This window comes from Rhododendron vialii, chromosome 3a (assembly GCF_030253575.1).
Source record: "Rhododendron vialii isolate Sample 1 chromosome 3a, ASM3025357v1".
Classification (NCBI taxonomy): domain Eukaryota; kingdom Viridiplantae; phylum Streptophyta; class Magnoliopsida; order Ericales; family Ericaceae; genus Rhododendron; species Rhododendron vialii.
The window spans coordinates 3,665,180-3,786,817 of record NC_080559.1 but is presented as its reverse complement, the minus strand read 5'-3'; the positions used below and the strand labels follow the sequence as shown (position 1 = coordinate 3,786,817).

The 121,638-nt window shown below is 38.2% G+C and overlaps 12 protein-coding genes and 1 long non-coding RNA gene across 34 annotated transcripts; 8 read left to right on the top strand and 5 right to left on the bottom strand.

Moving 5' to 3' along the window:
- Positions 1 to 1,127: 1,127 nt before the first annotated feature.
- Positions 1,128 to 18,462, bottom strand: LOC131319409 (GTP-binding protein BRASSINAZOLE INSENSITIVE PALE GREEN 2, chloroplastic). The gene is made up of 8 exons (XM_058349637.1): positions 18,450 to 18,462; positions 17,563 to 17,633; positions 16,137 to 16,271; positions 15,470 to 15,637; positions 11,779 to 12,141; positions 9,700 to 11,515; positions 8,687 to 8,850; positions 1,128 to 5,534 (listed from the first exon to the last, which is right to left on the bottom strand). The coding sequence occupies exons 1-8, from the start codon at positions 18,460 to 18,462 to the stop codon at positions 5,202 to 5,204; spliced, it is 3,063 nt and encodes a 1,020-aa protein (XP_058205620.1). The 3' UTR covers positions 1,128 to 5,201.
- Positions 18,463 to 19,820: 1,358 nt separating this feature from the next.
- Positions 19,821 to 22,730, bottom strand: LOC131318602 (uncharacterized). The gene is made up of 4 exons (XR_009197747.1): positions 22,453 to 22,730; positions 21,392 to 21,680; positions 20,245 to 20,764; positions 19,821 to 19,900 (listed from the first exon to the last, which is right to left on the bottom strand). It is a non-coding gene; the product is annotated as an uncharacterized LOC131318602 (long non-coding RNA).
- A 1,201-nt stretch (positions 22,731 to 23,931) lies between these two features.
- On the top strand, positions 23,932 to 27,655 carry LOC131318599 (alpha carbonic anhydrase 4-like). Of its 2 annotated transcripts, none has more exons than XM_058348500.1 (7): positions 23,932 to 24,156; positions 25,266 to 25,489; positions 26,061 to 26,167; positions 26,294 to 26,396; positions 26,659 to 26,817; positions 26,920 to 26,973; positions 27,347 to 27,655. In XM_058348500.1, the coding sequence occupies exons 1-7, from the start codon at positions 24,045 to 24,047 to the stop codon at positions 27,434 to 27,436; spliced, it is 849 nt and encodes a 282-aa protein (XP_058204483.1). In that variant the 5' UTR covers positions 23,932 to 24,044; the 3' UTR covers positions 27,437 to 27,655. The 2 variants fall into 2 exon arrangements, with proteins under 2 accessions (XP_058204483.1, XP_058204484.1); XM_058348501.1 differs by having other exon boundaries at positions 23,942 to 24,156; positions 25,272 to 25,489.
- Positions 27,656 to 29,942: 2,287 nt separating this feature from the next.
- Positions 29,943 to 38,137, top strand: LOC131318597 (DNA-(apurinic or apyrimidinic site) endonuclease, chloroplastic). 7 transcript variants are annotated; one of them, XR_009197740.1, is made up of 13 exons: positions 29,943 to 30,113; positions 30,952 to 31,099; positions 31,210 to 31,310; positions 32,209 to 32,288; positions 32,484 to 32,747; positions 32,842 to 33,164; positions 34,367 to 34,477; positions 34,828 to 34,965; positions 35,139 to 35,186; positions 35,663 to 35,743; positions 36,049 to 36,208; positions 37,192 to 37,747; positions 37,807 to 38,137. XR_009197740.1 is itself a non-coding variant. In XM_058348498.1 (12 exons), exons 1-12 carry the CDS (start codon positions 30,079 to 30,081, stop codon positions 37,311 to 37,313), a joined length of 1,611 nt encoding a protein of 536 aa, XP_058204481.1. In that variant the 5' UTR covers positions 29,943 to 30,078; the 3' UTR covers positions 37,314 to 38,137. The 7 variants fall into 7 exon arrangements, 1 of the variants encoding a protein (XP_058204481.1); XR_009197743.1 differs by having other exon boundaries at positions 29,952 to 30,113; positions 30,960 to 31,099; XR_009197741.1 differs by having other exon boundaries at positions 29,953 to 30,113; positions 30,952 to 31,087.
- A 780-nt stretch (positions 38,138 to 38,917) lies between these two features.
- LOC131318593 (uncharacterized) lies at positions 38,918 to 48,326 on the top strand. The gene is made up of 11 exons (XM_058348493.1): positions 38,918 to 39,411; positions 41,247 to 41,334; positions 43,014 to 43,105; positions 43,216 to 43,334; positions 43,730 to 43,845; positions 43,920 to 44,047; positions 44,156 to 44,242; positions 45,661 to 45,721; positions 45,832 to 45,872; positions 45,964 to 46,084; positions 47,994 to 48,326. Exons 1-11 carry the CDS (start codon positions 39,077 to 39,079, stop codon positions 48,051 to 48,053), a joined length of 1,248 nt encoding a protein of 415 aa, XP_058204476.1. The 5' UTR covers positions 38,918 to 39,076; the 3' UTR covers positions 48,054 to 48,326.
- A 1,685-nt stretch (positions 48,327 to 50,011) lies between these two features.
- On the bottom strand, positions 50,012 to 53,143 carry LOC131318594 (uncharacterized). Its single transcript, XM_058348494.1, has 2 exons — positions 52,591 to 53,143; positions 50,012 to 51,352 (listed from the first exon to the last, which is right to left on the bottom strand). Exons 1-2 carry the CDS (start codon positions 52,676 to 52,678, stop codon positions 50,412 to 50,414), a joined length of 1,029 nt encoding a protein of 342 aa, XP_058204477.1. The 5' UTR covers positions 52,679 to 53,143; the 3' UTR covers positions 50,012 to 50,411.
- Positions 53,144 to 57,725: 4,582 nt separating this feature from the next.
- Positions 57,726 to 64,525, top strand: LOC131318592 (probable inactive purple acid phosphatase 16). 2 transcript variants are annotated; one of them, XM_058348491.1, is made up of 5 exons: positions 57,726 to 58,178; positions 61,026 to 61,256; positions 62,063 to 62,339; positions 63,101 to 63,269; positions 64,083 to 64,525. In XM_058348491.1, exons 1-5 carry the CDS (start codon positions 57,908 to 57,910, stop codon positions 64,299 to 64,301), a joined length of 1,167 nt encoding a protein of 388 aa, XP_058204474.1. In that variant the 5' UTR covers positions 57,726 to 57,907; the 3' UTR covers positions 64,302 to 64,525. The 2 variants fall into 2 exon arrangements, with proteins under 2 accessions (XP_058204474.1, XP_058204475.1); XM_058348492.1 differs by having other exon boundaries at positions 57,748 to 58,178; positions 62,069 to 62,339.
- Positions 64,526 to 65,502: 977 nt separating this feature from the next.
- On the top strand, positions 65,503 to 72,851 carry LOC131318591 (probable inactive purple acid phosphatase 16). Of its 2 annotated transcripts, XM_058348489.1 has the most exons (5): positions 65,507 to 65,858; positions 69,105 to 69,329; positions 70,133 to 70,409; positions 71,240 to 71,408; positions 72,383 to 72,851. In XM_058348489.1, exons 1-5 carry the CDS (start codon positions 65,591 to 65,593, stop codon positions 72,647 to 72,649), a joined length of 1,206 nt encoding a protein of 401 aa, XP_058204472.1. In that variant the 5' UTR covers positions 65,507 to 65,590; the 3' UTR covers positions 72,650 to 72,851. The 2 variants fall into 2 exon arrangements, with proteins under 2 accessions (XP_058204473.1, XP_058204472.1); XM_058348490.1 differs by lacking the exon at positions 69,105 to 69,329 and having other exon boundaries at positions 65,503 to 65,858.
- A 3,661-nt stretch (positions 72,852 to 76,512) lies between these two features.
- On the top strand, positions 76,513 to 81,468 carry LOC131318589 (protein IQ-DOMAIN 12). 6 transcript variants are annotated; one of them, XM_058348481.1, is made up of 6 exons: positions 76,513 to 76,778; positions 77,025 to 77,196; positions 77,316 to 77,606; positions 78,085 to 78,312; positions 78,709 to 78,846; positions 80,840 to 81,468. In XM_058348481.1, exons 2-6 carry the CDS (start codon positions 77,062 to 77,064, stop codon positions 81,353 to 81,355), a joined length of 1,308 nt encoding a protein of 435 aa, XP_058204464.1. In that variant the 5' UTR covers positions 76,513 to 76,778; positions 77,025 to 77,061; the 3' UTR covers positions 81,356 to 81,468. The 6 variants fall into 6 exon arrangements, with proteins under 6 accessions (XP_058204464.1, XP_058204469.1, XP_058204465.1 ...); XM_058348486.1 differs by lacking the exon at positions 76,513 to 76,778 and adding an exon at positions 76,800 to 76,902 and having other exon boundaries at positions 78,712 to 78,846; XM_058348482.1 differs by lacking the exon at positions 76,513 to 76,778 and adding an exon at positions 76,800 to 76,902.
- A 1,053-nt stretch (positions 81,469 to 82,521) lies between these two features.
- Positions 82,522 to 88,122, bottom strand: LOC131318587 (pentatricopeptide repeat-containing protein At4g17616). Of its 4 annotated transcripts, XM_058348476.1 has the most exons (4): positions 85,471 to 88,121; positions 83,947 to 84,039; positions 83,646 to 83,725; positions 82,522 to 83,345 (listed from the first exon to the last, which is right to left on the bottom strand). In XM_058348476.1, exon 1 carries the CDS (start codon positions 87,676 to 87,678, stop codon positions 85,564 to 85,566), a length of 2,115 nt encoding a protein of 704 aa, XP_058204459.1. In that variant the 5' UTR covers positions 87,679 to 88,121; the 3' UTR covers positions 82,522 to 83,345; positions 83,646 to 83,725; positions 83,947 to 84,039; positions 85,471 to 85,563. The 4 variants fall into 4 exon arrangements, with proteins under 4 accessions (XP_058204459.1, XP_058204460.1, XP_058204461.1 ...); XM_058348477.1 differs by lacking the exon at positions 83,646 to 83,725; XM_058348478.1 differs by lacking the exons at positions 83,646 to 83,725; positions 83,947 to 84,039 and having other exon boundaries at positions 85,471 to 88,122.
- Positions 82,522 to 99,290, bottom strand: LOC131318590 (DNA repair protein recA homolog 2, mitochondrial). 4 transcript variants are annotated; one of them, XR_009197739.1, is made up of 9 exons: positions 98,973 to 99,255; positions 98,775 to 98,835; positions 97,724 to 97,941; positions 96,506 to 96,593; positions 95,259 to 95,431; positions 93,081 to 93,230; positions 92,858 to 92,992; positions 90,810 to 91,204; positions 82,522 to 82,908 (listed from the first exon to the last, which is right to left on the bottom strand). XR_009197739.1 is itself a non-coding variant. In XM_058348487.1 (8 exons), exons 1-8 carry the CDS (start codon positions 99,060 to 99,062, stop codon positions 90,917 to 90,919), a joined length of 1,203 nt encoding a protein of 400 aa, XP_058204470.1. In that variant the 5' UTR covers positions 99,063 to 99,255; the 3' UTR covers positions 90,426 to 90,916. The 4 variants fall into 4 exon arrangements, 2 of the variants coding, with proteins under 2 accessions (XP_058204470.1, XP_058204471.1); XR_009197738.1 differs by lacking the exon at positions 82,522 to 82,908 and adding an exon at positions 90,426 to 90,549 and having other exon boundaries at positions 90,603 to 91,204; XM_058348487.1 differs by lacking the exon at positions 82,522 to 82,908 and having other exon boundaries at positions 90,426 to 91,204.
- Positions 99,291 to 101,563: 2,273 nt separating this feature from the next.
- LOC131318586 (protein FATTY ACID EXPORT 1, chloroplastic) lies at positions 101,564 to 109,615 on the top strand. Of its 2 annotated transcripts, none has more exons than XM_058348473.1 (7): positions 101,564 to 101,870; positions 102,941 to 103,181; positions 104,229 to 104,396; positions 106,343 to 106,389; positions 106,476 to 106,516; positions 106,619 to 106,724; positions 109,178 to 109,615. In XM_058348473.1, the coding sequence occupies exons 1-6, from the start codon at positions 101,769 to 101,771 to the stop codon at positions 106,707 to 106,709; spliced, it is 690 nt and encodes a 229-aa protein (XP_058204456.1). In that variant the 5' UTR covers positions 101,564 to 101,768; the 3' UTR covers positions 106,710 to 106,724; positions 109,178 to 109,615. The 2 variants fall into 2 exon arrangements, with proteins under 2 accessions (XP_058204456.1, XP_058204457.1); XM_058348474.1 differs by having other exon boundaries at positions 107,259 to 109,223.
- Positions 109,616 to 110,463: 848 nt separating this feature from the next.
- LOC131318585 (putative pentatricopeptide repeat-containing protein At1g10330) lies at positions 110,464 to 112,249 on the top strand. Its single transcript, XM_058348472.1, has one exon. It carries the CDS (start codon positions 110,504 to 110,506, stop codon positions 111,929 to 111,931), a length of 1,428 nt encoding a protein of 475 aa, XP_058204455.1. The 5' UTR covers positions 110,464 to 110,503; the 3' UTR covers positions 111,932 to 112,249.
- The last annotated feature ends 9,389 nt before the right edge of the window (positions 112,250 to 121,638 follow it).

Here is a 121,638-nt window from a genome sequence, read left to right as displayed (position 1 = left end):
CCAAGTTTTTTCCTTGTCTAAAATTTTTTCCGAATGCTTTTTTTTTTGGGCGCTGCTATTCGCAGCCCTCTATTTTCTTTCATAGCCCGTTAAAAATTTTCAATTATACTAGACAGTTAGTTACCGAAATTGAGATATATTTCAGCATCCAATTACCGAAATATAATATTTTTTTCAACAGTTATTTACCGAAAATGTATGTTCGGCAGTTGTTTACCGAAAGTTGAACATATTTTCGACATGTAATTATCGAAATATAATCTTGTTTTCAACAGCAATTTACCGAAATGTTATTTATGATTTTCAACAATCATTTATCGAAATGTAGTGGGTTATGGAAGAAAATAAAAGGCTGCGAATAGCAGCGCCCTTTTTTTTAATACTTTTTGTTACTTTAGTGTTACACTACATTCGTCTTTTATTTTGAATTGATAGCACTATAAATTTCTATGCAAATATTACAACTCCGTATACAATTACAGTAGTAAGAATTTTATGAAGAAAAATGCTAAAAACAAATTTTAAAAGTGTATTGAAATATGTGAAAAGTATCAAAGTATGTGAAAGTGTATTAAAAAGTGTAAAAAGTGAATTAAAAAGTGTTTTTCTATCATTTTCTTGGGCTTAAGTGAGCTGTCAATAGAATTGATCCTTTTTATGGAAGAGATTATGAATTATTATACAAAAATTACATGAAATCAAAACGATTCAAGAAGGTCCATGCTATACGCCCACCAAATGAGGGTATGTGTTGTAGCCTTGCCCCGGAGTAAATTTTCTTGAGGTTCGGATTCCTTACAACGAACTTAACTAACATCAAAATTTTACACCATACTCCATTGAGATTTGAATTTCCGTAACACTTCACTCATTCCGTTAATCAACCATTTCTAAGTTAAACTAGGTTTTTGGCAACGTGCATTGCACGCTCGATCATGCTCATTGGTCTAATAATGAAATTTATTTAGCATTTATTGTTCAATTTAAAGAAGGGTTAATTGGGGGGGGTGGGGTGGTGGGTGTTTGTTTGTCAAGGCTTGTTTGTTTAGTAGATGATCGTTTTGTATTTTAGTAATGGCTAGTTGGTTAGCTATGGTTTCGGCCTAAACTGTTGTTGCTACAGGCAAGGTGACATGACGTCTAAGTGAGTACCCCTTGTTTTTTAAGGATGGTATGGTTATTGGCAAATGGATATGCAATAAATGTTAGAAGCTACAGTTAAGTTGCAAAAATTGATTTTCTGAAGACAGAAGTTTGTAATCCAATGCGTACACCCTGTTGTTGGGTGTTTCAGTGTATACGTCAAGCAGAATTCTTCCAGTTATTCAAGGTCATGTTCACACTTGGCATGAAAGATGGGTCTTTTTCACTTTTTTCTTAACAGAAATCTTTTCAGTAACACACATTGTTCATTTGTACACCATTTGCATTGCCTTAATAAGCCCGTTGTTTTATAAGGTCTGAAGGAGTTTATCTTTCGGGTATCATTTGGTCAAGCAATGCTTCAGGCCCACTGCTGTCTTGGAGAGCTTCATGCTGAGGTAACCATGGGAATGTGGCATCACCATTTTTAAGACCTGCAAGAAAGGGAATAACTTAGAGCAAACTAAACTGAACTAAAGTATCGGACAGGACTTGATGAAAATAATTTTAGACTTTGACAAAACGATTATTAGGGGGCTAGTGAAAATTGAAAATAGATACTTAAACGCGGATCAAAAAAAAAAAAAAAAGATACTTAAACATGCGCAAAATGTTACTACTTTGTACCAGGTTAAGACGGGAGATGAGGTCAAAACAAGTACAAACAACATTTTTATTTTGAAAGGTGAAAAAATTTCGTTAATCTCTGAAAATACTATAAAGATTAATAGGAATAAGAAATGAAGACATCAAATTCCTAGCCCGAGATCCAAAGATTCTACATCGCTAAGAGTTATCATATGTCCATCCAAGACCCAATCCCCAAGTTTGGTAAGAAACCAAACACGGAAAACCCATAGGGACAAAGCCCACATCTGTTGGTCTAAAACCCCAGGTAGGAAAAATTAAGACCAAGCATCAAAGAGGCCTAGAAGCCCATAAAATTTGAAGACACGCATCATGTGAGATTGGAATACGTACAAAGAGAAGATAAAAATTACCCCCGACAATAAAAGATCAATGCCTTGCATATAGATGAATGGAATATACACCATGCAACTGTATATAGAGATTTAGATAGGTCCTAATTAAAACAGGCATTATAGGGTGTTTCCATGGAAAGGAAACCTGACAAATAAGTATATAGGAAAACCTTATAACAAACGACTGTACAAGCATCATCGAGAAACATTGTGTATCGGATAAGACAATCTGGTTTCAACCAATTATCAGGGTGTTTCACTCGGATTTTATCAGAAAGAATTTAGAGAGAAAACCCTGCTAGATTCAAGGGTTTTCACTTGGATTGGTCACTCAAAATGATCATATGCGCTGTCGTTACTTTTTCCTTTTTTCCCTAGAGTTAATTAGAATAGATATTTATTTTGAAATGTACAAGATGGATTGTGTGCCAAAATAGATTACTATGCCAGGGCACCTAGCGGATAGAGTATTCAAGGATTTATCCCAAAAAACAGGCTCACTACAAGCACGCACACGAACATCTTTTACTGGTTTAGTTTCAAATACAAGACTAATAGGCTAAAGCACCAAAGAAATCATAGCTTGAAATCTTTACAGAAGCATATCTGGAGACCCCCTCAACTATGGAAGACAGCGAAGATGTAGCATGCAAGGCATTTTGAATATCAGAAATAAGACCTCCAATAGGATACCTCTCAATGTTTGAAGGCACATATCCTGCTTCACTCAGTACTTTCTATGGTGTGATAAATTGCACGATACAGTTATTAGTCCAATAAATAAACTTTTAAGCACAGAAATCGCAACATAATGTGAATGAGTTGCCCAATGTCAAAGTACTTGAACTGCACAATATCATCAACATAAAAAAGAGGTTGCACCATCAGAAATAAGTTTCCATGGAAGCAGGCTTGAAATATTTGATCCGGGTATAGTTAATGACACGGCATGAATGTGTCCTTAAGACTAACGACGACCCATTACTTCCATCACGATGCATGCGGATCATGGTAGCAGTATCTCAAACTAAGGGCATCATGCTTGGAATCCGTAAAGATTGGAATATCTGATACTATAGCCAAAGCTTTAAGCTAACTTCATGGTGATCAAATCTCCCTACATTGAGTTGAAACCCAAGGCTTGGCTTAGAGCCTTAGACAACCAAGAGAACTTGACTAATTCAGGAACTATGCCTCTGACATTGCCCATATAAATTGGGAAACACAAAATCAACTAAAGACAAACCGCACAAGCTTCATCATCTACACCCAAAGAAGTAGGAACTACTCATCAGCAAAGAAATTTAAATGTCCAGAAATAACATCATTTGAAAAAGTGGGAATTAAATTGGCATAAATTAAAAGATCATTTACTATCTTGAGCCAAGTATAAGAACGAAGAGTAAATAATCCTATCAAGCCATGCACGAAGTCCATTTTCAGAAGTCCATCTCAAAACAGTTCTCACATCTATTATTCCAGTTTGCTTAGCAATAAACCTAGGACATGCTTCATCGAGGTCACGACTGACCATGCTCCAAGATTGAGCAACAGTTTCTAATCGATCACCAGAGGTCTCTACGAAAAGCATTCCAGCTCTTAGGTCGAAATGCAAACGAACAAAAGGTGTCAACAATACTGTTGCCATTGTATAAATCTACAAACTTACACCAACAAAGAAAGAGTTGGCTCATAAGATGAGCTTGTATACATACATGATACACCAGGAGCACATTTGCAAAAAACAAGGAAAATTGTGCAAATTAGTGAAAGCATACCCAACATCTTCTTTTATCTAAACCAAGGGATTCCACAAACTGGATCCACACACAAACATATACACAAAGGGCTATTGATGAACCTAAAATAATTTTCTTTATTAATCTTGTCACAATTTTGCAAAGAAGCCAACTACCCTTACAAAAGTTCATTCTCTCTCTGCTTATGAAACATATTTTTTGGATTTTAAAACACCAGATAGAACACAAACTTGAGCTTACATAAGTGGTAAAACAACACATAAAGCGAGGAAAACAGCGATTCCCAAAAACCCCTCTATATTCAGGAGCTTAAAAAACCAGGTACAACACAAAATCGAACCCACATAAGTGCTAAAACAACACATGCAGCACAAAATCAACAGGGAATAAACCAAAATGAGGACCAAAAGAACCCAACGGAAACATCTAAACACCATAACAAATGCGGAAATCAAGACACACGCCAGACAATTATACAGGAGGAAAAACAAGAGTTCAAGAGATACACAAAGACGTAGCTATTCATCCGTGTGGATTCGACCGAGATCCAATAAAGAGAGGGAGAGAGCCTCCCAAAAAACACAGATTTGACCTAAATCAAACTAAAAAGATGAAAACCCAAACCCTACCTGCCTATCGAAATGATCCGAACGGGAGATGAGGCCAGGCCGTATCGATTGACGGGAAAACCAAGAGAGAGAACGGGAAAATAGCTTAGACGAAAGCAAAGAAAACACGTCTGAAAGTAAAAACAAACCTGATTCAACGAAGCTCAATGGAAGCTCTGAGATTTTTAACGACGGAATAAGAATCAAGTGGAATACTCTGTGTCTCCATCTTCTCTCTCTCTCTCTCTCTCTCTCTCTCTCTCTCTCTCTCTCTCTCGCAAGAAGAGAGAGAGAGAGAGAGAGAGCGAACCACACACTTACACAGTACGTTTGCAGAATACGCGTGAACTGTCAGAGGTGGGAAGATAAAAAGACAGAAATGCCCTGAACAAATCCTGGAATACCGGACGGATAAAGACAAAATAGCGTACCTTTTTTAGGGACACAAACGGAATAGTGGGAAAGTCCGAAAACCCATATTAGTGATTTGGAAATTGGCAGAACAGTACCAGAGGCCCACCACAATAGAGGCGAAAAGACGCAAATACCCCCGAACTTTACACTACAACCTCTGCCACTGAGGGATCCAATTAGAAAAATCAGCCAAATATGGGGCCGGCATGAATTGGAGATTCATGGCTCATTTACTCAGGTCTTTGATATCCTGATGCCATACGATCATCGCCACCTTCATTTGTCCACGCAGATCATAAGGACATTGTCTCTTGAAGCTCGTTCTTTTTTTGAGCTTCCATCTTAGATTGATTGCCGAGGGCGTCTGATATAGCCTTCGGTAGCCAAAAACCGGGTCTCTCAATAATTCGGGCCCGATCAAGTACTAAAGGGTCTCGTAGAGATACCTCTATCCCGTCGTATATCCACAATGTCAAAGTCGCTTCACCTTTTAGACCCAAAGAAAACCAACCTAAGCCGGCTGCTGATATATCGATGCTGTTCACATCCCAACTTGTTCCGGACACCTTTATTTCCCTCCCTTCCCATTTGCCCAGTTCAGAAACTCGCTCTACGTCAATTGGAGGCTGAAATAATAACAAACGAAACATGTCATTTGCATCAAGATGCTTATAGGACATTTGAAAGTTGAACAACATAGAAGCTGCTAAATAATCTATACGAACAGAAGCTTAAGCTTTCAGGCAATAGGTATAATGAAGATCTTCCGATACCCATACCAACTAATGCTAGTCAAAATCATTGTCATTTTGAAGACATGTGCAACCTGAAAGTGTTGAAAGAATAATAGACAAATAAAAAGGGAACATTTTGGCTGAGCGCCTGAGCCAAAGAATCTGCCTCTCAAGCTTTGTTCACAGTTAAAGAGAAGCCCTAAAAGTCTTTCTGAGCTTGACTCCACTACTACTCAACAAGCTGGCAAGATCATCTCATGTACACACAGTTCCTCATTGGATTGAGATTGTAACTAACCAATTGTGCAGATATTTTTTATTTGTCATTAATAAGTAACAAGAATTAAAGCACAAAAAGTTACGTTGAACTAACAAGACTGCTAGACATGAGACTCTTGTGTCAACATGCAAAAGCCCAAACATTGTAATTAGATGCAGGCTATGTGAATCCACCATTTTTGGCACCGGTACTCGTGTCCACATGACACGACACATGTGGACACAACACAGGTACAGGTACAAGCACAGGTACAGGCCCATATGGATCGGGTACGACAGTTTCTTATCAGAAGCGGCATGTTACCATATGCGTAAAAAAAATTGATAGAGAGATGCCAACTCATAGAAAACTTACTGATAGGAGAGGAAGCCAACTTACATGAAACTACCACTTTTCATTCCCCAGGGACACATTGGGTTTCATCAGATGTATGAAGATGTTATCAATTTAATGTCTAAACAAACAACATCAATAGATGGCTTCATTCTACGAAGCAAAAGATGTTGAGCCTTAGCATCTCAAGCACAGTTTAGTTCATTAACAGGCCTCTAAAGACACTATCAATTTAGTGTCTAAACAAACTACATCAATAGATGACTTCATTCTATGAAGCAAAAGATATTGAGCCTTAGCATCTCAAGCACAGCTTAGTTCTTTAACAGGCCTCGAATACCAGCAAAAAAATAATACTATAACCTTATGTATTCTTGAATGGCCATGAAACTACCACTTCTCATCCCACAGAAACACATTATATTTTAATTTAAATAGATGAAGACATAATCATTTTTGTGCCAAAACAAACAAAAATTTGATGCTATATCTTCAGGATAAGCGACAATGGCTTAACTAGTAATCATAATAGAAAGTTGACAGAAAACTATCATGTGGGACAGGAGAGTAGACGTGGCTAGGGGTCAGAGCTCAAACACCTTGCTAGCAGCAGAGGAACTACAACATAAACATAATTAAACGATACAGTCTACAACAGGAACATAATTACAAGAAACAGTTCACCAATATAACCTCATTACAGATAAAAGCCTTGAAGATTGGCAAGTGATACAAAGCTTTTGGTGTTATTTTGTTAGCTCAGATGCCCCAGAATCAAAAGATGGCTAAGCAAACGATACTCAACAAAGATACTGAGAGAATCCAAAAGAGACATGTTTTTTCTTTTCTTGACAAGCTTCTAAAAAGGTAGAACAATAAATTCCAGAAGATTTGAGTGGTAAGAATATAGAAAGGGGAAGTATCGACTCAACAGCATTCTTAGGATAGTGCAGTGACACAAAGAAATAATGAATAGGATTCTTTCACCACAAGATCAAGGCGGAAAGGTTGACGCTTGTTAAGCCAATCCTTCCCCGGATCAGAAAGTATCATCATAGAGAGGCGAACAAAACAAATCAAAGGAGCATATGAATCCACAATGGCATGGTCATTGTCTTACCCTATCCATGTGCCAACTGTTCCTGACCTTTTATGTAGACTCTGATGTAAAATTCTTTCTTACTTTTCAAACTCCCGTTATAAGTAGGTTTACCTCTCTAATAATCAGATATCATCCAGATTGGAATTCTCATATTTGTTGAGCACTAATATGGGATATGTTTCTTGTATGCTTGGTTGGACACGTTTTATCAAGGATGCCGAAAATACAGAGTTTACTACATACCAAAGAAATAGATTAAATCATAGAAGTAAAGTAATTTATAAACACCATTTTGAGCTAAAAAAGATAAGATGCTTTTTGCCAAATAGGGCATTTAGCAATACCCAATTTACTCATGATAAGCAGATGAATCAAACGCTTAAGACACCTGAAACCACCAGAGGATGTAACATTGGTCCTAACTGCAAAAGGTAAGGAACCAACAGGTCAACTAAAACACGGAGTGATTGGTAGCAGGGTATTTTGTCAGAGATGGAAAAGTGCGTAGATCAAGGATACAAGGTTCTCAAGGTAAGAGCTCTGGATTTAAATTTTTATAGTTATTGTCCTTGAGTTGTTTTCATTTTTTCATTTTTGCACATATTAACTCTTCTTGTTTGCCAATGGTGTCCAAGGCTTCCGCCCCCACTAATTGCATGGGTCTACCAGGTAACTATTGGTACAATGCCCTCGGGGAGCAACTTCAAGGGACAGTGAGATATAACATATTTGAAATTGGTTTCAAATCGTTTCCTTATAAGTATGTATAAATTTTAAGTGGCACCAAGGGATGCAAACTGGTACACAAAATGTCTGTTCTCAAGTTGTTATTACTGGACACTAGATATAACACCACCCCTGGATGTAGCAGATTTATGCCAATCACATCTATACACAAGTTTCACATCTTCGCTCTGATTAACATTTATTGGTTCTTTCCTTTTACTTAGTGAAAGATAATTGACAGGCCCAATAAGATCAGAACCTCGAACTTAGAAACCTACTTCCATTTTGTGGGTACCTGAACAACCGCCAGCCCGTGGCAAGCCTCGTAGGTTCCAAAACATACTCTACTAAGGTAAGAGAAACTATAAGTGTCAAGCCCTTTTGGTGTCACGATAGAAGAAACTGTTCGAGTTATGAGGCTGCCTAGGGGAAGGCACATTTACCACCGAGTTTGGTCATCTAGCTAAGACATGTCCCCTGGACAAGCTGAGCGAACAGTTAAGAGAGTAGCAAAAGTGCAGAACCCATAGTACTTCATGAGCAAATTAGAAACACATTGAGAAGTATGATACTTTTGTATGAAACTATTACACGGATATATACCTGCAATCTGACACCAGCATGCTTGCTCAAGATCTCATCAGCATTCTCTATCTTTCCCATATGTAGAGAGACATTTGGTGAGGCCCAAACCGTCACATAGATTGTATCCACGGATGCGTGATTAAGGTCTAATCTCATTAAGGCACCAACATGTACAGCTTGTCCTTGCTGCGAAAACCAATTTGTTAACTTAGGTCCAGTGTGAGTTCTAATTAAACAACTCGAAGGCTGACAAAAGTATCAAGAATCAAAGCCGTGCCACTTACATTTAGCAGCATTCTTAATAGTGTAATAATAAAGGACAGAAAATGGAAAGCAGGTATACAACCACAGAAGACATACTATGAAACCTCCTCAACTGTCCATATATGATTAAAGCAAAAAGTACCACATGAAAACCAGTTGAAACATTTGAGATAGTAACAAGAACAAATAGTCTCCAGGTCTTTTAGACTGTCTAATGACAAAACAGCAAAGAGGAAAGCTTTCCAAATCATAAAAAATGACAACCATAGTAATTCATGAAGTCTATAGCTAAGCTCGGGCACACAACACCTTCCAAATATGTTGAAACTTGGGTTGTTAGATATTGTCCAACATCAGTTAATTATCACCTCCAAGACAAGTATTAGTATGGGTGGCCTCTCCACTTATTGCCAAGTGGTTTTAAGTAGTGTCCTAACTCCTAAGTGCACCATGCTTCATTGTTATACCTATGTTCTGGATCCGTTGCTAAAATTCCCGCATGCAATTACGGGCTTGCACTTGAGAGGGAGTAAAAAAACATGCTAACAGTGTCCAACTCAAAACCAATTGGCAATGATTGGACAGATCAGTCAGGCTCATATGCCATTCCCTGACATCTACAACAAGACAACAAAGAACTTTCTTTAAACATTGATCAGAAGCTTTAATCAGCTACCTTCAATTGAAAATGGAGAAAGGGGGAAAAACGGAGAAAAATTGCAGGAGATTCATGAATGTCCCAACATTTAACTGGAAAACAAAACAACTTGCCTTGATTCTGTAAGTTCGAGGTTTTAGCTCCTTTCGTAGTTCAACCATTTTCTGCTCGTCCCTATTTAATCTCATGGACATCAAATACGGATGAAGAAGCCCAGGGGTGTCATACATCTTTGCCTTGGCCGGCAGTATTCCCCCAATTCTCAATATCCCAAGCGTTGTCCCAGGGACTGGAGCTTCCGTAAGTTTTGTGACCTTCACCCCTTGTTTCTTAGCAAATGCATTAATCAATGTAGACTTACCAGCATTCTGAGCCCCAATGACCCAAACATTGCCACGTGGGCCCGTCAACTCCTTTATGAATGCCAACACATTCCTCACACCCGTATCCTTTCGAGCGCTAACCAAATACACTCCATTCAACTTACGTGCTCCTCCAGCCTTTGCACGGTGCCTAACCCATCTGTCTAACCTAGCAGGGGAAATTTGAGACGGCAGAAGGTCAACCTTTGTTGCCACAAGAACAAGCTTTGGCATCTTCTTACTAATTTTCGGACCATCTCTACTTCCTTCCAATGCCTTGAACAAAGACTTTGCAGCTCGTTTAGGAAATGACCCATCGAAATCAACACAATCAACAACCATAACCACCACAGTTTCATCGGCATTGCCTCCAGGTTTCATCAACCGGGTAGTGATCAACCGATCGAAATCAAAATCAGGTATCAAGTTCTCAGCTGTCTGATTCTTCACTTGCCCATAATTCCTCAGTGAATGGCACCGAGCACAAACCGTGACTTCTTCTTTCTCCCTCTGAGCTTCCCTAGCCAGCTTCTTCCTCTCTGCTTTTGACACCCTCTTTTTCTTTCCCTTGCTAATAGACTCTTCAGTTACATTCCCATAACCCACACCAGCCGGCAAAAAACCATCTAAGTCATCACTATCATCATCTTCGTCTTCAAACGCTGATTCCCAGTCTTCCATATCCCAATAAATACCCTTCTTATTTTTCAAATTCCCCTCTACCTCAACCCTTTTGTCGTAATTACCATTGACTTCATCCAAAATGCCCTCTTTTTCTTCCTCTTCATCAAAATCTTCAAAACCAACCTCCTCATCGTCTTCCTCTTCATCAAACTCTTCAAAACCAACCTCCTCCTCATATTCTTCCTCTTCATCAAACTCCTCCTCATCTTCTTCCTCCTTATCAAACTCTTCAAAACCAACCTCCTCATCTTCTAATAACTGTTTCACTTCAGCCTTTCTTTCCTGAAAGTACCCAGGAAGATTTGGGTCCTTATCTTGCATAAAAACTCCACAACCAGGGCAAATTGTCCCATACTTCTCATCCTCGTCTCTCCCTTCACTCAAAATTAGTTTTTCATCACTTTTTCTTTGGGATTTTCTGGAATTCTTATGTGTGGTTTGGATTGTTGATTCACTACCCTTTACTGCTAAGCAAACAAATGAACCTTTCTTGTGGTAATTCCCTTTGTTTTTCTCACCAAGGCCTGTGGGACAGTCCATAAATGCATATGAAGGAAAACCCAAATGAAAATTTAACTGACCCGTAAATAGAGGAAGTGCGTATGATTTCTTTCCTCGAAAGATGCCATTGACTGATAATTTCAGGGTGGGATTAGAGGTTGCCGAAGGAAGAATTGCTGAGGATAACGTTGCTGCCATGTCTCTGTCCTTTCGGAAGCGACTGCTTCTATTGTTCGACTCCGCAGATAATGATCTCAACGGTGGTCGGTGGGCTATTTGCCCAGCACAACGAATGCGTAATTCGCAGCGTAAGGGCTTCTTCCAAGCCGGCCCAGTTTTGTATCCTTTTACCTGTCTAAGTCCCCCCCGCGTCAAATCCTTTCCACATAAATCCCATTTTAAATAAAATACCCAAAATACCCCAATTTATCCAAACACCGATAATAACAAGAGAGTGTCAGGGACAAAGAAAATGGGCAAAGAATTGACCCTTAAAGTGTACATGAACGGCTCATGTACACTTTAAAGGTCAATTCTTTGCTCATGTACACTTTAAGTGTCAATTCTTTGTCCATTTTCTTTGCACTTAGCATTTCTCTAATAGCAAAGAAGCAACTCACCGCCACTAACACAACGCTAACCAGTCGGCAAGCACTAGCTCTAAACCCTCTACCGGTCGGCTGCACCGTGACCGACGACAACGGAGGAGCCGTGTAAGGCGGCGGCAGCGGTGGCTGGTTGAGGCTCGAGTGGAGGTCGAGGCTATGGTTAACGAATCTCGAAGGCCATTCCTTGTTGGCACTAGAATCCTTTGTCGGAGAAGAAGTAGTTGTGCCCGTCGCAGCTCCTCCTCCCGGTACGACACCGATCTCGACAGGTTCTCTGGCGGTCGGCAGAGAAGGGGTGGAGCAAGCAGTTGGCGACAACGTGTTGTGTTGTATAAGATCGGTGAATTTTGAGACTCTGGCCGATATTTTCTTGGCCTTGATCCCTCTGTTTCTGTTCTAGCGTTTGTGGTAAGTAAAGTAGTGAATGAATTGAATAGTAGACTAAAAAATCCAGTCAACGTGTGACCCTATGACCTAAAAATATTCTCTTTAGTGCTCTGGAAAAAAATTAATTCATACCTCCAAGCATTTTGCAAAAGAGTAAAATAATAATTTAGGATGTGAATTCTGTAAAAATGTATGAATTTTGGAATGTGAAATTTGTATTTTAGGGGTGTAAATTCACACCAAAAATTAACGCCCCCAAGAATTCGCATCAAAAAATTCAGAAGTCTTTGGTGTGAATAAGTTGGGTATAAATTCTTAGGGGTGTGAATTCCGTGAGGTGTAAATTATTGGAGTGTGAATTATGTGAGGTTGGGTGTGAATTCTTGAATGTGCGAATTCTTGAGGTGTGAATTTTTTTGGATGTAAATTCTTAGGAGTATGAATTATGCGAAGTGTGAATTTTGTAAGGTCTGAATTATTGAGGTGTGAATTCTGTGGATGTGAGGAGTGTGAATTCTATGAGTGTTGAAAAATGATAAGGGTAAAATAGTAAAAGCATATTTAAAAATGAACCGGTTGGAATAACTCTACAAAAAAGAGTTTGTATGGAACTCTAAGTAAAAAATGGGACGGGCCAGAAATTTCCCAAACAAATACGGAGTCACTAGATTGAAATATGGTGTGATTGGTTATACGTCGATTTTAAAGAAAATATCCAACCCTAAATTAATCGAGGTATTCGCAATCTAACCAGACATCCAATTATAAAAAAAAATACTGCCATTCTAGTGTTACAAAAATCCGTGTATATATGCATAGGGAATCGGTTAGTCCTTATAAAAAGAGAGGTAAACATAATAGACGAAGATGAATAAGTAATTACGCATTTAGCCTCTGTATCGCCTTTTGTTTCCCTGATTTATGTTTATTCTTCCATTTTCGATTCATGGGCTTTTATGGCTGTATCCCCTTCTAAATTTTCAGGTCACTTGACTCTGGCTGTACACAACCATCCCGCGGTACGAATTGTTTATTAACGTTACCATTATTATAGACTTAATAGTACTACTTGTTTTGAAAGATGAGTTCATAGAGATTTCTCGTCTCTTGTTTGTTATTTTTTCAGGTATTATTGTGACACTTAGGCTCCGTTTTAGAATACCTTCTTAAAAAATAAATACTTATTTCACATTTTCAAATTCAAAAATAATGTAAATAAAAAATAAACTTTTTATTTTTTTTGCACCGTATAAAAGATCTCGATAAGATCTATCCAACAAGATTCATATTATTAGAAAAATTATTTACGTAAACACATTATTTTTGAGCTTAAAATTACCTTTTTAAAATATAAATACTTATTTTTAATTCCGAAACGGGACCTTAACTGACACATGACTCGGTAAGCTGTTTTCCTCTATCATTAAGGGCCTGTTTGGATGCAGGTAAAAAATTTGGGGTAAAAAATATGAAGGGGAGGTAAGATAGTAGGGGGTATTAATTTTGATGGTTTATGAAGAGGGGATAAAATTTGACTTTGTTTGGATGGTTTATAGAGTTGAGGAATAAGAAGTGGTGGATGATGGAAAAAGCTGTCAAATGACTATTTTGTCCATATGCAATGTTAAATTTATTATGTATTAAAATAAATATATAATAATTTCAAAAATTAATATTACCCACCGGCCACCACTGCCTACATTTACTACGTACTATTACCCAACCTTTCTTTTTTATTTTATTATGCTTCTCTTCTTCTCCATGAAACCGAAGGGTTTCAGAGACTCCGGCAACTGCAATAACAGGTACCTCTTCTCTCCTCTCCTCTCCTTCTCTCTCTCTCTCCCTCCCCCTCCCTCTCTGTCTAGTCATCTCTCTCTCTCTCTCTCTCTCTCTCTCTCTCTCTCTCTCTCTGTTTTTCAAAAAAATTGAAAAAATAGGGTTAGTTGCAGAGATGGAGGGGAGGGGGATAAGGAAGGGCATAATCGTCCATATACCACCATCCACAGCTGGATAATTTTTGGGCAGGCTGGGGGGTGCCCAAAAGTTATCCCCCTCAACCCCTCCACAGCCGGATAAGTTTTGAGGGGGGAAAAATAATCCGGGAGTAATTTTGAGCTTCCAAACGGTGGATATGGGACTTATCCCCCTTTATCAGGGGTGAAAAGAAATTCGGGAGGCTATATCCCCCGTCCAAGCAGGCCCTAAGTTATTGTCTGCTTCTTTGTTATACTTATTGGTTACATGTTAGAAGAATGTTCCATATCCTGATCCCAACCCCGTCTGTAGCAAAGGGTTTCAATCTCCTGTCTATAAGAGTTGAACCTCACTCCCACTTCCACCCTCTCCCTCTCTCTCTCCCCACTTCTCCAAGATTTTCTCTCTTCCATTTTTCTTTTTTAAAAACTCAAAATTCTAGGAATTTAGGATTGAGGGTTAAGAGAGTTTTGGCTTCTTCAACTACATTTCTATAGTATATAGAATAGAAATAAAATAGAATAGATAGATAGATATACCTTTACCAATTAGTTTAGAATTAATTTCATAATATATATATATATATATATATATATATATTTCTTGCCATTGTAATTTAGAGGGGGAATGTGACTGAAAAATTTAGGAAATTAAAGTTTGTCTTTGACAGGAAATAATAGGAATTTGCATACATAACTAAAATCGTAATGGCTAATAATAAAACATAAAAATCCTAATATCAGTAGTAGTGTCAAGTATGAACATTATTATGGAAATTGGATTAATGTTACAATTGACATTATTACGGAATTTGGATTAATGTAACAATTGACATTAGTATTCCTTTTCTTATTTGTATAAAAATAATCTATTCTAGTACCAAGCTTAGTTTGTTAGAGACAACGAAAATCCATCTCCTACGAAAATTTTAGCATTTATTGCCTCAAAACGCGACTTTTGATCCAATCTTATTTACAAAACTACTTATAGAAATCCAATATTAGTCATATATCTCTAAAAATATTCAATTTTTTCAAAAATAATGTAAGAACATGTGTATTAATGTTCTTTTTATCATTTGCTAGTATTTTAAAAAAAATCACGATTGCGGTCTCCGTTTCCCATTACATATTAACTAATACTCCCGATATCCATTACCCGCGACCCTGAACGTCTGTGATTTAAAACCATGCTATAGGCCGAACTAGCCTAAGGGGATCCACTTTCTGCTGGCCTAAACTCGCATTCTTTGATCCGAGATTCGCTTACTTTGTCCCTCAATTTCCAGATAATATAGTGGATACGCTTCCTCCTTACACTGAGGTAGTGTCATCCAGATTCAATAGAGCCAGTCTCCTACACGTCCAGAGTTAAGTTCATTGCGCATCTCACCGAACGAACAGCGCCAACCTCTGAATTTTTCAGACCCAATATCAAAGGAACCAAGAGAAAGACGAGTGTTTGGCAATGCTGATCCAAAGAGAACAATTTTGTGTTCCTTGGTGGTGGAAGAATACCCAAATCCCCACTATTTTATCAGAAAATCCTCATCAAAATAAGGAGCCACAGGCACTTTTATTTGCTCTCTGGTTATTGGATTACATATGTTAAAACAGTCCTCATTTTCACTGAAAAACTGCCATTAAGCCACTAGATGTCTTCAGATCATCCGTCAAAAGTAGTTCAGAAGAAATTCTCGTCACTTCAATACCATCCGATATTCTTTCAATAAAACATAAGCCACGATACGAATCGTTGAACCTATATATAAACAAGGCCAGGATTTTCAGCTGCGCGGTTAAACTGCATTTCAACGAATTTAGGGTCACTTGTCATGGTGTACCAGAGTACGCGTAAGCATAGCATGTGACAAGAATGTGAGAGCGGATGTAGGGATTAGTCAGAGGTAGGATTATCAATGGGTTGGATCCGAGCGGATGTAGGGATTAGTCAGAGGTAGGATTATCAATGGGTTGGATCCGATCCGGATCCAACAGATCCGAATCCGATCCGGATATGATAATTACCCAAATCCCTACGGACGCTCTAAGATGCGCACAAGTTGGCCCGTGACACTCTGCATAAGGCTGCATTACCCAATAGAAGGCTGCAAGAGCCATGAAATTGTCTACCAAATTCTCAATTCTTGCTAAGTTTACCAACTAAACATCATTTTAGAAACAGAATCAATAGACCAATTAAACATCATTTCTTGCCAATTTTACCACCAAAAAAAAAAATATCATTTTATTTTTTTCCTCAACCTCCCGTGTACAACATGCGAGGTTTAACATTAACGAAATGTCAACGTTGCATTGTTGGTCTTTCAAACCTGGCTTGATAAAAAAGGGTAAAGATTGCGGTACAGCATCGTGTACAGATGAGTTTTGTGTCCGTTTCGGGTCCCGCAAAGATGATTGGAGCCGCTTATGTTGTTCAAAACATATCGTTTACGGTACCCGTAAAAAGGGTAGCGCTAATGCCACGATTCTTTTTTTTAATGCCACGACAATTCTAGCTGAGAGACTATTATGTCCTCCCTTCATCACTGTTTGACTCAGCTCTTTGTTCTAACAGTTCTGGCCCCTCTCTCTCTCTCTCAGCTCTGCTCCTCCTTTCATCTCATCTCATTTTGGGCATCTACCATTTCAGATCTATTTATTTTGAGGAATCAGATGGCGGAGAAAACCAATTGAGGGTCAAACATCCAAGGTCACCAATCTGAATATGATTTTGCAACCCTCATATGATACAGACCCAACCACTTCTTTCCGCACAAAAGCAGCGAGATTTTTGGCGATTGGCTCCTTTCGCTCATGACGACAGTGTTTCTTCGAATCGAGCAATACCTGAGTACCATTCACTCAATTTCCATCTGCTATCTAAAGTGTTCTTACCACATGAAAAAGTAAGAAGCTTCAGCATCAATGAAGTGTGGGCAGAGGAGAAAAAAATCACAGTTTTTCTGTCGGCCCCTTCATCGTTTTGTCTTGTGGACTGAAGAAATTTATCTCTCTCTATAAAAACAAACAATTAGTGCTCCAATTTTCCAATGTCTGAATGTATAAATAGTTGCAGTTTCTGAGTGAGTATCTTGATGAGTTACGTTGGAGGGATGCAATCGAACAGGGCGGTGGCTTTTTTGAGGTTGGAAGAGTAATAAGGACCCCAAAAAAGGGAGAGAACAGATGGAAGTGGGTTTTGTGGAGTCTGGGAAAAATTGGGGGCGGCAGTAGCTAATTTGTCGTCGGAGTCATATGCATTGTGCTGTGATAGTGATGATTGGTGAAGCCAAGGGAAGAAGGAATAGAGAAGAAAATTGAGTTGCTCTGTTTTGTGCTAAAAAGGAGGAGAGAGAGAGAGAGAGAGAGAGAGAGAGAGAGAGAGAGAGAGAGAGAGAGAGAGAGAGAGAGAGGGGGGGGGGGGGGGAGCATATTGACTGCTTTGACTAACAGGGCTATATTTGTCAAAAAAAGTAAGTTGTCGTGGCCTTAACAAAAGGCCTCGTGGCATTATGGCTGCCCCTGTAAAAATCATTCCAATCCGATATCGGTAAAGGCATTTACGAATCATCTAACTTTGCTTCATAAGGGTTGTGAAGAAAAGTTAGATGATTCGTAAACGCCTTTTCCGATATCGGATTGAGATGATTTTTTGCAGGGACCGTAAATAATATGTTTTAAACAAAATGAGCAGCTCCGATTATATTTGCAGGACACGAGACGGGCGCAAAATCCATCTGTACATGCTGCTGTACAATTTTTTGCTGTACCATTAGCAGCTCTCGATAAAAATCATTGACGACAAGACAAGACAAGACTTCAGCGTCAACGATTGGGTCTTCCTAATGAAAAATTACTCAGGCCACGATCCAGAACGATAAATAAATATTTATTTTTTAAAAAGGTAATTTCAAGTTCAAAAATCATGTGCTTACGCAAATAATTTTTCTATCATTATGAATCTTATTTGATAAATCTCATTGAGATCTTTAATATGGTGCAAAAAAATTGAAAAATTATTTTTCATTTATATTATTTTTGAGTTTGAAAATGTGAAATAAGTACTACTCCAATTTTTTAAGAATGTGTTCTGGAACGGGGTCTCAATGACCTCGACGCACTGCCATGTGATGTCCAGAGTCCTTTACCTAGAGTTGGGTAACGAACACGAAACACGATCACACGATACAAATCGGACACGAAGTTAGCGGGTTAGGGTTGAACATTTCTGACACAAAACACGAAAATGACACGACTCGAGAACACGTATTCTAAATGGGTCGGAGTCGGGTTGAACACGCGAGACACGAAATTGACACGATCAACACGGTTACTAACCTGTGTCACCCATTAACATGAACATATATATAATATATGGTATATCTGTAATTCTATAGAGAGTTAGGCAACGGACACGATAACACGACACGAACTGGACACGAAGTTAACGGGTTAGGATTGAGCATTTCTGACACGAAACACGAAAATGACACGACTCCAGAAACACGAATTCTAAATGGGTCGGGTTTGGATTGGATGGTTTGTGACATGAACTCAACACTGACCCGACACGTTACCTAGGTTTGCCTTTACCACCACACATTTGCATGGGATTTACAACTAAAATTAGGGGTGATACCGGTCCGGTTTCGATCGGTTTGGGTGTATTTTTTGGTCGAAACTGGATATCCGGTTTGAGATTTTTAAAAACCGGAACCGGTTGAGATAAAATCGGTCCGATTTTGACCGGCTCAACCGATTTCGGTCCGGTTTATCCGATTTTTATTCATGGGCCATATTTTTTGCTCAACACATCAAAAAATTCACAATTCAACCCATAAAAATATCAACCAAAAATCTATAATTCAACCCTTTTTTTTGGGCCCAACAAAAAAGGATCAATTTTGAGCCCAATACATAAATAAATAAATAAAACCCATAAAAACATAATTAAGCCCATAAAAATAGTTTTTATATAATAAATATATTTATTAGACCAATATACACCACAAAATATCAACCAAAAACCCATAATTCAACCCCTCCCCAATGTTTTTATATATATATATATATATATATATACTAGTGAATGCCCCTGCCTGAAGGCACGGCTCAAACGATCAGCACATGGAAATAAATTATGGACTCGTGTGCAATATATCAACTCCTTCCAACGAATCCAGCTATGCAAAAAATAATAACCTAATCATATTCATTGACCTGTTTCACTTGAATCAACAAATAAAGAACAAACAATTTGTATAATCCCTTCTGCTAAAACTTTAGTACTTTTGTTTAAGAACAAAAGAAAAATAAAAATTGGTCAACCATATAAATCATCCATCCATTAGAGTAACACAACATGAAGAACTAACAAACTTACCTATAACATCAACATGGAGAACTAACCAATTGTACTCCACAGTATAGTTGAATCCATAAGTTGTAGATTCCCAACCGCATAATAACAGTTACATTTTTTTTTAACAAACACTCACATTTACTATGAAGCTTTGTTTAACAAACACCCACATATGAAGCTTTGTCTATCTTCAAAGATCCAACAAAGCTGCTTTCAACGGCAAAATAACTCCAACCTTCCATGCATGAAATTTTCGTCTTATCAAAGTCAACACAAAACTTTGTAAGAAAGCTAGAGACATGAACATCTCATTAGAGCAGATAGTACACCCAATTTTAAAAAAATAGAAGTGGAAGCGTACCCTTGAAAAGTATTCAAGGCCAGACCTCTACTGCTCTACGGCATCAATGCTCCCACATAATCACGCCTGTAAGTAATTCAAATAAAATTATGAGAGAACTCGAATTAACATGAATTCCTAGAACTTGAAATCAAATCTCACCATCAAAAGAGAATTTGGTTCACACCTAAAAGAAATAGACACAAAGGCACACTGATTTAACCAAGAATATGTAAACCTCAGAAGATGAATTTTATCCTTTTATATTTTCAGGCCACAAAACTCTAAAGCCAAAATTTCCTCAAACTGTGCCCAAAAGAGAGTAGAGAATAAAATCATTTATCGAGGTGTACTCAAAGCTAAAAACCAGATGCGCTCAAAGCTAAAACAATAAAGTAATGATCGATTGCATATAAAAGTCAATATGGTACTCGATTTCAATGGCGTCCATAGCTTTCCCATCCATAGCTTTGGGAATTACATTCAATGGTGTCCAAAGATTTTTTCATTCTTCATCAGTTGATTTCATGATAATTTCTATACTTTTGGGTAATAAGGACAAATTCTATTTTATTTTTATATTTTTAGACAAATAGATATATTTAAGAGGAAAACCAATGGTAATATCATAAGGGTAAAAGAAACCAAAGCAAACTACCAAAAATTAGAAGTAAAATTCACATCTAAAACCTCTCAAACAAATGAACTGAATGACTTACATATTCAGTGATGTCCACACCATTTTTTTCTCCATTTCCTACCACCTGTATATAGATTATAGACTCAATAAATGCCCCATCTTCTCAACTTTTTTTCTTTTTCCATAGGGTTATGCATATAAGAGACGATATAATGAGATTTTAAGAGAGTTACCTGCAATCGAACAATGAGAAATTTGGACATTGGAAACAACTTTTTCCCTAATTAATGCTCCACCAATTCCTCAAGGATCTGAAAAGAAAAAACAAAATAAAGTTTAAGAATAGATAGGGAAATTCATGGACAACCTAAAATTACCCGATTTTAAGGAGCCATGTATATATCTTGTTGTTTGTGTGTGTTTCGAGGATCTTATACGTACATGAGAGAAATGGTGCGCACTCATCTTTAATCGTGCGAAATGGTGACGAAAAGAAATATTTCAATTTCCGACAAATACACATCAGTTTGGATGCAAACTGACTCTTTTCATCAAAAGCCACATGTGTTATCACCAACATACACTTCTTTAGGGCTTTTACTACCGAAAATAGAGGAAAAACCCTCTCCCTCCCATTTATTAGGTGAGCTAGAGTTCGGAATAGGAATTAGGAAGAGACTTTAATCAAAAGCCACATGTATTATCTAATCTCCTGAACAAAGGGGATGTGACTACACGAATATAAGCTCCAACTCCCACAATGAATGGGAAAGCCCTAGCAATAACACAACAATTGAGACTTCTGATGCTAAGAGGATTGTGATTAGGTAATTTATACCTATATACAAAGAGCAAAAAGTTGTGTCATATGTTCCCGTTTATACACGTTCATAACAGACATGCTCAATCGTGTACATGAAGAGAGAAAAAATGTATACATTCGGTTATAGCAAGAACCCCAAAACTGATGACATAGCTGCAATGCAATAGAATAAAAAATAGAGGGATGCTTCTAAAATAACACATACCAGCAATCAAATTTTGAATTGATAGGCTTAGAAATGGACAGTGATGAGATACTCTTCACAAATATGCAAGAGTGAAGAACCATTTTCCAAACCAATCCTCATGAAACTAACCCAATGAAATTAAGCACAAAGACTCACCTTAGGTAGTGGACAATAGGAGAAAAATGTATGGTGGCCTTGAGCTGGACTTGAATTTATCCTGAGCAAAGAAAAAAACTCAATTACCTATTCACTGCCAAAATAATTGCTCGATGATTAAATTAACCGAACCATACATCAGCAGAATGTAGAAGCCAACTCTAAAAAACTCTTAGAACAATACCCATGCATCGATCGATCAACGGAATATAGAAGCCATTTAAATTCATCCAATACCCCTACAACAATTCATACGTACTACGCTTAAAGGAAAGCAGTTTTAAGATCAAAATCCCCTACCAAAAAATACCCGTCACTCAAGGATCAACCTTTAGGGATAATAACCAATTTCCAGCGGCAAACTCCTAGGACAAATCCCATAACATGCCGGTCTTTCTCTAAAATGAGTTCTCTAATTAGAGTTAATGGATAGCTTCAACTCATCACCCTTAGAGAGAGTGGATAAGTCAACAATATCCTATAGAATAGATCCAGGGTGCGACTAAGTTTAGACAAACACTGGCCATCTTAAATCCAAATCCAAATCCAAAACATTCGTCCAACCCAAGCTATCTCCATCCTCGAATCCACCAAAAACACCTTCCATTAAACACCTACCGAACACCCTAGATTTATGATTCATGTTCTTACCATATACCCCAAAATGAACGACAAACTAAATTCTAATTAACGTGCTCACTAAGCACAGTCTCAAATCCAAATCGAAAGGCAAAATCCATTAAGCAATTGATTCCAAAACTCTCATATAAGTATAAAACACTTTAGACAATAGTAATCAACTAATCATAAAGATGTACGGAAGCAAAAGGCACCTAGGGTTTTTATATCGGGGCTTCACAGCTTAGCGAAGAATGAGGTGTCGGCGTCGGATGGAGATTTCTTAGATCCGATTTCTTCGATGACGTCGTCGGGAGCTTGAGTGGGGTCAGATTTGGTCATGGCTGCGGCTCGAGCCAGGGCTTGAACGCGATTTCAGTGCGCTCCCCTCCACTGACAACTTGAACGCGATTTCTATGACTGCTCTCTCTCTCTGTGGCTAGCCTTCTCGACAGCTGTACGGCTTGGAGAGAGAGAGAGAGAGAGAGAGAGAGAGAGAGAGAGAGAGAGAGAGAGAGAGAGAGAGAGAGGAGTTTGAATATCGATTTCTAGGGTTTGCCCATGCCCCGTGCCTGAGGAGTTTGAATTCAGACGCGAGATTTTCTACCAAGAAAAATTAAGGGCCAAAATTAATTAGACGTGACTATTTTTTGTCCAAAAAAGTGAAGTATTTACGAAAACGCCATTATAGAATGAATGGTGGAGATTTATGTAGGCATGAAGATAAATCTGGAGCGTTGGTTGTCTTTTAAATTCAAACACAGCTCTGTTTTATTATATAGATATGTATATATTATACATATATATAACCGGTCCGGTTTCAACCGGTTTTTAAAACACATAAACAGAATCGAAATTATTTTTCCGTATAAAATTTTATAAACCGGAACCGAATCAAAATTATTCAACCGGTTTAAAAAATCTGGTCCGGTCCGATTTTTCGAGTTTCGATCGATTTTCCGGTTTCGAGTAACAGCCATAGCTAAAATGGTTGTTTGGCTTAATAAATCAAGTGACCTATTTTTTTGGACTTATTTAATTTTTTTTTGCATCTATTAATTATAAAAAAAAGTTATGGAATAAAAAGCTAACCCTAGTTCAAAGTAACTACAGTATTTGTCCTTTTTGGCTGTTGACCACAGTAGTCATAGCTGTGCACGTTTTTCTCCACAGCAATTAAATGCTGAATTGTCGCCTATAGAATGGTGGGGCGGAAGCTCAAAAATAATTATCTTACGAAAATAATTTTTTAAATTTTTTTTAGAATTTAATAGATGTTATCGAAATCTATTAAATAAGATTTATATTACATATTTTTTTATTTCAATAAAATTATTATTTTTAAAATTAAAAATTATAAATAAATATTTATTTTTTGACGAGAAAACTGGAACAACTTATTTAATTTCTCATTAATTATACTTTTCATTTTTACCGAAAGACTAGCTGTATTCCATTTCAAATGATGAAGCACGAGAAATTTTTGGATGCTGGGTGGTATTACATAGCCGCATTTATATGGAGTCCGAATGGTGCATTCGAGCCGTCTAAAAATGTGTAAGACAACTTTTAAATTAAAACTCTCTCTCCCCTCTGACCCCACCACTCTCGCTCCTCTTTCTCTCTCATTATTGTTTTCTTTTCACAAATTCAAATTGTTCAAAACTGAAATAAACAGTCTAAATCCACTGTAGTGCCAGCTCTGCCTCCAAAAACATCTTAATGAAGCACTCCTATTTCGTGAGAAGAAAAACGTACTCCTGCTCCACCAAGCAACTTTTGAATACCGAAAGAAAGGTAGCAAAGAATGGCAGTGTACGGCAACAACCCATCATGTCTCATCTCTCTCTTCCTCACTTTCTTCATTCTTTCATCCCATACCCTCTTCTCCATCTGCAACGCTTCTGAATCTGAAGTTGGTAACATCTCTCTCCCCTCTCTGTTTCCGTTTATCTTCATTCATGTATGTATCTACGTTTTTCTGCGTGAATGTATCTGGGTTTATGTGGATTTCTCATATTGTGACGGCATCTGGCATTTGTAAAGCACCATTCTTTTTCCTTCAAATGTACTCTCAATTTCGATTTCATGTTTGGGTTATAATATGTTTTTATGTGTTGTTTCATATCAGTATATCTCTCTACTTTTTGAATTTTTTTTGATAACTCACATTTTGAGGACTTCCCTTCCTTTGACTGATGGATTGGCCAAATCTCCCATCATAATTGCAGTATGACTGGGAAATTGCCGAATACTCCATGTTTTCTCTTTGTATAATCATCTTTGAAGTTACCAAGATAATGTGATATCAAAAGATATCTTTCCAATAAGAACAAATGAAATATCTCCCGCAAGTACGCAATGGGATTGGGCTCCCAGGATTAGACAAGGTGCGCGTAAATTGACCCGTTTGGAAATGCCCAAGTACATTGCTACCATAGATAATCAAATCTTACCATTCGGTTTGTGCAAAAGTTCGTGGATCGATATGTGTTTACAACATGTTCCCTATGTGCAAATATATGCGAATTGCGATCCTGTTCCAGTTTTACCGGCACTAGTTTCCTTTCATTGTTCGTTCACTATATACACTTGTCAATTAAGTGACTGTTGTGTACATTGATTCGTGTGTTTTTCCCGGTTACATCTGAAATTCTGGCCCTCCTGCAGTATTCAAGGTTGCTTGAGCAAAACTTCATTGATTTGTTGATTGGGAAGAAAAAGTGTTATAAAGGCACTGATGTCCTTCTGCGAGTAGTTATGATATGTCTTGTTCTTCGAACTATGTGGTTGAAGACAGATAACGCAAAACCTTGCTTTATTTATTTATTGGCTTACAATTCATGGATTTAAAGTTCACGCCCATATCCCTGCAGTCGTGTTGCTTTGTGTTGACATGGGTTCCTCAACAAAACTAGAGAATCTGCCTAATATAGGAAATACATTTATATGGTTGTCGTTGACCATGGTTTAATTTCTAGCTGCATCTTTTCTTGCCTACTCTAATGTGTTATTGTGCCATGAAAAGAAACAGAGGATGAAACACCTTTCACCTACCTGGAGGGAACTGGAAAAGGACCTAGAAAATGGGGCCAGATCAATCCGCATTGGCAAGTTTGTGACAAAGGAAAATTGCAATCTCCAATCGATCTTCTCGACCAGAGAGTGCAAGTTATCCGTAATTTGGGGAAATTGAAAAGGGATTACAACCCGGCTCCTGCCACTGTCAAAAATAGGGGACATGATGTCACTGTAAGCTACAATATGGTTTTCATGTATGTTTCCGTTTCATAAACATATGGACATCCGAACCTGATGGTCAATCATTGGCCAATGTACGTGAAGATTATTTGTCAATTAACCTTAAGCAGGTTATTATGCAAATGTCAAGTCATTATATCGTAGATGTAACTGAACTGTGACACATAGACAATGTGAACCATAACAGTTTCTAATGATTAGGATTATTCACGGTTTCTAATCCGAGCAACTAAAAATGAGTTTCATGCTGTTAAAAAAAGACATATCCGGATATGACATAGCACTAAGCTAGCACATGTTTTTCACTCTATGGTTTTCATTTTGCATGTAAAACTTAGTTGCATTTAGACATCACGGTTCAGTCTAGTCTAGTAAATGCATCAAGTTACATACCTTCCCAATTGATGGATAGAAGTAGCTTGAAATTAGTCCATGATTTACAGTAACTTGGAAATTTGGCTTGTGCAAAGCTGGTCAATGCTGTAATTCAATTTAGATGATTTGAGATGCCAGTGTCGTCCTCCTTTGGCCCTCCAGTAATCTGATACATTTATTTTTTCAGGTGAGATGGAAAGAAGATGCAGGAAAAATTATCATAAATGGGACCGACTTCAAACTGTTACAGTGTCATTGGCATTCTCCTTCTGAACACACCTTCAATGGAACAAGGTTTCTTAACTGTTCTTTCTATTAAAATTCCTTTTTTCCCCCATTCACCTATATTTTCCAATTTCTACCATTGAAAATAGTTGTGTATAAAAATAGCTATCGGTCCTTCCACCTAAACTATTGCAGATACAATTTGGAGTTTCACATTATTCATCTGAGCTCAAACGGAACCATAGCTGTTATTGGGATTACTTACAAGTATGGCCGTCCGGATCCTTTTCTTGCAAAGGTAATGAGATTAGTTAGTCACATCCCTTTGTTTCTTCGGGCCACATGCTGGCATTGTAAAGGCAATCTTTCCTTTTTGGGGACGACTGTTTCTTTTTTCTTCCATTAGTTTGTCGTTCCACATTTATATATCTGGAAACAGTGCAACTGCAGTCGTTAATTGCAAAATTCATTTGCTAGGAGCAATCGAACAAGCAGGTTTTGTTGAAAGCTCCGTTAATATCAACATTTTAAGGCTGTTTTCAATTTATTCTTTCTAACAGCTCTTAAGCCACATCGGTTCAATTGGTAAAGAAGAAAAGGACATTGGAATTGTTAATCCTGGCGATATCAAGTTTGGAAGCCGAAAGTACTACAGATATATTGGTTCTCTAACAGTTCCTCCATGTACAGAGGGTGTTATTTGGACAATAGTCAAGAAGGTTCGAGTTTTTTACTTCTACTTCCATTGGCGAAAAAGCAGAAACACAAGGAACGTTTGCACGAACTTCACTGCCCATTAATGAACAATTTGTATTTTGTAGGTGAGAACAGTTTCAAGGGAGCAAGTTCGAGCATTAAGGGATGTTGTCCATGATGTAAGTGCTTACGACTGAAGTTACTTGGCACGACAAGTAGTTTTTTTGGTTGGTTAGTTGGTCTCACTTTCATTCATGAAATGGCTTGGATTCGTTTTAGTCTAGATATGCAAAATTATTCTGTTAGATCCAATCTACTTCTTCGATCATGTAAGTTCACGGTGCAGAATCTCGGATCTGTACTGTTATTTTCTGTATTTCCTTTGTCTACTATTTCGGTAGCATTCAATCTCCCGCAAAAAATAATTCTCAAAATCAGAAGAAAAGGCACAAAGTGATGTACAGTTTTTCATGTCTAACTTCTTCCCCTGGTTATTCTGCAAACATTTCTCCTTATTTCGATTTTGAACAGGATTTTTGTTTCCTTTTTCAGGGATTTGAGGCAAATGCAAGGCCAACGCAACAACTCGAGGGAAGACCAATTTTGCTGTATAATCCCGGCATCAAGGGAGGTTCTAAGTAAAAATACGCAGTAGCTTTTGGATGCAAAAATGCGATCTCCATTTCATAACTAGATTTTCAACATTTACTAATATGCGCGTTAATGATACAATTAAAAGGCTTTGTTATTAATACAAGGTCCTTGTGATGCATACTCGGATACTCCTTGAAGGATCGACGACACTATTCAAATAATATCATAAAATTTGTGAATTGAGATCGACGGTACTATTCGGATCTAGTTTGATTGCTTTCTATAGCTTGGCTTAGATACCTCTATTTGAATTGCCATCCATGTACTTCTGCAACCTTCCTCGTTTTCACCTAATTCTTGAACATATAATTTCCATGTTATTGGAGTCTAGCACATGTACTTGCATGTTTTGTTTATCTCTACACAAGTCTGAGAAGCCTTTCTCCTAGTTGTCAATTAGCTTTGCATTGGATACTTCAACATGATATCAAATGGCTTTGTCACATTTTGGATAACAGTATCCATTTCATTTCTACAGTGATTGATTCCCCATCGCTTGTAACTAAATATGCACCTTGTTAGGTTTTGCTTGAGGCTCTTTTGCTCAATGATCATTGGTTTGTATTTGTGCGAGAAGGTTCAGTGGCTCACCCTGTTGACTGCATATACCGTCTAAGTGAGTATTAGATGAGCTTGAGAAGTCTCTCCACTCTTTCTCATGACTTCGGGTTGGATGCTATAACAAACCTTTCCCTTTATATATTTTTTTTGGCTAGCCGACGATAACTTTACCCTCCTTGGCAATACTGGCCCATTTGTTTCCCATTTAAGCCATTGCAAATCGTTTAACAGTCTAAGTTGAATTGTGTGACCCCTCCTTTTTTTCCAAGGAAAAAACATCAAAGGGAATTCTGGTAAAGGTTTTCCAACCACTAGGAGTAGTTAACCTGTAGTCGAAAGAGTCAGGAGATATCAAATGAAGAAGAAAATTGAGTTCTTTGTAGTTTCTTTGGCGAGTAAAAAGGGTAGCTTATTGTCACGCCGTCTCGAGTAGAACTTAAACCAAAAGTTAGGTTATGAAGTGAGGGTGCCCTTGCACTTCTATACTTCCCATGTTTCTATTACTTTTGTATCCAGGCGATGTGAGAATTAGCTTCACATCCTCCCTCAAGCGCAGCGTGCTCACACAGCAGCCCCTACCGCTCACGCATCCTGCACATCTCTTGTACCTAGCTAATAAAAGTAGCAATAGATACATGGATACAGAGGGGGGAGAGGGAGAGGGAGAGAGAGAGACTAAAAGCTCACTGATCTTTCTGGTATTGGTATTAGTGAACAGATACATTAGCAGATGAACAGTCCTGAGCCCAAAACTCTTATTAACACCCCGACAACGCCTCTGAAGCTCTTTATCGTCGATCAACCCACTCCCGTCCTGATCAGCCATCTGACTACTAACCATGCTCGGGTCCGTGCCGGGCTGGAAAACCGACGGCACCAGCGCCGCGAATGGGCTGCCATAGGGCTGCACCACCTGCGGTGGGTACCCTCTGGCTGCGGAGGACAGCGGCGCGTGGGGTTCGTCCGTTGGGGCTTGGTTTGGATCCCACATCGGAAGAGAGAGTAAAAGAAGAGTGTGAGTGCTTTAATAAGTAAGGGTGGTGTGAGGTTGAAGAGATTATCTAGGGCCGGTTGGCGAGACTTGCCACACCCGTTTGGGTGCCATACGGCTATCAAGATATATAGCTGACATAATTTGTGAAACTTGTATAGAGTTTACTCGCTTTAGCAAAACCGTTCATTTATTTTTAATCAACATTTTATTTGAGCAGAACCCTCCACTTATTTTTCATCAACATTATATTTGAAAGCATCTATATAATGCTTATAGCTGACATAATTTGTGAAACTCATCAACATTATATTTGAAAGCATCTATATTTGAAAGCATCTATATAATGCTTATAGCTGACATAATTTGTGAAACTCATCAACATTATATTTGAAAGCATCTATATAATGCTTATAGCTGACATAATTTGTGAAACTTGTATAGAATTTACTCGCTTTAGCAGAATCCTCCATTTATTTTTAATCAACATAATATTCGAAAGCATCTTTTATAATCCTTAAGTTCTGTTTCAAAATTTCTTCTTCAAAAATAAGTATTTATTTTATATTTTTAATTTAAAAATTATGTAAATAAAAAATATTTTTTAATTTTTTATTATATTAAAAATTTTAATAAGATTTATCAAATAAGATTCATATTAATAAAAAAAATTATTTGCATAAATATATAATTTTTAAACTTGAAATTGTCTTTTTAAAAAATAAGTATTTATTTCTCTTTCGGACCAAAATGGCTTGATGAGGTTTTATATTTGAAATCATTGTATAATAGTCTCATTATCAACACCATCAAATACATTTCTTTCAACATAAGTAACCAAGCAATTAGTCGTCATCTATTGATCTCCCATTCGATTCTTCAGATTGGGGGCTGATTTTTTGGTCTGTGCGGTTAAATATGGGTTGGGTTTCAAGAAGAAATAAACTAAAAATATTACATGCATGTTAAAAAAAATCCCTCCGAAATCAGAGGTGGCATCTAGTCCTGAACTTGCGACGGCGACTGTGGGCCGAGTCCGCGGTTTGTCTCTCTCTCTCTCTCTCTCCATGCACACGGCATGCCTCTAACCTGCGCCTCATCGCTCCGCTTAACGTACGCATCTCTCTCACTCTCTGTGTATCCAAGATTACAACATCGCAATTAGGGTTTCGTAATTTGGCAAATCGTAGGTGTTGGAGTTGAGAAAGGAAGTTTAAAGCCTGAGTTGCAAGAACAACACAACTAGCGTATTTGCCGGCATTTAAAAGTGTTAGATTTTCAGTTTCATTAAGCTGAGCTGTTGAACTCTTGATTTTTCAAACGGAGCACGGAGAGGGCCTAACATTGACATGAATCCGCTTTTTTGCCCCTTGAAATTAACACTTTTCGAGGATAAAATCTATTTGCTTAAATTTAAACCAATAGATGTTAGTGTTAGATTTTAAGTTTCATTGGTGCTGAGTTGTTGAAAATAATTTTGAATTTCTTATCTCAATGCCTTGTAGCGGGAACTAAACGGAGCACAGAGAGGGGCTACATTGAAATGAATCTGCCTTTTTGCCTCTTGAACTGAACAATTTTTTGGAGGATAATATTTTCGTTATACCAACAGATATTAACACGCGTCTTTTGTTTCATCTGGTAAAATGTGTTCTGATGACAATGATTTCTTGTTTTTGGTTGCAACCCTGAATTGGTGGGACTAGTGTCTTTTTAGCGATGGCGGTGAGGCAGTGGGGGCAAGGGTGGTATAAGTGGTGGTGGTGACGGGGTTTTAGTGTTGATTTGGCAATTGTCCCTCACCTTTCAAAAGTGAACATGTTTACTGCCCAAATTAAATGATTTTTCATTGACCATGGAATACATAAAACTTTTTCTAGAAAATGATTTTGGTGAAACCAAACGGAGCATAAATGATTTAAAACTGTTATGTTGACATGAAATTATGTAGGTTTGCAGGTATTCCAAGGCTTCGCGCATTGGATCTTATCACAGCAAGAACGATTTGGTCTAAGCGACTCCTTTGTTATCCATCCTCATCTGCAAAACCTAGTGAATCCATGGATATCAAAACAAAAACTGGGAAGGTTGTTGTAAAGGTGGTTTTTTTAGGCTACACTGTTGGATATGTCTCTTTGATTCATTCATTCTCTGTTGCCTTCTGGTGTTTGGGTTCATGCGAATAACTTGTGGATTTGAGTGTTTATAGGAACGTCTGTCGAAAGGTAGCAAAGTGGAACCTGATATCATTGGGGAAGATTTGGGTACAATTGAAAGAATGACGGTTCAGGAACTCCGATCGAAGTTAAGGTAACAGCACTATGACGCTTTAGATGTATTTGTTAGCACATGTGTCAGAATAAATGAAAATTGTTTCTATTCACTTGAGTGTCAAGTTGATTAACATATACCTGATATTGGTTGAGGAGGAACGGTGGCCATAGAAGTAAGTTTGAGTTATTTATCAACCATACTTACCATATCTTCGGATAAGATTTTCATTAACAAGAGATGGTAATGCTATCCTAACTACCTCAGATAGATGTTCGGCCTCAGTTCATTGGAGATCAATCCCTTTTGCTTTCTTGCAGTAATTGCATTCTCAGTTGACACCTTGTTGCCTTTTCTCCCACTTTCCAACATCTGCGAGGGTTGTTAGGTTCTGTTGGAATATGTGGCGGGTGTGGGAGCTAGATAGAGTGAAGTGAGGAAGACTTACAATTCAACCAAGAATCACATTTTTACAATGACAAACATGTGTGTTGTCTTCTTGTTATTTACTTCTTAACTCTCTATGAGAAACACGATACTGTATTTTTGCCGTACAATAGGTTTCAGTATTTTATACTGTTTTCCCATTTGTTATATCGTAGAACCACGTATTTGATGATTTCTGCATTAGATCTACCTGGTTTGAATAATCTGAGATAGCAAACCACATGGTCTGAGATGCAGCTAAATAACCGAAGACCTCTGCAGCTGATGCAAAGTAGAGGATATCACTGTATCATTTAGGTCTGTAGAAATGAGAATGTTAAATGTGTGAGTCAGCAGCTCTTTTTTTAATTCTTGAAACTTCGATGACTTCCTTTCCTAAGGTCTCGTTTCAGGACATTTATTGTGTTTCGAAGTTTGTGCCTCTCAATATGCATGATCTCACTTATATATGATGGTTTCTTGTAGTCGATTGAGGTTCTTAAATTTGCAGGAGTGTTGGGGTCCCCGCCAAAGGTTGTAAGAGTGATCTCGTGTCTACCTTGAGGGATTTCCTAAACAGTAAAGTAGAAGGTATTCTGTTTACTATTCATATATAACCTATACTCCTCTCAATGTCAGTTAGATTCAGTTTGATTGCAACCCTAACAACTAAGTTCTCTGTGCTTTTATTTATCTTGTTGGCAACTACAGAATTACTAAATTATTATTTAAAAAAAAAAACTAAACTTTATCCATTGCACTGGTTAAGTTTTCCAATATGTGCAGGCAAGGGTTCTCTGGTGCTAGATGGTCAGCAGTTCTCTGGAACAAAATCTAAGCTTAGTAAAACAGATACATTGAAGTGGAAGACAAAGAGTTCAGCTGTTGAAGAGCATGCTCAGGAGTTAAACACAGTTTCGGAGGTTTCTGAAATTCAATCTCCTAAGAGAAGAGTCAAACAGGTCAAAGTAACAAATAATGATAAGGAAGTCAAAACTACCCTTTTGGCAACGCCACATAAGCTATCTATCAAAATTGATGAAGTTTCAGGTGCTTCATTTTTTTTTTGGAAAATGTAGTGAACACGTGAATATGGAGGATATAGTTGGTGTAGGTGGTATTTTACACTGGCTTACGTTTGTAGAAAAAGAACCCTCCCGGTTGAAGAGAAAAGCACACCCAGAAGATGCTATTGGAGTTGGAGCTTCTGGTGAGGTTAATCTCTCGATAGACCAGAAGGAGCCCTGGACAGTTTTTGCCCACAAGAAGCCACAGAAGGGGTGGAAAGTATACAATCCCAGGACTATGAGGCCGCCTCCACTTAGCGCTGATACTAAATCTGTGAAGTTAATGTCTTGGAATGTCAATGGGTTAAGAGCTTTACTGAAGCTAGAGGGTTTCTCGGCTCTACAACTTGCACAAAGAGAAGATTTTGATGTGTTGTGCTTGCAAGAGACCAAACTACAGGCAAGTTTTCCCTTTCCCTTTCCTAAATTCTCCTTGTTTTCCACTTCTTCCATTTACCTTGAGGCTAATGAAATTGGACCAAAAAGAGTCATAAGAAGAGAAACAATAGGGGTTGGATGCAGAAATTGATTTGAAGTCGTTCCATAATGTTGAGAATTGTGCATTTGTGATGCATCTGCAGATAATTAATATCTTCTCTGTGATTTACTCATTACTTTATTCTACAGTTATTATCTGCACTGAAATTGAATTAGAAAAACTTCTTCCAGTAGTGCAGTATTTTGTTACTATATGATTACAATGTTTTCCTTTTCCTTTGTGATTAGTTAAGATTTTACGTATGTGAAATTATCTAAAAGCAGAAGAACTACGTGAATGACTGGGAGGTTGAGGAAGTTGGAGGATTTTCAGAGTAGTTTATAGAATGGAAGGAGTTGGCGAACAAGAGTTACGAGATGACTAGATTAGGTAATTGGTTCAAAATCCATATGTTGTAAGGTAAAGACGTTTAATAAGACACTTATTGGGACCCATCAAAGGTGTGTTTCAGTGTGATGAGTGTAAAGCTCCTTCCAAGGCCAGCTCTTAGTGGGATCTATCTGGTTGAGGGATTATTTCTATGTGATAAAGTGTTTATAACAAAGGCTTGTTCCTTGTTGGTGCTGCACTTATATGAGCTCTGGAATGGCAGCAAAGATTTGGGTGTTTGTGTTGGCTACATTTCTGGGTTTGTTTGTTTTTCCTAAATTGGTGGGGGCCTGCTACACAATTGGTGCAGAGGCATTGCGAGGATGAATAGAAGGAAGGCTTGAAGGTTGCTTCAGTGTGCTTTGTCAGTTTTTTTGTTTTGTATGAATCAACAATCTCAACTCTAAAAGGTTATTCACGGAGTTGATAATACCATTATTCTAGCACCTTTGTGGCACGAGTTGTAGGGAACATTTTCCATCACTTGTCCTACAACAACCCCTTTGGCCTTTTCCCCCCAGTTTGTGTATATTGTTTACACATTAAAAGAAAAACCCCATTGTGAATTCGTAAGAGTTGTAGAAGGACTCAAAGTCATTTCGTGGATGGCATCAGTATGTTATGAAGTTCGGATACTAGTTGTTGCCTATTCCATTTAGTTATGGTTTTTCTTGTGCTGTTATAATGCAATAAAATAGCCTTGGGAGTAATTGCATTTTCAATCTAAAATGCAGGAGAAGGATGTTGAGGCAATCAAACAAAATCTCCTTGAAGGCTATGAGAATAGCTTTTGGACTTGCAGTGCCTCCAAACTTGGCTATTCTGGTACTGCAATTATCTCACGGGTATGGTTACTATTTCTATTGGTGATGCAGATATCTGTTGTGTTGCATGGACTCTTCTGAATATATAATTACTTGTATTTGAAACTCGACACTTGGGGTATGGGATACTGGTCTGACATTTGTGGTTCGGCATATACCTGATGGGCATATTTAGTAGTTTGAGCCTACCATAACGGTCCATTATTCATAAACTGCAATATTATGCATGCCATTGCATGGAATAATAGAACACATTGTTTTACCTTTTATAGGTTTTGCGACGTTGTGAAGTTATTACTGCTCGGTTGCATCACACCAGGTGTTCACCACGAGCTTGAATATTTGCTTTCATGTTTCTTGCTATTTGACAGATAAAGCCACTTTCCGTCACATATGGCCTAGGTGTATCAGATCACGATGGTGAAGGAAGGCTTGTTACTATGGAGTTTGATACATATTATCTGTTAAATGCATATGTACCTAACTCCGGAGATGGATTAAAACGACTGGTAACTGACGTTGTACATTTTTCTTTATCTTTCCTCGCTCTTTGTTCTCCAGAGAAAAGGCATACCTGCTCTTTTCCAGTTTTAGGTTTTTTGAGGAAATCTTTTTGCATTGTTTTTGAATGTAAGTTTATGAGAAAAAATTGTTCGAGTAACGTGTGTGCGTGTAATGCTAGTCATACAGGGTTACAGAGTGGGATTCATCTCTCAGCAGTTACATGAAAGTGAGCTTTCTTTTCTTTGTCTTGACTCAATTGATTGCACTTTGAGATGATGCATGAATTTCTTTCTGTGTCGCCTGCTATTGTTTATGTCCACTACTTAGAATTTCGTGTTCAACTTCTTTTTCTGTTATACGAGCAGAACTTTTTTCTATTCGAAGAGCTGGCATTTTTACCTAATCTTTCTCCAAAAAAAATGATAACCATAACTAAGTGGTGTTGTATTTGCGTCAAAATAGGAGTTTTAGATCTTGTAAATGGATTCATCTTAACTTTTATTCTCTAACCACACATGAAAATAGTGATTTTCTCGTTCTTCTCTCTTTTTACGTTGTTCTTCTAGTGCTGCTATCGATGCATTTTCTTTGATGTTTCTCCTATATCGCGATATACAAATTCACTGCAGACTGTGAAAGCAGATATTGCACATTTTCTATGGCACTATTCTATGCTTATGCTGGTTACCATGCATGATGCAGGAGCTAGAAAAGTCAAAGCCTGTCATTTTGACTGGTGATCTGAACTGTGCTCATGAGGAGATTGATATTTATAACCCTGCTGTAAGTAATACAGATTGGAAATGTGAACTTGTGCTCTTTATGTTGTCTACCTCATAAAAAATGAAGTGAGAATTAGGAATCTTCTGCGCATACAGTACGACAGTGGGTAAAATTCGTGTAGATCCAAATTGGTGATACTTGTGGACAGTGAAAGGTAGATATCTCTTTAGATGAGTTAATCAACAATCGAGCTGTTGTACTATTTCGAAACCTGGCACTTTTCCAATTTTGCGTGTACGAATTTGTTAGTGATATCTTTTGTTTATATCTCAATGTTGTTTTCCTAATTGTGGTGCATTATGCAGGGAAATAGAAGAAGTGCTGGTTTTACTGATGAAGAAAGGCAATCATTTGAGACAAATTTCTTAGCTAAAGGTTTTGTTGATACCTTCAGGGAGCACCATCCTGGTATTGTTGGGTACACATACTGGGGTTACAGGCATGGTGGACGCAAAACCAATAGAGGTACTTTCGATAAACAATCCTTGAAACTTGTATTTCCATTTTTATCAACGCACAAGTCAATGATTTGTTTCCGAAACCCTGTTTGGATGGGTCTGTCATGATATTGACCATTATCACGGCTCTCTATTATGTTATATCTAAGAGCTGCTAGTTCAACTACAAAAAAATAAAAAAGAAGAGGTTTTATGTGAGAAGATATCATTATGCAGTAAAGATCTGAGTATGTGTAATTCGTGCACATTACTCTGAACATGAAGCTGTTGTTTATGATTCATAAAAAAGAAATGAAGCTGTTGTTTTGATACTGCGAATAACATATCATGAAGTCAAAGTGATGTTTCTGAGTGAGTAAAAAGTATCAAATATTTCTACTCTTTCTTCTTTTAAAACTTTTTAGGACCTGCTTTCATATGATTGCAGAGAATGATATTCAAAGAAACATTTTGTTCTATTGTCTTCATTGGATCAATTGGGTTGTCTTGGATTTGGCTGGGGTAACGGACTTGAGCTGTGAGGAGTTTAAGGGTTCTCCAACTTTAGGCATCCTACTCCATTAGTGAGGGTACCTAGATAACACTCAATGTTGACAGAAGGCTGATGGTTGTGGTTCCATCTACAACTAATGTAGTACTATTTTTCTCTAAGGTACATTTTATATCATGCATGGATAGTAGATAGTAGTGTTCTAAGCTATGTGACTTGGACTCTTTTACATGTACAAAGTACCTGTGTTGAATACGACACTCGAATAAGGGCATTGGATCTGTGTCTGCGAGATTTAGTTGGCCATTTACCTTGTTCTTGTATGCACGTTTCTTACTTTGAATTTATCATGAAGTATGCATTAAGTCTTATGTTATGCATGAAAATGCCCTGAGACAACTTGCAAACACCACTTATCCCTGGATATAGAAGAAATATATCAAGAGGTACCAATATCCTTTCACGTGTTCTCTTATATTTGTATCTTGGCCCTGAAACAGGATGGCGTCTTGACTACTTCCTTGCCTCCAAATCCTTATTTAGCCAGGTTCATGACTCTTACATTCTACCAGATGTTACCGGCAGTGATCATTGTCCTATTGGCCTCGTCCTCAAGATCTAGCTTTTCGCAACGTCGTTTGGAAGCTGGAACCTTTTCTCCTCGAGGCGACTGTGATTGTTTTGTTTGGAAAAAAACAAAGAAAGCACATTGTAAAGTAAAATATCCTGTGGAGCTGGTGGCAAAAATCATACAAGAACGAACCAAACTGAAAGTTCATTTTAGGTGTTGAAAGAGCTACTGGGCACGTTCCAGCAGGGTTTTGATTTTGTTATCCTTGGTCTAGTTTGTTGCCTAAGTAATATAAGTCATCAAAAGCCAAGGACGTGCAAATTGAAGTCTGGGAGCTGGGAGAGTTCAAGATGCTTTTTGAAATTCTGTGCAGAATTATATTGGGATCTTGGATGGTGGTTTATTTTCGCTTCTGATGGCGCAGCATTGCTTCTAGAGTTCACTCCATTTGAGCTGTAATAGCAGTAATGGGATCCAGGCCTCAGGCTTGCTTTTTTTTTTTTTTTTTTTTTTTGGGGGGGTCTAACGGAAATTCAGGCCTCAGGCTTTTTGCACCATTTATATGTGGATGCTGCATCTAGTGGATTGCAACGATGTTCTGCTGTTTTTGCTTTCCTCCGGGAAAAAAAAATCTAAAGCTCTGTTTGGAAGTTTGGAACTTGAGAAGAGAAGTGGCAAGGAAAGGAACATAAATTATCCTTCGTTGTTTTGGCACGGTACCGAGCACAGTACAACTTAACATTTTCCTCCTTTCCTATTTTTTGTTTCTCTAAATTCCAAACAAGGCTTAAAAGATTGGACTAAACGATGAAGATCATGGCTGTGCCAATTGTGGCTTTCTCATATTTCATATTCATTTTGAATCTCTGATCTTACTATTGGTATTCACAGGACTCCATTCATTTTTACGGTGGGATTATTCATGCATCGTTGTTTGCAAAACGTAGCGATTTTTACACATTTTTTTTAATGCACTCTAATTTTATTTTATTTTTGTTCTAAAAGATAAGAAGAGGAGTGTATTTATTAAAAAAAATATGAGTGTGAAGTCGTTTCCCTTGCAAAATGAATTGTCTCAAATTCAAATTACTACACTTAACTAAGGCCTGTCAATCTATGAATTTAGTCCTAATTTGGACAAATAATAATATTCGTTCAAACACTCAAGTAACCAATCAAATAATTTTCAATGTATTCACTGCTGACGGAAAAAATTAGATTAATTAGACATTAATACCTACTTGAAAAATAATAATTGTCACGCGAAAATTGAACAAGTGTCTACATCTATTTCTCTTATAGCCATTGTGATTTGATCAAACTCTTATTACTGTCTGATCAAACTTTTTTTTCTGCATGGAATGATGAATCTGTCTAAATTTACAAAATAAATATCGTCAAAAAACCCGCGAGGAATCTTATTTTGTGTCACTTGCGATCACACTAGTGAATCTTGATTCCCATCTTCACTCCAAAATTTCTCGTTTTTGTGATTTTCCAAAATTTCTCTATTTATATCCATTTCAATTAACGAGTCAGCAATTTTTTCCTTGCCACGTGGGCAGCAGTTGGGCGTCCCTTGGGAGCCCTCTAGTGACATTTCAGATCTGACATGTACAACTCTCATTGGATCACACAGCACCGGAGAGTAAAACAGACATTTTCCACAGATTTGAGAGAGAGAGAGAGAGAGAGAGAGAGAGAGAGAGAGCATACAGATTTGAGTTTTCTCAGAAGCAAATCAATGAGGACATAGATACAGTCACAGTTAGAGAGAGAGAGAGAGAGAGAGAGAGAGAGAGAGAGAAGACGCCATGACAGCTCGGAAGAGAGCCACATCAGAGGCCGCCTCCACCGCCGCCGCCGCCGCGAAGCCTCTGACGACGGACCCTCCAATGGCCCCATCGAAGGCGGGCCAAATCCTGAAAGTATCTCTCATCTTCTTTGTCCCGTACTTGTACCTGATATTGTCTCACTACAACATCGAGCCCGACCTCAAGCGATCCATCCTCATCAGCGCCGCAGTCAGCTCCGCTGGATTCTTTCTGACCCTAGCCATGATCCCCGTGGCGTCTAGATACGTGTTGAGGCGCAATTTGTTCGGTTACGATATCAATAAGAAAGGCACCCCTCAAGGCTCTGTCAAAGTGTGAGTTCCTTCTCCCTCCTTTTTTTCCCTTGTCAAAATGGTGCATTTTCTAATGCTCTGTCTCACGCTAAGTCACATAATTTGCGTGAACCGTGAATCGTACGGATATTGACAACCATGACCAGCGGGGTTAGTGGGAAAGTTGGTGGGTTAACAAACCAAAGGGAGTTTGAAGTCTCTCCATAGACTCGAACCCAAAACCTTCCCTTGGTAACAACTAGATGGGCTAAGAGCCACATCTCAAATTAGTTTCAAGTGTTTGAGAGGGAAAAAAAATGAACATTTCAGTGGGGACGCATGCCCCGGTGACGAGTGGAGACTTGACATATGCGACGCCGGTACAAGCCTAATAGAAAGGCTCGAGTTTGTAACATATAATGTAACGTTAAGTTTGGTAGGATTTCAATTAGTACATAACTTGATTGTTTTGCTGATAATTTTGGTGAAATTTGTGAAGCTGCGAGTTTTGTTGAACTTAATTGATTAAATAGCCCTTGACAGAGCATAATGATGATTTATTTTATCCTAATTGGTTAGGGCTGCAGAAGTCTTAGTTTGGTTGGTTTGGCGTGATTATTTATGTTCTAGGCCATTTACTGTTGTCGTTCTCGTTGAAATGAATTCATTTGTAATGCAAAGCTCTGATTTATGTGACTTTTCAATCCTCATAATTTAGCTATATAGGTTAAGGAAAACAAATTAGTTTCCTAAAACTGATACATGAATTGTTGTACATGCACTAATTTGGCTAGTGCTGGTTACTGAAATTGTTTTGGCATTTTATATATATTTTAGGGGCAGAGTTTGTGAAATTTTTTTGATAAGTAAAAGAATATATTACCAACAAGGCATTAACGGAATGCTGCCCATATACAATTGAAGGCCACGAGACAAAAAGGCCCTATACACCTGCACTCCTATTCTACTGAAAAAGCTCAAACCAATCTAAAAATTGGCCAAGAGATGGGAAACAATCATACTTGTCCCGACTATACAAGCTATTTAACAAGAAACTTTTAATTTTAAATAAAGGCTTTTCAACCCCCTCAAAGCATCTCGAATTCCTTTCACGCCAAATCACCCACATCAAGCAAAGAGAGATCATAGCCCAAACACACTTTCTTCTTTTTCCCACTCTAGCACCTTTCCAAGCAATTAAGAGTTCCATGACACTACTTGAAACAACCCATTGAATCCCAAACCAAGAGAACACCAAAGTCCAAAGCTCCCAAGCCACCGGGCAATGAAGGAGAAGGTGATCGACCGTCACTGCATCCCGCAATTTACCATGATTCTCCCTCTTCGAATCAAGTTATCAATAGTAAGAATTTTGCCTTGAGCAGCGCACCAAACAAAGAAACTCACTTTGAGTGGAGCCAAGGTTTTCCAATTAGCTTGCCAAGGATTTCACCTGAAAGGATCCAGATGAAGACTTTTGCATGTTGACTAGAGTCCAGATGAGGTAGAGTTTGTGAAATTATCATGGGTTTAGTGGACTAGAGTCCTTTGATTGGAGACTTTTGCATGTTGGTCTACTAAGAACTAAAATAACAACATTTAACAGCAGTTCGAGTACTTTATAGTTTTCACATGGCTTTCTATGTCATTTTGATGCATGTGTCCTTACATTATGAACATGGGTCCAGTTTGTGATATTTTATAACTGGTCTACAATTACTACACTAAAAATAGTGGTAGGGATATGTTTTATTAGATCAAGGAGCCTATTATTTCTTAAATCATTTTATGTGATCAGACGATGATATTAATAATCCTTTATCCCTGTAAATCTTACGGCGAAGTAGTCTTATCCAGGTTATTTTGTTTTTTTGCAGGCCTGAGTCACTGGGTATTGCTGTTGGGATTGTTTTCTTAGTGCTAGCAATCTTGTTTCAGTACTTCAATTTTACATCAGATTCAATTGTAAGTACTCCACCTTATTGTTTCTTAAACTGCAATTTTCTGCGAAACAGCTTTTGAGTTTTGATGATGTCATAATTTATTTTCACTTTCCAACTGTTTCAGTTCTCCCATTTTCTTCTACGTATTAGTTATGATACGTTTTTTTATCTTTGAAGTAAAATGTTGTTAATGTGTCTTTGTCATACTTCCACGCTGTATTCACTCTTAGATGGGGATTTTTGGTAGTCATATGATTGTAACTAGTTCTCCCGGAGTGCGCTTTGGGAAGGCTCTGGGAAGATTTTAGAGTCATATTGGTTTGTTGTTGGTGATATTCGTGGAACTCTTTTTTTGCATGTTGAGGTGGTGTGGGCATGCAGCCCTTGGAAGTTTTCCGAGCTTTGTTGAATTTGACCCTAGTGAGCATTGATTGTTGATGATGCTCAATTATTGTGTTTCTAATCATAAACTGGAAAGGAAAGCCCATAGTTGTCAAAGGCGCGCGCCTCGCCTTGCCCCTCTCGCCTCGGGCACCATAGGACTTTGCGCCTCGGTGGCCCTTTCGCCTTTGACAACTATGGGAAAAACCAATCCTACTCGAAACCAATAAAAAACTGAAATACAAAATATTGTTCTCCCGTGCGGGCTGCCTATGTATCTCTTTTGCTAGGAATCAGATGGAAATGTTGTTCGGGGGACAAAAGGGTGATTTGGGTCCAAAATGTTTACCCAAATGATTGTCTGAGTTTTACTAAAGGCACTATGGTTACTTCACCGTTCTCAAGGAAGGCATTTCCAAGACAGTTGGACAATGGTGTAGCCTGTAGGATTCTTAACTAAGGGGAACTCTCCATGTTGGGAGTTGGGATATTCCATGAATATTTTTGTTGTTATATGGCACTGCAAATGATATTCTATGTGAACTCGTGTATAAATGGGTAGCCAACATCTGTAGGGAATTTTACCCTTTCCAAATCCATATCATACCTTTTAGAGTTTACCTTCTTGTCAAGCCCTTATCAATAGACTGTCCATGCAATATAGGTCGTCACTGTGAATGAAATTGAACCTGGATAGAATGGAGAAAATTGGAGTTATGCCTAACTTTGGTGGTCAGAATGAGGCTTTTCTGGAGATTAGTTGAGTAGTTTCTCACCTTTGTCCTGAGTTAACTATTTGTCTTAGTACTTCATATTACCAATAATGAGTGGAAGAATTTATCATATGTACAGTACTTTCTGTGGCTCAATTCTTGGGATGTAGTAGTTAGATCATTCAGTATTACAGAATATATGATTATGATTATTCATTCTTGACTTAGTTCGAGTCCAAACTTGAATGGTGATAACTGGTCATTTTGCAGTTCAGTACCTTGACTACATTACCTTCCAACATGGGTATTTTGGGGAGGATTCTGTGCTTAATATCTAATGTTTGTTCGTTTTAGTTTTGGCTTAAGGAACCATGGATGTGGTTTACTAGACAAAGAGTTTGTAGAGCAGGAAATTGGAGTATCTTCTTGTTTTACTACATTACCCCCCCCTATCTTCTTGTTTTGCCTGTCTGTCATATAAATGTTTTGCTTTTCAAGATATCAATACTCTTGCTTTTGCATTATTCGATGGGACTTGTTAAAAATTATTAGCTTCAAGCAGCATAAGACTGCACTATTAGAGACTTCGAGTATTTGATTTGTGCAGTGGCTTGTTGAGTACAATGCGGCATTGGCATCAATCTGCTTCATGATGTTGCTTGGATTTGTTGACGATGTCTTGGATGTCCCTTGGAGAGTGTGAGTATGGTTTAGCGATCCATCTTTTTGACCATTGATACCCTTAGCAATACTTTGATAATTAGTGCAAACTAAATCGTGGTGTAATTTTATACAATTTTGAAGAGCAGGAAACTTGCACTGCCATCAATTGCTGCTCTTCCTCTTTTGATGGCCTATGCTGGGCATACAACTATTATTATACCAAAGCCTCTCATTCCTTACGTTGGACTTGAGATTTTGGATCTAGGTACTCATTCTGAAACTGAGAACATCTTTTAACTTCTTCATTTTTTCATCTTAGCAGCATAATGCAATTATTTTGTGGACCTTTTATTTTGTGGACCTTTTAACATTGTTGGGTAGTGAAAAGATAATGGGGGGTTCTTTTATCTCAAGGAACTGCTAATTTATCTCTCATCTGCCAATCTTCGATTTTGTCTTGGCTTTCAACTTTATCTGTCACTTCCTTAGACGGTATAATGAATAAGGAGAATTATGGGGTGTTGTGAGAATTATTGGGAGCACAATATGATTTAGGACTTTAGTTTACATTCATTATTTGAGAGAGTAATAAATGTTAATCCTTCAAACTTCAAGTGGTTGATTCATATCTTGCTCTTCCACCATTGCTGATGTGAACAGGGTGGATATATAAGCTTTATATGTGGCTTTTGGCCATTTTTTGCACAAACTCTATCAACATCCATGCTGGTTTGAATGGCTTAGAAGTTGGGCAGACAGTTGTGATCTCGTCTGCTGTAAGTGCCCGATGTTGCGCAACATTAGAATGTTAATTCTTTGATCTACTCTGACACGTAGTTCTGTTTTGCAGATCTTGGTACATAATGTAATTCAAATTGGAGTATCTTCTGACCCTGAGTATAAACAGGCCCATGCATTCTCTATTTACCTTGTTCAACCATTACTTGCCACTTCTTTGGCTTTACTTTCCTACAACTGGTATGAGTCATATTTAGTGCTTCAGATTTACTTCCAGGAAAAAAAGGTTCAGAAGAATTCTTGTGGCATAATCATGTGACCATTGAAACTTTCTTGGCTCTATTCTAGGTATCCTTCTTCAGTTTTTGTTGGTGACACCTACACCTACTTTGCTGGAATGACTATGGCTGTAGCTGGCATCCTAGGCCACTTTAGGTGCGTCTCCTTATTGTTCTTCTCCTCCCGTCTTTCTCGGCTTAATGCCATTATGTTAAATGCAAATTGAGAACTCAGGCTGAGTTCTTCTAAACTTGACTTATTTCTTTGTTTTGTGTGTTTTGTTCTCTTTTCTAAATTTTTGTTAAATTCGCTTGATTTTTTTTGGGATTAATCATCTGTCTCGACGAGAGGAGTCTAAAAAGTACAAAATTATGACCAAAAGCAAAAAAAACAAAGTTCACTAAAGATGAAAAAAGTATCAAACAGCTGTCTTTTGGAGCTTAAATGCCGTCTTATTTAAAAAATTTCAATATCCATCCATATTTTTATACTTTTCCGATTCATCTCATCAAGACAAACGTTTAACCCCTAAAATTATGTTGAAAAGTTAAACAAAAGTTACAAAAAGTAAAAAATACCGAAATAAGTTCCAAACGTATATGTTTAAAACAACGCTGTCTCAATATGTGCAGTATTGAGATAGGAGTCAGTGAACCACCATGTTAGCATAAATGTGCAACACGTACAGCAGCTTAAATAATTAAAGTAGTTTTTTGCAATGTAAACTTGTAAGTAGTTGATGAGTTACTATATTGATTGCAAAATTTATGCAAACTCATAAAACTATTGTGGAGTGGTATTTGTATAGAATTTAAAGGTATTTCTTTCCCCGGAAATATCCTGAATTCATTGTTGCAGATGCTCGTGGTCCGTGGACTAAGTTTTAGCATGTTAGATACAAGTCTACCTAAAAGGGCAAACCTAGTGCATGAGACTCCCGCCATTGCGGTGTCTGGGGAAGGGTTGATGTACGCAGCCTTACCCCTGCAAGCAGAGAGGCTGTTTCTGTGACTTGAACCCGTGACCTCCAGGTCCCAATGGAGCAACTTTACCGTTACACCAGGCTCGCCCTTCATATACAAGTGTTAAAGTATCCAACTCCAAACCAATTGGCAAAGAGTGGAGAGGCCGCCTAGGCTTATATACTAGTTTTGGAGGAGATAATTAACCGACGTGGGACAAATCCCAACAACAAGTCTACCTATTTCTTTTATAAGTGAGCTTCCTTTTTCGTAAGAGGACCTTCCTTCTATTGTGCTGCATGAGACAGATGCAGTTATTGGACCTTATAAGAAATATTAACTTGTAGAATACTAGAATGACCTTTTTCTCAATGGCATGTTAATGGTATAAAAATTGACGTTTGTCAGTATCAAACATCTGTCAATGATTTTTGACAGATCTCTAGGTCTCCAAGCTTGAACTCCCAATGTCTGGTGACAAAAACGTCTTTGTTTCTTTCTATGACTGTGTTTTTGTTTATCATTGATCTGTATATATTGATCTTGTGAGTACTGAATTAGTTTGGTGAGTACTGAATTACTGAATTAGTGTGTCACCAAATCTTGTAACAGTGAAACACTCTTGATATTCTTCCTTCCTCAAGTTTTGAACTTCCTCCTATCACTCCCTCAGGTTTGATGAAAGCATTTCTTTCTTGCGTCTCCTTTCTCTGTCTGAACTTCCGCTATTTCATGGCGTGCTAAATTTTTTAAATATTCTTGTTTCCCACTATCTTTTGTTAGCTTTCTGGCTACATTCCTTGTCCACGGCATCGTCTTCCAAGGTAAGTTACAACTTATCTTTTGCTGTTGTTACTATTTGTATCCTTGTGAACTTGCCTTTTGGCATATCATTCAAATCTTTGAACTTCTCAGGTTTGACCCTCAGACAGGACTCCTGACTGGTACAAATGATGGAACGCTCGTGAATTTGTTCCTCAGACAATTTGGACGGATGTCAGAGAAGTCACTTTGCATCCTTCTACTTGTTTTCCAGGTATGAAATCGTGATCTTATCACTTGAACCTTGAATAAATATAATGTGCAAGTGACAAATCTACTGCATACTATGTCCTTTTATGGTGGTTGTTACAAATTTACGATTCCTTAGTATGGTATTGTAATGCATATATTTGGTGAATGTTATACTATTTTATGGTGGATGTTATGACATGGGCCAACATTCATGCCATTAATCCAAATAATGTGGTATTACTTTGTTACGTTCGTTACGTCCTTTGCGGTCTTTTGTTACACCTTGTTATGTCACGTCATTTTGTGGTAAAAGTCAAAGTGGTATAAGGTATTCGCCGACAAAGTGGGAGACACTATTGAAGCTCCCGCATCAAAAGAGAAATATAGTTATATATAAACATAGATATACAGGGTGTGGGATAGATACACTCATCTCTTCTTCCATATGTAGATACACTAGTGATTGCCCGTGCCTAAAGGCACGGCACAATACGCTGATAAAAAAGAAGAAGGCGCGACACAACACTTTTTTATTACAACTTTAAAAAAATTATCCTTCCCTTCTAGTGATCACAACTTAACAAACCCAAATGGAAAATTTTATAATTTATTTTTTAAAATTCTCTTCAAATAAGATAAATTGAACTAATTTCTTCTTAGAATAGTTTCACAACAAATAATACCACACCATTGAAAAAGTAGGAGCATATATATACCCATATGATATTTCTAATTAATTTATGCACAATCATTCATTAACAGCTATCACGATCAACCAATACTTATATCACACCTGTAAACAATATAGTTCAACCAACAACTAATCCAAAAAAAAAAAAGAATCGTTTTAAAACTCCACTTCGATCCCGTAAGTTAACGAATGTTGTTGTTTCTTTAAAATTGAAGTGATTCTTGCAACTGAATGCTAGAACTTGAGTTAATTTTCCCCTTTTCAAATCAAAGGAATGCTACAGGCCTACAACTGAGACAAATTATCAAGCACTACTACTTCGAATCATGCATTCAGGAAATAGGTGAAACAACTTGTTACTGAAAAAAACTAAATTTATTCTTTTGTGACTAAAGTTTCTATAACGTTTTTCCATTATTACCTCAGCTGATGGAAGAAAGTAATTGAATAGAGTTCTCTTATGGATGAGTGAACATGTACAATGCACAACACTGCAATAATAGAGTTAAGATTAACGATAGGGAGAAAAAACTTTTTGATAATAAAAGGCATGTTGTTAAATAAAGAAAAAATATGTCTATCGCCAAAAAAGGCAACATTGCCTAAGGAGTAAGGAAAGAGGGAGAGAGAGAATAAATTTATTAAATGAGTTGAGTGGACAGCTATAACCTATTGAAAATTTGATCTGATGGCTGAAGATGTGCTCTTGTTTGTATGTGTAAACAAAAATTCGCTCTATTTTATATTATAGATACGGGGAATTCATGTGGTGTCATGCCATTTCTTTCTTGTCTTACTATGAAAAAGGAATATAGATTTACACATACATGTGCCGACCCACACATATATAGGTAATTAGGTATACATATGTTGACAAAACACGCACACACAGATCCTGGGTTCTCAAGATACTTGAGCAAACCCTGTTCTCTTCCCCTCTCCTCCCCAGCATATGATCATCTGAACTTTCTTCAATCACAAATTTGATCAATATGTGAAAATCGTGTGGTTTATTGCAAGTGAGCATGTCGACAAAGTTACTTTTGAAGCGCTAGATAAGATTTGGACTTTACCTCTTTTTTGTGATCTTGTTCGGATGAAGTTATTCTGTAACCTATGTGAACTCATACGAACCACCAACTTGTCAATGAACCGGAAACTAGGTGGTCTGAATTCAGCTCATGTCCAGAAAAATAAAAAGACATGGTGGTACTAAAGTATATCTATAATCATGTCACAGGCCATCTGCTGCTGCTTCTGTTTCATGCTTAGATGGTTACTCACTGGTTGGTACAAATGAGACAGCAACACTGGAAAACTTACTAACAGTTGGCGGTTCCTCATCGGTGGTGTTCATTAAAGTGCAGGACTATCTCATCACGCAAGTGTGTTGTATATTTTAATTCTTCTGTTGGAAAGAGTAACTCTAGGTAAGTTGGTAGGAAACATGAATATGTTACAGTTTGAGCGGTGTTGACATGATTACCAGCAGAATTTTGCACATTTGAGATGACAACCTTGACATTGGTTTAAAAGTTCAAAAGGTGAAGATTGTTAAATCTCTTTTCATTCATCACGAAATTTTGTTTCTTATTTTGATTCCAGTATTTTGTTACGTTTGCGCTGCAATGACTACCTTACTTTTGATCCAGGCTTAAGCCTAATCAAACATTGTAACCACTCTCAGATGCTCGCTCCTCTTTTATGTGGTAGACTGTCAAAATTTGCTTCTCTTTTACTGATTAATGTACACTGATGGGATTAAAAGGGAAGCAAAGCGGGACATATGTTCATGTATTGGCTTCTCTCTGCATGGAGCGTGTTTGCGTAAATGGTTACTTGTGTGAATTGTTGATCGGTTGACTGGCGACACTAAATCTAGGACAAATGAACATATCATTGTACCTGCATTCACTCGGTTAGTGACATACCGATCTCATACTCAAGCTGGGCAGATGGTTTTCGATCAATTTATCGTCTAATATTGAATTGAGGTACTGGTTCGAGTTAAGGTAAACTTCTTCCCCAGTGGTTTTGTTGTTCTTTTTTTTCCTTTTCTTCTGGTTTGATCAAGTAAGCGTGTAATCTTACTGTGTTTGAACCGCTCGATGTATCCCTTCGAGTGTTATAAAAGTTTCGTTTGCCGAGCAAAAAAAAAAAATACCACCATTCTGTATATCTTGTGAAAAACTTGAACTACATCCCAATGAACAATGATTAATGTAAAAAAAAAAAAAATGTATGGAGTCTATGAAATCTACATTAGTAATATTTATGAAAAGTACGTTGACACTTTAATTTATGGCATTATGTGCATATTGTCCACTGCTTAAGGTCACATTTCACGAAGGTTCTTATTTTTTAAGAGAAATTATTTTTCGCTTTACGAGACAAGTCATTCTCTCACAATATTATCACCTTTAATTCAAAAGATAAATATTTATTTTTAATGTTTTGTTTGGTTTGTGTTTTGAAATTTTTTTTGAAAAATAGTAGGGGTAATAAGTGGAGAGAGATAGAGAGAGAAATATTGGAAGTAGGGGGAATCTAGAATGAATTTTTTAAAAAATTCTTTTTGAAAATGGAAGAGAACAATATCTAATTCTTCCTCAAAAAAATTAGGATTTATCTTTCTTCCCCTCAACAAACTTTATCAATGACAGAAAATCAATGCATGACACAGCAAACAGAGAGTCTATTTGCTTAAAATGACGAACGAAATTATCTTACAATGACTCGTGAAATTACTATTATGTACGTGGAATGCTGTGGTATTTTTGGAGGGATGTACTTACATAAAGTATAAAGAGGATTTAAGATTATTAAAAACTTAATAGGCTATTTTCTGCATATCACTAAGACTTTCCAAATACTTTAAAGAGTACTTTAATCAAAGACAGCCCTTTCATAGTACTTTAATAATATGAAAAAGTCAACTCCAAAAAAATACTATATGAAAAAGTCAACCCCAAGAAATTTAGCTAATTAGGCATGAGAAAGCAATAAGTGTCTATTCTCCATTAGGTCGCACGTTTGAATGCTACAGAGGCCAAATATTCTATAACTCTAGATAAATGGAGAGTTTGTCCGGACGTTAACTTCCGGACTCAAAATTAGTCGAGAAGTGTCAGCGGACCTAAACATCCGGTTAGAAAAGAAAAATCATATGAAAACATCCTCCCGGCACATAACACAAGTATAAAAAAAAAAAAAAAAAAAAGGCCATGTGCACAAGCTATATGCGAATATAAGCAGATATTCTTCACAAAACAATAGAAATTACTACTACTATATTAAGTAATCCCAGGGACCAGAATACAAAACCCTCCTTTATAAAACCAAACCCAGCAGGTAAGGTTCATAATATAAACAACAATTCTTATTCTCAACCTACTTGCAAAATATGACTCTGCACTCCTAATATTACAAAACATCCTCCCCCAATAGAGCAAAACATGTTCAAAATTTCAGAGGAAAATTTCTCAGCCAAACACTACTTTTTTTTTTTTTGGGAGCAACAAACACTACTTATTACTAACTACTACCAAAAAAAAACACAGACACCACCTAATTGGTGTACACACCATTTTTCAGAAAGATGCAGACCAATATATACTTAAGAATGAACCAAATGGAGCAATATTATTCACCTTCACATTCAAGAAACTGGTTTCTCCCACCTCCACTGATGTCCTCGTTTGGCAGATCCGTTATGCCTGATTGGGGTGCATGAATTCATCAAGTTCCGCTGTCTATTATCCACATAAGGAAGTTCACAAACGAAATTCACACTCTTTCTTCCCTTTCCGTTCCTCCATTCCCTGTTTGTAGGTTTGTCATCGCCACGAAACCTCGAGGTTTTATACCTTGACATGCACCCACCAGTGTTTTCTTGATTCCCGTGGTCCCACGGTTGCCAAACTCCGGAATTTGTTCCATATTTCGAATTATTAGACTCATGGTTTTTATTCTCCCATTGATTCCAACCATCTTCCCAACCAGTATTTTTCGCCACTCCGGTATCTTGATTTGCACACCACGAATCATTACAGACATCTCCCCATCCATTCTGTCTAACAGATTCATTAACCTGAGCGGAGTCGGACTCCCATGGATTTTCCTTATTTTCTGAAGGAAAACCGGTCTTTTTCATATCATCTTCAGCATCACCCCACCCGGATGGAGAGTATAAGTTATCAGAGAAGAGTCCACCCATAATCACGACCGGTTCGGCCTTTTCTTGGTTTTCCGGTGCAATAGGCTCGGATTCTAAGTCCAATATAAGCTGAGGATCGACGTTGGCATTCCAATCTATCTTATCATTATAAATATCTGGATCAGGGGATGGTATTTGACAGGGAAGGCCATTTATGTGTGCCCAGAACCGGTTCTTAGCATTGATGAATGCCTCTTCACCAGCAGAGTCATTCCATTTCAGCACATTGTCGTATAGGTGTATAAACTTCTTGGCGTCTAAGATATTTCTCCATGGGAGTGAACCAACCACAGTGCAAAATTTCCGTTCCCATGAAGGCACAGTTTGCTGCCGATTACCTGAAGGACTCCTTTCCCATGAAGGCACACTTTGCTGCCAATTACCTGAAGGAAAACATGAAGGGTCAGACTTATGTAGCGGGATAAACACAAAGAAACAAATTTGCCAAAAAGGAAACGAAAGTTAGGTGCCGGAGAATGAAACAATGCAGAGAAGATCTGAAATGTAAAAGATGAAAATAAATCCCAGAGTATTTAAGAGTCAAGACAATAATTGCCAATCATAAGAAAAAAGAGAGTAAAAACTTGAGACTATAATCAGACAGGATAGTTCATGACATCTAAACAAGAACAAATACAACTATCACTATTGAGCCAGAGGCCCGAGTTAATCAATTGAATGATACTCAACTTCCCAACCCCTCAGAACAAAGAAAATGAAAGACCGAAACAGGTCATCGAAGCATTCCCACTTTGCAGGACTAAGAGAACCGGTTAAGGTAGTTATTGATTCCCCAACAGAAAACGACACCATAATGGATGAGAATGGAAAACAAGTAGGCTTTAGTACACAGTGAGTGGTGCGATTGTTCAGTACTTACACAATACACAATTCGAGCATAATGATACGCAACCATCAAATATAACAAACAAGCACCAATCTGTAAACATTTTAGCCTTGCCACCGTTCGTTATACTTTTGGACTACAACGACATAACTGAAGCCCAACATTTATTAGCACTTTTGGGTTGGTATGAAAGAACCTTTTCACACTTGCTTGTAACGCTATCATACAATGAACTTATCATTTTCGAAGGCACTACTCAATTTTATTTCAACTTCCAATTGTGTAGTTGTCCTTTTCGCAACCGTTTTTAAGTTGTTGATGTCTACTTCCAATAAAAAAGATTTCGGGTATGTACAAACTTATACATGTTTCCCATAATTGAAACAAAGGACCAGAAACATCATTAGGAATATGATACTAAGAGCTTCGTATATGCATGCAAGGGTAAACAATAACGCAATACGCACGGGAGAAGATCCGAACACCAAATTGCCTAACCTCAATGATTAAACCGATTTGAAGATCTAACAGCACGTTCCTAAACAGATACTTTGAAAACCTCCTCCCACATCCAAGCTATAAAATTCTACATATTGGACACTAAAAACCAAAAAATTCCTACCAAGACAAATCCTTCTCAAAATCCAAAGAAACCCCATATTCCTCTACCAAAAACAATTAACAAGACACATCATGCAAACATATTCAGATATCAAACACAAACAAATAAAAATAAACTGCTGAGAATACCAAATAAACAGAGAATATCCATACCAAGGGGTGGCTTTCTGTCATGCGATCTTGCTCTTGCAACTTCCTGGTTATAATTATCACTCCTTCGCCTTCTCCCACTATCCATCATCAGGACTACAACACCACTAACCAAAAATCCAAGATGATTTCAACCCAAAATAAATAACCCAGAAAAGTTCCGAACAAACCCACGTAGCAATCAAATTTGTTGAACTGAATCAGACCCAAACCAATAAAACCACAGATGGATTTTCCCAATCAAACCAAAATCCTCAAACCCAATTCCCAAAACAAGCAGTTTTGGTCTCAAAACAACTAGGTTTTGTACGGAAAATCGAAGATAAAAGGCTTTGAAGAGGAATCAACAGGTGGGTATGTGAGATTTTGCTCAGAAAAGCAATCAGAGGGGTTCGAATTGGGCGATCTGTGGAGGATTACGATGGGGTTTGAAAGTTATCGCGAAAGAGGAAACGACAGGCAGCTGCTGTTGAACAGTTCGATGTTTGGTATATATACGCCTACGGAGTATTATATATGGTCCTGGTTTGAAGCAACAACATCGAGTAGTCCTGTTCCTTCTCCGAAAAGGACTGAAACATGTAACATAAGTCGGTGGGGGTTTCCAAAAGTGACATTTTAATAGCGTTTAATTAACTCACTCTCCCATCTGATTATTCACTCTCCCATCTGATTATTTGGTCCGCAAATTTTTTCAAGTCCAATGTGTTTCCTATCTATGTGCGTGTTTATTATCTACATATAAAATTTAGATTGATCGGCATCATAAAAGTTTAATCGAATTTTATACTCACAAAGTAAATATTCATGCACGTGTTTATTATCCCTATAAAATTTTGGTTGGTGGGGCATCATAAAAGTTTAATCGGATCTTATTCTCACAAGGTAAATATCCATGCACGTCTTTATTATCCATGTACCAAAAGTTAAATTGATCGGGTATCATAAAAGTTTAATCGGATCGTATTCTCACAAGGTAAATATTCATGTACGTGTTTATCATCCATGTACAAAATTTAGATTGTTTGGGCATCATAAAAGTTTAATCGGATCATATTCTCACAATGTAAATAAATCATCAGAAACTGACGGTTCATATTTCCTGGTGATAGTTATGCTACGTTCAGGCAAATACCGCTATTCGATGAATTTGATTTCGGTCTTTCTATTGTCAGCCCAGTGGGTTGACAATAAGCACACAAGAGAATAAGAAAAACACATATTTCTATATATATTTTTTACACTTTTTAATATAAATTCACACTTCTTATTGTCAGCCCATTGGGCTGATTTTAGATTTTTCCATTTGATTTATAAAGTGAATGAAGCATAAATGTAAACACGTGAAACAAACAGGTTAGAGAGGTTTTTTTTTTTTTTTTTTTTTTTCTAGTTAGTTTGCGATCCTTTGTTTCTTCTCCTTCCTTTCGTGGAGATTTTCTCTTTAGTTTCTTGCCGTGAGTCTTTCTTCCGACTGCTGGGTTTGTCCTAGTTGGTTGTTTTGGTTTATTTCTGCAGAAAAAAGTTTAGCTGGTTTGGGGTATAGTCTGTGAAATAAATTTCCGCCATCTTGGTTACTTGTTCCTTTGTCTAAGAACAAATTTTCATCTTGATGTAATATTTGGTTGGAGTTATAGTATCATCTGTTATCGTTTGAAAAAAAAAATTCATTTTTCATCACATAAGAGGACCCACATTCCTAGATGGATGGGATTAGGATGTGCTTATTTATTGAATCTAATCCCAAGAATTATGACATGGAAGAAATATTTTGCGGACAATATTGTCCTACTCTTCTGTGTTTGTGTGTTGTGTGTAAAAAGTATTTTTGGTTCTAGAGACCTAAACCACATGGGTTGTTGGGTCTTTTTCCAGGCCATCCAAACGCCTAAAATTGAAACATAAAAAGAAGAAATAATCACCAGCGAACAGTTTGCGGCTGGTTTTTCTATCTTGTCTCGGCCGCCTAATGATCTAAATTTATTTGACCGTCGATTTTGAACGATTAATCTATATTATGAAACAGAACAGTTTTTGTCTATTCATTCAAATTCAACGCCCTCTATAACCATCGGATCGAATTTTTAATAGATCATAGCCGTCCAATTGAGAGCATACTTCATAATATAAACCTCCTAACTTTGTGACTTGTAAATTTTTTCAATTGATTGCTTTTAGGTTGTTTTCTTAAAAAACTTGATTATCTTTTTGAATTTAAATCAACTCAATAATTGATTTATGTCTAAAGTTGATTCCTTTACATTTAATTCAATATTTTCTTTTAATTTGTTTTCTTTTAGATTGATTTCCCTATAGTTATATACGAAAAGAAAATAACATAGACAGGGGGATTTTTGTCTATGCATACAAACCCAACACCTTCTATAATCATCGGATCGAATTTTCAATAGATCATATCCGTCCAATTGAGAGCATACTTCTTAATATGAACCTCATAACTTTGTGACTGGTAAATTCTTTCAATTGATTGCTTTTAGGTTGTTTCCTTAAAAAATTTGATTATCTTTTTGAATTTAAATCAACTCAATAATTGATTTCAGTCTAAAGTTGATTCCTTTATATTCAATTCAATTTTTTCTTTTAATTTGTTTCCTTTTAGATTGATTTCCCTATAGTCATATGCGGAAAAAAAAATAATTGATAGAGTGGTTTTTGTCTATCTATACAAACCCAACATCCTCTACAACCATCAGATTGAATTTTCAATAGATCACATCCGTCTAATTGAGAGCATACTTCCTAATATAAACCTCGGTACTTTGTGATTGATAAATTCTTTCAATCGATTGCTTTTAGGTTGTTTCCTTAAAAAACTTGATTCTTTTTGAATTTAAATAAACTCAATAATTGATTTCTTTCTAAAGTTGATTCCCTTACATTCAATTTAGTATTTGTTTTTAATTTATTTCCTTTTAGATTGATTTCCTTATAGTCATATATGAAAAGAAAATAACATAGGCAGAGTGATTTTTGTTTATCCATACAAATCCAACACCCTCTGTACCATCGGATCGAATTTTCAATAGAACATATATGTCCAATTGAGAACATATTTCCTAATATAAACTTCCTAACTTTATGGCTAATAAATTCTTTCAATTGATTGTTTTTAGGTTGTTTCCTTAAAAAACTTGATTATTTTTTTGAATTTAAATCAACTAAATAATTGATTTCTGTTGATTCCCTTACATTCAATTCAATATTTAGTTGCTTTTAAGTTGTTTCTGTTTAGGTTGATTTCCCTACAGTTATATACGAAAAGAAAATACTAACATAGGATCTTATGAATGCAACATGGTATTGGGTTTGAATTTATTGGCTCGAATTTACGTGATTTGGATGATTATTGGTAGTGTGTACACACAGATTACATGTTATTCTTCATATTATAAAATTGAAAATAGCGATAAGGGATCGAAAACAAAAACACTTTTTATGATAAAAAAAAACTTTTTGCTCAAAACGCATTGCTTCGTGCCTTTGGAATGGGCAATCCCTAGTTTTTTTTTTTATAAATCTGAACCATTATAAATACATTTTTAAACAATCCAGATAACGCATTGCTTCGTGCATTTAGTCACGTAATTCTTCGGTGCGACCTCGCTCTCTTTGCCGGCGTAAGCCATTCTCACACTTTCCGTTGGAAAAAATGGCGAGGGCTCAAAAGTGCTGGACGATCATGTCTCGAACATTCCCCTCTCTCCTTTTTTTGCTTTATTCTGGTCGTCGAATGTATTGTCGCTCTACAAATCGCGCCGGAAAAGGGCCTCTTATTCCCATCAGCAGCTCCGTTCAAGATCGCTCTTTTCGCCGACCTCCACATCGGTGAGAACGCGTGGAGCGCTTGCGGCCCAGAACATGACATGAATTCACTAAACGTCATGTCAACCGTACTCGATAATGAAAACTCAGGTTTGATGTTGTCAAATATTGGCAAGGCCTTCTAGAACTGTGACAATAATTCTCATCAACATGACGTTAATGTTTTGCCAATATGAAGAGAAATAACTGAAGATGGTAATTTTTTAATTTTTAGTAATTTTTTTGAAAGAGAAAGAACTTCATCGATATATGAAAGTACAAGAAGCCAGCCCGATTGGGAAGACAACTAGAACCAACAAACAAAAATCAACCAAAAAAACGAATCTCAATGGAATTGCTAAAACAACATATATAGCACACAAATGATACAAACATTGCCATTCTAGGACCTGCAAAAGATCCATTAGAAAATATAAACAGATAAAGGATGCTAATGGAGCGTGCGGCGCTGTGGTGGTCGGAAGATGTGAAGATCATTGAACCTATCCTCAATTGTATGAGATTGTTTTGCGCTTAGTCCTTGTATATTTTTGGAAGGCTTGAGCAGTTTGAGCATTGTCGAAGTCCTTGAATCTCGATTTTTGCTTATGAGTTCTGCACTTAGGTTGTCTGGTCACGTGACAACGTCCATTATTAATGGAAATGACGTTCCTAACAACCATGTTCCACTAAGACCTAAAATTCCTCGTCTTGCAATTGGTTGAACTAGCCACATGAATACACTCCATCCCTCGAATCCTTGTTCCCAAAGGCCATTATTCGCATAGGCTCCATTACCGAAAGAGAAATAAGTATTTATTTTTTAAGAAGATAATTTTAAGATAAAAAATTATGTACTTACGCAAATAATTTTTCCTATTACGGTGCAAAAAAATAGAAAAATTATTTTTCATTTACATTATTTTTGAGTTCGAAAATATATTTATGAGTATGTTTATAGTCCATTTAACACTTGCTTTTTACAAGCTTGTAAAGTCTCTCCAGTTTTCAAATTTCCATACAAACCCTAATTTATAGAAAAGGAATATTCAGAGTTGATTCCCAACATCAGGGTTGCTTCGGAAAAAAAAATACAACTTTAAAACAAAATTCTGGGCACGGGGAATGCTAGGTACAAAAAAAATTTACCCTGAAAGTACCCCGAAAACAGCAATCAATGGTTGAAAATCACTTTGATGATTGTGTCACACACATCAAAATGAATCTCAACCATTAATTGATCTTTTCAAAATAGTTTCGGGATAAATTTTTTTTGTCCCTAGTATTTCTGAGCACATAATTCTTCATCGGAGCCTTGACCTTCGCTCGCTTTCTTAATTCTTACTCGGTGCTCGGACTATCAATCTTCAGTCTTACGAATTTTAGTAGTCTGACATATGTTGGATAAACTCTTTCACGTTCACGCTCGCGCTTGAATTTCCGCTCCCACACGCGCACTTGCCTCGTTCAATTAACCAACCGCCTTCCGTTGGGAGGAATGGGATTGGCGAGGGCTCGAAAGAGCTGGACGATCAAGTCCCTCGCCTTCCTCTCTCTCCTCCTCTGCTTCATCCTGGCCGTCGGATGGACCGTCGCTCTACGAGACAAGCCGGAAAACTACCTCCGGTTCCCGTCGGCGGCGGCGCCGTTCAAGATCGCTCTGTTCGCCGACCTCCACTTCGGCGAGGACGCGTGGACCGATTGGGCCCCGAAACAAGACTTGAATTCAGTGAAGGTCATGTCCGCTGTACTCGATAAAGAAAACCCAGGTCTGATATTCTTCACATATGGACTTTCGATCTTCCTTCTATGGTTAGTCACAGTGGTAGTAGTACTATTGGAGTGTTGATTTCGTTGTTGGGAGAGAATGGCACGATTGCTCCACCAGTGCAATCAAGGAAAGAGACAAAATTTGCAAGGCTGGAGGGGCGAAAGTTCAAATCCTAACATACAAATGGCGATATTAATTTTTCAATCAATAGAAATTTTGAAAATATACTATGAAAAAGAAGATTGTCATATAAATATTGGATCAACCTATTCAATTACTAAGATTATATCATGAAATGGATGGTAGTGGGAGAGTATGGGACAAAAATATGAAATCCACTTGGTTTTAGATTGGGTACAACCCAAGATCAGCATTCCCTTTGGTTTGCACAATTTAAAAACTATTCGGAAGGTGTAGAAGAAGATAAAAAATACGAGATTTTATTAAAACTTATGTACAAAAGAATAGGAGAATCACCCTTGGCTTCTCGGGAATTGCGCATATAGAGATTAAAAAACATCTGCATACAATCTTGTGCGTCCCCATTCATTTTTAAGAGTAAAATAATAGTTTAAAAATAAAGGGTTGCTAAAATTAAAATTATTTTTCAAAACTGTATTATAATATTTTCAAGTTGCCGATAAAAAACTACTATAATTCCAAAAAAATTTGAGACGTGGGTTGGCCGACTGCCTGGATTCATCATCCCCTCTGCTCGTCCTTGAGTACAATGCCATTTCGGCATGAACACCTTTCTTCCCCCTTTGCATTCACCTTTCCCACACTTTGAAGGTCATCAAATCTGGCACCAAGACTGGCATTGCCAAAATTTGACATTGGGCTTGCGCGAACAACGAGCAAGTTGGTACACTGTATCAATTAAGTGATTAATTAGTTCCTTAATTCCATGTTCATATATCAAGAACTTCAAAATTGTTATCAAATTAGGCCGAAATTAATTTGGCAATAGGAGCTTGCAAATGAGCAATTTTTGGATATTGTGTCAATTAAGTGATTCTAAAGTTTCATGTCTGTGTATCATCACCAAGGTAGAAAAATGATGTAGGAAGGAAGGAAATGGGATGTTGCAAGTTATACATTGGTGGTGTCATTGGGCTACATGGACCTAATCCCTGCTTATGCAAATCCGGTTACACGGAACTTGTAGGAGAGCAATGTTGTTAATGTTTTGGTTTTTGATTGGTGGCCAAGAATTGTAAGCTTATACTTCAGTGTAGTGTAAGAGAAGGTGAAGATTTACCAGTATGATGACATGTGTTAAAAGAAATAGGATATCATGCATCTTCTAGTTACTATTAGAAAAGGTATAGGGGCATATTCCATACGAACATAAATTGTTGTATTGTGTTTATTATCATCGTTACTAGTGATACAAACTTATTTATTTTTGGACTTGACTCGCATTTTTTATTCTCCATGCAAATTATTTGATTCAAATAATCCCTTGCATTGGCTAGTGGCTACAAACATGTGAACCTATTTCATTACATAAGCAAGCAGATGCTTTCACATTTTCTTCAAGTTCCATTATGGAATCGGTGGAATTTAGGGAGAGATTCTACCAACAAAGCTAACCTATACGATATGTACCATATTCCATTTGCTCCGGCTTTAAGTGGGGCCCCCGCTAGTTGATGGTGGGTTTATGGTCCCCCAATATTAGTTGAGGTGCACGTAAACTGACTCGGATACCTGGTTATCAAATAAAAAATGTAGTATATACATAGGAAAATACACACACATAGAGGAAATAATTAAAAAGAAAGAAAAGAGTTCCGGGGCTAGGACTTGGCCTGCAAGGGCTACCCTAGACCTATCTTTGATATGAAGTTAAAATTTAAGAGACATGTGAGCCAGAACCAATTCGCATTGATACTATGTAGTGTAGCTAAGTGGCTCTGACTCTTGTTTACTAGCAATCCTTTAGGCTGCAGTCTATCTCTAGAATTGCAGGAAGCTGTGATTTGATTTAATAATTCTAACACCACACCCATTCACACACTCATTTACACACCCCTACTCATAATAAGGGTGGGGCCCACACACACTAGACGTGTAGTGTGTGCGGGCGCTACCCTTATTGTGAGTGTGGGTGTGTGATTGGGTGTGGTGGTAGAAGGACTCGATTTGATTTGCAATTTCTTCGTGTTCTTAGGATCTTAGATGAAGAGGTGCAGCGTTAATTATTAGTGTAAAAAATAATAAAGCCTTCAATAAAAGAGAAAGAAGGAACTTACCAAAGAAAAAATGAGAAAGAAGGAGTTGTGTCGTACTGTTACACTCTTACCATGTAGAAATTGAAGTAGTTACCAATTAACAAAAGAGTTGTTAATCGCGCCTTCTTTCCTCGCCCATTTTTTTTGGGGCATTGAAACATGTAGCTTGAGTGGTAACAGCCCCTTTGAATCGAGGGGATTTGATAAGAAAAGAAAGGATTAGAGTTTCTTTCCAAATCACTCATTTTGATAGAGTACTTTGGTCAGAAATGAAAGGAAAAAGTACAAAAATGATATTTTTTGACTGGCTCCTTCCACTTTTTCTCGCCATTTGGTGAGAAAGGGCTCTCTCTTATCACTCCCATTCTCAGAATCCAAAGCGGCTGTAAGGGAACCCATGCTATTGTTGTCAAAGCAAAGGCAAAGGCAGACAACAGGTGAAACCCCTATGAGGGAATGCTTCCGACCATTACCTACTTGGAAAGCTTTAGCTCTATTTGATTATAAAATGTCCAAAAAGAAGGATCGCTAATAAGGCCATTACCGTTTTCCAAATTTTTCTGGTCTCTGTTGCATATTATCTTTACTAAACCCCAATTGCATGACAGATTTTGTAGTTTATCTTGGGGATGTAATCACTGCTAATAATGTAATGATCGCGAATGCAAGCTTGTATTGGGATCAAGCAATCTCTCCTACGAAAGCCAGAGGAATACCATGGGCTAGTGTGTTTGGAAACCATGACGATGCACCATTTGTGTGGCCACTGGAGTGGTTTTCAGCCACTGGAATTCCTCAACTTCGTTGCCCTGCAGCAATTAGCTCACTCTCAGCCTCAGGTAAACCGCAAGTTGAAATATTAATGATACAGTTGAGAAAAGCTGATAAGCATAAATGGACAAGCCTTTTCCCCGCTTATTTCCTCAGTTTGGTGTTTTCCAGAAGAATAATATAACTTACTTGCCTTGAACTGACATGCGATTTGATTGTAGTCAAGTAAATTATGGATTTGGATTTTATTATGCCAAACTACTATGTTGCATATTATGTACTATTGGGCTCTTGATAAACTAAAAGTCAATATTTTGGATACCTTTTTGAGTGTGTCGCCCATGAAAATGCAGAGGAAGAAAGATGGGCCCATCCAATTAGAAACCGGCCATTCAAGGGAAAACCTGGCGCAGTGCATACATTAACATGTCTAATCTGCATGAATCAGCATTGAAATTTGCTTCAAGATGTTATCAAAATGGCATCACTGTGTCCTTTGTCAAAGTAGAGCAAATCGATTTTGTTCAAAAGTGGGAATATATATACATTGAAAGCAAATGAAAGATTTTCGATACCTCACTCCATTGGTATACTGAATTTCCAGTTAAACAGATAAATTTTTGAAGTGCTCTTCTGGTCAAGTCTCCATTTGGCAGAGTTTGAATTTAAACAACTTTTTTGTTTTGTTTTTTTCTGTCTCTTTTACAGTTAGAACTCGGTGGTCCAACTTGCAGAATATTTTTGTGGTGCAGGTTCCTTTTCTGCCACGACTGTCTTAGATATAAAACATATCAATATGTGTTGGCACTTGAAAAAATAACAGCTGAACATTCAATGTCGGGATCCCTAAAGTGAAGTAAATCTTTAATTTCAGGTGAAGAAGATTGTAGCTTCAGAGGGACAGAGCGTTTGGAGCTAATGAAAAATGAGATCAAGGACAACGCATTATCGTACTCTAAAACTGGTCCGAAGGAGCTTTGGCCAAGCGTATCCAACTACATTCTTCAACTCTTACCCGCAAATGGTTCTCCATCACCAGTGGCTCTCCTGTACTTTATGGACTCTGGTGGTGGTTCCTATCCAGAAGTTATATCAGGAACCCAAGCGGAATGGTTCCGAAATAAGTCCCATGAGCTTAACCCTGATTCAAGGTAGGCATTAGTGGCTTAGCCGAACCCAACGCCGAAGGCCCTACGTTTTTTATATTCTTAGTTTCTTACCTTATGTGTTTAATTCTCTAGTAAGTGGGTAGGCGATGGATGAAATCATATTAGAAGTCTAGACTAATTCTCCAAGTGCATGCATTACCTAAAAAAACAATAGCAGCTTGTTCTTTATGAAGCGTTTCAAAATAAAGAGTTATTGAATCCTTCCTACCATTGATAATCATATGATTACTAAGCAGATTAGTTTAATATCAATAATATGTTTGAGACACTTATAAAAAACTAAATTTTCCTCTCAAAAAGCAAGGAAGCTTTTGTTTCCCTAATTAGTTACAATGTAAAAATGCCTCGAAAAAATCGTCTCGTTTTGATTTTCCGCCTTAGGCCCCAAAATAGTTGAGCCATCTCAGAAGGGGGAGGGGAAAGAAAAAGAATCCTTAGTTCCCTTGCTAGTTTTTCCCCATTGCATGGTATATCCCATAAAGCAACAGATGATGATAGTCTTCGAACTTGTTTTTTGTGTATCCTATTGGTTGCCAAGAACAGAGAGGAATAGAAAATTAGAATCTTACATTTACTTTGTTTGTTCTAAAAAAGTCAAAAATTCAAACTCAATCTTGTGAGGCATATTCAGTTGAGTGTTTTGGTTGCCATGTATATCATGTAAACCAACAATGGCAAATGTGAAGATTCTCAATTTTCTATTCACCGCTTTCTTAGCAATTAAATGAAGCAGTACTGTGTAGGACTCCTGAGATAATCTTCTGGCACATACCAACCACGGCCTATAAGAAGGTGGCTCCAACGTCTCTGCCGCAATCATCCTGTGTGGGTTCCATTAACCTGGAGAGTGTTGCTCCTCAAGAAGCCGAAATGGGCGTTATGAAACTTCTTGAAGAAAGGCCTTCTGTCAAGGTGAGAAAACAGACATATTGACTATAATTCATCTGCCCTTGTAGATACATATGGTGTGATTTTAGGCAGTCAGAAGTCAAAGCTCAACTGGTCCTGATAACGGACCAAGTGACCAACAACTAGGATTTCTATGCATATTTACATGTTTTTTACTTGTCTTGGTCATGTGAGTTGTTCTTATTGTACTATTCCAGTAGGCCCCATTTCAAATGCAAAAAATTCGTTAAAATGCATCCCACTTCTGTGTGGAAGAAATGTTATCGAGGTTATCTAGTATACCCCTTCTGTTCCCACTTCCCATGTATCTCAGTATATGTCCCAGGACTCACGTCTTCCAAACTGGAACAGAAATGTGAGCATCTATTCTGAGGCTTTGACCTTCTTGATTTTACGCTAAAGATGAGAGTATTTGCGGAAACTGAAAATGAGTTTTCCAATTTCCATTACGTGGTTTGATACGCATGTCCTATTCGATTGGTCTGTTCGAAATGGGGGCATGTATAATTCGATCGAATTATTACGGGGGGAGTAATCCCACCATATTGGATTGCCAATACGGCAATACCACACGACCCCGCAATGTTTCATATCCCACGTTTCATGGGATTGGCCATCAAACAGATATGTTACACCTCCACCAATTGATGCATACAATGCCAAGAATGCGATCCCATGCAATTTGTAACCAAAACCCATGCTCTTATCCGTGAAACAAACATACCCCTATCTGTCTGGGGTCCCATGATTGTGCTTTGATTGATGGGTGAAAATGGGGTCTTATGGTTTATTATGTGTTCTTTTCCATGGTGGCAGGCAGTATTTGTAGGACACAACCATGGATTAGACTGGTGCTGCCCCTACAAGAAACTATGGCTTTGCTTTGCCAGGCATACCGGTTATGGTGGATACGGAACCTGGGCCAAAGGAGCTAGAATTTTGGAGATCACTCAGCAACCCTTCTCTCTCAAGTCATGGATAAGGATGGAAGATGGTCAAACCCATAGTGACGTTATCTTGAGCTCTCAAAGTTGAAATGTATTTCTTTCATCCTTTCTTTTTGATCAATTTTCTTCAAAGGAAAAGGGTTTTCTCCAAAACAAAAAGTAAAGGTATATGGATGTATTTTTATCTTGTAATCGCTGACGCCTGGCTAAATATAAGCCAGAAACAACTTATGATTTGTACATATCACGGTTGTGTATAGCACATACTTGTTATCTGAGATGATGGGAAGATGAATTATGTGCTTGAAATAACTGGCACTGGGTCACATAGGATATACTCCTATGTAGTAGATAGTCATTGAACACCTCGGTAATGAGGGATGATTGGATTAGTTGGATCACAATGAGCTTAAGCACATGCTAACTAACTGGGAGCCTAATGAACCAAGGACCCCATGAACTGACTGGGTACGAATTAGGTGACTAAGGCTGGGTCTCCCCTATTACTGAACAGATGAACAGATTAAGCAGGATAAAGTTGGCGAAAGCACATATTGAGACAAGTCATTCTCTTCACATATATCAACTAAAAGTCCGGAAGTTCATTTAGTAGAAAGTCTAAAGTCCTTAAGCTATAGTTGAACTTTTTAGGGAAAACTCACTGCAATCCTTGATCAAATACGAATAGGTCATATCTTACCGTCTTACGGGTAAGAGTTTAAGGACTTCACAAGAACGCAATTGGAGACATTGCTGATCAGTAGCTTTCATTTGCAGTAGCGTTCATTTGCTGCAATAAATGGTTTTGATGTATTTTTAAATTCTTACCCATAAGACGATAAGAATTGATGAGTTTTCCGAATTATTGATTGTACCAATGAACGGTCCCGATCTAGACTGTTTCGTCTGGTCCAAATTATTGGGAGATCCGGACCCTTTTTGTGTTTTTTTTTATGTACTCCAGTGGCATGGAGGTTGTGATTGGAGCAATGGGGCCCACCAGTGGCACGGGTTGTGATTGGAGCGATGGTGGGAGGAAACAGAGTCTTCTAGTGCAGACCCTGAAGTGCATCCTGTCGTAGTGTCGTGTGACATCCGAATCGTCCATCTCAACAATCAATAGTTTAGATATACTTCTAGTCGTTAAGGCGAGAGTTTAGTAACTTGAAAATGAACGGTCAAGGTAAGAGTTTATAGTAACTTGAAAATGAACGGTCAGATGCCACAATGTAGGGTACAGGGTTTGCACTACACGAATTCCGAGTCGGGTGGAGAGGAGAGCTGTGTAGGTAGGCTTTTGCACAAACAGGAGTCATACAATTACATTTCAGTCACTCCTGCCTGCGTAAACAATTATCCGCCTTCGGGTTGGGAGAAATGGCATTGGCGAGTGCTCGAAAGTGCTGGACGATCACGTCCCTCGCTTTCCTCTCTCTCCTCTTCCGCTCCATCCTGGCCGTCGGATGGACCGTCGCTCTACGAACCAAGCCGGTAAACTACCTCCGGTTCCCGTCGGCGGCGCCGTTCAAGATCGCCGTGTTTGCCGACCTCCACTTCGGCGAGAACGCGTGGACCGATTGGGGCCCGAAGCAAGACTTGAATTCAGTGAAGGTCATGTCTACTGTACTCGATAATGAAAACCCAGGTCTGATATTGTCACTTGCTATCGATTTTGATCTTCGTTCTGTGGTGGTAGTACTATGGAGTGGTGGTTTAGTTGTTGGGTTTGAATTGATATTGCAATTGGAGCTTTTAAAGAAGAGAAACTTTCTGAAAATGTCCAATTGACTAATGAAATAGTTCATTAATTTCAGAAACTTGAGAACCCAGGTCTGACATGGTCACATATTTATGGATCTTCATTCCATGGTTAGACAAAGTGGTAGTACTATTGATCGTTGGTTAACACCAAGGGGTTGGTCTAGTGGACAAGGCCTAAAACTTGGGAGTTTGCTCTTTCTTAAGGTCGTAGGTTTGAAAGTGCTATCAATTTCTTTGAGGCTAGTCCATACAGAGTTTTTTGGCTTTAATTGGGACTCCGCAAGTGGACGGTGGGATTGGTCCCTAGGGTTGGCGAAGGTGTGCATAAGCTAGCCTGGACACCTGAGTTATGAAAAAGCTATTGATTGTTAGTTGTTGGGTTTCGATTGATATAGCAATAGGAGCTTTCAAACAAGAGAACTTTCGTGATATTGTTCAAAGTCGATTGACTGATTCAAAGTTCCATGAATTTCATGCCGATATGTCAGAAACTTGAAAATAGTTCTAGGAAAGAAGGCTGAAATTGATTTTGCATTTGTAGGAACGAAGAATTTTGGAATAGTGTGTCAATTAAGTGACTAAGGGGGTATTTGGGAGCCTACTTTTTGGCTTTTCATTTTTGGCTTTTTGGATTATGGCCGGATTGTATTTTGAGTATGGTAGGAGTGTTTGGGAGATATGTGCAGAATGTATTTTGAAATTGTAGTAGTGTTTGGTAGATGAATGTTGAAAATGAATTATGGGTTGATTTTTACCATATTGCCCTTTGTCTTTATTATTTTGTTACAACAGGTGTAAATATGTTTTTTCGTTCCTTTTTTTTTTCCCTCAAATTTCATACTACTGCACAGCAACAAACATCTGATGTTCGACTTTTTCATTGAATTCAACATTAGCCCACATTCGTGAAATGGAAAATGGAAACTGGTAAAATGTAGAAGTGGAAATGTAGGAATGGATAAGGGTATTTTGGTCATTTAACGTGAAAGTGGAAAATGGAAAACCGTGAAAAGCTCCTCTTGAGCTCATTCTCGGATTCTGCTTCTTTTACCAAAATTGGTGAATGGATTTTGGGAAATGTTGTTTAAAAATGGGAGAACCAAACATCCAAAATCCAAAAATGGGAATGCAAAAAACTGCTTCCCAAACACCCTCTAAATAGTGCTCGCCTGATTGAGCTGAATTTTTGCATGGTCTCCTAGCAAATCAGTTCTTGAAAGAGGAACGGCTTTGATCGTTGTTATGGGACTTGCAAATGTACCTCGTAAAAAGTGGGTAAAGTTACTCCCACCAAAAGTGAAGGGAACAAAGTTACACTCCGTAATTTCGTGTCCATATATCACAAACTTGGAAATATTTATTGGGAAGAAGCCTGACATTGATTTTGCTATAGTATCTTTGAAACGAGCTATTGTGGGTATTGTATCAATTACGTCATTAAGTGGTGCATTAATTTCATGTCCATGGCTCCATATATCACAAAGCTAGACAAAAAGTTCTAGTAAGGAAGAAAAATTTGATGATGTGTGTTAATAGTTTTGGTGGTATCTTTTGACTATATTGAGCTAGTCCAAGACTATGGGCTACTTAGAGAGTCAATGAGGAACAAGTCTCTAACAATCCCTGTACATGCAATCCGGTTGCACGGGAGTAGAACTATGTTGTTAAAGTTGTGGTTCTGGATTCGTGGATCGAATCCTAAAATCAGGCCAAGAATTGTAACATTACATAATGAGTACAATATAAGGTGAAGATTTACAGGTATGATGATGCATGTTAAAAGAAATAGGGCAAAAGAATATGATTTAATCCATCTTGTAGTTATTAGGAAAAGATATGGTGCATCTTCTATACTAACGCAAATTGTTGTGTATCATGTTTATTATCATCTTTATTAGCGTTGTGATAGATAAAATGTCCCAACGTTTATTGATTCTCCCTGCAAATTACTTGATTCAAATAATACTTGTCCTGGCTACAAACATGTGAACCTATTTCATTCCATAAGCAAGGAGATGGTTTCACATTCTCTTCAACTTCCATTATGGAATCCCTGGAATTTAGGGAGAAGGTTGGAGAGAGCTTCTACTGGCAATGCTAACCTATACGATATGTAGTAGATTGGAGCGTTTCTCCTGCGGACCACTGCATTTTAGCTAAAATGCAGACTACTCAGCTGCCGTTGGATTGTGTTTTGAATGGTCAGGATTCGTGGACAATCTGTTCACGCGAACTGTTTTGAATGGTCAGGATTCGCGGACAGATTGTTCATCCACGAATCCTGACAATTCAAAACACAATCCAATGGCCAGAACGGTAGTCCGCATTTTAAACTAAAATGCGGTGGTCCGCAGGAGAAATGGATTGTAGTAGATATCTATAAAAATGTACTCACATAATAAGACACATGCATCAAAGAAATTTTTAGAAAGGAAGGAAAGAGATCCGGGGCTAGGACTTGGCCTGCAACCCAAGACCTATCTCTGAAACGAAGTTAAACTTTAGGAGCCATCCGACCCGAAACCAATTCGCATTGACATCATGTTGAAATCTTGTAGATAATGGCTAAGAAGATTTTATTCATTGTTTACCAGCAATCCCTAAGGCCGCAGGTTATCTCTAGCATTGCTAGACGCTGGGTTTTAATTTGAAAAGTGTTGTCTTCTTAGGATCCTAGTTGAAGAGTTTCAGGCTTTGTAGATCCTCATAGGGTGATCTTGCTTGTTAGTTTATAAAGCCTTTTTTTTTTTTCCAAAACATATAGGAGAAAGAATGAGGAAATGTATCGTGCCGTTGCACTCTTACTATGAAGATATTGAAGTAGTTACCGATTAGCAAAAGAGTTGGAGATCTCCCCTTCGTTACCCCTGCTGCCCATTTTTTTGACGTATAGAAACATGTGGCTTGAGTGGTAAGGAGGCCCATGCTATTGTGAAAGGCAAAGGCAGAGAACAGGTGAAACCCCGATGAGGGTAGGTATACTTTTAGAAGGGTTACCTATTGCCTACTTTTAGAGCCTTAGTCCTATTTGATTGTAAAATATCCAACTAGGAGGATAAAAAATAAGACCATTACGATTCTCTGATTTTTCGTCTCTGTTGCACATTAATAAAACCCAATTTCATGGCAGATTTTGTAGTTTATCTTGGGGATGTCGTCACGGCTAATAACATAATGGTTGGAAATGCAAGCTCGTATTGGGGTCAAGCAATTTCTCCAACAAAAGCCAGAGGAATACCATGGGCCAGCGTGTTTGGAAACCATGATGATGCGCCATTTGTGTGGCCAATGGAGTGGTTTTCAGCCAGTGGAATTCCGCAACTTCGCTGCCCTGCAGCAAATTGCTCTCTGCCAGGTAAAGCCAAAGTTGATACAGTTGTGAAAAGCTGCCAACACATTAATTGACCAGCCTTTTTCCCCCTATTTCATCAGTTTGGTCTTTTTAAGAACAATAATACAACGTACTTGGTTTGAACTGACAGGTTTTTTTTATGGTAGTCTTCATAATTGGGGATCTAGGTTTTCTAATGCCAAACACCTGTTTTGCATATTATGGCACTATTGGTTTTTTGATAAACTTAAGTCAGTATTCTGATTGGCGATTGTATGTCTTTTCCAATGTCTCGCCCATGACAACTCTGCAAGATATTTCGTAGCGAAAATGTTGATGAAGTAAGATTGCCGCCATCAACTTAGAAACCTGCCATTCAAGGGAAAACCACAGGCTCAGTGCATACAACAATTCTTCTCGTCACAATGAAGCAGCCTTATATTTTGCTTCAAGATGTTGGCAAAATGCCATTACTGTGTCCTTTTTCATGTTACAAATAGATTTAGTTCAAACCTGGGATTTTAGGAGCCATTTTAACCTGAGTCTATTCAATACCTTAATTTGTGTACTGAGTTTGAAATGGATAGATTATTTAAGTGCTTTTCTGGTCAATTCTACATTTGACACAGGTTGAATTTCAACGGGTCATTTTCCCATCCCCTTAACCGGTTAGAACAAGGTGGTTTTGACCGACTTGCAGAATGTTTTTGTGGTTTTGAGATGCTGCTTCCTTTTCTGCGCGACTATCTTAGATGGAAAATATTTCCGTAAGAGTTGGCACTTGCAATGTTGGGATCCCTAAAGTAAAGTAAAATCCACAATTTCAGGTGAAGAAGATTGTAGCTTCCGAGGAACACGGCGATTGGAGCTGATGAAAAATGAGATCATGGACAACGCGTTATCGTACTCTAAAACTGGTCCAAAGGAGCTTTGGCCCAGCGTATCCAACTATGTGATTCAACTCTCATCATCAAATGACCCTCAATCACCAGTGGCATTCGTGTACTTCATGGATTCTGGTGGTGGTTCCTATCCAGAAGTTCTATCAGGAACCCAGGCAAAATGGTTCCACAACAAATCGAATGAGCTTAACCCTGATTCAAGGTAGGCAGTAGTGGCTGAGCCAACCGGCCCAACCCCAACCCCCACGCCCTAGTCCTCACATAAAGAGGAGCCCCACATTTTTTATATTCTTACTTGTCTGTTTAATTCACTAGTGTGGGTAAAAGCTAAAAGAAGAAAAGGCTGTGAGCGATGGATGAAATCATATTAGAACTCTAGACTCTAGGCTAATTCTTCAAGTGCATGCATTACGCAAAAATTATCACTGACAATACGAGCTTCTTAAGTGTTTCCAAAAAAAATTTATAAAATCTCCTACCATTGATTATCATAAGAGAATTAGCTGATTACTTTTATATCAATGGTATGTTTAAGAAACTTAAATAAAAACTTAGCATTTCTTCCCCCATAAAGCAAGGAACTTTTTGTCTAAATAAATTGTTACAACGTAGAAATGTCTTTAAAAAATAATTGTCTCGCTTTGATTTCCGCCTTTGGCCCCAAATAGAGTTGAGCTGTCTCTGAAAGGGAAGTGGTAAGAAAAATAATGCTTAATCCCCTCCCTAATTTTTCTGCATTGCGTCTTGGTATCCATAAAGCAACAAATGATAATAATGTGTTCTAACTTTTCTTTCCTTTGTCCTATTAGTTGCCAAGAATTCGGAGCATTAGAGAATTAGAATCTTACTTTTGCTTTGTTTGTACTAAGGAAATCAAAACCTCAAACTGGAGTTTCACTACTGCTTTTATGGCAGATTCAGTTGAGTTTTTCGGTTGCTACATGTCTTGTAGACCAAACAATGGCAAATGTGAAGATTCCTAATTTTCTTTTCACCGCTTTCTTAGCAACCAAATGGAGCAGTATTGTGTAGGGTTCCTGAGATAATTTTCTGGCACATACCAAGTACAGCCTATGGGAAGGTGGCTCCAATGTTTCTGCCATTTTCATTCTGTGTGGGTTCTATTAACAAGGAGAGTGTTGCCGCTCAAGAAGCCGAAATGGGCGTTATGAAACTTCTTGAAGAAAGGCCTTCTGTCAAGGTGAGAAAACAGAAATATTGACTATAATTTTATGCCCTTAGAGATGCATATGGTGTGATTTTAGACAGTTGAAGTCAAAACTGAGCTGGTCCTGGTAAGCAGATCAACTACTTGGGATTCTATGCATATTTACACGTATTTTACTCTTCTTACTCGTGTGAGTTGTCCCTACTCCCTAGCATATTATTCCAGTGTGTTCATTTGAAATGCGAACATTGCAGTACTGCATGCCGCTTCTGTGTGGAAGGAATAACCAAACCAAACCGAGTCTTAAGTCCAAATCAATTGGGGTTGGCTATAAAAATCTGTTTTCTCTATTGAGCTCTATCAAGGGTATCGTGTTCCATGATATTAAAAAAACCTAGGTACTTGTGGATAAAATGTTATTGAGATAGTTGTAATATTTCTTCTACTACCATGTATCTCAGTATGCGTCCCATGACTTACACGTACCGAAGCGGGAAATTTGGTTTAAGTCACTGCTACAAAAGTTGGAAGTTGAAATCCTATATGGCTTAAGTGCGCAATAGAATTTATTTTTTTGAGGCTTTGTTCTTGATTTTACTCTGAAGATGAGAGTATTTACGTAACTGAAAATGAGTTTCCAAATTCCCCCTAAATGGTTGATGCACCTGTCCTATTTATTGGCCTGATCGACAGTTGAGGGGATATATAATTCTATCAAGTTAGTATGGGGAGAGTGATCCCATTGGCTGGGGTTACCAATGCCATTCACACTCTCACTGCTTTGTATCCCACGTTTTGGGGCGTTGGCTATCAGAGGATATGTAATACCTCCACCAATTGCTACTTTCAAATGCCAGTTACATGATCCTATGAGGTTTTATAATCAAACCCAAGCTCTTATCTGTGAACATACATACCATATGTGTCTGCAGTCCCATCCATGTTTGTGCTTTGATGGTAAAAAATGGGATCTTATGTGGTTGTTGCGTTCTTTTTCATGGTGGCAGGCAGTGTTTGTAGGACACAACCATGGATTAGACTGGTGCTGCCCATACAAGAAACTATGGCTGTGCTTTGCTAGGCATACCGGTTATGGTGGATATGGAAACTGGGCTAGAGGAGCTAGAATTTTGGAGATCACTCAGCAGCCCTTCTCTCTCAAGTCATGGATAAGGATGGAAGATGGTCATACCCACAGTGAAGTCATCTTGAGCTCTGAAACTGTACTTCTTTCATCCTTTCTTGTTGATCAATTTTCTTCAAAGGAAAAGTGATTACCCCAAAACAAAACGAAAAAGTATGTGAATGCATTTGTATCTTATAATAATCAATGGTGGATGGCTAGAAATAAGCCAGAAACAACTTATGATTTGTACATATCACCTTTGTACATATCTTGTAGTAATTATTAACTTCATGCATACTTTTGTAGTAATAAAAGTTCGATGATTCTGATGGAGATGTTGGGAAGATGAATTATGTTCTTGAAATAGCTGGCATTAATACATACAGAATATGTGAAGTAGTAATTGTGATTGAACACCTCAGGCTCAGTTATGAGGCATGATTAGATTAATTGGATCATAATGGGCTTAAGCACATGCTAAAAGTAAACTGATGGGAAGTTTAATGCACCAGGGACCCCATGAACTAACTGGGTGCACTAATTAGGTGACTAATACTTATCTGATCAGAATACGCCATATTCAGTGAACAAGGCTCTCGCTTTATAGCGGGTCGTGGATACAAGTCACAGGTAATTGACCTCCCCACTTGTTCAGTTTCCTGGTGTGTCTAGAGTTCGATTCTCGTGATTTGAAGTCGTATTAATACGTTAGAAAGTTGAGTTAGCACTTGTCATTAACTGGTGTTAAAAAGTTAGAGGTTGCTTCCTCCTAGATCATGGATTCGAATTTACTAGGTATTATCAACTCGCGTGGGATTATACAGGGCTTTACTGCGACATTAAATAGGTCTCTTGCTAATGGAAAGTGGGATTAGTTTTCAGAGGTGCTTTACTCCGCCATTAAATAGGTCTCCTACGAGGTAAGTTTGATTTTTTAGAGATTAATCGAGGTACGTGTAAGATGGCCCGGACATTCTAAATTAACAAGAAGAATGTTGCTAGCATAGCAACGGTAATGAATGCACACACAGGTCTGTATCCACTGGTTTTATCTGATTATTATGCTTCATGCTTAGGCAGGAGTATCATTTAGGGACAGGTTTCCTCTTTTGGTTCGGTTCCCTAAAGTTTGTTTTACATTTAATCAGTCTATTTGGTCCCTCCTATGAGTATTCAGATTAATTATAGGTGGTAGGAGAGTGTTAAAGAATCGAAGGAATGAAGTACATAAAGGAAACACAACTTTAGCCCCATGGTTAGTCCAGTCCAGTTAGTTGGTTGGTGAGTTTGCTCCCCACGCAATTGTTTAAAGTTCGATTCTTAGTGTTGGGGCGCAAGAAATGCTATAGGGTTTCTTACCCGCTGAATAATGCTCGACTGAGAAATGCTCTTGTGAGGTCACAGCTGAAAGCCTGAAAACTAACTCTATCAAGTTTGCCACCATAGAGTAGAACTCTAGAGTTACACCGACTTGTTCGACACTAAGCTTCGATTCTACTCTTCGGAAAGGAACATAGGCTCTAACGATTCCATCCATTAGGGACGAGCTGCAGCACAAGGGTATTCTATCACACGACATCGAGTTTACATTTTCTACCACGAGCGAGTTCGAATTGTGACCGTGGGGAGGAAGGAGCCAACTTGTTTACCACCCTTCGTGGTGAATGCAACAGTACTATTGGTGGGATTTAATTATTAAAACTTCCGATTTTCAATGAAAATTTATTGCAGGTCTACCATGGAAAAGGATGGTTTGATCTCAAGTAGGGCTATACACCAAAAAAAAAAACTCTGTGGCAATCTAATTTGATCAACCAAAGATTCCACAAGTACTTTTGGCCACGAAACCTTTTCTCTATTCTTGATAACTTTTCTTGGGCCATTGAACAGCTCAATTACTGTCGAAAGCCACTTTATGCCTCTCTCTCTCTCTCTCTCTCTCTCTCTCTCTCTCTCTCTCTCTCTCTCTGTACCAAGTGTCACGGAAGTGCTAAAAGAGTACCCTATTAATTACTACTTTGGACAACTAGAGAGCCGAAAGCCACTAGCCAAAAGATGTTCACAACTTCACATGGCTTATCTGAAAGTGAGTACGTAGGACCGATTTCCTGTGGGTTCCATGTGATAAATACTTGTGTACCGACAAGAATTAGAATACCGGACCTAGAAGGAGAATAGTTGAAGTGCGCGCAAACTAGCCCGGATATCCCGACCTTCGAGAAAAAGAAGAAGAAAGAAATAGAATCCATGGGTACGTCTGATCCTGATCCAACAATCCTACCTGTGGAAGTTTTCTCCGAAACATATCATGAAGCTATAAAACTACACATCATGAAGCTATTTGGTAGGTCTGAGAATGGGAAGGAAAAAGTGTGTTTTGTTCTTGATGTATATGATGAAGGTTCTTGGTTGGTTTGAAATTGGGAATCAAAAACCATACAACAATTTTACTTGACCATTTCTTTAGCAAAAAAAAACAGGAAATGCCGTCACATAGAACAGTTTTGGTGGCACCTCAAATTTGAAGATTTGAGAGTTGAGATGCTCTAAGCTATAGCTGTCAAATGAGGACCCAAATCTAAAGTCTACTTGAAATTTGGCATGACTCGTTTTGGAAGGCAAGAAAAGGAGCTACCAAATCTCCTTTTATTTGACAAAGAGACCGTTTTTTTTTTTTATTAATCTACGACAACGAGACCGTTCAAGAACTTGAATAAATAAAATTCTCATTCCCTATGGATTCCAAATACTCCCAATTTTCTTTTTTGTCTACGCGATAATAAAAAAAATTCTCATTCCCTATGGATTCCAAATACTTCCAACTGCCACAAACACTCATTTCATCCTGCTAGTGAACCCCAATTGAGCTTCCAATAGCATTGTTTGAAACAACAGGGTCTTCATTCTTGTACAATGGACAAAGATAAATTAACCATTGGCATATATTGCCCAGCAGTGTTACTACTTTCCAAATCTGCTAGAAAACATGAACCAAGTTCGTTTCAGAATTTCAGCAGAGGGTAATGATTTTCGCACCCCTCTATTTTAAATCCTTCTTTTTTTGGTCTTTGTTAATGCAAGTTTGCAATATGATCTTTCAGTGGTTCAACACACATTAAAAGGTATAGTAAATAAAGGGAAATGATTTTCACACTCCCTATTTTTTACAATCCACGTGAATTTGCAATGTTGTCATTGGATGTGCGAAAAAACCTATTGAAAAAAGGACAGGATAGTAAATTCACGTAGATAAAGGCAAAAAAGGAGTGTGGATTGTAAAAAGGACAGTGTGAAAATCACTTCCCTAAAGAAAGACAAAAAAAAAAAAAGGAGATTGCAAATGGTAAAAAGAGGGGTGCGAAAATCAAATCCGGTAAGCAAATTAACCAAACAGACAATTGAAGCTGTCAGTTGCAGGTGTGAAAATGACAGTTGGGAAGGGAATGAGAGGGAAGAAGAGTCCCCCATGATGTTAAAGGGACTATCATATTAAGTCACTGGAAAAAAATACTTACGAAAGCTACATTATTGACAGATCAATTGTTTGGGTGGGCCTCTTCCACTTTACATCAGCTTTCACTCTCACCTTTTCCCTTTTGAACTGAAGATAATCTTGAAACTTGAAAGCAGAACTCCTAAGAATCAAATTCAAAAGAGGAGAGAAACCAGTTGGATTTCCAATCATTTCATGACTAGTTTCAATGGATTTGTGTTGGGTTCAAAGGTGATAGAACAAGCACTTTATGAATTCTTTGCTTCAAAAGCCATTTTCTATTCAAAGAACATGCTAAGGGAGTAATTGGGACCCAAGTAAATTTTAAGTATATTCAAGACCCTAGATTGTACATTATAGATTTTTGGATCATAATGTGAATCAGTGAAAGCAAGTGGATACTATGTGCAGAATAGATTTTGAAAAAGGATTTTATAAGTGAAAATATAAGCAGAATCGAAAAAAGCTCCTCCGGACTGATATTTAGATTCTGCATTCTCTAGTTCATTTTTCATGATGCATATTAGAATCGGCTCCTAAACACGCAAAATGCACAAACGCATAATGACTAATGCGAAATTCCGGCGCCCTAATAGGGCCCAAGGCTTTCAAGCTATTCATTACTATAATCAATGAATCACTTCATCATGTTGTGCGATATCATTGCTTTACTTGATAAGATTCTTGATCATTATTTCTGATGCTCTGAAAACCAGCATTATATTCTGGTTTTACCGAAGCATCTCAAATTGTATATGATGTGGGAAGAGATTAAAAACTTTTGGTAGGTAGAACAAAGACCTCCTATATAAAGCTGTTACTGTTTCATAAAACATGAGCAAGACATTAGTACAACCCTGTGTTTTCTACCTCTTTTTCCTTGTTTTTTGTCGGCGGAAGTTAGTATTGTCAGTGTTCGATCTACCTCTTTGTGATGTGTTTCTCAATCTTCTTTTCCTTTGTCCTAATGGGTGTCCCAAATTGCTTGTGTACCCATTGAAGGTTCAACTTTTTCCCATCTTTTCTGCAGGTATGAGAAATGAGTGATATTTTTCTCTGACAATAAAATGTGTCTGAGGAATAAAAGACTCAGGGAAGTGAATTTGGAGTCTCATGGATTCTCAATGAGGAAGAAGAAGAGAAGCTGGTTTAGTTTGGTGAAAAGTCTCTTTGTTCCCGAGCCGAATTCGAGGGCTCAAAAGGTTGATTTATCCTTTACTCCTTTCAATTTCTTCCTAACTTGTTTCGGTACTTTTTTGTGTAGTTAAGCATTTACATGTTTTTTCCTTGTTTTTTGTTTTTTTTTGTTTCCGTGTCTCAGAAATCAAAGTGGTGGAAATGGGTTTTCGGAGGGGTTAGGCCAGAGAATTACCCTACACTTGTATCGGTATCACCACAGAGATTAATAAATCAAGCAAGAGAAGAGCAGAGAAAGCAGGCAATGGCTGTTGCCATTGCAACGGCGGCTGCAGCCCAGGCGGCAATGGCTGCCGCCAAGGCTGCAGCTGAGGTTGTCCAGCTCACCGGCATTCCTAGGTCTTTCCAAGAGTACGAAAAGAGGATACAGAATTCGGCTGCCATTAAAATTCAAGCAGCTTATAGGGCTCATCTTGTGAGTTTCTCACAATTCTTGGTTCGGCTTTGGCTTTACATTTTTCTACCTCATCACACTGATTCATCTACTTTGATCGATACACTGTTACAAGTTCATGTTTGGTGGTTGTTTTCGAAAACAGGTTTTTTGAAATACTTTACAGGAAAATCCGTTTGATACAGATTTCAACACCTTAGTTCTGAACTTTAGAGAACTTCTTTGGAGATTAACCCATTCAAAGAAAAACACAAAAAACTTCATTTGGAGTTTTTATCCTAAACATGTACCAATCGTGTTTGACTGTTTTTTTTGGCAGATATACTTCAGAACTTGTTTGATATTTTCGAAAACTTCCTGTGAATTACTAAAAGCTGGTTATACTATTTTCCATCTGGTTTAAACCGCGATTTGATGCTAGTAACCTGTTTCGATACGGTAAATGTTATGAATGGAATAAAAAACGTCGGTGTGAACATTGCTGTTGTGATTCAAACAGGCAAGAAAAGCACTGAAGGCATTGAAGGGATTGGTGAAGCTTCAAGCAATGGTGCGAGGCCGAATTGTGAGGAGGACAGTAATCCCCAAATTGAAGTGTCTGCCACCCATTTCAAAGTCACAATCACAAGTTCAAGAACTGAGAGTTCCAAATGAGAGATTCAAAGATGATGATCAAAAGAACCAGTTTCTTAGCCCAAAAGAAGAGTTGGCAGAGAGAAACACAAGTGTAAGTGAGATTGTAGTAAATCATCATGTTAGTGAACAAAAGATAAGGTTGAATGACTTGTTTTTCAAAATACTCACACACACACACACACACACACAAGATATGGTCTAGTAAAGGGATATGGCTTCTCTAAAGTCCTTGCAATCGACTCGAGTCTGTCACTGATGCCATTTTATTAGTCCGAATGGATCGTTCTGTAGAGCTCAATAGGTAGATCACCCATGTAACAAAATCGTTCTGATCGGACAACAATAAGGATCCCATTGTACCACATTTGTCTGGTGCAAAATGGACGGCAGAAAGTCTTGACTGTCATATTTCTCCTTGAGAGAGTGTGATTTGCTTACTATAAGAGCATAAGGTGTTTTATACATACTTGTTGCTTTTGGTTATCAGCAGCTTGGGTGCAAGAGTCAGAAAAACTGGGATTATAGGCTGTTGTTTCCGAAGGAGGACATGGAGGCCTTGTGGCTGCAGAAGCAAGACGCCGCGGCGAAGAGAGAGTGCATGAAGAAGTACTCGTATTCCCATCGGGTAATTTCCTTCAAACAGATACTTGATTTTTATCTTGTTTTTCATCATAATTTTTATTTTTAGTCTCATCGAGACGGATGATCATTCAAAAAAATAAAACTTAAAGGTAAGAAAAAATATATATAACGTAAACTTAGTGACTTGCCCAAAATATCCAAGAGATTGGCAGAAAAATATTTTGGGCCAGTTGGAAGATTTCTAAATGCTTTTTTTCGATTTCATATCAATAGTAATAGAGGCACGTTAAACCCAATTCAATCCAATAAGTCCAAGTGGCCCGCTTGAAAACCCAATTGCGGAAACCATGAACAAAAACAACAAACCGTCGTACGTAGTAATCATGCTTTGAACAAAAACAACAAACCGTTGTACGTAGTAATCATCATGCTTTCAAAACTTTGCGGCAATGAGTAATTTTTCGCGGCCAAGAGTAATTCTACACGGCCACGAGTAATTCTTTGCGGCCAAGAGTAATTCTACACGGCCCCGAGTAATTCTACGTGGCCAAGAGTAATTTTATTTGGCCATAAGTAATTCTACACGGCCACGAGTAATTCTTTGCAGGCAAGAGTAATTCTACGCAGCCAAGAGTAATTCTACACGACCAAAAGTAATTCTTCACAGCCAAGAGTAATTCTTTGTGGCCAAGAGTAATTCTTCGCGGCCATGAGTAATATTCTTCCCGGCCAAAAGTAACCCTTCGCAGCCAAGTGTAATTAGTTGCGGCCAAGAGTAACTCCCAGCCAAGAGTAATTCTTTGCGGCCAGGAGTAATTCCATTACTTTGCTGCCAGTAATAATTTTTTGCGACCAAGAATAATTCTTTGTGGCTATGAGTTCTTCGCGGCCAGAAGAATTCACGTCCAAGAGAAATTGTATTTGTAATATGTTCCTCGTCCTCTTCTTCATCCTAATTCGAAGACATGTTAGGGTCATTTCCCATCGGATGTTGAAAATTTTATTGAGTGAAAAGCGCCTCAGGCGCAATAAGAGTGCGGCTCGGGCACATCGAAATTGAGATCTCTACTAACGAAATGCGCCTCAGGTGCATCATATGCGCTTTGAAGTGCTGCCCAGGTGCGCAACATATGCACCTCAGGCCCAATCCTGTTGCTCCCCAGGAGCATCCATGTATTCTTCACAAATGCAATGCGCTCCGAGCGCATTAGATATGCCTCAAGCGCAATCCTATTGCTCCCCAGGTGCATCCATGTCTTCTTCACTTGTATGCAATGCGTCTCAGGCGCAATTGAAGTGCGTCCTGGGCGCATAAACTCAACCAAAATCAAATCTTTCGATGTTAGATTTTTTGTTTGACCACCACATAACCAACACCATCTTTTCACCCCATACTAGCAACACATCTCCACCGCTACCACCACCTCACCACCATCATTTTACCACCATTGTCACCTCACCGCCATGATTGTCACCCCTCTACCACCACCAATACTATCTCCACCTCACAACCACCATCTTATTACCGCTACCACCACCATTACTTCACCACCACTACAACCACCATGCCATCACCACCACCATCTACACACCATCACTAAACCAACAAACTACCGCCACTACCTACGCACCAAATTTGTTTCTCACAACTAACAGAAATATTCACAAAAGCTCTAGCATACTCGTGAGTTGATGCGCCCGGGGTGCACTTCAATTGCGCCTGAGGTGCATATGTTGTGCCAGAAGTGCAGATGATGTGCCCGAGGCGCACTCAAATTGCGCCTGAGGCGCATTTCGTTTGTAGAGAAGTCACAATGGTCCTTCAGTTCAATACCATGCACTGTTTTCCTTCCAACTAATTTGAACTATATTGACCGATAGAAAACCGCAAGTTCAATGATCAAATCATCAACATGTTAAGTTAAAAGGCCAAAGCTAGAATCGAGTAATTCTTTTGAGTTGTAAACGCGACTTGCGCTCATAATCCAGTTTCTATACAGTTCATTTGTGAAAGAGTAATGCATGTCTTGTTTCAGGAGAGGAGAAACTATCAAAATATGGGAAGTGGAAGATGGAGCAACCAATTAGACCCAAGGGTGGATTCTGAATCATGCAGAAGAAGAGAATTGAATTCCACTGCGTCTTCAAATCCCATGTCCTTTGGAGTCTATGGAACCACACAAATGATGAAACAGAGAAACTTAACCAAACAGAATCCTGTTGGAGAAATGAATTCCCAACTGACACTCCCAAGGAGATCATTTTCTCATGTCAAACACAAGTCCATTGGTGATGAAAGTTCCTTGCCAAACTCTCCAATTTTTCCCACTTACATGGCTGCCACTGAATCCACCAAGGCAAAGGAAAGATCATTCAGCACACCGAAGCAACGGCTGGGAATCTTCGATAACATTACCGATTACCATTCACCTTACAAACTCAGGCTCTCATCTTGGTCTTCTTTTGATGGCGAATCTGTTGGCAAAAACGGTGGATGGAAAGGCAATTCTTCGCATATTTCTCTCGGCATGAAAGGTCTTTTCAGAGATTGACAAGATTTTTTCTCCGGTTGGCTTGTTGAGTTTCTTTGTTTTAACTTTTAAGTGATTTTTTGGTGGTCTTCTGCTAAGCAGTGTGTGTAAATAGAGTTGCAAAGTTTTTATTCTGGCCTCTGGGATTTGAATAGTTTTTTCACTGATTCTAACATGGTGAGGGAACATCAAGTCGAGTTTGTATAGTACCTTTTTTGCGAAACAAAGCAGCGGTTTTCTTGATCATCGACTATGTATACCTATAGTTCTGGTAATAAACAGAACCTTATCTCCTCAACTAAACCTTGGGTCCGATCACCACGCCGTTTCTTCCCTCGGAGCCACAAACACATGGGTTTAGTTGGGAAGAAAATGGCATCCCAATTTGAGGTCCGGTTGGGGGGTCCAAATCTTCCCATCGGAGTCCATTCGACTAGGAATCCAGCATGTACTGAGCACCGTGGTAAGGAAATGCGAGGTCCGGTTGGGAGATGCCACTTAGGACGCAGTCCTGCAAAGGCCCACGTGTCCTAAGGTGTATCACCACACCGGACATCGCATCAACTCGCCGTTCTTCCCACAGGTCCACGGGCATGTTGACTCGGTGCGTGTCGAATTCAGTGTCGAACCGACACCGGTGAGAAGATTTGGACCCATAGTCGTTTAGAGCTTCATGTTGAAAAGTTGGTCTAGTATCTCCTCATGCAAATCGGATCGTTTCTTCCGAGCTCTAGTTGTTTTTCGGTTTGAAAGTTTAACAAAGTTCAAAAATTGTTTGAAGTTGGTTTGTTTTGTAACAAATTGATCTTGAAAAAGTTTTTAACGAGCCAAACTCGAGCTTTAACTCGAGTAAGCATGGTTCCGTAATTGTACAATATGGAGCCATAAGATCTTCCAACTGGGATTCTGCTATCTCGAAGAAAGTATTCCAAATAATTTTTTCAACGAGCTTCTGTTAAGCATGTTATTTCAAGATTATGTGTTTGAACAGAAAACAAAAACAAAACAAAACAAAACAAAACATAAAATAAAAATAAAAAAAGAGGCGGAGTTCTTTTTATTTTGGTGCATAATAGACTGTTATTTTCTATACAAGATTAATAACTAATCTGAGAGAGAGAGAGAGAGAGAGAGAGAGAGAGAGAGAGAGAGAGAGAGAGAGAGAGAGAGAGCAATTCAAGATATCCTTTTTCTATCAGCAAAATGCCTAAGGATTAAACGATAGAAAATTTAGATTACAACAAGATAAATAGGGTAATGGTACAATAACATCCTCGTCCAGGAAGCACAAACCAAGTACATACAACTTTGACCAATCATTTGGAACATAACTCCGGCCAATCATATGCACGTCTTCACACAAATGAATTTATTGGTCTTCCAAAAAAAAAAATTGCCAATCGATGGATGATCTGCTAGTTTGATGTGTTTACTTTCCAGCAGAAACACAAGAGAACCCCCATAGGCTGAAGAATTGTTGGAGATTGAGAAACACCACCAGAGAAGTCATAACACAAGCAGAGACGAACCTATTTGCAGTACAATGACATGAAACCACTTGCAGATGGAGCAGACTGGCCGAGGAAGTAGCAACTTCAGATTTTGAAATCCACTGCACAAGTTCTCCAAACGCTTATCTAAAGCCAAGTTGTACACACTAGCGGACAACTAGCAGATTACATCTTGAAAGATTGTCAGGTTTTTCTAATGAATCAATGTACCAGATTCCCATGACTATGCTTGTCCCTCTAATAATGACATCTTAAACATTTCACCATGTTATTATAAACGGCATCATTTTCGGCCAAATAGAGCTCAGCTTCCTTTCTATTTTTGACATCACCATCAATGAAGAAGTTGTTTCTTTCTTCCACAACAACTCCATGTTCGCAAGCCAAATCCAAGACTCGCAGCGAATGCCTCTACCAAAATTTATTGCTAGTTCGGCCTTTTTCATTGGAGGAGACAACGTATTTTTCACCACTTGGACACAAATCCTGACACCAGTTACCTAAAAGAACAGAGAGAATGAAAACTCCGATTACTGAAAACGTGAAGTGACTGATGAAAGAAACAGACGCCTACTTTTTCGTTACAAAATGGAAGCGTAATGAAATCCAGTTCTACAAAAGTTTAATTGCAAACCAAATATAGAATTTAGAACAGGATATGTATATCCTACGTCGCTACGATACAGGATACATATCCTACGATTTGTAACCAAGTGAGGGAAGAAGTTAAAGCAACTTATTTTATCTTCCTTGAATGGCAAGATCAACTGAAGACTATTCCAGATTTGTTTTCCTTTTACCTTTCCGAGCCTGTTTTACTTTTGTTAAGCGACATCCCTCACGAAGTTACTCCAACATAATGCAAGAGCTTCAGATTCACCTGCAAAATGCACCTTAGCCCAAGTTAAGGCATTGAGCTACAATCCATTTCCTTACACAACGATTAACATTGGAGAGAAATTCGAAAGGGCAAAACAAAAGGCTTGAAACTCATGATCAACTAATTTACTCATAAATAAGTCAAAAAATTGACCTAAAAGAACAGAAGGCCATTGCCATCTCCAATAATAGTAAAATGGAAAACCAAGACACGTGTCTTACCTCTTACACACGCGCGGAAGTAAATGTACATATAAGAGCTTCTTCTTTCAACGAGAATTGGCGAATGAATTTAGCAAACCTCACTCAACATCCCTAAATTAAAAAGTATGAAATAGATATATGAGAAGTTGAGAACCATAAAGAAAAACAATAAGCCAAAATCCAGTACAAAAGCAAAGACAAAGGCATACTAGAACTGGCCCAATCACATAATAGAATTAAAGCCCACCCACAAAGTATGAGTAACAGTTAATACTTCCTTATCCAGCCGATCAAAAAAATAAAATACTTCCTTATCCAAGAGCGAAAAGATCTAAACTCTTAGTACTACTTCCATATGAAAGAGAGAGTACTAAACACCTCTATCTGGTTTGGTTTGTAATGCCAATTCCTGTTCCAAGCAGTGCTTTGTGTTGACCATTTGGAGTCAATAGGTAAATAGACCACCATATTCTTTAACAGAAGACCAAATCAAGCAAGAATCTAGGGGCAAAATCAGTAGAAAAGCATAAAACCTGACATGCCTTCCAACAAAATTTACTATTAATGTATTGATATGTATAACTTCAAAATTATATGAGTTTATAAAAATGAATGTCTCTTGAAAGATATCAGAATAATTTCAAAACGATGTACCACATATTCAAATTAAGTTTTGGAGTCCCCACTTAGAAGACTTGGTCGGAGATGCTCTAAGTTTAATGAAGTATGATTCTAATGGTTTGGTTCTTAGTTGCATGAGGCGGGGGCGGGGGAGGGAGCGGAAACGGGGGTGGGGGAATACAGAGGCTCCCAAGGTTGGGAGCGTGTACATATACTATGAAAATACTGTAGCATAGAGTATTCACTTTAAAAGTACAATCATTCTAGGAAGTAAAAATATGGGCCAAGTCCATAAGCGTAAGAAATTGGCTAGTGTCACAATATATGGTTTTCTTTTCAAGATATCATGACTTGGGCTAGGTATATGAGTTCATCAAATACCATTTTATAAAGCCAAGTGATAAATCACAATTTTTCTATACAAAGATCATACAAAAGCTCCTATCTTCATAAGGAGTGAGCTCCCGTCTCAATGGGAGTGGGCTCTCGTCAAGCTCCTTAGTTGGGAGCGCAACAGCGGACTCCTAAGGTGGGAGCGTCACCACTTTAGGAGCTCCCTGCGACTAAGGTTTGGTTCTCTTTCTTGTGATTATAGATTACCTGGAGGTGCTCTAATAGAGCTAATTCTGTCTATCTAGTATTGGGCACCTATAGCATTGTTGGGCCAGAATCCAGATTCATCATGCCCACGGTTATTTCCTTGTAGAGGAAAAGGGTACCAACAAATATACAGCAACCATTTAGCTATTAAATTCAAATGGCTTTACCATATAAAATAATTCTCACTAATGAAATAGGGACTTTCTTCAGAGATGCAAACTGATGGATGACATTCTGTGTGCATAAACATGTGTAAGTGGAGAATGCTCACCCAAGAGAGAGATAACCCTAAAAAAATCTTCAAAATGTATAAAATACTACCTTCATTTTCTTCCTATGAGTATCCCATCACTGCCACCACCAAACCAAGTCCCAAGCTTCAAACAAGCCATATACTTCACTTCATAATGAACTTCACTGGATACCAACCCACTTCCTGAAGGCCCGAACATCTTCAATCCTCCTGTTTTGAGCCTCAGTTCTAGCACTAGATGCTTTTAAGTTCCTATAAAGATCTTTGTGAAGCTTTAGAAACTCCACTTTTAACATCCACTTGTCAATGTACATACCATGCTCCTTCATGTGCCCAACTACCTCCATCACCCTTTCAAAATAACCACCGCGAAGAAAATTCAATACTATGAACTCGTATAAATCCCTGTTAACCACTAAATTTCCATTCTCAATATTCTGTTTAAAATCCCCCCACAAGATCGTGATTTCCCGATACATCTCCAAAGAAGAATACCCAGAAACCATAATAAAAAAGGTTTGCACGCTAGGATGGATCTTCATCTCTTGCATTTTTCTGTATGTCTTCAAAGCATCCCCTGTCATTTTAGCTTTCCAGAAGAAGTAGATAGAAGAATTGAGCTCATACACCGTAGAAGCCACAGTTTTCTCCTCTTCTTCCATTTCTCTGATGAAAGACTGGGCCAAATCTGCTTTTCTAGTTGAAGTTGTTCTTCTCTCTGAAAGAGTTAAGGATTCATTAGCCATATCTATGTCCAAACCTGCCTTCCTAATTTGTTTTCGCAATGCTCCTGCTTCTCTAAACATATTCTGTTCATAGTAAGCCCTTAACAGTGATAAATATAAACTGTTGCCCATCGGACACCCTGCCAACGCCATGTCATCCAAAATGTCATGAGCAATCTCCAACCACCCCAAATTAATGCAAGCATCAACCACTTCAGAGCACCAACTTTCGTCTTTCATTGAACCCGCCTTCTGAATGCTAATCAAAAGCTTTGACAGTTCACTAATCCTACCACTTCTCTTACATGTTACAACAAGCTTAGCTATTCCTTTGTTGTTAATCACAATTTTCCCACTCTTACACATAACAAACTCCTCTTTCGGATCCACTTTGAAGACAGAGTCCTTGTGGATCAGTTCAGGGAATACCTGTATTTTCAATCCCGCCCTTAGATTTTGAGATCCGATTGGGACAAAACAAGGCTTCTCAGGATTTTTCTTATCTTCTCGGCTGTTAATAAATTCCTTACATCTATACAAATCAAATATGAGTTCCGAAGCAGCACTGATGTCATTAAATTTGAAATGTAAGCTCAGCAAACTATCATAGAACTGTATGTAGTGATGAATCAAAGGAACTGAAACCTGATCGACAACATCTTTATATTTCTTCAACTCGTCCCTCTGACCATTCATCTCATGAATCCTAGAGATGATAATAATGGTGTGTGCATCTGCTATGATGCCAGTTTCTGCCATCAGTTCTATAATCTGATAGCCCTTGAAAGTTGACTTGTACCTCCCACAAGCATCCAAAACAAGGTTAAATATCATCGTATCAGGTTTTATCAACTTTTTAGAAGCAGATCTGGTTTCACTCAAATTTTGAAAACGATCACATAGCTCAATCAAGATATTGGATGCAAGATATGTCCCAACATCTGTTTTCACCATATGCAAAAAGACCATCCTCAATATATTCAAAGGTGGCAAACACTCTTTCTCCAGCATTAGCCTCAAAATCATTGATGTGGGACCAGGCAATTGAGCTCTTGCTAAGGAAAGAGAGAGCTTAATTAGTAAGTCAGGCCGAAGTAAATCACGTTTCTCCTTTAGTACTAAAAAAACCAAATCACATGCCCTATGAAGCCAGTTGGGATCAGATGAGTAGGACAGCTCAGTCATAAGTTCATTCATAAGATACTGGTTTGGAAAACCATACAAGTTTTTGAAATCACTATACGCTTCCCATGCTTCACTAACTTGATGCTCCTTCAAAGCAACTTCAAGCTTTCTGAGCAGAATTGTGCGAGAGGATCCTTCCCAACATATGCTTCCTGTCTTAATAGGCGTACAGTAATGTTGCAGAAAGTGTTTATGACTCGTTTTGAAAACTCGAAGATTTTTGAAATGGTGGTTGCAAACATATCCCCTGTCGCAGATCGATCTTAAATCAGTCTTCTGAGTGACTGAACAAAAATGAATAACTGATGCATAGCTTCTGATGAAAACATGATGAGAGAAGAGAGCTTTCTTCAATGATTGTGCCATTCAGATGCACTTCTGAAAACATGCTAGTACAGGAATGTCATATAGCAGTCAATGCTAGTGCCATCCACTTTTTGGATGACGGTATCAACCATGAACGGCTATTTGATGACACAGTTACCCTGTTTTCAGTAATCCACATAAGATCAGATACTTGGTCACCCACATCCACTAATATATCCTTCTTTGTGCTCTTATGTGACACATTTTCTACCTATTACCTGTTCAAGAATATAGACCAATAAGATTCAAGGAGGCGATACAACTGCATCAGCGACACTGACCCATGAATCACAGGTTGAGCATTCATCACAAAAATATGATTCAGGGTACATGGGCACATTATATATATATATATATATATGATTTGGTTTTTAGTACTAAAGGAGAAACGTGATCCCAACTGGCCAAGTAGGGTACATTATATATATGTTTTGGGTTGATCGGTACTATGAGGTCCGCAATTATTATGCCATGTCATCCAAATTAGGGGATCCCCTACTTAGCTTAGCTTAAGTGCGGACCTCATAGATCCCAATCAACCCAAAACACACACACACACACACACACACACACACACACACACACACATATATATATATATATATAATGTACCCTACTTAGCTGTCCTTTCCGGTGTTTGGCAACCCAAAACCTCCCACTAATTTGGCCCCCGATTTGTGTCGTCCAGGCACACAAATCCACCTGCGGGTGGATTTGCCAACGACATGGGGAACCTCCATCGTTGGTGAAGCGGGGTGGTTGGATGACAGTTCTGCCCTTTTCTTTAATCTAACATCACCAACGATTTATGCCTCTCTCTCGCCGATCACATATGCATGTATACGTATATGCATAGATACAACCACAATCGCACACATACGCATACCGTGAGAGATAGAGAGAGGCACAAATCGAGAGAGAGAGAGAGAGAGAGAGAGAGAGAGAGAGACGGACGAGGACAGGAAGAGAGAGAGACAGACCGGACTGATCTGAGCAAGAGGCCGCCGGTGTCGAGGGAACCGAGCCCGGCGACGAGGCGCCGGTGTCGGAATTGGAATCGCCAAAGTTGAAGATGACTGCGTGTAGTTGTAGAGAGAGAAAAATTGCGTGTAGTTGTCGAATACTCCGTAATTTTTTCCGAAATGGGTTTTTTGGGTATGGTTTTGATTTTCGCGCTCTATCCATTGTGTTCACGAAAGTTAGGAACTTCGCGTTAAAAGTCCATTGTGTTCGTGACATTAGTACCTTCGCATTAAAAATGGAGCGCGAAAATCAATTTTTTTTTAAAAATCTATCTAGCATCCAGGGGAGATCACGGGTCGGGTTATGGGAAGTGGGAGATGGAGCAAACAATTGGACCAGAGTTCGGCTCCCCTCCAGTATGGTAATGTCCAATATGATGTGGAGAAAAGCATGCTTTTAATGAAGTTTATAAGAACGTGAGAGATTCGATCATTTACATTGTGGTGTCACCTCTCATTTATAGGCAAGATTTGTGGTATCACCTCTTATTTATAGGCAAGACTTTGAGTGTTGGACAAGTAGATGATGTCACTTTCGACTATAAGTATAAAGCTTCTAGATTATGTCATTTTCGGTCATAAGTAAAAAACTTCTAGATGACCCTTTGATTCCCACTTGCATATACTATTCATGAGATACCGCCGAACGAGCTAAGGTCTTACTGAGCGATTACGTGGTAGAACATGCCATAAAGGGAATACGCTCGGGAGAGCCTCTGGGGTCGGCACACGCTCGGTGGAATAGAGGAGTGCCTTCCCCCGACGTGTAGTGATGTTATAGACGAATTGAGATACCCGCCCTATTGGTTCCGAGTATGAAAGAACCCTCGGAACCTTCGGAACTATGGATATTCGGCCCACTACAGATTTTTTGGTGGTCTTCTGCTAAGCAGTGTGTGCAAATAGAGTTGCAAAGTTTTTATTCTGGCCTCTGGGATTTGAATAACTTTTTCACTGATTCTAACATGGCGAGGGAACATCAAGTCGTGTTTGTATAGTACCTTTTCGAGTTATCTAAAATGCAGAGAAAGTTTTAGGGTGTGTTGGTGGGGAGTTGCGAAACAAAGTTCAAATCTTCCCATCAGAGTCCATTCGACTAGGAATCCAGCATGTACCTACCGAGCCCACACACCCTTGGACCATGGTAAGGAAACCGCTTGTCAATGTGAGGTCCGGTTCCGCTTGTAAATGTGAGGTCCGGTCCCGGACATCGCATCAACTCACCGTTCTTCCCACAGGTTCACGGGCACGTTGACTCGGTGAATGTCGTATTCAGTGTCAAACCGACACCGGCGAGAAGATTTGGAACCCATAGTCGTTTAGAGCTTCCAAGCTCTAGTAGTTAAATGAACTTTAATCGAGCACTAAATTGATTGTTTTTAGCCATTATAAGCTTATCAGTTGTCCTTTCAAAAAAAGCTTATCAGTTGTAGCTTGATAAAGTTCAGTTTGAAAGTTTAACCAAATTTGAAAATCGTTCTAAGTAGGTTTGTTTATGTAACAAATTGGTCTCGAAAAAGTTTTTAACGAGCCTAACTTGAGCTTTTGACTTGAGTAGCATGGTTCCCTAATTGTACAATCTGGAGCCATAAGTTCTTCCAAGCGGGATTCTGCTATCTCGAAGAAAGTATTCCAAATAATTTGTCCAACGAGCTTCTGTTAAGCGTGTTATATCGAGAGAGAGAGAGAGAGAGAGAGAGAGAGAGAGAGCAATTCAAGATTTCCTTTTTCTTATCAGCAAAATGCCTAAGATTAAACAATAAGAAATTAAGGTTACAACAAGATAATGTAGGGTCATGGTACAATAACATCCTCGTCCAGGAAGCACAAACCAACCAAGTACATACAACTTTGACCAATCATTCGGAACACGACTCCGGCCAATCATATGCATGTTGTCACACAAATGCATTTACTGGTCTTCCAAATAATTTTGCCAATCGATAGATGATCTGCTAGTTTGATGTTGTATGCTTTCCAGCAGAAAGAAAAGAGAACCCCGTAGGCAGAAAAATTGTTGGAGCAGCGAAGCCGTAAGGCCCGTAACACAAGCAGAGACGAACTTCTTCGCAGTACAATGACATGAAACCACTAGCAGATGGAGCAGACTGGCCTGAGGAAGTAGCAATTTGTACTCACTATCGGACAACTCCAAGATTACATCTTGAAAGAATTGTCAGGTTTTTCTAAAGAATTGATGTACCAGATTCCCATGACTATGCTTGGCCCTCAAATAACCGACATCTTAAACATTTCACAATGTTATCAAAAACCGCATCATTTTCGGCCAAATAGCGCTCAGCTTCCTTTCTATTTTTGACGACATCCCCATCAATAAAGAAGTTGTTTCCTTCTTCCACAATGACTCCATGTTCGCAAGCCAAATCCAAGACCTCAGACTCGCAGCGAATGCCTCTACCGAAATTTATCGCTAGTTCAGCCTTCTTCATTGGAGGAGACAACGTATTTTTCACCACTTGGACACAAATCCCGACACCAGTTACCTAAAGAACACAGAGAATGAAAACTCCAATTGCTGAAAACGTGAAGTGACTGATGTAAGGAACAGACACCTACTTTTTCGTAACAAAATGGAAGCATAATGAAATCTAGTTCTACAAAGGTTAATTGCAAACCGAATATAGAAGACCTCTTCATATTGAACTGGACAACGTTAAAGAATCACATGTCAAGTCTAGAAGTGGACTTTAAATTAAATGCCATCTCTACATAGAAAGCTTCAACATAGAACTTGCTTTAAACGTCATAATTTTTATCATGTCAGTTCTATATTCATATAACCTAAACCAAACCAACATAGACCAGACCAGACTAAGATTTGTGTGCCAATCAATCGGGGCAAGCAATATGCTATTCATTTTTGCCATTTTACTCTTACAACTTCTATGTATCCAATCTTCACTAAGCTCCTACACTTTTTTACCACAGCTCCAACGATATGGGATACATATCCTACGATTTGTGTCCAAGTGAGGGAAGAAGAAGTTTAAAAAAACTCACAACAGTTGGGGGATAAAAGTGAAATCAACCCTCACAAAGAGCACAAAACCGTTTTAACAAGTCAAGAAATCAATCATATCCCAATACTAGTCGAACAAACAAGTCAAGAACTAATCATATCCCAGTAGTCTAACGGACAAGTCAAGAAACTAAACATATCCCAGCAGTCTAACAAACAAGTCAAGAAACGAATCGTGTTTTCTAGTTAGATTAGTGGGATATTATTCGTAAAGTCAAGTGTCGGTGTTTTCTAGTTAGATTACTTGCATATGATTTGTTTTTTGACTTGTTTGTTAGACTGCTGGGATATGTTTAGTTTCTTGACTTGGAAATGATTAGTGTCTTGACTAATTAAAACGGTTTTATACTCCTTGCGAGGGTTGATTTCATTTTTATTCCCCAACTATTGTGATTTTTTTTTTTTTTAATTTCTTCCCTCACTATAAGTGTCATTTGCTTGGTCCTTAATGTGAGTGATTTCAGTTCGTTGTCCAATTACAGACCACCGTCCAAACGAGTGACGTTAGAAACCTTAGAACAATCGCTTTCATAAGAAGCTAGAAAACTTAACACATACAACCGTTCACACCCACCTTACACGAGCCCAGGGCCCTCCCCCTCTACCACCATCTCCTAACACCACTACAAACCCAATGCAGATGTATCGATTAAGATCACGATCTGGCCTCCAGGAGTTAAATTGAGGACACCATTTTAGGTTGAGGACTCCATTTTAGAAAGCTACAGGTTTACCCAACCCCCCAAGCATTTTCATCAACAGTAATTACCGGTTGACCTTATTTTGCATCTCTTGGTCTTCACCGAATTTGATCAGCCACCCAAGTCTATTCTCTCTCAACTTATCTTCCTTGGTGTTACCCCTACCAATTAAAAAATCCTTGCATTTCTAGTTTTTTCTCTCTTAGTCATACCACCCATCCATCTGCAATTCAGCAAATACTCATTCTCTTGTGTTGTCTCTTGGTTGCTCAAAATTCTGTCTTGTATAACACCATTTGCATTATAGCTTTTTCATAATGAAAAATTCTTTCATAAGCATCCTTGAGTCGCAAACTATGCCAAAAAAGGATCTTATCCTCTCTATTTAATAAATATGCCTATCAATAAAGGTTTACCTTATCTTCAGACCTGAGCAATCCTGTTCTTGAAATTCTCATCCTTACAGCCGCATGGAATGGCAAGGCATTTCCACCACAAGTAACCTCCTCTGCATGTCCAAAGCCCTTCACAGATTTTACGTTTGATCTCACCTAGATGTCAGCAAGGTGACCAAAAGTTAACATCAGCAGTCACACGAACCACATTAATGAAACGGATCAATGACTTGATAAGTTCAACCTGATTAACAAATATGATTAAAGCCTGAGATTGGCATAACGAAGAACGAATCTTCCGTAGTGCTTGGGTCATGATTTGTGATTGCATGTCCTTGTATTTGTCACCAATGAGAACAACATCAATTTCACGCTGGGGAACAAGAGCGGCTACCTACAAAAATTAACATATGGTGAACATCGTATATAGTACAAAGCCAATGGAGGGGTTTGCAGAAGGAACAAATCCTTGATAACAATGCAAGAAGGAGAAGACGAAGAAGAAGAATTTAAGAGTACATGAGGTGTGTTAAAGCATCCAACTCAAAACCAATTGGCAATGAGTGGAGAGGCCGCCCAGGCTCATATATATACTAGGTTTGAAGGTTATATTTAACCAATGTGGGACAAGCTCCAACACTCCCCCGCACGTGCGACCCCTAACTTGCACGTGGTGAGGTAAACAACTATCAACGACAAACAAAGGGGGAACCACCATCAATGACATAGAGTCTTGTCCAAAAGCCTCTGAAAACCTATCTTTGATACCATGCTAAAGCATCCAACTCAACCAACTAGCAATGAGTGGAGAGGCTGCTCAAACTCATATTCTAGGTTTGATTCTTTGAAGGGTTATATCTAACCAATGTGGAACAAGCTCTAACAAGGTGAACGCTTTTGAAGGGATAATAGCATCAACTGAAAAATTGAAAGCAAGAGACAGAATGTAACTTGGAATGTAAACACTTAACCACCAATGGACCAATGAACTATAAACTTGTAAAACTGTCAAATTGAGGGGTTTACTAAAGTCCAAATCAAAGAACATGCACAACTGAAATGGCTATATAACATCCCTTCCTGACTAGGCAAACTATTACCTGCACCCTCCCAAAAAATAGGTTAAACCCAGACGCACACAAGACTCCTTACAGGCTCTAGATGAATTTAGTAGGCAGACGGTCTCTTCTTAACTTTACAAATGGAACAATAACTAGAAAATTACAAAAGAATTATGACATCTAATTTACCAACGTCCTGTCAGAATAAATCAATCAGAGAGTATCAGAAGAATTCATCACCATTCCATTGCACTAAAGCATATAACATGGAGGCGGGAGATACCCAAAAAATTCCCTTTTCTAAGCAGGTTACGGGATGAAAGAAAAATATCATTTCTAAACATCTTGTTAGACTTCAACTATTTGAGTTTTTCCCATGAGGTATATGCCTGTTTACACATAGACAAATATTCATAATTCACTACTATGGCCAAGTACAAAATAGAGGTACTATCTTCAAAATATCCAAATGGCATACTGGTTTATTCAGATTAATAAGATATGGTAGTGTTACTCAGAAGCGTTCAAAGGAGATCCATTTTTGCCACACCAACACAACTCCCTCATGAAGTCTTGCCCAAAGAAAACACAATTCCTCATGAAGAGTTGTCTAGAGAGAACAAAATTCTCCCATGTAGAGGAGTGTTGACCAGAGCAAACAACTCATGAGAACCCAGTTACAAAACGACAACGAGCCAGTCCCATGTCAATAGGACCCAACATGTAGAAAACCTATCCCTGGTGTGTACGTTTGGTGGGGCATACATAGACCTAGGTTTCCTCACATAAAAAACATATACACTCGCTGTAACAAGCCAGAGAGCCTATCAAGAATAGACCCAGCCATAAAGGACCAAAAATAAGTAAAACTGTTAACAGCTGCATCCCGACATGGTTTCTGACAGCATCAATAGACTTTCAAGGACAAGACAATCTAAGTAGAACAACATGCTTTACGCGCTTTATGCACTACAGTAGAAAGTTCCACGACTCTCCGTGATTTCCCCACTCACTGAATTGGATTTCCATTGGATGCTTTAGCATAATAGCATGGTATTAAAGCTACGCTTCGGAAGGTTTTTGGCAAGACTACATTTTGCTAGTTATCGATTCCGCTTGTTAATCCAACAATACATCTCACTTAATTGTGATCCTCATAGTGTGAATCTCTTGTTTAGCTCTCCCGGGCAAGTCAAGGTTTACTTTCGAGAAGGTGTTAAGAAATTGCCCAATAAATGTTAAATAATACCTAAAAGAACATATATGGGAGTCTAGGCAGCCTCTCCACAGATAACCAATTGGTTTTGAGATTGATGCTAGAAAAAAAGAAGACAACTATGGGGCGGAGGAAGAGGACTCACGCTATCAACCACAATTACATCTACTGATCCACTTTTGGTCAGTGTATCAACCATGCACAGCAAATTCTCAGCAGAGTCTGGCTGAGAAATGAGGAGGTTTTCCGTGTTTACTCCTATTGCTTCTGCTAGGGAAGGGTCCATTGCATTCTCCACATCAAGATATGCACAATAACCTGCAATAAAGACCATTCATTGTCCACAGATGACATAAAGCAATAAGAAAAGGGTGAGTAAACACTCATGGAGGAGGTGAAGAGTGTAATTGTGAGAAGCATAGCTGTAGCTCACTACACATGAGAGAATGCATGTATCATGTATGTGTATTTGGCAGCCGTTGCATCTCTGCAAAGCAACTTACACAAACTGCAAGCAGAATTTATGAACTGCCAAACTGACTATCTTTTAGTAGACATTTTCCAACAAAAAAGGCATCCAATCTGAACAAGAAAACATTTGAAATCCACTTTCCATTTAATGGACTTCTATATAAAGGTGGATATTTAATCCATAAACATAATTGTGTATATTCACATAAGGAAACTTGGGAAAATATGTTTGATCATAGATCAAGTGGCCCAATACAACCATGAATAACTTTATGCCTATGCTAATCAGGAAGCATTCTGACCATACTTCACAGTCTCGAGTAGCAAGGTAGATGTTTGGCCTGAAAATGAACACCTAAGCAAATGCCTTCAGGATCTCCCTCAGTTATGAACATTGTTCTACCCACAACATTTAGAAGGCGTTCTAGAGGACCAAAAATTAAAACCAGGCCTCTTCAAGAATGCGAAGTAAAACTGCTTAACTGCAGTTCTGTGAGTCCGCCCCTCCATATTTGCCCACACATGGATATCTGAGAGCAATTTAGGCATCACAACACATTAGCATGGAGCCATGGACAATGTTCGAAAGACAAAACCCAATCATAGAGTTCTAACCTTGATGTCAAAAGTTTAGGCTTCCAATCTCCCACAATAAACTTTCTTGCCCATGCCAAGGGCAGCATTCTTCACAGTCGATTATAATGAATCATATGCAATAGTTTGTGGTAGCCCCCAAGAAATATGACATTTTCTAAGCATCCATAACATAATAAGTTGAGCTAGCATTATTGTATATCAGCTAACCAAGCGTTTGATAACCATGAATCAAAGAGTAATAGTCTTCCTTTTCAGAGAGGACCTAACAAATCATGTTCAAACTACCACAATTTGAAACTGATAATGGAAAAAAGAAAATTGTACCTCCAAGCTTTTGGGCTTCCTTGATGATATGAAGGGCAAGAGTTGTCTTGCCTGATGCTTCTTGCCCATAAATTTCAACCATCCTACCCTGCATAGTGAGGAAAAAACGTGGAATTTTCATATTTGACAAATAATGGGCACTGTGAACCAACAACCACAATGGAAAACATAGAAATTCAGCTTAACATTCGCCAAAAAAACCACAACAACATATGTCGGGTTGTCTGCAACACTTTTACAAAAACATTTGCCTGAAGTTGCAGAAAAGAAAAGCAACAAGAAGGCATTACAATTTCCACGTCATGTCTTTCTCTTATCTTGAGAAAGCGCAACAAAAAATTGTTGACCTCCACAAAGAAGCAATAGCTAGAGAGATATCCTTCTGAGCTACAAATAAAGGATCATGATCAACTCACGGAAGCAAAAGCGAGAAATTAAATGATACATTATCTTGTAACACCCCAAGTATCTGACTAAAATAAAGGGCATAACAGGTACACCTTTTGCTTGGGGCAAAAAGGTGCAGTTTTGAGGGGTATATATAATTCCGAGAATAATACTAAGATAGCTAACCCAAAGAAAAAAGAGACGCAGAACGATAGAGATAAGACGATCTTTGTCCAAGCAAGGCTTGGGCCAATTCATATAACAAATACTTGTCATTTAACCTCCTGTTGAAAATAAAGATTACTGGCTTACTTATAGGCTCAAGACCAATACTCCTATGAAATTACAGTACAAAAACTTCACAGTGTGAAAAGTATATTAATCGCTAGAAACTGCATAAAATTACAGTTAGAAATGTGTTCAGTGACACAAAATGAAAAAGGGAAAGTAGGACTGGCCCTTTAATGTGTGTAAATATGAACAAGGGAAAGTTTTTCAAATTAAAATATTAGACGCTGCTGCCATATAATTGTACAAATAGAAGTTTTGTAAAGCATTTGAAATGAAACAAAAGGTGGTCAGAGCAGGACCGGCTGCAAGGTATCTACGTATATGTCTTAAAAGAAAAATCCATATCACTTATCGAAAGCTATAGGTCTGGCAAGCTAATATTTTTTATCATCACAGAATGCGGAACAAGAGGAGGCTACTTTGTACAGCATGAATTTCTTGCATTATTATGGTTTTTCTACCACTGCATATTTGCAGCCTATTTATGCATTGGTTTGCAGAAGATTGCATACAGGAATCATAGATTTTTCAGGAAGTCACCTTGGGTAATCCTCCAATCCCAAGAGCTATATCAAGCTTCAATGAACCCGTAGATATCACAGGCAAACGCCTTGAATTAAAAAAGCGCTGCAAAGACAACATAGACTCTCTGCCAAAATCACTTGCTAGCCTTGAGAGAGCCAGGCGAAGTGCAGTATCTTTTTCCTCTGCTCTGACTTCACTGTGAAGTTCATCACGTACAAATTCTGAAACCTCAACTGGAAACAAGAAAACAATAGAAATATTGTCAAGTTAGATGATGAAGCACCTATGCGGCCACTGCTAGGACACAATTCGTCGATAGTAAAAACATTTAAGAAAAGGTGACACGGGCACAGCTGGGCTATGGCTTTACAACTGTTATTTTATAATTGAGCAACCTTTAATAGTTAACGGTAACAAAATCAAATGCAAAAATGAGGTAAATGGCATAGTTAATGAAAGATTCAACCTACAAACCGCAAACCACAGTTAATGCCAATAGTAACGTACAAATCAAAGTTAGATGTCATTGCATCAAAGAACCAAGAAAACAACACATAAATCTGAAGCACGTTGAGGATAGAAAAAAGTCTTATCAAGCTAAATTCAACTTTATATAAAAGAAAGAACTACTCAAGTTGGGGTACGACCGGGCCACCCGGGTACATACAGGATGTTGTGAATAGCTTGATACGCATCGTTGGGCCCACTTACGAACTACTTAAGCTTTTGGGATAATTGGCCACTTAACATAGTATCGACGTTCAGCTAAGGAGAGGCCTTGAGTTTGAGTCCCACAATGTGTATTTGTTCTCCGTTTAATTCTACTTATCCCCTTTCTATTCTGTTTAGCTCTATGTATGGAAAATTGCATCTCCATGTGGAACACGGGGAGGGCATCGAATAGCTTGTATACAAAATGTTGTGCTCATTTTTCTAACAGCTTATGCTTGTATGCAGATGTACTGAGTGGAATATTAGCCCCTAATACATACCAGCTTCACAGTTGGACCAAATCATTCATAGAACGAAATACCCATGTACAAATTCATAAGAGATATTTATTTACCTGCGGAAGAAACTAATCGGCTTCGACTCCCAACCCAAGTTATTGGGTATTTACCTCCACTCTGTTGAAACCAAAAGAGCAAGAATATGAAATACTACTATCAACACCAAGCAACCCAGAAACATAGCAGTGTTAGTGTTAGTGTGTGTGTGTGTGTGTGTGAGAGAGAGAGAGAGAGAGAGAGAGAGAGAGAGGAACCTCGTGGTGGGGGGAGGAGAGGAGGGGTCTTCTGGTGAAGGGATTGAAGCGAAGGGAGTGAAGGAATAGGGGTCTGAAAGAGGAGACCATTCTTGGCCCTCTTTCGTTCTACAAGGATGCTTCCCGGGTTTTGAAGAAGTGTCGTCTGAGAGTGAGCCCGCCCTGATAAAGTCCAGCAAAATCACTAAATACAACTTTAAAATACAATTCCGAACATAAATGCCTGATCTCCATGCTTCAGTAGATATTGGACCACCATGTTTTGGTCGGTATTGGGCCTTCAACAGATTCATCGCTTCAGTCCATAATACAATTAATCGCATATGGGTGCAAATCTCAAGTTTGTAAATAATTGAAAGCGGATTCTTATTATTCTTACGCTTCTAATTCTTCAATTTATGGGCGGTTGGGGTGAAACCCGACCCGACCCGGATAGAACCCCCAATTGCCAACAACCCTAGTCGTAATTATGCTGAAGTGTTGGCCTAGTTGTATTCTCCATAAATTTCATGGGTAGTTGGCATAATTTTTAGGTTTCATAGGCTTTGTTCGGAATTTTGTTTTTCTTGAAAGGAAAGGAAATAGGAGTAAAAAATAGAAAATGATTAAGAAAGTGGAAATTTTTACTCTTGCTGCTTTATTTTGCTATTCAAGTGGGAGGTGCCAATGTAACCAAAACATGTTGCATTAGCATGGTGATTTACTAGACACGCACGGATTTTAAGGAAAACATGTTTATTTATCATTGGTCCACTCTTTCAAAAAAAAAAAAAAATCATTGGTCCACCATGCTATCTTCACTCATAATCTTTAAAGGAGAATGCTAGGTACAAAGAAAATTTACCCCAAAAATACCCCGAAAACAGCAATCAATGGTTGAGAATTACTTTGATGATTGTATCACACACATCAAAGTGAATCTCAACCACTAGTTGATCTTTTCGGGATAGTTTCGGTATAAATTTTCTTTGTTCCTAGTATTTCTGATCTTTAAAATCACCACATTAAACATCAAATTTAGTCAGTATCTGTTTCGATTTCTTTAAAAAAACAAAATTTTAAAAGAAAGATAATCTCAAACTTAAAAGGAAAAATTTCAAAAAAATCCCTGAATTTTCTGACAACTCGCAAAAAAACACCTGAACTTTCACTATTAACAAAAAAACACCTAAACTTAGCATTCCGTTAACAATTAGACCACTGCCGTCCAATTCCGTTAGTTTGTAACTGATGGAGCTAACGGAAGGCGTTAACTTTTTTTTTTTATTACTTTTTACATTCAAAAATTACTTTTAACTTTTTCTTTTTTTATTGGTAAATAAATATGCAATAAAGTTCTTTTTTTCTTATTATTTATCGAAAATTACTTTAATCCTATTTTTATTTTCAAATTTTACCTTTCCCCCCCCCCCCTCTCTCTCCCTTTTTTTTTCTTATTAGAATTGACTCCACACCACCAATTAACCCCACAACCAACCGCCTAAGCCTTAGCCACAATTTCAGAAATTCAAAAGTTCTTTTAACCTCCTCTTTGTAACTTTTTCTTTTTTTTTTTACTACTTTTACTTCCAAAAATTACTTTTAACTCATTCATTTTTTAGTCATAAATACATATGCAATAAAGTTCTTTTTTCCTTACTCTTTTTCAAAAATTATTCACCCCCATTTTTTAACTATTATGAAAATTATTTTAACACCCCCTGCTTCCCCGCACCCCGTCTCGTTTTTTTTTTTTTTTTACTTTCAAATTTAACCCCACAACCAACTGATAGAGGAATTTTGAGTTTCTCCAAACTGATCGGTGGAGAGAAGAGGGGGGAGGATTTTCATCAGTGGAGAGAGAGAGAGAGAGAGAGAGAGAGAGAGAGAGTATTTGAAAGTAAAAATGGGTCTTAAAGTTATTATTATAAATAGTAAATATTACAGTTAAAGTAATTCTTGATAAATAGTAAGAAAAAAAACTTTATTTCATATTTATTTACTACTAAAAATAAAGAGTTAAAAGTAATTTTGGAAGTAAAAAATATAAAAAACAAGAATGCTGAAAAAAAAAGAAGGTTAAAAGCAATTTTGAATTTCTGAAATTAGAGCTAGAGCTTTGGCAGTTGATTGGTGGAGTGGGGTTAAAGTTCTAAAAAGAGAGAGAGAGAGAGAGAGAGAGAGAGAGAGAGAGAGAGAGAGAGAGAGAGAGAGAGAGAAGGGGAAAGGTAAAATTTGAAAGTAACAAAAAAGATGGTGGTTAAGGTTACTTTTGTAAATAGTAAAAAATAGAGTTAAAGTAATTTTTGATAAATAGTAAGAGAAAAAAAAAAGAACTTTATTGCATATTATTTACCAATAAAAAAAGAAAGAGTTAAAAGTAATTTTTGAATGTAAAAAGTAAAAATAAAATAAAAAAGTTAACGCCTTCCGTTAGCTCCATCCATTACAAACTAACGGAATTGGATGGCAGGGGTCTAATTGTTAACGGAATGCTAAATTTAGGTGTTTTTTTGTTAATAGTGAAAGTTTAGGTGTTTTTTTGCGAGTTTTCAGAAAGTTCAGGGGTTTTTTTGAAATTTTCCCAACTTAAAAGTTCCAAAAAGTTCCAAACAATTCAGGTGAGGTGGTTTGGGTAGGTCGAATCTTTGACCAAATCCGTTCGAGCCGAATCGCGTTTTTCTGTTTCCGGGTTTTCAACAATGGAGTAAATAAAGACAGCCATCATTGTTGACGAATCCCCTCTTTCTACCTCTTTCTCCGTTGCCTTTACCGACATCGACATTAACATCAAGAAATCAATCAAACAACCAAATCATGTCGTCAGCAATCACCCATCAGCTCTCCTGCTTCTTACCAATCCATCGCAGACTCCATCACCAGGCTCGATCGGCTCCCTGCCCCGCTCTTCGCTCCAAGGTACCATTTCAAGATTTCAGGGCCATCCTTTGTAACATTCGGAAATTTTTGTTTATTTTTAGGCAACGTTGAAATTGGATTCGTAGGGTATGACTAGCTTCAAGGTGATTTTAATAGCGTTTAACTGATAATTTGAAACGAATCAATAATCTCTTCGAGCTAACCCCAAGTGTTTGGCCTAGTGGTCAAGGCTTGGGTCTTTAAGGGTTTGCTCCCTAAGGTCTCAGGTTCGAAAAGTTTCGGGTGCTATCAACTCTTGTGTGGTCAGTCCATACAGGGTTTTGCTCTGGTTTTAATTGGGAGCGGGGGGATTGGTCCCGGAATTAGTCGAGGTGCACGTAAGCTGGCCGGGCACGTGAGTTATAAAAAAAAATCTGTTGGAGGTGTGAGTTGCACTAAATCTCTGGGAGCACTTAATTGCAGATGGTGCTATCGCATGTGAGGACTGGGGGTCGATGTAAAGAAGTGATTATATTGCATATGACAATTATACAATTTGTGTTTCATCTCAAGTTTACTCTAGGTTTAAAATGCTGTCTAGTGGGATGGTTATCCCAACAGCAGAAAAATTACAGTCGGGGTTTGACTGAGGTGTTCGATTTTATGACATGCCCTTTGATCAATAAGGTTATGTATGTGTTATATGGATTAGGTAATAGAATGTCTTGGATTGTCCCGCTTGCGTTTCCCTGGCTGAAAAACCCGTTCTTCGGGGATGAATGACCTGGCAGAAAGATCAACTACATTTTGATAGCCTATGGATGCTCAAAGTATGTGATCATTTACACGGAGATCATGGTTGAAGGTTGTTTTTTGGTAATTGCATGAAATCTTCAGCTAAACCTCTAGAAGGGGTTTAAAGAAGTGTCTTCCAATCAGAAGCGCAAGGTGAAAGTGAAAGTGAAAGTGAAAGTGATGTTTTTGCTTTTTCAGACTCTTACTTTATGCTGCCCTTTTATTCATTTTTGACGTTGGCATACAAACGGTAAAAAAAGCTTGAATTAGATATGCTTTTTTCCTTTTTTACGGCATTCCAAGTGGTACTTACTAATGGAAAGTATATGTCGTAGGTAGGTGTTGTCTATGCTAGTGATGGAACTGGTGAAGGAATTTCAGGTTCACAGACTAAGACAACTTTAAAGTATACTCCAGATACTTCGAGATCCCATATTGAAGGCTCAGCCAAGTCCTATGCAAGTACAGAAGAAAATGTCAACGGGAAAGGGATTAGTGAGCCAGCTGAACAACAGGTTATCACCGAGCATAAAAGGGCTGCAAAAATTCATGACTTTTGTTTTGGCATTCCATTTGGTGAGTGTGCTTCAGTGTCAGTTAAAAACATGTGATTTCGCAAGCCAAAGATAACCTTTCAGTTATTCATTACTGAGGTGAAGGAGACTTGTTAGGTAGTAATTATGTACTTGTGCACCTTTTCTTTTATGAAATTAATTAGGGATTGGTCCAAGATTGTTACTCTCTCATGTCTCAAACAACTCAGTAAAAGTATTATTTCTCGAGCTTTATTGAATTCCAATACCTAGATATACAGACCGATATGGGAAAGTGACTTTGCAATATAATGGACGTCCTCTATCATCCTTTCTTTGGTGTAATTTTATGTGATACAGTGGTGAGGTTGAAGGAAGAATGACATAGGTTTGTAAAATATGGTTTAAGGAAGGAAAACAAGACCGGCAAGGCCTGGCTAAAGGAAGAAGTCGGGAAACTAGGACTTTTAACTTTCAAAAATCATCTACAACAAATAAAAATGACAGAGAGAGATCTTATAAGTTATAACAGAACTTGATGGATTGCCCGATCTGTGAGTGATCCCTACAACTCGTGGCTATCAACTTTTCGAATGATCAAGAGACCTGAGTTAATGAATCATACATTGATTTAATAAAAGAACACTTAACCTCGACTAAATAATTATGACTGAACTCTAGCATGATTCAAATTTCATTACTCATAGTTCTGATTGGATCCACATAAGTTTGTTTTCAAAATTTAAATACTATCAACTTTCAAACTTTACTGCTTAAGATTTACTGTGTAATCTTCTGGTGGTCTGTGCCAGATCTGGCACAGCACATGTCATGCCTAGCAGGCCAAGATATACAAACTTTATGTTTTGGACCATGAGATGCAGGATGTTTAAGCCGCAAGCGCTTGTTGATATTCTCTCTTGATTGAATCTAAAGGCAGAACCAGAATTCTTTATATGATGTTTAGTGGCAACATAAAATTAGTGTAATGATGATCCATTTTAATCATATCTTGACCTTTTTCCCCATCATAGATCCTTATTTTCTGTGCTATTTGATTGGTTTTAGTGTTGACATTATCTTCCAATAGGTGGGCTTGTTCTTGGTGGGGGACTTGCTGGTTTTGTTTTTACAAGAAATCCTACTACCTTAGGCACCGGTGTGCTATTTGGAGGTGCTTTGCTAGCCCTCAGCACCTTTAGCTTAAAAGTCTGGAGACAAGGAAAATCGAGCTTGCCATTTATCCTTGGACAAGCAGGTATTGTTCTCGTGTAATTTGAAATTGTGACTCTTTGTATATACATCTTAGTTTTCTGTTTCGATGCCTGTCATATCTAGAAGAAGAGAGGAAATTAGCACTTAAAAGTTGAAAGTTTGAAGGAAAAGGTTAACTAGAAACACGAATTTTAATTGCGTTATGTTTGGCCCGATGAATGGTTGTTTTATCTGGAATTTTGTGCATACCAGTGGCATTTCTCCTCAAATTTTCTGGTCCGGGCTAGTTTATAAGATGAATCGTGTTCAACTGTAACACGTGCCAAAAGGTAGTTTTGATGTCCAAGGCATTGTTGTTTAGGCAATAACTTGGCTACCATCCAGTTGACTCGAGTCCCAATGTGTTGGATGGTTGGTTTCTGGAAGATGCAGTTCTTTGTTAACTTCAGAACATTAGTGATTTATACACATGCATTACATTCAATTCATAAGTAGTGAATCAACAGTTAAGAACAGAGTTTGATAAGAAGTTGCATTTCCTTCCGTTATGCTAAGTCTGTGCGTCTTTGGATGGAGTTGGAGGCTATAATGCTTAGTAACTCTCTCTCTCTCTCTCTCTCTCTCTCTCTCTCTCTCTCTCTCTCTCTCTCTCTCTCTCTCTCTCTCTCTCTCTCTCTCTCTCTCTCTGTTTAGACGGTAATCTTGTGCTTGGTCGATGCAATGGGCTCTAGAACTCTAAAAAAAATACAGTAGCACTTAATTTCTCACTCGCAGATAAAAACACGAAAGAGAATGAGAAGTCAGGGTGTGGAGGGCTAGGGTGAGTGAGAAGAGGAATATTACAGTGTAAAATTCACGTCACTCGGTGGCCATTGACGTTGGGAGGCTAATTAGATGCACTTTATCTCTCGAGTTGTGCTCCTTTCATTAATGGAACCCCTACCAAGCATTGCAAGTCATCTCACAGGAGATGATTTTCTAATTCTCAAAGAAAACTGGAAGGTCATGCATCCTTGGAAAGATTTTCTCGGGTAGGAAAATGCTATTTGCTCTTTACCAGAGAAACATAAATTATATAGCTTTACTGGCGAGTATAAGAAGAGCATTACATTTGAGGGGATGAGAGAAAAAGAGAGAAGGAAATAGAAGAGAAAAAGCATAGGTTGTGGGAGAGGTCAAGTGAGACACTCAAGAACGGGCAAAAAAGTGATAGCATGTTGGAAGATTTCCAGAAGAAGGTGACTAAGAGAGGAATAGCAAGTGTGACTAAATATGTCACCCTGGACTCTATTCCTGAAAGCCCTAACTCCTAAAAATAGTCGGTGTGCTTCTAGATTGACTGTTTACTGGAGCTATATTTGACATACGAGTTAATGTAATCTCTCTAAATTCTTATTTGGTTAAGGACCTTGTATTTGAGTAATGATGCTTATGATTGATATTTATGTTACCAATTTTTTGGGTTAGCAAAAGCCCTCCTTATGAGCTAAAAAGGGAGAGATGTGTTGGATTCTAGTCAGATGAGGTGGGAATATCTGGGGTTACTCTTGCGTGGAGGGGAGAATACCCATTGCTCAGAAAAATTGAGCCACCGGTTCAGATACAAGATACTATCGTACTGCCTGGACAATTAGACATCAAACCCGTGATCGCAATGGAGCTGTTATTGTGTTAGCTAAAAGATGAGACGGGGGATTTTGCTTTGCTATTTCTACAATGGATAACTATCCTCAAGACGTTAACTTTGGCTCTATGCCTCAATCATCACTCTTTTACGTCCTGCTACCGAGTATTGAAATTTAAAGATGATTCTATGTAGTTAATTAAAGGAAGAAAATTGGAAAAAGTGGTTTGTGAAAACAATAAGGAATACTCCCATTTTATGCTCGATATTCATGTATATTGGAAAAACAATCAAGATAGAGTTTAAAATTTCATGATACTGGTCACTTCGCTTTTCACTTTGGATGTTCTGTTTTGACATTGCAGTACTTGCTGCGGCTCTTCTTTGGAAGAACTTCCAGACATACTCAATGGTAGCGCATCGCATCAGCATTATATTTTTCTCTCTGGTTGGCTAGTTTATTTTTGTTTTTAACTACAAAGCGATAATTTTATGCAGACAACGAAACTTTTCCCAACAGGCTTCTATGCTTTCATTAGGTACTGCAATATCTAATTGTCAGCGCTTCTCTACGAAGATTCTTCAGTTTTTCCGTCGAGTTATCTTTGTTAATTTGCTTTTCTGGTCTTCAATTGTGGCAGTGCTGCAATGCTATGTTTTTATTCCTACGTTGTGTTTTCCGGAGGAAACCCACCACCAAAGAAGTTGAAGTTATCTGTTGCCCCATCATGATGAGAACGTCAGAAGGTAAAATCATATTTTAAAGCCAAGAATTTGTTTCTTGTTCTCATCTGTTGCCTCATCATGATGAGAACATCAGAAGCTAAAATCAGATTTTTTGAGTCAAGAATTTGTTCTTGTTGGCTTCTATCCATGGCTTGAAAATTTGGCATTATTAGAACTCCGATGGTTGCTTTCTTTGTTCAAACATCAAGACTGGTTAGGCACATGGCAGGCAAGCATGCAGTTCGTAAATAAATTTGTTGCTCAAGATAATATTATTACTACAAAAGTCTGTTTTTATCTACGTTGCCAGTTACTGTGAATAACATGAGCGGTTGATAGGTGATCAAGTAATCTCCACAAGGAATCGGGCGGAGCCATGATTTAGCTTTAAGAGGTGCCGCACCTTGAAGATTGAAATTAAATATGTTTACATGATGGATGAATTTATAAGTTTTCCGTGTTTCTATCAACTATTAATGAGTGAGACCCACTTTGGTCTCTTTCCATCTTCCATTCTATTACACTGCAACTGTTAATTTTTTGTCTGAGTGGCAGACCGTAGGGTCCCATGACTCCCACTCGACTGTCATGCTACTACCTAAGTTATATAGGCCCAACTACCAGCCACAAGATGAAACAAGACACTAGTTACCACCATGAAGTTCGCAACATAATTCAGTGGCCTGAATAGATATGATTACTGTCACGACTCCCGTGTCCTGAAGCTGCATCAACACACAGTGATCATGAGAATAATTCTGAATGTCTATTAACTGGAATGACAGTCTCTCTTGTGATCCTCATTGGAAAGACTATTTTAACGTCTGAATTAGATAATTTGTTGGGCTTAACGTACAATTATTCAATGCAAAAAAAAAATAAAATTCATGGAACATCTCTTATATTTACTTATTTAAGATGGGACTAGATATATTTGTTTGTTGAAGAATTTTATGGTCACAATTATCATCGTCTGGATTAATTTTGACTGTCCATTTCTCTCAAGATAAATATGATTTAATTAGGCACTTATTACTATCCGACGAACTCAATTTTTGGCTTGCGGGTGATTTTACACTATGGAACCTAGAAAATAGATGACTCGGACCGCCGAAATGCCACTGTGATGGACCTTATGGGGGTTCACATTAGAAAAGATCCTTATCCCTGTTAACAATCTTTAAGTATTCTTCTTATTTGATAGAGTTTTTTGGCGATTTATGTATGAGCCTACGAGGAACGTGGAAGGAGGCGGCTGACAGTAATTAAGGCTATCAGAAAGTAGTTTTAGGGGTGAAAATCAGCTAAAATAGATGTTACGATGCAAATTGTACAAAGATCAATGGAAATGATTGAAAGTGCCAAATCACAAGTTTGTTTTTTAAGACCAAAGTTCGCTACTGATCTGAACGGGTTTCCCTATTTCATGTAGTATAGTGGAGTGATTTTAACCCTCCACCTTAAACTGAAATGGAATCGGGAAACTAGATCCTTTTCCCATGAAATTTAGGTATGCCATTCCTAGGATATGTGGTGGTTGTACTCACTGGTTTATGTTGTAAGCGGTCTGTATACAATATGTTGTGTCCTAAAATCTCTTCGCAAAAGGGGATTCCTTCTTATGCCTATTTGTATCACGGATTCAAGTTGTTAACCCTGAAGCGAACTGGGTAGCTGTTTTCAAGGGGGGAAAACAGTACAGAAAATGATGTTTTGGCAGATATATGTCATAGTGATTGTGTGAATAATTGATTTGGTATCATGTAACGTTAAGTTTTATAATGTGATATAGCATAATTCATAATCCTTATGTGGGATTTGAAAACGAAACAAAACCAGTGTGTTGCTTTGTTATTCTTATGTGATCATAATGGCGCTTGCCATGTTACCGGAAGGGTCGGTGTTGTAGGGCAAGAGAGCAAACACACAATCAATAGAAACAAGCAATCGAAAGATGAGACACGCGATATACATGGTTCCGACTTAAGCTATTTGCTAATCGTACTTCACGGGGTGTTGGGGGGTTTCACTGCGATGAAAAAAATAAACTAGTTAAAATAGGGGCTGCCTATCTTTTTTGCCTTATATGGGGTATACAAGAGAAGCCTTAAAAACCCTAAAAACACCAAAACGCACAGCTTCTCTCCTCCGGACCAGCATTCCGCTCGTCTGGACCAACCTCCCCTTGTCCGGTCTAACTTTCCCTCGTCTGGACTAAGCATGCTGCAATGGGTTTTGCTTCCTCTTGCGCTGGTCTGGACCACCCTCGTCCTGGTCCGGACCAGAGATGCTGAAACCTCAGAAAACACCGAATTCAACTTCACACTCAGCAGGTATGAGGTTCTGTTACTTGAGTTCATAGCATGCATATTGTCTGTGATGGTTATGTTTGCCTCAGAAGTGGTATATCCTTGATTGAGATCTATTTCGAGCCCTTCTGTTATGATACTTAACTGCTCAAATATGGATTTCAGGCTGAGTTGGGAGTGAAAGCTAGTGCAAGCTCAGATTTATACGGTTTGAATAGTGTGGTGATGCTGGGATTGGACTGTGACGTAAAAGAATAAATGCAACTGGGGATCTGTATTTGCATATTGTATTTTGGAACTTGTCGTACATTTTAGGTTCTGGAAGAACGCAAACGGTCTGATTACTTTTAGTTAGAGAAATTTTTGTGCAAGACAAATACTTTTACTTTTTGGAGGTTAAATTTTCCGTTTTTTTACTATGTTTCCTAGTTGCTTCATATTTCATTGTAAGAATTTCAATGTATCCCCGATACCGAGGCGGTATAGTAAGCATGTCAAGCTTCGGAAACTATTATATGTAGCCTCGGGCACCTGGATAGATTCAATGGATTGGCATCATGTAAGGTATCTGGCATCTGAGCTTATCGAATATGGTATTCTGTATGATCCAGTTCTTCTTCAATGCTTTCTATTCAGAAGATTGTATTTGGCAAAAATTGATGAGTTGTGATATCTGTGATGCATTAGTAACCCAGGAATTACAGTATTCACTAAGACAAGTTTCGCATGCGTAAGGTTTCGTGTATTTAAAGTTTCAAACAAAGTGAAATTGTCTGATACGAGAACATGCCGGGGACACAGCAAAAATTGTATGATGCCGTGTCCATTAAATATAACTAATTTTTCGGGGAGAAGGAATATTGTGAAGCCCCATTTAGTCCCACATCAATGGGTTAAAGGAATTTGATGTAATACATAACTCTCAACGAGCAATTGTACAATTTGAGATTAATTTTTTAAGCCACATAGTGAGACTAAAAGTTAGTAGGAGTTGGCACAGGTCGTCACAAATTAGGGGATAAGATGGGGACATGAGATGGACACATATAGGACATGACAAGGGGTAAATGAGCCGAGCAGCCTTCGAGCTCGAGTAAGCTTGGCTCATTAAGGGAGTGTAAATAAGCCGAGTAGTTCGCAGGCTTGATTTGGCTTGGCTCGTTAACGCTCGGCTTGACACAAAAACTCAGCTTGTTAAGGCAAACTTTGTTCGATTAAAGAAGCTCGTTTAGAAAATGATGACTAAACTTAGCTCATTAAGGGCTCGAATCGTTTAGGCTTGGCTCGAGCTCAACAAAGCTCGGCTCCTTCACCGCCCTAGACAAGGGTTAAATATATGAGTCATGCTAGTACTCATGTATGGGGCCTACCATTCATGTGAGTTGTGGGTGTGAGTTTGGATGTGTCCCTAGAATTATTGTAAATATATTAGAGTTTGGAATCGAATGAAAATAAAACGGTGATGGTGTATGCAATGAGTTGCTGCCTGGTATGCTCAACTCGCCAGAATCCCAACTGCAACTCCTCCAACGCTTCACCAAACACCCCAACCAAATCAAACAACTCCATTCCCTCCTCCTCACCACCGGCAACCTCCTCCCCAACCCAACAAACACTTCCTCAAATCATCTCAAATGGCACCCCACCCTCCTCTTCAACGCCTTGATCCGAGCCTACCTCAACCTCGGCCAACCCCGCACCACCCTCCTCCTCTTCACCCACATGCTCGCCCACCGATCCCCGCCCAACGCCCTCACCTTCCCTCCACTCGTCAAAGCGGCCGCCGCTTCCTCGCCCTCCCCGGCTTCCAACTTGGGCAAGCCCCTCCACGCCCAGGCGATCAAGCGAGGCGCATCGCGCGACCCGTTTGTGCAGACATCATTTCTCAACCTGTACGCGCGACTCGGTAGCGTTTCGGATGCCCATGGCCTGTTCGAAGAAATGCCCGAACCGTGCATTGTCGCCTGCAACGCGATGCTCGATGCGCTCGGCAGGAACGGGGATATGGGGTCGGCTCTCGGGCTGTTTCGGCGCATGGCAGTGAGAGATGTTGTTTCGTGGACGACCGTGATTAATGGGTACGCGAGGAACGGATGCTTTGCAAAGGCAATTCTGTATTTCGAGAAGATGATGGCGCGCGAGGATTCAGCTGGGGGTGTTGTCAAACCCAATGAAGCTACGTTTGTTAGTGTGCTTTCTTCATGTTCTAATTGTAATGGAGGAGGAGCCCTGTACCAAGGGAAGCAAGTTCATGGGTACATCATTAAGAATGAGGTGGAATTAACTGTTTTCATGGGAACAGCGTTGATAGACTTGTATGGGAAAATGGGTTGTTTAGGATATGCTGTAGAAGTTTTTAGTAGAATGGCTGCTAAAGGGGTGTGCACTTGGAACACAATGATCTCTTCGCTAGCTTTAAATGGTATGGAGAAGCAGGCGGTAGACATGTTCGAAATGATGAGGACAGAAGGCTTGCACCCCAATGAGGTTACGTTTGTAGCAGTTCTCAGTGCTTGTGCTCGTGCAGAGCTTGTTGACTTGGGTTTGGAATTATTTCGATCAATGCCGCACGACTTTGGCATTGTTCCGAGTATGGAGCACTATGGTTGTGTAGTTGATCTTTTGGGAAAAGCTGGGCTTCTGAGAGAAGCTGCTGGTTTTATAAGCACAATGCCTTTCGAACCCGATGCCTCTGTCATGGGGGCTCTTCTGGGTGCTTGTAAGGTTCATGGCTCAACGGAGTTGGCTAATAAATTGGCAAGATGGCCGCTCAAATCGCGACCGCAACATTGTGGCCAGTATGTGCTGCTGTCGACCATTTATGCTGGAGCTGAGATGTGGGACCACGCTGTTGCGTTGAGGAAAGCAATGGCGGACGATGGAATTCAGAAGATTCCAGCTTATAGTATGATCGACTAGGTTTTTCAAAATGGTAGGATTGATGAAGAAATGATGTCAGGATTTGTTTTCGAATTCCTAGGGTGGTTTGCTTGACTCACTGACAGGGGGCGGACACAAAGGGTGCGGGGGATGGCCGGGTCTCTGCACAAGTCTAAAAACTCCCACTAATTATCTTAGTTTGTGATGTTAATTTGGAAAAGTTCTATAGGATCAGCCCTGCAAGTCTCTCGAGTAAAATAAAAGTTCTTAAGTTTCTATATATGTGTGAAATTCCCTAAAATCTCAAATTATCAACCATTTTTTGGCTGTGGGTACAATATCAAATGGCGGTTACGTATATACTCACAATCTCGTCTCTTCCTCACAACTAGCAAATAGCACTATATATTATGAACTATATTTGTTGGTATTAATGTAGAAACACACATGTGATTCGGGCTTTTGCTGAGTGCAAATTTTGCGTTCCTCACTGCTCACTGAGGAGCTTTAAGGGCTCAAGTCCACCTAAAGGGCATGTTGGGAAGTAGAGTAGGGATGGTTGGGCCGGATTTCTGATGCGGGCCGATGGTTCACTGCCCAAAGTTTTAAGTTGGTATATGCTTGCAGGGGGATGAAATGACCAACATACTTGCTCTTGTAAGCCCAGCCCAATTAAGCCCAAACATGAGATTCAGTTTCAAAGGCAACTTGGATGAGAATTTAGAAAAATTGACAAAGTTGCTTATTTTGGGGAATCTCCTTTTGCATGACAGAAGACCAGAAAAGTGAAGAAATAGTCCATTTTAGCTAGCTACCTTGAAAAAGTACTGAAGGGGTACCTTTTGAATTTGCCTTGAAGATGTATGCGTCAGTGCCCACAATTGGACCAAAATTTGCTTTCCAAGACTGAGATAATTGTCTGTCAATGTTGGTAGATAAGATGAACCACATATATATATATATATATATATATATATATATATATATATATATATATGATGGTGGATTTAGCAACCAATCCATGTGGGTTTGACCCCTACATCGATACACGTTTCGAAAGGAGCAAGTTCGAGTCCCTGCTTGAGCTACTTGGTGTGTCGCCACGTATGCCCTAAAGAAATTTTGAGTCATAACTAACTCAATTGTGCTTGCAAGGTCCAGAGAGTCATCAACTAACTTCAACATCCTATCATTGAGCTCTCTCTCTCTCCTCTCTCTCTCACCTTTTTAGAGGGTCTCTTCATGTTGGAAATCTTGTGGCAATAGATATGGATATATTTGGTGTTAGTTACCATCAGACCCACAAGTCCTCTCAACCCTACAATTGGACATTTCTACTTTTAGGAAGTCCTTTCATACTTTCCACTTGCACGTTACAATAACAATAATAATTTCGTAGACCCAAAAAAATTCAAATAAAAATGGATGGACATGGTTTTAGAAAAATCTCTTGCGGATCCCTTTTTGAAAAGAAATTTTGACCATCCATGCACTTTCTCATGTCAATTTCTGTGTTTTTTAGGAGTAGTCGCTGTTTAATTTGGGGGCTTTGTCAACTTTGCAAGTCATTGTAAATAAAAGATGTGAATAGTATTCTCTAAGGGTAGTTTTCACAAGTGCTAAAATAACTAAAAAGTGCTAAAAGTTTTCTTAGTAGTATTTTGTGAAGGAAAAAAGCTCGTTCGGTGATGAAAAAAAAAAAAAAAACACTTCTAGTACTTTTAACCAATTTGAGAGACTACCCCGAAGTCGTTGTTAGTCATAATTCAGAGTCGGACATCTCTGTCCATTTTAATTTAGGAAGTCTTTTCATGCTCTCCACCCGGTTACCTCTATATTCGAACAACTTTTAAGTTTAATCTCTCCCGTTTGTAGTGCACTTCTGACAAGTTTTTTTTTTTTTTTTTTTTTATAACCGGATACTCAGGTCGATTTGCACTCATCTCAACTAATTCCAAAGTCTTGAAGTTAACGAACAGACAAACCTATGGCAGCCCCAAGGTTTGGAATGTTTGACCTTCATGGGATTCGAACTTGCAACGAGCCCTTCAGTTGCTTTCTTATATCTACTTGGCCAAATCCCGGGATTATGTACTTATGACAATCATCCGAGTTGTGAGAAATGGGAATATTGTGGATAATGGTGATTATCTTCATGTTTCCCTTAATTTCGACAATATGCATGATTACTAGTATTTGAGCCCCTCCCCAAACAGCTGGCTTGGTTGATATTTACAGAAAAATAGATGAAACTTTGAAGAAATGAACAATGGTGATTGGAGTTTCATGTAAATAGCTGTGTTCTTACTTTGTGAGTTAAATATACAATTTTGATTCTCCAAAATAGAGAATTTGGAAGGATTGAATTTGGGGGTGCTCTAATATGTGTACAAGTCAGCTTGCATGTACGTCGAGTCATCGACTAATTCCGAGAGTTGTCGACTAGGTCCTGTTTGGAAAAAATTCGTATTTGATAGTTTTCGTCAATTTTTTGAAGATTATTACATCGTCATGACGAGAGAAATCTAAAAAGCAAAAAAATTACAATCGAAGCCTAATTTTTTTGAATGAAGACAAAAATAAGCCAATAAGCCAAATTTTCGTCTTTATTCAAAAAAAATTAGATTTCGACCATAATTTTTTATTTTTTAAATTCCGCTCATCATGACGATGCAATAATTCTCTAAAAATTGACAAGAAACTAAAAAATACAACAATAATTGAATAAAAATTAAAAAATTAACCAATTGACTTATTTAGCCGAACGGGATCTGAAACTTTAGAGTTAATGACCGGATAAACCCCCACGTGCTTCAGACTTTGAAATATCTGGCCTTGTAGCTGAGTAGTGGCTAAACACTTTCGAAAAGTGGGGTCTCATCCTTTAGAATATTGACCGTACGGCTGATCGTTCTATCATAGTCTCATAGGCATCAAAGGCGAAGGAAAAACATGTTCCATTGTTGGCCCGAAAGGAATTTTCATTCCACTCTGGACGAACAAAGCTTCAAAATTTCATTATGAAGAATCGAGCCGGTTCCTGAGGTAAAGCGGAAGAGGCGGCGACCGCATTAGTCCCCTAAAAAATTTCAAAATTTAAGAGCCCTCCTGTTTTGATACCCTTTGTTATTTTCTGGCAAAAAGGACCAAATCTTTAATTTTTTTTTCTTTAGGCCCCTTAAAGGCAAAGACCGGCTCTGTCTCCCTCCTCCGATAAGACTTCATTTGAGTTTTCAAAATGAAGAACTTTTTTTATTTATTATTCTTTGTATATGAAAAAGTATTCAGAAAATAAAGAACCTTCGTTTTATTTTTCCACTTTAAATTGTTATTAGTATGTTACTATTGATCATAAAATTGGTATAATTCGAAATAGATACACAATACCTTTGGTACAGATCGCTTTGCAAGTTAAATATAACATTTTGATTCTCAAAATGGTTTCTTTGGAACTTATGGAAAAAAAAAAAAAAGAGGAAAAAATTAAAAAAACCGTTCTCTTCCATAGTTTGGTTCGGAACGAATCTTCCACAGTAAATTTTCCTCTCGCTTTCCTTCCATTTCCCTTTCATTTTCTTTTCTCTCACTCTCCTCGTGCAAGTCCAAACACAGAGTTAAAGATAAGCATGCATGCATGACAGCTATTTTCGTTTTCTGGCAACAGAAAACACTTGTTAAAAGTTCTGTCAAAATGCGTTCTTCTTTATATGCCCTTTTTTTTTGTTACTATTGGAAACAAATTTTCATTCCCCTCACCCTCCTCCACTATCTCTGGCCACCCGCACCATTGGCCACCTTCAGCTGCCAGCTTCCAAAGGCAAAACGCCAAGAACTAGTTATTCTTATGAGTTAGTATGTCCGACCTAATTTACACGCATCTTATTGTCCACTACCGAAGGATTCGATTAAGGTCGTGGCAAAATCCCATATGGACTACTACCGTACAAAAATGGATGACACCTATCACGTTCCGAACATGAAAACTAAGAAGAAACGCAACCCAAAAAAAAAAAGACATGCCACAGTCTTGTTGTGTCCATCCCCGTGCCCATGTCATGCAGTCATCATGCCTGACTGATCAGTCTTGTAAAATAAAATATAAAAATCCACACAATATCAGTGCCAATACTTTTTATAGAGTTGAAACGAAAGAGCATAAATTTGAAATACCGATAAGTTCATCCATAATATCACGAATTTTTTTTTTTACTTTTGCTTTACCAATTTTTTCAATTGTACAACTTAATTTAGACCATATACTTGTGATGATAACGAAGTTGATTAAAGAACCAACGGTTCTTTTTCCAAAACTAGCTATCTATTCAATTGATTGCAGGAAGAACAACTCTCATTTTTTTTTCTTCTAATTAAAAGGAATTTATTAATTTTTATAAAGGATTACAAAGATTAAAAGGAATAAGGGCACACCGGCATAAATCTTTACATGTATATTAATCTAAATGAATCAATTTTATTTATACGTGTTAAGATCGAAACACACACACACACGATTCACAGGTTTAAAACAGTAAAAAAATCGACACAGAAATATACGTGGTTTCTCAAAATCTGGTACGTCCACAAGAGCAAGAGAGCAGTCTTTATTATTGATGATCACAATACATAGGATTTTACAATAGAGAACATTTATACCTCCTCTATTCCTGCCCTAATCCATATTATGGCCTAAATACCCTTATAACACATTACCATACCACGGGAGGCGTAACCCGCACCCCCAATATTTATACCATATTGCTCTTTTCCGTTCCGCTTTGCTTCAATAAACTATGTTCGCAACTGAACCTTATTGTAGAACTTTTCTGTATCTCTCATATATGAGCCACAGTTCTAACAATAGGTGAATAGAAACAATAAACTCGTGCTCGAGTCATGCATGTGTGCAGTGGCTAGCTGTGCTCGCTGCCGGATCTATTGTAGGACTAGACTAGAGCGCGGCACAACTTTCCTCTCCTTACATTTGGACCTGTACACTGAGTAAGCTTTTATTTAACCCCCCTCAAAAACTATGTACTAAAAGCCATTGACTTTTTATTCTTTTAATTTCTTACTAATACAATAAATTTGCTCCAATTATAGATGATCAATCTACAAACTAGACTTTTGATCGTTCCATTTCTGAGTTGAAGCTACTTACTGGAGTACTTTATAATCCAATAAGGGTTCTTCACAATGGAATTTTGTTTATACTTTTGATGAGCCCCAAAGCTTGGTTGTTATCAGAATGGTCTACCATATGCAAATTTTGCCTGCTTAGTGATGAATATTTACTTAATCGCAGGAGAAGTATGTGCAAATTATGATGAGCAGATGTCCCTTTTATGTCTAATGCCTATGTCGGTGCTCCAATTAATCTAAATGTCTTTGAGGTGTCGTGTCAGTTCATACCATGTTATGACGTACCATACCGTCTTCTACCTCTACCGTAATGTGATTGGCTCAGCCCACTCGACACCTCCGAGCAATACTAGTGTGTAGTAAGACCCGATCATACAAGTTAGGTTCATTTGGGCTTCGTGCACGTAGGGTGAGACTAATCATACTTACACTCTAGGCTTCTTTCATCTTTGCCGGCCTTTTTATGCGATAAGAAAAGGAAAAATTACTACTCCATCTGTTCCTAAATAAGTGATCGGCGCGCAAAACTAGACTTTACAAAATATGCATATTTTTTATTAAAAAATTTAATTTTTTTCACAATCTAATAGAATTCATTGCTATCTATTGATTTGTAAAAAAAAAATTGATTTTTTTAACGAAACAAATGCATTTTTTTGAAGGTCTAGTTTTACGCGCCGGACACTTATTTATGAAAGGAGGGAGTAATTCATTTCTTCGGAGGCCTTTTCCACTACGTTTTTGTGTGGACTCCAAATCGATCTCCACTACCAAATGTGTGGCTTCCCTGCATAAATGCGTGTTGGAAGAAGGCCCCAGAGCCGGTGCTCCAGGAGCACCGGAATAATCTCACTCATCAAAGAAATGGGTGTGTGCCTAAAAAGGAAAAGGATGCCTTTGTAGTACTCCTACTACTAGGGATAGGGAGGGAGGAGGGACTCAATTTTTCTTTTGCAAATGGAATGGTGTTTCCTTTTGTGCGCATGCGCACGCAAAACTTTTCATTGATTTCGGACCCTCCAAATCTTCTTTAGCTAGTTAGCCTTTTATTTCACGTGGTTTTCGTTCTGTCTATTGGGGCCGTTCATTTCAATTTTGGATGGCTCGAATTCGGAAAGAGAAAGATGAGAAAGAGTGGTGGGATGAGAAGAAAGAGCAGAAAGAGAATTTTAATCTGACGCGTCCAACATATTTTTGAACGATCCAAATAGACCTGCTCGAACACTACATGGGCACTGCGGTACCCACCCGGTACCCGAAAAATTTCTCCACGTTACAGGTTGCAATAAATGAGCTTTTAGGAAACAAGGGGTGGCTCGGCCACGTGAATTGGTTCATGCTTTTGAATTTCGTTCAACCCAGCAGAAATACTCCGTACTACTGCCAGCACTATTAAAGTGGTTTCGGATAAGGTGACCGTGACAGTACTCTTTGTATCCCTAGCTGTCCATTTAAGGGCGCAGCAGCGTGCTGTCCCGGCTGAGCAGGACTCGGTCCGATCTCGCTCTGATGATCGAAAACATTCATTTTGTAGAGTTCGTTAAGTAGAACAAGTGTATCAAAAATAAGTCCAATTGAATATTATTAAGTGTCTGATCGGAACACATATAACTTGTCAATAATGGATTTCAGTGGATTTGATCTAGTGTTTCGGATCCATTTTTTTCAGGATAAAAATGTTCCGATCAGACTCTTAATGATATCCGATCAAGCTAATTTTTGATGCATTTGTTCTATTCGACGAGTTTTACGAAACGAATGTTTTCGATCATCGAAACAAGATCGGAGCGGGCTCCACTCGGCCGGGACAGCACGCTGTGCTATGTTCTGGACCTCAACAACGGGAGTTCGAGTCTCCCCAATTTTCTTTTCCTCTTTTGGGAAACTTTAATATCAGCTTTCTCTCTCTCTAAATTTTTCCATAAACCATAAGGGTATGTATAATTTTTTTCCACTAATTGGAGAGGCACGCGCGTGACCCATTTGAACACAATTTTTTTGTGTAGTGTAATGTAGTAATGTGGTTCGATTAGTTATTTACGAGTATGAAAAAAAAGTACTCCCTCCGTCCCATAATATTTGTCCTGTCCGTAAAACGGAGACGTAAAAATAATACTATTTTTGTAAGAAAAATTGAAAAAAAAATCAACAATTTACTAGATCTCGACGAGTTCTTTTAACTTATGAAAAAAATTTAAAGTTTTTCTCGAAAGAAATGCATTATTTTGTAGTTCTCGTTTCGCGGACCGGACAAATATTATGGGATGGAGGGAGTAATACTTTAATTGTATTACAAATAATGTAAAAATTACAATTTAAAGAATGGTCGGTTCGAATTGCGATAAATTAGTATCGTGACGTCTTCCTTTTGAATGCCAGAATTGAATCGGAGTAAGCCTCTATTTCACACACACACACACACAAATCCACGACAAAATCTAATTTTATGATTTTCTACTTAATTTTCTTCCTCATATTTTTTTCGCACAACATGTAACCAAATTTCCATTGAACAGAGCCACCCTCGGCTGCCGAATCCTGGCTTTGCCACCGTAGTACAGAGTCATTAGCCTCCTTAGGCCCCATTCACGCTAGTGATTAACTTTTGCACCACAGTTTTTTGATTTTGTTCTTATTCAAATTTTTTTTTTTTGCGATTGATAGTTTAATGCCAATTTTTTTAATTTGATATGGGTGAGTAAAGATGAGAGGAATCAGAAAAGTAAAAAAAAAATCACTTTTAAACAAGTATTTTGGGAAATATTCAAGAAAAAAAATTCAAAAACTGACTTTTTAAGCTTTTCTTTGGATATTTTCCAAAAAAATTTACTTTTCTGATTCATCTCGTTCTTACTCACCCATATCATCTAAAAATTTGGCTTAAAACTAACAAATATAAAAAAATATATGAATAAAGACAAAATCAAAAAAATATTATGCATAAGTTAATCACTAGTGTAAACACTCTCAAAATATATCAGCCTTATGAAAGAATAAAAAAAAAGTTCATACTCAAGTTAATGGGATTACGTCACCATCCACTTTTAGTCCCCTCAATAAATTAAAGGACTCCAAATATATACTATAGTACTAGTACTCATCAAACATGACATTAAATAAAGGAGTCAAAATAAATATAAGTAGTAGTACTTAACATGGTTAGGAATTCAATTTCAGTCCTTTTTTTCCCCCCCGGTGGGGAAAGACAGATGGTCTGTTTTAGGCATGTTTTAGGTAACAAAGTTAGGCATCCTTGGACTTCATTGGATCCAACCCAGTACATAATATAGTAATAAATACTGGCCACTAACATAATAGTGTAGACTTTTGTTTTCTTCTACTTATTTTAATTTATCAGATCCGGCTCCTCTCTTGTTTTTTGGAAGGGTTGAACGGTGCTATCTTGGCATCCTTTTCGAGTCTACTTTGAATGATACTATGATTCGTGCATTCATATTTACAGCTTGTTGAAAACAACGTCAATTCTGTCATAAATCATGTTAATATATCGGTATCGATAAGTGCACGATCGAAAAAATAGTTGTGTTGAGATAAATCGGTTCCAGTCTATTGTTAAGAGTCTTTTTTTTTTAATGATAAAAGTGTTCTAAAATCGTGTACAATGTTAGTCAATGTCTATTGAGAGGAATTTTCGCAATTCTGATGTTCTCAACGACATATAAAGATGAACAGTTTTGATCTCCATTGTGAGCCTGAAAAGGACTCACAATTAAATGGCCCAACAGCACGTACTGTCCACTTTCCCCTTAATTGGAAAAAAAATCCTCCTCCCGAATTTGGACCTTAATTAGGCCAAGGTACATATAAAATCATATTTCCTCAAAAAAAAAAAAAAAAATATTGCCCCAACAAGCACCAAAGTTAGTATGAGTGCATTAAAATCATTATGTTCTTTCTTCCTTTCATCATTTTCCTTTTGTCACATAGGAAAAGGGTGAATTCGATCTGCAAAGCAAATCGTGTAATGCGCCAATAATGCTTTAATTTTAGGACTGCAATTATCACTTCTTCTTTTTTTAGGACTGCAATTTTAGGACTGCACTTTGAGGACCGACAATATTAATTATTTTCTTGAACCGCACCGACAGTATTAATCATGATTTGGGTTCATTGAAGAAAGTAATCAAGGTGCTATAACATCAAGATTAAAGATCCATTGAAGAAATTAATCAAGTTGCTAAATAAAACATCTCAAGATTAAAGATCTTCAACATGGTAGGACCAATGGAAAAAAAGAAGGATTTTGGTCCCCCCCTATAAAAAGCAAAGGGCATGACATTGATCCAAAATCCAAAATGAGGGAATTTTTTCTCCGTAAATGTCATGGTGAGTTTTCCATAAAAAGCCTATTTATAGATTATGGTGGTCTTTCTTTCTTTTCTTTTTTTATCGGCAAAATAAATTTTATTAAGAAAATTTGCATTGACAAATGATACATCAAGTTGGGAGAGGGGGAGGGGAATCCAACCGAAGATTAGATGAAATAAAAACGACCATTGGGTGGTCTTAGACAAGTTATTATTTTTGCTATTTGGATTTTTAGTTGATGTATGTGGAAAAAAGTGACATGTCTCAAAATCCGTGTT

Coding starts and splice junctions, on each gene's coding strand:
- LOC131318586 (XM_058348473.1), top strand. CDS start 101,769: ATGTCGTCAGCAATCACCCATCAGCTCTCCTGCTTCTTACCAATCCAT. Junction 104,397..106,342: donor ATTTATCCTTGGACAAGCAG/GTATTGTTCTCG, acceptor TTGACATTGCAG/TACTTGCTGCGGCTCTTCTT. Junction 106,517..106,618: donor GGCTTCTATGCTTTCATTAG/GTACTGCAATAT, acceptor CAATTGTGGCAG/TGCTGCAATGCTATGTTTTT.
- LOC131319409 (XM_058349637.1), bottom strand. Junction 15,638..16,136: donor GAGCGTCCGTAGGGATTTGG/GTAATTATCATA, acceptor CTGATAAAATAG/TGGGGATTTGGGTATTCTTC. Junction 5,535..8,686: donor ATGCTGGTGTCAGATTGCAG/GTATATATCCGT, acceptor TTATTATTTCAG/CCTCCAATTGACGTAGAGCG.
- LOC131318592 (XM_058348491.1), top strand. CDS start 57,908: ATGGGATTGGCGAGGGCTCGAAAGAGCTGGACGATCAAGTCCCTCGCC. Junction 58,179..61,025: donor ACTCGATAAAGAAAACCCAG/GTCTGATATTCT, acceptor ATTGCATGACAG/ATTTTGTAGTTTATCTTGGG. Junction 61,257..62,062: donor TAGCTCACTCTCAGCCTCAG/GTAAACCGCAAG, acceptor CTTTAATTTCAG/GTGAAGAAGATTGTAGCTTC.
- LOC131318591 (XM_058348489.1), top strand. CDS start 65,591: ATGGCATTGGCGAGTGCTCGAAAGTGCTGGACGATCACGTCCCTCGCT. Junction 65,859..69,104: donor ACTCGATAATGAAAACCCAG/GTCTGATATTGT, acceptor ATTTCATGGCAG/ATTTTGTAGTTTATCTTGGG. Junction 69,330..70,132: donor AGCAAATTGCTCTCTGCCAG/GTAAAGCCAAAG, acceptor CCACAATTTCAG/GTGAAGAAGATTGTAGCTTC.
- LOC131318585 (XM_058348472.1), top strand. CDS start 110,504: ATGCTCAACTCGCCAGAATCCCAACTGCAACTCCTCCAACGCTTCACC.
- LOC131318597 (XM_058348498.1), top strand. CDS start 30,079: ATGCCTCTAACCTGCGCCTCATCGCTCCGCTTAAC. Junction 35,744..36,048: donor TTGATATTTATAACCCTGCT/GTAAGTAATACA, acceptor TGCATTATGCAG/GGAAATAGAAGAAGTGCTGG. Junction 36,209..37,191: donor TGGACGCAAAACCAATAGAG/GTACTTTCGATA, acceptor GCCCTGAAACAG/GATGGCGTCTTGACTACTTC.
- LOC131318599 (XM_058348500.1), top strand. CDS start 24,045: ATGGCAGTGTACGGCAACAACCCATCATGTCTCATCTCTCTCTTCCTC. Junction 24,157..25,265: donor CGCTTCTGAATCTGAAGTTG/GTAACATCTCTC, acceptor TGCCATGAAAAG/AAACAGAGGATGAAACACCT. Junction 26,397..26,658: donor CGGATCCTTTTCTTGCAAAG/GTAATGAGATTA, acceptor TCTTTCTAACAG/CTCTTAAGCCACATCGGTTC.
- LOC131318594 (XM_058348494.1), bottom strand. CDS start 52,678: ATGATGGATAGTGGGAGAAGGCGAAGGAGTGATAATTATAACCAGGAA. Junction 51,353..52,590: donor TGACAGAAAGCCACCCCTTG/GTATGGATATTC, acceptor GTTTTCCTTCAG/GTAATTGGCAGCAAAGTGTG.
- LOC131318590 (XM_058348487.1), bottom strand. CDS start 99,062: ATGGTCTCCTCTTTCAGACCCCTATTCCTTCACTCCCTTCGCTTCAAT. Junction 96,594..97,723: donor GGATTGGAGGATTACCCAAG/GTGACTTCCTGA, acceptor CTCACTATGCAG/GGTAGGATGGTTGAAATTTA. Junction 91,205..92,857: donor TGCTCAGGTCTGAAGATAAG/GTAAACCTTTAT, acceptor TGTGTTCTTTAG/GTAACTGGTGTCGGGATTTG.
- LOC131318593 (XM_058348493.1), top strand. CDS start 39,077: ATGACAGCTCGGAAGAGAGCCACATCAGAGGCCGCCTCCACCGCCGCC. Junction 43,106..43,215: donor TTGGATGTCCCTTGGAGAGT/GTGAGTATGGTT, acceptor TTTGAAGAGCAG/GAAACTTGCACTGCCATCAA. Junction 45,873..45,963: donor CCACGGCATCGTCTTCCAAG/GTAAGTTACAAC, acceptor TGAACTTCTCAG/GTTTGACCCTCAGACAGGAC.
- LOC131318587 (XM_058348478.1), bottom strand. CDS start 87,678: ATGGCACAATCATTGAAGAAAGCTCTCTTCTCTCATCATGTTTTCATC.
- LOC131318589 (XM_058348481.1), top strand. CDS start 77,062: ATGTGTCTGAGGAATAAAAGACTCAGGGAAGTGAATTTGGAGTCTCAT. Junction 77,197..77,315: donor CGAATTCGAGGGCTCAAAAG/GTTGATTTATCC, acceptor TCCGTGTCTCAG/AAATCAAAGTGGTGGAAATG. Junction 77,607..78,084: donor CAGCTTATAGGGCTCATCTT/GTGAGTTTCTCA, acceptor TGATTCAAACAG/GCAAGAAAAGCACTGAAGGC.